The sequence below is a fragment of the Peromyscus californicus genome, unplaced genomic scaffold (assembly GCF_007827085.1).
Source record: "Peromyscus californicus insignis strain IS unplaced genomic scaffold, ASM782708v3 Scaffold_18__1_contigs__length_77618521, whole genome shotgun sequence".
NCBI classification, from domain to species: Eukaryota; Metazoa; Chordata; class Mammalia; order Rodentia; family Cricetidae; genus Peromyscus; species Peromyscus californicus.
Window position 1 is genome coordinate 8,287,641 of NW_026294480.1, and position 121,196 is coordinate 8,408,836.

Genomic DNA, 121,196 nt, shown 5'->3' on the forward strand with positions numbered 1-121,196 from the left:
TATAGGAGGTTGTCTTGATTATTAATAAAGGTGGGAAGAGCCAACCTGAACTGGGTGACATCATTGCATGGGCAGGGGCCTGCAGCCTAGCAAGTGCAGGCTAGCAATGATGCATTTATTCTCTCTCTGCTCTTGACTGCAGATGTGATGTGACCAGCTGTTTGATTTCCCCTCAGTGATGGAGTGTAACCTGGAAGTGTAAGCCAAACAAACCCTTCCTTCCCTACCTTGCTTTTTATCAGGGTGTTTTGTTAAAACCACAGAAATGAAACTAGACCAGCACCTCCACAGCAAAAGGTGAGGTTCTGTTACATTTTATACCCCAACCAGCATCTATTCATACCGTGGAGGTCCTCCCAGGGATGCATTGTGCTCTCTCTACAAATGAAACCTGCTGACTGCGAAAGGAATGAGGACGTGGGAGGAAGCTGGTTACTGGTATAATGAATGATACAATCAATGGTGTACTCAGTAATGAATGGCATAGTCAATGCATCCAAGAATGCGCTAAAAATGACGGCCAAGACCTGCTCACTTTGCTTGGACAGATTGGAGAGTCCTGGGTATCACAGGAACATGATGGCCTGAGCCGAGGATGTGCATTTATGACCTTTACACCAAGAGCCGTGATATAGACAGCTATCAAGGCAAAGCACTATGCCACACACAGTTGCTTATCCCAGTAGTAGTAAACGGTAAGGGTTCACAGAGGGGCTCAGAACAGATGAGAACAGCCCAGTCCCTCCAGCAGCAGATGAGGCAAATCAGCACGGCATTGTGGGGAAGCACTGCTGGTCTGAATAACCTTGGACTCCATCATTTATCACCCCAGCCTTCTGCCTTCCCTAGGAGGGGAGCCTCATAACCCTGAGCAGCCTCCACTGACTGAGAGGGTTAAAAGCAATGCAGTTACAGAACTTGGCTGCACCGGCTTCTGCAGCTGACTCAGCGTAGAGGGGTCCCAGTGCCCTCACTACATCCAGCAGTCTCCTCCACGCACTCGCCAGCTCAGTCTTCGCTGAGCTCCAGCAGCTCAGAGAGTCTTACAGACATTCGCTGACTTCAACACTGTCTGTTTGGAAGGGATGGCTGCTTTAACAGTTGCTTGGACAATGATGGCGTTTCCAACCACGTCAGGAGCACCATGGTGGGAGGCCTTTGCCCGGGCATCCTGTGGTGCCCAGAACCATGCCTCCACAACCCCCTCCACTCTACAGTTTGTTGACACTGCAGACTGCTGATGCTGCTGGAAGCCAGAAGACAGGTCCTGAGGGAGCTGACCTGCTCATCTATCACCTGTCCCGGGACTCTGGAGCTCACGACCTGCCGCAGATGTTTGTGCCCTTTGGGAATATGAGTCTGCCAAAGTTTTTGTAGACAATCAGACAACGCAAGCGAGTATTTGGTTTTGTAAGTTATAGCAATTCTGTTCTAGCTCAAGCTGCCATGCACCCACAAAGGGCTTTCTGCATGAAATGGCTTAACATGAAGCTCAGATGTTGGAAGGGTAACAGCAAGTCAAACTGAGCATGCTCCCCTTCGAGAGATGCTCCATTTCTCCTTTAAAACAGGCCATTCCTACTGCTGGATAAAAACTCAGCAGGATGAATTTTCTCGTCACTGACAATTTTTAAAATGTAAATACATAAATCCCCAAATAATTTCACATTTTAAGACATCTAGTGAACATTGAATGGTAAGCTGTTAACTCAAGTGGAGTCTTTACTCCCGCCCTAATCAGGCTGTTGCAAGCAGGAATCACAGCAGTTCGGAAGAGGGGCCTAGGCCCCTTCTCTCACTAGTTTATGTTGTTTCTCTTCCTTGCTAAAACAAGGCTTCCAGTCCGTCCCTGTCAACAGGAAGGAGGAATCTTGGGGGGGGGCGGGGGGAGGGGGAAGCAAGCCTTACTGGCTGGGCAGAAGATGGGCAGTCCCATGGCCCTTGGTTCAGCGGCAGGTGTTCCCACGTGACTGACTCTCACTGTACTTTCAGAAGTCCTCAGTGACCCCCTGCCCAGCCACAGAAATCTCTTCCCTGTGGTTCACTGGGTAAGTGAGAAAGGCTATTCCACCTTGCTTTGTCTCCAGGAGTGAAGTGAGATGTTCATCTCCTCTCTTCTTGGGGATGGTTTTCCCTCCACTTGACCTCCTAGCCAGGATCTAAAACATCCCTCCTGGCTCTCTTAGATGCATAGTCCACATCTGGTTCACAAATGCATTTGAAACATCCTTTTGAAAAAAACATCTGGTTCACAAATGCATTTGAAACATCCTTTATCCCCAGAAACCCAGAGTGGACAATCTGTGATTTGCAATGTTTGGAAGTAAATGACTTTTCAGTTTTATCATGGTGCAAAAATTATATGCACATACCAGAAACAGATGATGAACTGAGTCCAATGGTGCTGGCTGGTAATCCAACCAAGAAGCTGAAGCTGGAAGATTTCAAGTCCAAGTACTGCTTGGGCTACAGAACAGGTTTAAGCCTAAACAATTTAGTGAGACCCTGTTTCAAAGTAAAAAGTACAAAAAGGACTTAGTTCAGTTTTTGCCTAGGCTGAATGAGGAACTAGGTACAGTCCTCAGTGGTGAACAAAAACAAGCAAAGATAAAAGAAAGAAATAGTGAAGACAAGGTGTGGTGGTACACAGCTGTCATCCCCACACTTGGGAGTCTGAGGCAGGAGGATCACAAGTTTCAGGCCTGCCTGGGCTGCTTACTCGAGGAAGGTGAGAGACAGTGCAAAAACAGTAGAAACTTTGCTTCAGATTGTGATTTTGGATCTTTTCCTGGGCTTGCAATATCCAGTATGATGGTCTCTTGTGGTGGGATCATTAGCTCGCAGCCAGCTGCACACCATCATGAGAAGAAACAACCACATTCTACAGCCCACCCTGCGATTCAGTAGGTGAGGGAGAGCAAACACATTGATGTAATACTGTTTTGAACTCACAGGGAGCTTGCTGAGATGAAACCCCATTGTGAGTTGAGAGAGGTGTCTTTCCCGTTCTTATAAATATGTAAGAGCCTTTTAAAGCTGTGATAAGGGGAAGGCTTACATATGAGAACTGAATGGTCATATAATGTGTTGATCAGGGTTCTTTAGAGGAACAGAACTTATAGAATGGATTGAGAGAGAGAGAGGGAGAGAGAGAGAGAGAGAGAGAGAGAGAGAGAGAGAGAGAGGGAGGGAGGGAGGGAGGGAGGGAGAGAGGAGAGAGAGAGAGAGAGAGAGAGAGAGAGAGAGAGAGAGAAAGAGAGAGAGAGAGAGAGAGAGAGAGAGAGAGAGAGAGAGAGAGAGAGAGAGAGAGAGCGCTTAAAGGCTGTGGTTCAGCTAGTCCAACAATGGCTATCTACCAATGGAAGGTCCAAGAATCCAGTAACTGTTCAGTCCATGAGGCTGGATGTCTCAGCTCGTCTTCAGTATACACCAGAATCCCAAAGAACCAGGCTCTAACGCCAGGAAAGGATTGGGCTAGCTGCTGAGAGCAAGCAGGCAGAGAGAGAAAGCAAGCTCCTTCTTCCATGTCTTTTATATAGGTGGCCAGCAGAAGGTGTGGTCCAGAGTAAAGGTGGATCGTCCCACCTCAAAAGATCTGGATTAAAATTTCACCTTCCCACCTCAAAGATCTAGACTTAAAAAGTGGGTCTTTCCACTGCAAACTATTTAACTAAGAAAAAAAAATCCCTCACAGGTGTGCCTAGCCATTTGGGTTTTAGTTAATTCCAGAGGCAGACAAGCTGACAACCTAGAACAGCCATCCATATAACAAACCTAAATCCTAATATTTCATTGTGTGGAATCAATAGCAGCAACACTGTTCTCTGAAGCTGAGAAGTCAAGGACAGCAGCATGACCATCATATTTCAAAAGGTTTAACTTTACCTACTGGGGGAAAAAAATGGGAGAAAAGAGTGTTAAACACAGCCAGGTGTGGGCACATGCCTTTAACCCCAGAACTTGGGAGGCAGAGGCAGGCGGAACTTTGTGAGTTGCAGGCCAGCCTGGTCTACAGAGTGAGCTCCAAGGTAGCCAGCGCTAAGAGTATTGTGCATTCTTTTAAGTACTTATTAACCATTTGTGTTCCTTTGTTTGGGAGCTTGCTATTCATCACTGTAAACCATTTTTAAGCCACTTGTTTGCTGTCTTGGTATTCAGTTTTTTATGCTCTTGGTATGTTCTATACCCTAATCTTCTGTCAGACGTATAACTGGTCAAGATTTTCTCCCATCCTATAAGCTGCATTTTCACACAGTTTATAGTTTCCTTTGCAGAACAGAGCATTTTAATTCCTTGAGGTCGGACTTGCTGATTGTTGGACTTATATATGGGAAGGTGGGGGAGGTGAGCAGGGACTAGGAATCCAAAATGGCTAAAATTAATTAAATGTATGAAACTGTAAAACAATAAAAAAAATTAAATCACAGTGGAATATCATTTTGTATTCAACTGATTGACAAAAATGAACATGCTTCCATCAGTACAGACAGACATGTGATCTGTCATCTCATCGGGAGAGCAATTTCAAAGTACGTGCCAAAGATACTGCAGATTACACCCCATGGTTCGGCAGTTCCTCTAAGACACACCTAGAAAGCACTTGCCTGCATGGACCAGAATTATAAACAAGAGTGTTCTTGGTGGCTTTGTCAGAAATAGGGAAAGGAGAGAGCAACATAAATTTTTTACCCACAGGAGAATAGATTTCCTTAAATTCAGTTTACCTATAATAAAATACTACACAATAGATAAAAGAAATGAACTTGCCATTTAAATGTCAACATATAAATCTCAAATGCAACATTGAGTCAGGAACGTGAGTTGCAGGTGACGTTGTATGATATCACTCATTTGAATTTTTAAATACGATGAGTATTTCAGCAGCACCATGTATTATTTATGGGCCTTTCAACAGACCATGGAAGTGTGAACACATGTGGGACGGAAACATCCTCTCTAGTGAAGAAGACCACGTATAGGAAGGAGTTTGGACTGGGGCAAAGCTAGAGAGCTTGCCTGCAACTGTTAACGCCAAAGACCCTTCAAAAATAAGTAAACAGCTGAGAAGGAAAGGAAGGAAATATGGAGAAGCACAGTATAAGTCTGCTCGCATGAGGTGTTTAAGTAGGTGTGTCCCTAAGAGGATGGTGGCTGCCAGGAGCTGTGGGCAGATGGGTGGGCATGATCTTTTAATGGCACAGAATTTCAGCTTTACAAGAGGAAACTGGTCCTGGAGGTGAGGGTTGGTGATGGCTCACAACAATACGATGTAATTGGAGACACCCATTGTACACTTAAAAATAGTGGAAACGGTATATTTTATTTTCCTACAGAGACAGAACAAATGTCTGTCCACACCAGGTAGACACTGTTCCACCCAAGTCTAGCTGGGGGAACAAATGACTGGATCAGTTACTGGCGGGAGCGTGGGTGAGGAGCTGCTTATAGGGACACAAGTGAATCTCAGTCCTCTCCATCACTGAGAAGCCCACCCCAGCACCCGCCTAGGTGATGACGGTCTGGGATAGCTGACCCCAGAACTTCCACACCACCAATTTGCAGGCAGCTCCATAGAAGAGTCCTCCCTGATGCAACAGTTCCCTGGTTATCTAATTATTAGAAAGGGGCTTCTTGGGTCCTGTCACCTTCTGAGCTTCCTGTGTCATTTATGCCTCTCGCTTCCCTCAAAAAGGGGCTATTTCAGTTCTGAGGAAATGGCTACACAACAATCCCACAATTTGGGTGGAGAGATGGCTCACTGGTTAAAAGCACTGGCTGCTCTTACAGAGGACCCAGGTCCAGTTCCCAGCACCCACATGAAGGTTTACAACTATCTCTAACTCTAGTTTGGGGGATCCTATACCTTCTTCTGACCTATGAAGGCACCAGGAACACACAAGGTGTGCACACATACATTGAGGCAAACAGTCACCCACATAAAGTAAAGGTTTATTTAAAAAGTTTATTACAGAGTAATATGATACTGTACTTCAGAACTGTATAAAAGAAAGGACAAAGTGAAATGTCATACAGAGACGTAGGGAGAAAGTGACAAGAACAGAGGCCACCTGAAGACCCTCCTATGTTAAAGGACAGGCACTCAATACGACAAGACACCAGCACTTCAGGGGCACAGGCTTACAGACTCTCAGGAGATAAGCAAGCACTAATTTGGGACAGATATCCAGCCACACACTTGGTTCTCCCATTTCTCTCGGTAATGGCTCTGTTGCTTTAATTATGATCTGTGGGTCGTTTCGATCTGGGAGTGCAGAAAGGTTAGAGAAGGGTTTGCAGAAAGATGGGGTCTGACAACCTGTGGAGAATTTATCCAAACTGTCTCCTCAGACCAGGGCATGTCATCACCTGTGCGGCTGATGAGGGGACCCAGCCAGAGGTCTGTGCAGTATCATTCCAAGTCTCCACAAACCTCTCTCCACACTGTTTCAGGCAGGACCAGTTACATAATTTGCAGAACCCAGTGCAAAACGAAATGCATGGTCCCTTGTTAAAAAACTAAGAATTGCCGGGCAGTGGTGGCGCACACCTATAATCCCAGCACTCGGGAGGCAGAGCCAGGCGGATCTCTGTGAGTTCGAGGCCAGCCTGGGCTACCAAGTGAGTTCCAGGAAAGGCACAAAGCTACACAGAGAAACCCTGTCTCGAAAAACCAAAAAAAAAAAAAAACTAAGAATTACAGGCAACACTGGCCAAGCATTAAATCCAGTGCAGGCTGTTCCTGAGGCAGGTCTGGCATGCCTCCATAGCCAGCCTGATTTCCAGGTGACAAGGAGGAAGCAGGATGTAGTGAAGGGTACGTGTTGGTGTGGTAGAGACGCACTTTTAATTTAATGCATGTTTAAGTGTATGTGTGTGTTATGTAATTTTGTACATGTTGGGGTAGGGACTGTGCATTGTACTTATGTATGAATGTATGGGTGGTATATGTATTTGTATGTGTATGTGGACTATACATTTGTATATACGTGTGTGGTATGTACATTTGTATATGCACACATATGTGTGTGTGTAGCTAGAGTTTTCCTGCCTGGCCCACAGTCAGCACAAATCTTTGTCACCCACCAGTCCCACAGCCACTCAGACCTAACCAAGTAAACAGAGACTTATATTGCTTACAAACTGTATGGCCGTGGCAGGCTTCTTGCTAACTGTTCTTACAGCTTAAATTAATCCATTTCCATTAATCTATACCTTGCCACATGGCTCGTGGCTTACCGGCATCTTCACATGCTGTTTGTCATCATGGCGGCTGGCAGTGTCTCTCTGACTCAGCCTTCCACTTCCCAGCTTTAGTCTCCTCCTTGTCCCGCCTACACTTCCTGCCTAGCCAATGGCCAATCAGTGTTTTATTTATTGACTAATCAGCAACACATTTGCCATACAGACCATCCCACAGCATGTGTGTGTTATATACATGTGTTGTCTATGCATTTGTATGTGCATGTGTGTGCTTAAGGGATTCACCTGACTTTTAGTACTGGCTAGTTTTGCCATCTTGGCACAGGTTAGTCATCTGAGAAGAAGGAACTCCAATTGAGAAAATGCTTCCATAAGACTGGGCTGTAGGCAAACCTGTAGAGCTTTTTCTTAATTAGTGATTGATGCAGGAAAGCCCAGCCCCTTAGGGGAAGTGGGTGGAGCCACTCCTGGGCTAGTGGCCTGGGTTCTGTAAGAAAGCAGGCCTAGCAAGGTGTGAGGAGCAAGCCAGTAAGTATGCAGCACTCCTCCATGGCCTCTGCATCAGCTCCAGACTCCAGATTCCTGCCCTGTTTGAGTTCCGTCCTGACTTCCTTCAGTGACGGACTACAATGTGGAAGTGTAAGCCAAATAGACCCTTTCCTCCCCAAGTTGTTCTTGGCCATGCTGTTTGATTGCAGCAATAGTAACTCTAACTAAGACACTTTTCTTTTTTAATCTTATGTGTGAGTATTCTGTGTGTATACCTGCAGGCCAGAAGACAGCACCGGATCCTATTATACATGGTTGTGAGCCACCATGTGGTTGCTGGGAGTTGAACTCAGGACCTCTGGAAGAGCAGCCCGTGCTCTTAACCGCTGAGTCATCTCCCCAGCCCCAAGACACCTTTCTTAACAACATGTTTTCAATTTAATTTCTTTAATTGTGTATATGTATATATGTCTGTTTGTCTGTATGTGCACACATGAGTGCCAGTACCTGTGAAGGCCAAAAGAGAGCATCAGAGCCCCTAGGGCTAGAGTTGAAGACAGTTCTGTCACCCAGCATGGGTGGTGGAACGGAGCTCAAGTCCTCTGCAGTGTGTATTCTTCATCACCAAGCCTGTCTCCAGGCTTGGAGACTTCCTTTCACAGAAGCATGAGCAATCCTGCAACTTGACTTTGTCCTGTTGAATGTTAAAATTAAATAACAGCAAGGCTGGGTGGTAGTGGGAGGCAGAGGCAGGCAGATTTCTGTGAATTCGAAGCCAGCCTGGTCTACAAAGTGAGTTCCAGGACAGCAAGGGCTACACAGAGAAACCCTGTCTCGAAAAATAAAAAGCAAGAACAAAACAAAACAAAAAAGCAAAACCAACCAAACAAACAAACAAAAACAGTGAATGTGAAGGGTAAGCATGACCGAAGGAAGCTCGCGTTCTCCTAGGGGATTCCAGAAAACAGTCATCAAACCTCCCCTTCAGGTGTCCCCAGAGCGAAACAACAGCCCCAGTGTCTTCAACCCTATCTCACACAAAAGCATTAGTCTCAGAAAGGAACTGCTAAGTGTCTGTGAAGTGTGGACAGAGCTATCTGGGAGGCAGTGAAGCTTTGCTCCAAGAAACTCCCCAAAATCCCTGTGTCTATGCAGCTAACTACTTAAACCGGAATGAATCAGCTCAGAACCCCAACTTCTAGGCACATCTTTTGCTGTAACCCAACAGTTCTCACATGCACACAGAAAGTTAGCCCTTTACCTCATCACACAGAAGCTACTAAGACCCCCCTTTGTAGCTGAGAGATGTAGTCAGGCTGCCCACATTTTCTAAGAAGGTCCATGTGGTGATGACCTGGGAAGGGGGAGGGGGTGGGGCAGAATAAAGGGAGGCTGGACAACACAGAAAGAAGGAAAGTGTTCTGCAATGCAGTTCCTAATAGCCTATTACATATTTTAAAATAACTAAGAAGAACTCCAAGCATAAAGTAATGATGAAGATACACTAATTAATTGAATTTGATCAGTGTATACTGTACGCATGTATTCAATATCACACTGTAACTTGTAAATATGTAGTTATTATGTATTAATACAAAAGCATTTAAAAGTGCCTAAGGGGGTGGAAAGGCTAATTGCCTTTATTTTATCACTGCGTTACATACATGTAACAAATTATTGCCCAATAAATATATACAACTAAAATAATAATTAATTTTAAAAACATTTCTGTCTTTAACCTACTGATAATATATTCTGGAATGATAGCGTGGTGAAAATACATTAATTTCATTATTTCTAATGCTTTCTAGAAGTTAAAAACTCCAGACTCAGTTTCAATATCTGTGCTACCAGGTCAGACTGGACAGGCAGAGAACCAGAGACTATTTGGGGCTAGGGAAATGCTAGGTGGCGGAAATAAACTGGGTGCATCTCCAGCTTAGAAAACGTGGGCCAGTTCTCTTCTTAAAGGAGAAAGCCTTCCAAAGCACAAGGGAAAACTCCCAACTCCATCCATTTCCTCCCCAGGATCATCTGTAGCTAACACCACCACCTCCTTCTAATGTCTGTTCATCCAACAGAGGAGGAGGGAGCTTCAGTTCCCAGCACCCTCATCCCAGCATGGTTCAGAGCTGAGTCCTCTGCCAAGAGGCCCTATAGGAAATGAGAGACAGAAGAAAGGAGCTGGTGTTGAATTGGAGTCAGGAGCCAGCAAATATGAGTTGGGGGCTCCCAGCAGGTTCTGGAGGACCACCTGCCTCGTGCTACATCACAAGAAACACGGAGCAAGCCCAGGGACTCTCGAGAACTACAACGGTTCCTGTGAGTCACACAAACCACCCACTTCCACGTTCTGGCTGAGGCTCCAGAGTCGTTTCCTCTGCCTTCAGTCTCCCAGATGCTCCACAGTTGTGTAAGTCTTTCTGCCTTTACTAAGACAGTTAACGCCGGGCGGTGGTGGCGCACGCCTTTAATCCCAGCACTCGGGAGGCAGAGCCAGGCGGGTCTCTGTGAGTTCGAGGCCAGCCTGGACTACCAAGTGAGTTCCAGGAAAGGCGCAAAGCTACACAGAGAAACCCTGTCTCGAAAAACCAAAAAAAAAAAGACAGTTAACATCAGCACCAAGTAGAGAGGCTACTGTTTCCTGACCAACCCTGGCCTGGTTGGTCTCATCTCATTAGAAGATGGCTAGAAGAAAAAATTAGGAAACCAGTAAATAGTAGTAGGATGAAGTACTGAGGCTTTTCGGCTCTTGAACATTCTATCATGTGAATATATATATATATATTCATGTATACATATTTTAAACTGTACTTACACCATAGAATATTACTCAGCCATGAGAAGAATAAAATCTTTTGAAGTCAGAGGTCATTATGTCAAGTGAAATGACCCAGGTGCAGAAGTCTTACATGGTCTCACTCATATGTGAAAAGTAGCTGTCATTAGTTGAGGGCAGAATGATGGGTACTAGAGGCTGGGGAGATGGGGAGAAAGAGTAGTGGGAAGGGTTGGACAGTAGGTACCAAGTTCTTGTTGGCCAGAAGAAAGACATTCTGGTCTTTCGTACAGTGTGTGGCAATAGATAACAAATAACATTATTTCAAAAAAGCTAGAAGCAAGGATTTTGCATGATTTTTTTTTTTACCAAGGATCAGTGTTTGCAGAGCATGCTGGCTTTTCTTGTCTTTAACATTGCATGCTGTGTACAGGTACCAAAACATAACATGCTAGCCCATCACTGTGTATAATTCTGTTTCAAGGTAAGTTTAAAAGAAGCCATTAGTAAGCTAGTGAGATTACACATCACTATGAAATACCAGTGAGGGCAACACCCAGAGGGAAGACGTCTGCTCTCTTTTCTCCTTCCGTTTTTATGTCCTTGTGAAACTGAAGATGCACTAGAAGCAGGAAGACATTCTAGCAAATTTATTTTGGGATAATGTCTGTTGGCCCCTTTGAAGACAAATTTCCTACACGCATTAATGCTTAAAGCTGATGCCGCCAAGGATGAGGCAGGAGCTGCACAGAGCTCTGGATGCTTCTTGGTCTTCTAATGCAGGATTACTTGAGCTTCAGATCCGTATGTTTTACGTTCAGCGCTAAAGTGCCCACTGACTTGGTTGATAAATTCTCAAGATTGATTTGGCTTCTCTTACATCTTCCCACTAATTGAAAAAAAATTAATTACAGGCAGAATCTTGGTTTCCTGTTGCTGTAACAAGATGCCTGTGACTGGCACTTGATGAGAAGGTTTGCTTAGCAGGCCCTTCTTTTTTGAGGCTCTGCTTCTGTATGCATCTGTTTTATTCTTCCATTCCTCTCAACAGACCTTCCAAACGGGCAAGACAGCTCTGTCAACAGCTTCCAGCTTGGGCAATTACAATCTCTGCCGCTAGAGAGAGACAGGTTCAATACTCCAGACCCTGAGTCCAAACCCCTGGAAAAGTATCCCACATGTGAATTGAAATCCCCCGTTGTAAGAAGGGAAGATAGGGCATGTTGTATAAAATGGCTTCTCAAGTAGATGTGGCAGAAGACACCTGGAAGCTTCCAGAAGAAAGGGCAATGCTTTGATTTAAAGTTCATTTCTACCCTCTCCCTCATACGCAGTCTTTCCCAGGAGTCCTCTTGAGGCTGTTTCCCTCCCTGACTCTCTCGTTTCTTTCCTTGAGAGTCTGTTTTCTAGACCACAAAGGCCATCACATGTTCTAACCTACAGCATGTTTCAAGCTCGTCTTAACACAGAATGTGTGTTAAGTTCCTTATAAATCTCATTATTCATAAAAATATACAGTACTTAGTGGGGTCACCATGCTCTCATTTGACAACTACTCAGAGTCATGCATAATCTGACCCTGTTCCTGGCTTGTGGTTCATGTTTCACCTCAACACAGTCCAGAGATTTTTGGTAGCTTAGAGTCAATTCCTCTAGTGTCACCGCAGGCCAAAGTGAGTGGAACTAATGCTATGGGAATGAGGCCCAGGCTTGGCTTGGATTGGTGATTACAAACAGCCCTTGCCTCGGAACCACGCTGCGAGGCCAGTGAGCAGAGGACTATGAGTGATTTTAAGAGAATCCATCGTTACTATTCACAACCTTACTTAGAACGTGTTCCTCCAACCAGGATTCAATCATGTTACCTGAATGCAAAGCGTCGCCACACAGTGATTGATGGGCATCCTCTGAGGTTAGCTCTGCTTATCTAATTAATGAAGAACAAATTCTAATATATTGAATTACTTGATCATATACAGTCAAATTCCATGAGTTTCCGGGAAATTTTCTCTGTCTTCTTTATTGATTTGATCAGTCAAGACAGATTTGTTTGTGCCACTGACATTAACAGTCTCCACAACTCCAGTGGCTTTAAATATTGCATCTCACCTATACCCATGACTATTGTGGGTTGGCTGGAAACACAGGCTAACAGACACTCTGCCATCTGGAAGTCACAGATTGCAGTTATGAGGCAGACGAAAAGCAGCAAATGGTGCTTCGGCGGATAAGACAGTCCACCTGCTAGCAGCAGATACCTGTAATCCCAGCACTTGGGAGCCAGAGACAGAAGGAAGATCAGGAGTTCAAGTCTAGCCAGGTCTGCATGAGACCCATCTCAAAACAAAATGAAACAAAAAGATTCTATGCAGAAGAAACATCCATCACCTCTGCCCACAATGCTTTGGCCAAGTGAGCCACATGGTCGTACCAAGAGGGCATGGAGAAGAAACCTACCGTGATGGAATACTGACACACAGCCCTAATGATGACTGCAACCCACCACCTGGTCACCCAGTAGACAGCTGTTTTCATTTATTCTCTCCCCAAGAGAAGGACTTCAAAATCGCCACCTAGTCATAGGTTAGGAACCCCTGGGTGAGGCTCTTCATGTCTCCATCAGGAGTTCATTGCTCGCTATAGCCCCTGTAACAAAATACCACAGACAGCGTGGCTTAAAAAGGAGAAAATCGTCTCACAAATCTGGAGGCTACAAGTCCAGGATCAAGGCCTCTTAAGCTTAATTTCTCTTGTGGCCTGTCTTCTTAGCTTGCAGATAGCCATCTTCTCATTGTGTTCTTTTGAGGAATAATCTTTTTGTACACTTTAAAGATGTGTCTCTGCCTAAGGTGCCTTCTGACTGATTTAATAAGGAGAAGAATGGCCAACAGGTAAGCAGGAGAGAACAGGCAGGACTTCCAGGGAGAGAGAGGACTCTGGAAGGAAGAGAGGCAGAGACACCAGAGAGACAAAGAACAAATCAGACATACAGAAAGAAAAAAAGGTAAAAGCCATGTGACAGAACATAGATTAATAAGAGCAGGTTAATTTAAGTTATAAGAGCTAGTTGGGGACAAGTCTAAGCTAAAGGCCAAGCTTTCATAATTAATAAGTCTCTATGTCATTATTTGTGGGCTGGCAGTCCTGATGATAAGTACTACTACAAATAGCACCCAACATGGGGCTTTAACACACAGCCCTGGGATTAAGAGTCCCATACTCTATCAACTGAGTAGACTTTATATTTTATTACTTTTAAACTATTTTTTAAGACTGCCTATACCCATTTTCTTTTCTTTAGCACCTATGCACATTTTAAACTTATTGTACATGTTTAGAGTTTCTTCACTCTGGATCTGACTTTTTACATGCCTGCAGCCACACACTTACAGTATTCTCTGACCGTAGGAGACAAACCTTAAACTGCTAGGTGGTGGCTAGGCTGCCCACCACATGGCTCCACTTAGCACATGGCTCTGGCAGCTGGCTCTGCCCCCTTCAGGTCTGTAGGCACAGTGGTAGCTGCATTTAACCTTTCAAGCTGAGCATAGCCGTCCTAGCTCCTCCTAACTGTCCCAGCTCTGGGAAGTTGTTGAGCCTGCTTTCTGGAGCCCCTGCAAGTAGCAGTCAATTGTTGTGAGTGCTCTTGGAGAAGCCCAGCGTTGTGGAATATTATTTTAAGATGTGTTACATTTGTTTATGCTGTGGAACATTTGTTTAATGATGCAGAGATGTATTGCATTCTTTTATGCTGCATTTGTTTAACTCTGTGAAACTGTTATTTTGCCTGTCAAAAACATCTGATTGGTCTAATAAAGAACTAAACAGCCAATAGCAAGTCAGGAGAAGGGATAGGCGGGGCTGGCAGACAGAGAGAATAAATAGGAGAAATCTGGGAAGGGAGGATTGAGGAGTGAGAAAAGGAGAGGAGGATGCCAGGTGCTAGCCACACAGCCACACAGCCCAACATGCAATAAGAAGGAAAGAAAAGATATACAGAGATAGAGAAAGGTAAAAGTCCAGAGGCAAAAGATAGACAGGATAATTTAAGTTAAGAAAAGAAGGCTAGAAATGAGCCAAGCTAAAGGCGGGCATTAATAAGCAAGAATAAACCTCCATATGATTTATTTGGGAGCTGGGTGGCTGCACTCCCCAAAGAGTCAAAAAGAGTAAGAGTAAAAAAACAACTACAGCCCAGGCTGCAACTATGGTGTCACTGACTGGCATGACTTCTCCTTCTGTGTGGTAGTGCCCCCACATTGGGTGCCAAATGTAGTCGGGCTTTTCTTTGGGTCACCAGCTCACAAATAATAACACAGAGACTTATCATTAGATATGAAACCTTTGCCTTTAGCTTAGGCTTTTCCCCAACCAGCTCTTATAACCTAAATTAACCTCTCTCTATTAATCCACATTCTGCCACATGGCTCTGTTACCTCTGCTCTGCACCGTATGTCCGACTTCTTCAGAGTCTAGCTGGCATCTCCTGCACCCCTAGATTCTAGCCCTCTGAGTTCCTCTGTCTCCCCAGAAGTCCCACCTAACCTCTTCCTGCCTAGCTATTGGTCAGTCAGCTCTTTATTAAACCAATCAGAAGGCACCTTAGGCAGAGACACATCTTTACAGTGTACAGAAAGATTATCCCACAACAGTGTTCTCACATGACATGTAGCCCTTCCTCTGTTATTTTTAATCTTCTTATAAAGCCACCAGGCTTACTAGACTAAGGCCTAGTTTTGTGACCTCATATAACCCTAATTACCCTTTTAAAGTCACTGTTTCTAAATCTAATCCCACTGGGGGCTAAGGCTTCAACATAAATTCTGAAGGATGCAATGTAGTCCATAGCAAGAGGCGATAGGGTAACTGAACTGGGCCTGGATGGTCACCTATTGTTCTGGGGACCATGAACTAAAAAGATAAGTTATCTGCTATCTAAACACCCCACTTACAAAGGTGAAATAGGAAACATAGATATCCAAGAAGCATTCCTATTTGAGGAGGAGAGGGGTGGACAGAACACTGACTGTAAGCATCTCTGAAAGTCCCTGAACAAACAATGTGAGTGAGGTCCACCTAGGGAAGGTCATCAGCCCTTAAAGGTGCTCAGTGAGGGAAGGCTCATTCTCTGTACTCCTCTGTAGTCTCTGACTTGCTTTCCCACGACGCTTCATGGCACTATAAACTAGGCGTCCGAGAACACCCTTAGCTTGAAGGCTGCCCCGCTTTCTCATTTCACTTCCTGCTCCAAATTGTTTCTGGTCTTTAGGTCATTTTTAAGTCTCTTACACTTTTTCATGCTGTCTGGTGGTCCCTTTGTAGGACACCTCTTGCAATGACTTCATCTGCTTTGTATCTGCCTGATGACAGTTCATGCGCTAACAGCCACACCTACCATTTTCTTCAAAGACTCCCTTGGCCTTTACTCTGGTACACTTCAGTCCCTTCATAGGCTTTGATAATGATGTGATGGCAAATGAAATATAATCAGGTGAGTGGTTTTTGAAGGTAGATGTACAGGTCATGCCCTTTGTTGCAAAGCTTGGCTTTAATATATTTTTATTGCCAAGAGGCTCTCCCAATTTTATCCCCTACTGTCTGGCACCTGAAATCAGTCAGCCTTTCTGACACTGTGAAGCTTCACACTTTCCATTAATTCCTGCTTGGAACCCAGTTAATTCCTTTGTGACCTTGTTTCTTACAAACACCTTGTCAAAGTCGACCAATAGAAACCAAAACACATTACTACTATTGCATTTCCCTCCTCTTTCCCTATAGCTATCAATTCATATATAATCTGCCTTCTGAGTCACTGGGGGCAGCACTTTAACCAAGGCTCTTGCTGCCAGGTCACTTGTCATCCTCCAAGACTTTGCAATGCTCTCTCCACAGCCTGCAACTTGTCCTTCAAACCAATGACAAATTACGATTCTCTAATTATCTTACTACCCTGCTCCTGCTAGCAATTTATGAACTGGTCAGAATAAAAGTAAATTCTGGGAAAATGCATAATGATTTCTTTCTCAAGTGACAGCCTCCATTACGAATTAGCTGGAGGTGGGGAGGAGCAGGTGGCTCCATGTCATCTTCACTTAGGGGTGCGATCTGACAAAGCCCCTACCATTGGAACATGGCAAGAAAATGTGACTGTGATTGGTGCATTAGATCTTTCAGGCTTCTGATGACATTCTACTGGCCAACTCAAGTCACATGACCATGTCTAATTTGTGATAGGGAAGTCCAGCCTTACCTTGTCCTGGAAATTACAGTATCAGGACGGTAATAAACAGTCCATGTGTCTAGCATTCTTTTTGGTTGTTTGTGTTAGACCAGGGTGCTTTGGGATGAACTCCAAACTAACTTGCCAGAAGCCTAGATCTACAAAGACACACCTATCTTCATCCATGCTGCTACATGTGTGAGAATACCTCAGGCCATTTTCCAGCATGATCTCAACTTGCAAGTCCCACTGGATTTTAGGAGAGGATATGTGTAAAAATAAATGTGTGTTGTAACAATGTTGACAAAGATGGGTATGAAGCAGAATGGTTTTTCATCACCACAGGTCCACTCAGGAGCATCTCATGGAGCTAGCCATGTACTATTAACATACTGTATGGGTGGGAAATGGCTTTAATCTTTAAAACTACACTTTGTTAAGTGGATTTGTTCTGGATTGTGTTAACTTTTATTGCTCAGGAAATAATTCTTGACTTGGTTATTTTGAAAGATATGGACTATAGAGTCTAAAGAATTATCAGTATTTGGAGAGGTCCGCTCTGCTTCAGCATGTCAAAGTACCCATTCTGTGTTTGTCTGATGAAGGGAGGCAGTTTTCAGTTGGTACGAAAATGCCTGATATTTTCATGTAGATAATTATCCCACCACAGACTCTCTTCACTCTCCACCAGACTCACATCAGTCAACAATGTGCAGTTGGTCTTTTTCTCTTCTGCACAATGCTAAGGGTTTTCAGGAAATCGTTTCTCCCAAATCTCACCTCTGTAGTCTACACGGAGGTGATTTTACTCATTTAACAGAATATCACACCTCTATTCCTTAACACCCAGGGTGTGGCCCAAACTCAACCAGTGGAGCCTATCTTGATCGGAGCTATATTATTGTGTACTAGGATCGGAGTCCTTCTTGGTGTAAACACTGTGTTCTGGTTTTCCCTGTGGAGTGCAGGAAGCCCTGACCCACTTGTACCTGAGTTGATATGACATTCATGACTCAAGAAGCACAAGACCGTCTCAGCTCTGTTGCTAAGTGCATTATGAAAACGGAATGCTTGTTACATTGTCAAGAACAACTTTCCTCTGTGCTCCTGCCTTATTTACTTCAATAGCATTGGGCACACATTCAAGAAGGGTAACGCTCTGTGGTTATGTCTTCTCTGGGAGTTGCAAACAAGACTCAGCCAGCCTGCCGAGCACATGCATGTGGGTATTCCAATGTGAGACAGAGGCTGCACGCTCAGTGAACAGAATGAACCGCAGCTGCTAGTTCAGTTCTGGCTCGAATCACAATGTGTGACTTCTGCCATCTCCAAGGGCTGGTTAAAGCTCTGATTCATGCATGAACCACTCGGGCCATATGGGGTAGGCAACTCAGCTAGGTCTGGGGCTTTCTGTTCAAATTTTATCAAGTCCAAGAAGACAGGTTTCTGCTACCAATCCACAGCCATGGTCTAATGATTAGTTAGCAGCTCTGTTTAAAGTCACGTATTTTTTTAATCTTCCAAAATACAATCTGATTTAACTCATAGTGGAAATTAGAGCTGTTAAAAATTACCCTCCCAGTCACAGGCCTTAGGATAGAACCTAACATTGCTACTTTTGCTAAATGATCATGCTGTCAGAGTACCTTCTAGATATTTCTGTTCTTACCATAGACCTGGGCTACTTGCAACTTTGTTCCTAGAAGCTTCTTTTTGCTGGGGCAGCAGTCAAGAGGGCAAGAAGGGCATGGCTGGTCACAGGGCTGAATGCTCTAGGTTAGCTCTCACATACACCAAAGGTGAGGTAACATCTCAGAAGAGGCAGCAGAAAGAATGTAGAGCAGGAAGATGGGAGGAGTGTTGTCTCCTGGACGGAACATAGCTGTCACAATCACAAACTCACAACAATAGAATTGTTGGACAAGATCAAGCCAGCCAAAAACTCTAGCATGAATGGGGTACATGATCTCCAGGTCCCGCCCCTTCCTGAGGAGACACTGGCAACTGGTAGTTGTTGGGGAAGGAAGAATCACTTCTTTTATTTACTTATTCATTCATTTATTTATTTTGAGAATGTGGCCACTGGTTGGCTTCTTGTGACCCAGTAGGTGGCCTCACACCCATGCATGTATGGGCAGCAATAACTGGACTTAGAGGGTTATAAAAATTAACATTTTAAAAAAAACAGTTGAGAATCAGGGCTGGAGAGATGGCTCAGCAGTTAAGAACACTGGCTGCTCTTCCAGAGGTCCTGAGCAATGCCCAGCAACCACATGGCAGCTCACAACCATCTAAAGTGGAGTCTGATGTCCTCTTCTGACATGCAGATAGAGTACTCATACATAAAATACATAAATAAATAAAAATAATTGTAAAGTTGGGAAAGGAACGTTGAAGGGATTATGGGAGGAGTTGTAGTGGGGAAATGGAGGTGGATATGATTGCACTGCATTGTATGCATGGATGGAATTCTCAAGAATAAGGAAAACAAGTTTTTAAATACTCCCTGACCTGTGAGACGATGGCTCAGTGGGTCGAAGCACTGGCCAACAAACCTGAATGACCTCAGTTCAGTTCCTGGGCCCCACGTGGCGGCAGGAGAAAAACAAACAGCTGCACACTGGGGCACTCGGGCACACACACACGCACACACATACACTAAATAAAATGTAATATTTTATTAAAAAATTATCCTCCCAGCCAAACACCTTCCCCATCTCCTTAAACAAAGGCCCAGACAGTTCCCTGCCTTTGAGCCTGTTCTCTCAAACCTTCCCACTGTGGTGCCCCTAATGGCAGCCGCTGGCGGTGTCCACAGGGAGGCGGGACGCTCTGCCAAAGATGTCTGCGGCTCCTTTCTGTTCTTGTCCTCTTTCACATGTAATAAATTTTGTGCACACTCTGCAGATAATTAGAAGTGTTCTAATAAGATGGGTAATACTGACTGGTGTTTATATCACTAGGGACATGCACCCCCTAGATCAGACACAAAGTGTGCCCATTGTTTAACTAAGAAGATGACAGTCAAATATTGATTACCTTTAAAATGCAGATAGTAACTAAGACCTGGGCAGCCAAAGGAGAGTTTAGGCTTATGAAACACCCAAAACCGTGAGAAGGGACCTCCAAGAGCTGGCACAGAGGCCTCTGCTCGTGTTACTGGGAGGCCAGTAGCCAATACAGTTCTAGACATGTGGAGAAACCGCAACATGAAAGTAGGCGTTGCCTCCATAGATGACTCCAGGAGTCAGTGGATTCCAGCGTCAGTCGGAGGAAACCAGAAGCTTTCCCACACAGGCCTGCAGCCCCTCTGCAGCACGCATCCTGAGGCCTGCAGCCCCTCTGCAGCACGCATCCTGAGGCCTGCAGCCCCTCTCCAGCACGCATCCTGAGGCCTGCAGCCCCTCTCCAGCACACATCCTGAGGCCTGCAGCCCCTCTGCAGCACGCATCCTGAGGCCTGCAGCCCCTCTCCAGCACGCATCCTGAGGCCTGCAGCCCCTCTCCAGCACGCATCCTGAGGCCTGCAGCCCCTCTCCAGCACACATCCTGAGGCCTGCAGCCCCTGTCCAGCACACATCCTGAGGCCTGCAGCCCCTCTCCAGCACACATCCTGAGGCTTGCAGCCCCTCTCCAGCACACATCCTGAGGCTTGCAGCCCCTCTCCAGCACACATCCTGAGGCCTGCAGCCCCTCTCCAGCACACATCCTGAGGCCTGCAGCCCCTCTCCAGCACACATCCTGAGGCCTGCAGCCCCTCTCCAGCACACATCCTGAGGCTTGCAGCCCCTCTCCAGCACGCATCCTGAGGCTTGCAGCCCCTCTCCAGCACGCATCCTGAGGCTTGCAGCCCCTCTCCAGCACACATCCTGAGGCCTGCAGCCCCTGTCCAGCACACATCCTGAGGCTTGCAGCCCCTCTCCAGCACACATCCTGAGGCTTGCAGCCCCTATCCAGCACATATCTTGGCAGGATTGATGGGGTTTGCAGTCTCAGAGTGGGCAACATCAGCAGAGGAGGGTAGGAAGGGAGCTGGGAGGCCACAGCTGACTAGCTGCCACACAACCTCTCTGCCCCAAGGCAGTTCCAGTCGATGCGCTAGGAAAATGGACCACCACTTTCGTTCCCTGGCCTTACAGGCCTCCACCAAGCCATTTAGAGGCTTGACCACGCACTGGCATCGGCTGTAAGCAGCCAGGCAGACATGAGGCAAACCCTGGGACCACAGGCTCTCCTGTGCCAACACAACAACTTCCTATGACCTGGAACACACCACTTCTTCAGTTTGCCTATTACTTAACATGAAGAAATTGGATCAAATTTTCTTAAAACTCATTCCAATCTGTAATTCTTGGGGATCAATATGGAAAGATTCACCTCTTATCAGCATTGTTTTTTGTGGGAGAGGGGACCCCTATGTCATGAGACACTGGGATCCAGAAGAAACAAAAGGTGAGTCGTGAAAGGACAAAAGACCTGATGAAGGAGATGGAGGAGAAAGGAACAAAAGCTGGAACAGGGCCACGGTGGTGCAAGCCTCTAATCCCAGACTCTGGAGGCAGAGGCCGACAGAGCTATGGGAATTTGAGCTTAGCCTATTCTACATAAAAAGTTCTAGATCAGCCAGGGCTACATAGTCTCACAAAAGAAAAGTATAAAGAAGAGAGGAGGAGGAGGAGGAGGAGGAGGAGGAGGAGGAGGAGGAGGAGGAAGAAGATGAGAAATAGAAGAAATACGAAGAAGCCAAAGAGGAGCGATGGGTGTTTAAAAGGAGGAAGCTCACAGCAGGAGCATGCTGGGCATCTCTGTGACTCTGATCATGCGTGACGGCTGCTTAATGGCTTCTGGTGGCTGTGACTTGGAAGCTCCGCATGCTCTGTAACTCCTGCACAGGCTGGAGACAGAATGGGCACCAGCCACTTCAAGGAAAGCCAGCCATCTGCAGGAACGGGTTAGAGGCCTGATGCTGAACACCTACTCTTCTCCTCCCCTCAGGGCCGTAAAAACGGAAGATGAGAGGCCTGTGCGTCCTGCCATCTGCCACAAAGCATTTCTTGACATCCGACTCCCTTCATATAGATGAAATACTTTGTGCTTCTTGGCAGAATGGTGTTATTTCAATGTGCACGTATAACTCACTCCCACGCTGTGGGACGAATTGCTTCTAACTGAATCACAGAAAAGGCAGGTGACAGTGCTGTGGCTGGACTTTGTATGTGGAGGATGGACATCAAAACGCCACCACCACCCCCCATAACTCTCCATTGAATATGGTCACAAATCACCTGATAATTAAATATCCTCTTCAAGATACCGTGGCTGATTTAACGAAGGCCAAACCCATCGTAACGCTGTTAGTCTGAGCGGGAAGAGCTTTTTTCCTTTGTTTCATTTCCAAAGATTTTTATTGCTAGGAGATATTTGGTTATACTCTTTATTAGGCTGATAAGTTTTGAATTGCTTTTCACTTTATTATCACATTAGTTCCTTCTTAATGGTTTTACTGGAATGCAGAAGTCTCCTGAGTTTTAATAACCTCTCTTTTCTCAGTACTTATAGTCATGGAATTAATTGTATAGAATCATGATCCTTCACTGAATGTGTCACTGGGCCAAAAGAAGGAAATTCAATAAGAAGAATTGGACCTTGAAGAGTGATTAACGATTCATCCTGCTGCAGGTTTCTTACTTTAAGACTTTCATTTGCTTTGCAGGGGCAGAATGTCCCTTCTCTCCACCATAAGAACTTCACTCAGGTTAAGGACCTCAGAATTCTCTGAAGTGGGAAACAGTACGATTAACTGTTTAGGCATCAGCTAAATTGTTTTTAACATATGAAAGGGCTCCTTTTATGCTCCTAAGAAGAATCTCTTTGTCACTGGCTTTGTTTAACGGATGGTAACAATAATATGTATGGAAGGAAATTACCATATTATCAGTAACCAAAATTTCTTTGCATCTTATTTTCCTGCTAATTTCCTTGCTCTATGGTGATAAGAATTCTCCCAAGAATAAATACCTACTAATTAGAATACTGAGGTCAAATCCTCTTTACTAAGTCACAATTTAATTAATATTAATTAATATTGAAAGAATAAATGTCGGCTGTAACAAGCTCTAAAAGAACAGAAAATTTACATAATTTCTTGGATATTGTCAAACAATAAGACTATCAAGTAAATCATCGAGCACATAAATATTTTTAATGATAGAAACTATTTTTATCAGTGTATAAGTGGATATACAGATAGACAGATGGATGGATGGATAGATGGATGGATGGATGGATGATAAATAGATACTCCAGTTAACATCTCTCCAGCAGCAGCAAATGAGAACATTACCTCATGTCAAAATCCCCCTCCTAAATCTAACCCATAATGGATGCACAATAAATGTCTACTAAATGAGCGGGTTTGTTCAACTAATGATTTAATCAGATCAAAAGAACTGAGCCCATCAAAAATAACTCCTGGGTCTGACGAAGCTAAAAGTTTTGCAGGCAGTCAATTATTAACAAAGTTCATCTTTCAGGATCTGAACTGTTTCTAAAGATATGTACGTAAGCAAAGTATTAAAGTGAGAAGCAAATTAAAACACAACTATTAACATGATGCATATTTTAACATTGTCCAAAGCACATGCAAATGGCTTCACTAGTGAACTTTACAAAATGTTTGAAGAATAATTAACTTAAATACCTTAAAAATTCTACAAAATAAACATCAAAGGGGCAGATGGGGTATCTTATGCCTCTAATCCCAATCCTTGGGAGGCTGAAGGCAGCAGAAGTACCGGAAATTCAAGGCCAGCCACACTTACATACTAAGTTCCAGGGATGCGTGGGTTGAAAAGCGAAACCCCATTTCATTAAACAAAACAAAAGTATCAAGGAAGAGGGAACCTTTCTGAGCACCTCTGAGCCCAGCATTATCCTAATACCAAAGGCAGACAAAGTCATCATGAGAAAAGAAAACTGCACAGCAACATCCTTCCTGGCTACAGTCACAAATCCTCAGCTAAGTACTAGAATGCAGGAATGTGTAAAAACTACTCACTATAACTGAGTGGGATCTATCCTGGGAGCACAAGACTGACTCAATACATGAAAATCTACCAAAGTAATACATCATAGTGACAGAAGACACACACACACACACACACACACACACACACACACACACACACACACACATTCACACACACGTATTCACGCACACACTCACACACACACAACTCACACACATTCACACACACACTCACACACACACAGCATTTGATAGCATCTGATACCATTTCATGAAAACAATGTTCAACAAACTAGGATGAGAGGAGAGCTTCCTTACCTGGATAAAACTGTACATTTTTACTACTGGAAATGCGAAACGTTCCCTGCAACTAAGGAAATCCTGAGAGCTCCATAAACAAACTATCATATCTAATATGTGAAAGATTTGTCTGCTGAAACCATGCACCGAAGAAAACAATTTTGGCTAACCTAAAACTTGTGGCAATCCTCCTGCCTCTGCCTCCCAAATGCAGGGATTATAGCACCAGCACCCCCGGCCTCACCAGTTGGTTTTCAACACAGGTAAGATTACAGTAACTCAGCTGAGAAAGAGGCCAGCAGCAAAGACGCAGACTTTAATCCACACCTCACTCTATAAACAAAAATTAACCCAAAGTGGACCACAGACCTAAATGCAAAACTAAAAGCATACAACTTCTCATATTAAATACACCAGAAAAAAAAGCACTATGCCCTTGACAAAGATTTCTTAACAAAGACACACTAAAGCACAACTCAATTATTTTAAACACTTAATTATATTGAACTTTATCAAAATTCAAAACTCCTGCTCTGCAAAAGACATTGTTAAGTGATAAAAAGAAACACCATAGACTGGGAGAAATATTGGAAAAAACATAAGCCTGGTAAAGAATGTATATTCTATGGGGGCTGGAGAGCTGGCTCAGCAGTTAAGAGCACTGACTGCTCTTCGAGAGGTCCTGAGTTCAATTCCCAGGAACCACAGGGTGGCTCACAACCATGTATAATGAGATCTGATGCCCTCTTCTGGTGTGTAGGCAAACACACAGACAGAACACTGTATACACAATAAATAAAATGAATCTTAAAAAAGAAAAATTTCTATTCTAACTAAAGACCTATCAAAGCTCAATACGAAATGAACAAATAATCTAAATCCTGAAAGAGACAAAAGCTTCACACAGACACTTCAGTCAAGGTAGCAGAAGCCTATGAGATGTTCCCAGTGTACATCATGAGAAGCCAGGAGAACACAACAGGAAGAAGGGGTGAGGAGGAAGACTGAGGTGGGAGCACCTGCCAGCCTCACAAGCTGCAGGCACACTCTGGTGCTTTCCTATAAAGCTGGCATGTCCTGAGGATCCCTACTCTCAGTGGCTTCATCTGTAATCATCCAAAAAAGGAAAGGAAAGAAATCTCCTTCTACTGATGAATAGGTCAGCAAAGAGGGGTACATCCACACAGTGGACCCTACCCAGTAACATGAAGGAATCGTAAAAGCATGAGCCCAGGTAAAAGGAGCCAGTTCAAAGAGCTGTCTCCATGACGTCACTCATCCGACATCCTAGTTGACGAAAAGCCCAGGCGCAGAAAATGGACCAGTGGTTGCCAGGCAGGAGCTGGGGACAGGAGCCATCTTCAAAAGTGCACAAGGGAATCCATTATGAATAATGGATTCATTCTGTGTCTTAATTGTGGTGGTAATCACATGACTCTGAATTGTCAAAACTCACAGTACTGTGAACTAAAAGGTGTGGATTTTTCCATGCAAATTATAGCTTTAATGTTAGAGCGTATGGCATTTATAATTTATCACGGACACCTTTGAATATGAGGTTACATTTCCGTAGCGTTTATATATATGTTATCATTATCAGCCTGTGCACAGAAGACAGTTCCAGTTTCTGAGGACAGACTATTAGTTTTTCTGAACAAAGGACTGAAGACTGACACAAAAATACCAAGCTTGCTTTGAAACTTCCCCCTGCTGTGGGAAAAAGAGTGTTCAGAAATTGCAAATCACACTGTCCTTTGTTTTCCTTCACATATAAGCTGAGCATCAAACCTTCTTTTTTGTCTGTGTTCTGGCAATAGTTCTGGCAAAGCAAAAGCTTTGGGGAGAGACTTTATCATAATTCATCTGAATTGTTTCATGCTTGCTAGCAGTTTTCAGGATCTGACGAGTAGTCAGATGGATGATCTGAAATTTTTGTTTACTGTTATCAGTCTAAATATTATCTGCTGTATTTGATAGCAAAGTGATTCTTTCTGCTCGAAATAAAAAGCAGAAACATCTGTTTTCCTAGAAACTCTCCCTGTACAGGGTCAAATTTCATGTCTTAAGTGGCACCAAATTTGGAAAAAAAAAAAAAAAACCGGAGAAATCATCACCAAACAATTGAAAATAGAAAATCCCGAATGTGAGTCACTTGACCAAGCTGAGTAAAATACAAATCTACTGCACACTTATCTCATCCCACGTTGTGCTGAGCGCCCAAGCGGCTCCTCTTCTTCCCTTCTAAGCACTAATGGGTGGAAATGTTTGCCTTTCATTTACTGAAGACAGCAGAGGTGCTGCATCAGCAGACAGACAGGCCACAGCACAGCACACACTGAAAACAAGGCGCCGCCCAGCAAACTGTGAGCACAACAAGAGGTTTCACTGGGCCTGACTTGTGCAATCAAAAGTTAAATTCTGAAAAATTGAATTGTGGAAGGAAAAGGCCTCCACGGAGGACAGAAAAGGCACTTGGCACAAACCAGGACCTGGAGGACCCGAGGCCTAAGACGCACACAGCAAAGCAACACCAAGCTGAGTGTCAGACAGAGGAAGTTAACGGCAGCTTGACTCTCCACCGGATGCAGAGCTGTTAAGCAGGAAAGGATTAGTTACATGTAATAAAAGCAGGAACATAAAAAACATGAAATTCACACTTCTCTTGGAATCTACTACCTCAAAGCACATATTTTAATCAACGCAGCAAAGGAAAAATGGTTAGTAGAGAAATAATATTCTCCTAGTTAATCGTTTGTTAAAAGGAATTTTTTATTAAAAATTGCAAATTTCAGGTGAGCAGGATTACTCGGAGTCAAAGATGCTTGCTGCTAAACCTGCCAGCCTGAGTTTGACCTCCAGGATCCACACAATGGAAGGAGAGAACCAACTCCCATAAGTTGTCCTCTGACCTCCACGTGCTGCTATGTACATTACCTACATAATCAATAAATTAATGTAATTTAAAAGTTATAATTTCCTAATTTGGATCCATTAACCCAGGAAGAAGCTAACACTGCTAGAACTCCATGGCCATAAAAAGTAAATTTAAAAAAAAATTTTTTAAAGCTAAACAAGGAGCAAAATGTACTCCAGCTAGGGATTTTTAAGCCACAGAGGGACAGCGCTGCTGTTACCTGCTGTGAAGGAACCAAGCCCACAAACATGTAAGCATATGCAGTATTATCAGCCAAGCCTCCAAGAGTACAAGCATATGCAGTATTATCCAGAGACCCGAGCGCTCCTGTAAAGGAAGCAGATAAATTCTCACTGAGGATGCTGGAGAAAACGTGTGAAACAAGAGGTGACGGGGGTGTGACACGTCCTGTGAGAAGAAAGAGTGGGCAAAATCAGTTCCGAAACTCCAGACCAAGGGAGCCTGGTGTTGACCTGTGGTGACAGTGGCCCTTGGAGGGGTTCTGCAGACCGCAACAGGAAGCTGGGGCACATGACAAGGTGTGAGTTACAAGCAGCCAATCACCATCAGCATGGCTACTCTGTGTTTCAAACTGCAGAGACAAAACCACTAGGGTCTGGGGTAAAATAGGAAATAGTGGATCTGGGGATGTAACTCTCTCTGTGGGAGAGCCTTCACCTAACACGCACAAATTCCCGGGGTTCAGCCCCAGCACAAAAGAAAAAAAGAGCAATCTAGTAAGAGTATGAGCGGAATGCAGTAAGCTATGGGGTCAGCTCCCCGACAGCCTCTCCCAGATATTTAGTTCAGGGACATCTGCGGACCACCTAAGACATGCAGACAGGTGTGGTGCTCCAAGCTGATCATGTAAGGCTGGCATCCTGGTGACATGCTCACCTGCATGGCCTTCAGAGTTGAGACTTCGTGTAAGGAGCACCCAGAGTAGATCAGCCACTAGAAGAGCGATCTCCTACAGTGCCGTCAACAGAGCCAAGCAGACACGGCGCAGTGCAAAGTCCCAGAATCTGATGGCAACCCTTCTCATTCAGTCTGAGACTGTTTCTCTCCAACAACACAAAACAGAACACCTGCACATGCTATTAATGTTCCAGTGTCATAAGTACACAGGGATGACCAAATGATTGAGTGATTAAATTAGCCTCCCCCCAAAAAGCCTTTAAAGTCCACAGCAGTGGGCAGATCTGACATGGTCAAAATTTTTAAGAGAATGTGTATTAAAGGTCCTTCACTTGCTGCAGAAACATGAAACACACTTGGGTCAGAAAATAGTTCTACTTATGTGGTTTATATAAAAAACACAACCAAAAAATAATAGTATGTTGGAAATATAGCTTATTGGAAGCATGACTGAAATCCCAAGTGAGTTGACATCAAGGTCTTAGTTGAGGAGAAATTGAACATAATATGGGAGAGTCTATTCTTTGCACTTGGGGCCACACCTAGGGACTAGGTCCACCTTCAGAAGCCACTTGAACAGATGGCATCTAACCTAAGGTTAAGGACAGTTAGCAGCCTAAAGAACTGGGAATAGGAGATTCACTAGGGATGGGAGGGTGTCCTTTAAATGCCTGAAGTCAGTCTCATGAAGAAAGTGTTCAATATGTTCTGGGTTGCTCTGAAGATGAAATTAGGGCAGTGAGGGCGGGGTGGTGGCAGGGTGGTGGCAGAGTGGCAGGTTTCAACCAGGTAGAAAAAAGTTAAGCCCTACATTAAAAAGGGTTGCCTTAAAAATTGGTAGGAGTTAGGTGTGGTGGTACACTCCTTTAATCCTAGCACTCAGGAGACAGAGGCAGGCAAGTCTCTGTGAGTTCAAGTCCAGACCGTTGTACACAGTGAGGTTCAGTCCAACTCGGGCTACATAATGAGACTTGATCTCTAAAAGAAAAGACTCAGAATGAACTGCCCAGCACTGGACACTTTCATAAGCCTCGGAAGATACAGTAAGATGTGCTTCAGACAGGTGTTGATGGCTGTTTACAGTCGATAGCCTAAAGTTTCCATTCAGCACTGTTGGTGTATGACACTTGCTCTTCTGCCAGAAAGATTCTTTGTTAAACAACACAAAGGGCAGAGAAGCTCTTGGCTTTTATCAGCATTTTATCAGTCCTTCAGCATTTGGTACTGGTCATAACCAGCCAAAACTGGTCATGACCAGCTCCAAAAGCACTGAACGTTCAGAGAAGGCAAGCAAAGTCACTGAAGTCAAAGTACAGTCTTCTGGAGGGTGGACGTGACCACTAGGGAGCTAGAGCGTGAAGTAGGGAAGGGCAGTGTCTCCCTCTAGGTGGTCTACCAACACTGCTTCTCTCGCTCCTGGTGAGATTCTCTGACTGCTAAATAACTCAGACTTTCTGTTTCTTTGAGCTGCTGATTAAATCTCAAAAACTGTGTTTCTTCCGTTTATAATTTTCACTTGTTATGAAGACAGAGCAGGTCAAAGTCTTACATGAAAGACTCTAACATGTAAGAAATATCAGGAGACCACTGTCTTCCATGCTCCTACTAGTATGGCCCATTAAGCAGTGCTTAAAGCATTCCACTTCTTTCATAATCCAAAGTATTTATAAATACTTGGCTGGTAGCTCAGGCTTATTACTAACTAGCTCTCTTACACTTAAATTAACCCATAATTCTTATCTATGTTTAGCCACATGGCTTGGTACCTTTTCTCAGTACAACATTCTCATCTTGCTTCCTCTGCATCTGGTGGCAACTCTCTGACTCTGCCCTTCCTCTTCCCCTCCTTAGCTTGGTTCTTCCACCTAACCTTAGCCTGCCTGGCTATTGGCTGAACAGCTTGTTTATTAAACCAATCACAGTGACAAATCTTCACAGTGTACGGAAGGATCAACCCATAGCAAAGCCACTCACCCCACGGTGGCCAGGAAGCTAAAGAGAAAAAAGCCAAGTCTCCCAAATTCCTTTCCAGGGACTGTCACCAGTGACCTAGCTTCCTTCAGCTAGACCACACCTCCCAAAGGTTACACCAGTGCCCAACAGGCAAATACCTCCAACTCCACTTTTAGCATATGGGACTCATAATAAAATTATCTGGGTTCCCACAGCCTTAAGTAGAACCACCTCTCCAGTTCTGTAATCCACAGCACATGTAGCCTCTTTGGCCAACTCTACTCTATGCCTGCAGTTTTCCTTAGTAGACAGCCCACGATCCTGACATCTCCAACACCCTGTAGCCTCCACTGTAACTTAGGCCTCACCTTCAGCACTTTCTGTGATGGCCTATCAGATAACTGCAACTTGTGAAACATTACCTGGCCTCAGCAGTTTTCTGGAACCTTAGCACAAGTCTCCATGACCCCCTCAATCTTGCATCTATCATGCCTGACAAAAAAAAAGCGTAGTTTCATGTGGCTAAACCCCCAAGTCTTGCTGCCAGCTTGAGATGTACCCTGGCTGCCTGAGCAGCATCCTCCTCTGTATGCCTTCAAGGGCTAACCCTGGGAAGCACTACCCTAGGCAGTTGTTTTTGAGCAGGGATCCTGTGGTTCAGGTCCTCTCCAATGAAATGAATTTGCATTTTCACAGGTTAAAGCCTTCAATGGGTAGAGTCTTGACATCGGGGCATTTCTCATATGGGCCCAGTGCAAAGCGAATGGTCTCTCCTTTAATGATGTTTACATTTATTGTCTTTCTATTGCTGTGAGAAAACACTATGACCAAGTGATAGAAGAAAGGGCTTATAGGGGCTTCTGCTTCCAGAAGGATAAGAGTCCATCATGGTAGATAAGGGGCAGGCATGGAAGCTGGAGCAAGATTCTGAGGGCTCACATCTTGAATAGCAAGGAGGAAGTAGAGAACAAACTATGGATGACTGAGTCTGAATCCTCAAAGCCTGCACCCCAGTGACAACTTCCCCATCCAGGCCACACCTGGTAAACCTCTCAAACAGCACCAACAAGTGATCAAGTGTTCAAATGTCCATAGTATGGGGACATTCTCATTCAAGCTAACACAGTGCTAATCTCTACAACAGCTGTTATATTTCCTATTGACCTTGTACAACCACAAACTCACTCAAACGCCTTTTCTCACCAAACTACACATCTGCCATCTTTCTCCTCCAGTTGTTGCTTCCTCTCTCACTGTCAACCTGGATAAGGAAGTGAACAATAGCCACTCCAAAGTCTGAATGCTATCCTGTCCTGAGGTTCACTGCTAAATAAATTAGTCCATTACTTTTTCATTTAGCCTCAGTCTATTTCCTGAGACACAGGTAGAATGTAGCCATTATTGGAATATAATACAAATGGCTTGTCACTCATTTCTAGTAGAATTCTTATTCCCCCTATGAAACCTCACAAGCCAGGTCTTTACTGTCTTCATCTCTCCACATTCTGGTCTCCTAAAACTCCCCCCAGAATGGCCCATTAAGCTCCACCTGCAGCATTCTGTCTTCATTAGCCCAAAGCTCCAAACTCTTAGACATCCATCCCATAACCTAGTTTAAAAGGTCCAAATTATGTGACAAGGTTTTATCATAGCAATTACCCCACTTCTGATACCAATTTCCTGTGCTGGCTACTTACTTCTCTACTGTGACCAAAACACCTTACAAGAGCAACTTGAGGCAAGAAGGAGGGTTTATTATGGCTCACAGTTTGAGGGCACAGCACTTCACTGTGGTGAACACAGGGCAACAGAGGCTCGAAGCAGCTTGGTCACATCACACCCGCAGTTAGCGGGCACGGAGAAGTGAATGCTGGTGTCCACTCACTCAACTTTCTTTTCTCAGCCCAGGACCTCACCTCATGTAATAATTCTGCTCACATTCAGGATGGGTCTTCCCTCTTCTGTTAAAACTCTCTGGAAACATCCTCACAGATATAGCCAGAGGGTCTTTCTCTAGATGATACTAAGGCCCATCAAGTTGACAATGAGGCTTAACCATAATATTCCAAATGCACGTGCTGACCTCTTAACACCTGGTGTCTCAAAGCATGACACCGTTTGGAGATGGGGTATTTAAAGAGGTAAGGACTGGGGATATAGCTCCACGGGTGTTTGCTGGGCAAGCTTGAGGACAAGAGTTTGGACCCCTAGCATACATGACAGTATATAACGTAAACGTCTGTACCACTAGTACTAGGGAGGGGCCGAGGTCAGAGATAGGAGGACACTGGGGGCTTGCTACCAAATTTAGCCACATCCATAACTCAGGGTTGATGAGAAAACTTGTCTCCAAAAATAAGGTGAAGAGCCACAGAGGAAGACATTCAACATCAACCTCTGACTTGCACAGAAGCACGCACATACACGTGCATGTACCAGCACACTGGCATGTGTGGCCCAACACACACACACACATATACACACACACACACACACACACACACACACACACACACACACGCCATGAGTAAGTTTAAATTGGGTTATTAGAGTGAGCCTAATCCAATCTGTCTGGCTTTCTTACTAGGAAAGCAGACTAGGGTGCACAGCGAGACACCAGGGACGGGCACAGAGGAAAATCTATGTGAAGACACAGCAAGGAAGCAGCTGTCCACAAGCCTAGGAGAGAAGCCTCCAGGGACACCAACCTGTCAGTACTTGCACATTGGACTCCAGCCTCCAGAGATAAGGGACACATTGTGTTGTTTAACCCGAGTCTGTGTATATGGTCATGGCAGCTCCAACTAACGGAGACACGTGCATGCAACGCTTTCTAATATGGGTAATGTGTTTGCACCGGAGTGTCTTTGCGGGAAAACTGTAAAGCAGTTCTGTTCTTTGAAGATACTGCTTTGCTGACCCTCTTTAAAGTGGGTGGATTATCCTTCAGCATATGCCTCCAATCAAGGACCACCCTTTGCCCACCAAAGACAAGCCTGATTCAAAGAAGCTCAGAAGCCAAGCTTCAGAGCTGCTCAGATGCCGCTAATGTCTAATGTCTGAGTTCATGCAGTCAAAGGGATCAGCTCAGAGCAGCACGGCCCTCCCCATGCTCTGGCCAAGAAGTGCAAATAAGGAAAACACATGTGTGTCTCCACTGTCAGTCAGGATTAAGAGATTAAGTAGTGTACGTGCCTTGTCCAATGTGTCACTGACTACATGCCTTAGTTTATCCAACAGAGAAACGCCATATCTACACTGCAGAGCTCACAGGATTTTATTCTTTCCCTTTTTCTGAAACAAGGTTTCATGTCATCTAGGTTGCCTTTGAATTTACTATGTAGCTGAGTGTGACCTTGAACTGCTGACCCTCTGCCTCCATCTCCCAAGTGTGGAATTACAGCTGTCCACCACAGCCAAGAAATTTTCCTATGTGTGTAAAGGCCTGTGGTGGACAGTTAACACACAATGGCAGTCATCATCCTAGTTTCTCGGCAACAGACTTCTCATCACTAACATGTTCAGGAAGAGAAAACTCACGGTGGGGCAGCTTTGCCTTTCTGAGCGGTCATGGGTATGCAGTGCAGTGAGTAGGGACTGTAGAAGTCAACCTGACATTTCTCTAGTACAAATTATCTTTTTTCAGTCTTCCCAAAATCAAACTTAGGTTAGAGAGATTCTCTGACAAAATGCAAATACCTCTGAAGACAGCAGTAGGTAATCTATCTCTTAAGTTGAACACCTACATGAACAAAATGATCTGTAACACACCAGGGACCAGTCAGAGTGGGAGCGCAGAGCGAAGATCACAAACAGGCTGGAAGCTGCGCCTTCCTGCTTGTGATTTTGCCAACTGATACTTACACTTACAGGGATTTAGTCCAATGCTTTCTGCCACATTGTCATTCTACACAGACACACACACACACACACACACAAATTTAGTCCAGTGCATTCTGCCACACTATCATTCTATACACACACACACGGGATTTAGTCCAATGCATTCTGCCACACTGTCATTCTGTTCTCACACACACACACACACACACACACACAGTCCAGTGCATTCTGCCACACTATCATTCTATACACACACACACACACACACACACACACACACAGGATTTAGTCCACTGCATTCTGCCACACTGTCATTCTGTTCACACACACACTACGGAGTTGAATTTACAGCAAACCCTTTAAGACTCCACTACCTAAATGCACCCACCAAATTGCAGAGATGTGTGCAATTCTTGACTGTTCTGAAGTGCTATTTTCATAAAGACTTGGACTTGATGCTTATTTTCCATCGCGATATGACAGAGAAGAAAACTACCTCAATGTCTCCCTTCCACCCTTGGATTAAACCCGGAGATCAATGAGCCATTGTTTGATCAATCCTTCCTGGATAATGTTCACACCATAATATTAAATTAGAAAAATAAGACATCTAATTTCCCCACCTATAAAAGTTATATGGTCCTTTTGTTCATGTTCAATTTGCATCAGCTCATTGAGTCACAAGTGTGCCGCTTCCAAGAGAATCGTAATGTGACATTATTACAAAGTACCTCAATCTAAAGGAAGGTGCTTGGCCTAAGAGGACTCTCAAACCACTAGTTTCCAAGCTGAGAGACGGTATTGTGTTATTCAGATTCAGCTATCCTCTCATCTAAACAAATATCCACCTTCCTGTTTAAGTATATGGTCCACGCTGTCTTTAGGGATAAGTTCCCCGTGCTTATACCTGTTTTGGCAAGTGGTACTTTCATCAGTCCTAAAGACTACCTATTTTATAAATGGAATCCTTCCAGAAACAGTTCATTCCATCTGAGCACATAAGGGCAGACTGGGCTCTGTTCCCAAGGGTCTCTGGTCCTGTGGACTGGCCCCTCCCACTTGGGACTATGACATGCTCAGGAGTCTGTAGCTAGAGTTTTCCTGCCTGGCCCACAGTCAGGACAAATCTCTCTCACCCACCAGTCCCACAGCCGCTCAGACCCAACCAAGTAAACACAGACTTATATTGGTTACAAACTGTATGGCCGTGGCAGGCTTCTTGCTAACTGTTCTTACAGATTAAATTAATCCATTTCTATAAATCTATACCTTGCCATATAGCTCGTGGCTTACCGGCATCTTCACATGCTGTTTCTCATCGTGGCAGCTGGCAGTGTCTCTCTGACTCAGCCTTCCACTTCCCAGCTTTATTCTCCTCCTTGTCCCGCCTACACTTCCTGCCTAGCCAATGGCCAATCAGTGTTTCATTTATTGACTAATTAGCAACACATTTGCCATACAGAACATCCCACAGCAGGAGTCTGTTAATTTGTCCTTCAAGTGAGCCCTAAAGTTTCTCTGGCCTCCATTAAGGGATGTTCGTACCCAGTCTTCGTGTTCTCTAGTCTGAGTCCACATAGTTCCCTGCCAGCAGAGTTCACCCAACAGTGTGCATGCAGGACTCAACTCAGATTCTCAACCCTGTTCCAGCTGATTTCGGGAGGTTTGGAAGGATGTTAGGGCCCCACATGGTTGCTCTCTTGACAAGATTGGGGGAGGACAGAGTCCCTTAAGGGAGAATGGGGAACCATTAGTGACCGATGCTGACAAGAGGCTTCAAGAACTAGGTCCATGGGCCAGCAAGAGGCTCAGTGAGTAAAGGCCCTGAACACTAAGCCTGATGAACTGGGTTTGATCCCTAGGACACCATGGTAGGAGAGAACTGATTCACACAAGTTGTCCTCTGACCTCACGTGTGTAGTTCTACCCTCACACACCATGTACACACACAAAAATAATGTAAAACGATATTTTTTTAAATGAGCTATGTCCATTCTAGCTAACCACCAGTCCTGAAATTTTAGAACCCAGCTTTCCTGAGGCCTCACACTTCACGGCTGTTCTAGTCTAATTTAACTTCGTTCATCAGCATCCCAATATTCTGACCACTTTTTCTACAAGCTTGTAGTGACAAACAGTTATGAGCAACTTACATCTGTGGCATGGGAAGTTCTGTCGGAATTACGCTCCACTTTATTATACTGGCCTTAGAGGTCTGTTCAAATGATTCAGGGGGTCCTACAAGGAGTGGAAAGGTCCCCATCACTTCAGTGATGTACGTATGCTGCAAACATTGCTTCTGCAACATCCCCACCAAGTGGCTGTCCAGCTCCTGCTTCCCATCCACAGGAAGGAACTTCATGATCCAAGGTAAACCTAACTTCAGGTGACTTCATGGAGTGCATTTCTACTGGGCATGGACTTCCTGTCTACATCTTCCCAGGGATCTTCAAGGCTCTCCAATTCCCAGCAGCACAGTCTAAAACTAGGGCAGATGAGCACAGTGAGGAGCTCATGCTCATGAGCAAGGACCCCTTGGATCAAAACATTTATGAGCAATGAGTGACCCTGGGCCTTGCACAAGCTAGGCAAGAACTCCACCCTGGCTACCATTCTGTCTTCTTTAGCTTTGAATTTGATCAGGTTGGCACTTGTCCCTGATTCTAACCTCTTCAGACACGAACCTATTTCTGACATTCAAATAGTTCTTATGAGCAAACCTGATCAGTGTCCTTAACCTAGTAACTGATAACAATTCAAACTAGCCACAGAGAAGCCACATCTTCTAGTAGAAAAGTCCTCAAAGACTAATGCATGACCTCACAGAAGCTGGTCAAAACACTTGTATGACACTCTGAGGTCACGTGACCTAGCATCAGCTAATGCTTACCACATTAAAGAGGAAGATGGTAAGTTATAAATGACTGCTGTTTGATCCATACCCATCAGGAACATATCTAGAAAACTGTGGGATATCTCCAGGGTACATCGACTCACTACATGTGCCTGGTAAGGAACAGTGGTGACCCCTCTCAATGTGTGAATATATGTCCAGAATATAACAGTGGCAGCTAGAGCAGGAGGTGAGAGCAAGAGATGGACAGCAAGGTCTGTGCTTCCACCAAAACCACCCACCCACCCACCCACCCGGAACTCGCTCTTCAAGGTAAAATCAGACCTGGAAAGCAAAAGACAGCCACAGTCAACAAATGATTTAATGCCTACACCTCCCATGGGCTCCTCAAACAAACAACGCTTCCATTTCTTCAGAGAAGTTCACACACACTGAAATTCACTGTTTCTGCCTTCTACAGGAGAAATTTCGGAGGCCAGGAGCCAGGCATGTCTTCTCACCGTGAACCAGCAGAGCTTGGACAGACATCATGCATGTGATGATCGAGTGACAGAATGCCCCTTTTGACAATGCCCCATTGTCTCCAGTTGGTCCTCACAAGGAAAGTATCAAATGTTCTTATTTTTATCAGCCATCTTTTATAATTAAATTCCCACTAGGACAGCTTTGGAGTTAGGTCCCAGGCACAGGAGCAGAGCTTGTTCTTTTCTCTGTAAGAACAGATGAGCTGAGCAGCTGTACCACCATTCAACATTCATTTTTCAGTCTATGAAGCCTGTCTACTCACAATCAAAGGCTTTCCCTGACTTGTCTTCTATCTAAATCAGTCAAGTCTCTTCTCAGGAGAAATGTTCCACAAGTGGCTGTTCTCATAAAATAAGAGAAGTGGCTGGCAGAAATAATCTGTAATTTCCCTGCATAAGCTTTCCTCAGTGTCTAAATATAAACACCATTGACTGGCCAAAGACAGACCCGTGTTCAGTGTCACTGTCCTGGTGGCAGACGCCAAGGCCTCCTGCTAACAACAGCAACTCAGTCAGATTCCAAAGCTCAGTCACTCACCGTTAAGCCCTTCCTAACTTCTCCCTGGGCCAAGGAACTTCTCTAAAAGCCTCATCAAATCTAAGATACTACTCATGATAATGCAATTGACACCAAACATACAATACTGCTAATAAAAGCCAAGTGCAATTTGTCACAATTTCCCCAATTTTAAAACATGTGCATGTCACATAGTCTGTTTACATACAGTTGTACATATTCAATCGGTAAAGTACAGTGGGCCACCAACATTAGGGTAAATATTCCTTATAAATATTATCTTATAGAAAATTAATTTAGCTACAAGCTACAGAAAGGAGATAAATCTCACTCATGAACAAAACCACAGAAAACTGTAGGCATTTGCACGAGTGCTCCCTTCCTCTTCATCTGGCATTAAACCACACTGTTTCAAGATGACAGCCTTCCAGGCCATAAACATGACTCAGTTACTTATATCTTTGAGCATCCTAGTGTATGAGATGGCAGTAAACCCATTCAAAATATTCCACTGAGCAAATTGTACTGGGAAGGTAGAGGAGGAAGGATCAGAGGTTCAAGTCATCCTCAGCTACACAGCAAATTTCAAGGCCAACCTAGGCTACATCAAACTGCCTTTAAACCTAAATGTTTTTCTGAGCTCTGTTCATTTTCTCCAAAAGGTGAGGACAGCAATGGTGACTTCTCACTTCATGTCAAGGAAAGTGAAGGTCCACTGGATGACCCACTGGACACTCATGGTCAGGACCTCTTCTCCCGTCCTCTGAAAGTGCTCATGTCATACACCCACACGGTGTCAATCCCCTCTCCAGTAGTGTGGTCTGGAGTCCAGTGTGGGAAAGGGAACCGGCAGGCAATAACTCTAGCATCATCCTCCAGTTCAAGCTCAAGCTTCTTCTCCAGCTGTGGCATCTGCGGAGAACAACAGCCATCAGGTTCCCTGAATAGTAACAAAGGAGACACTTCAAAGTGCCTTTCTGCACTTCAAAGTCCCTGAATATACTTACAAACACATCACTTCAGGCACAAACACTTATCAAGCAATCTATCAACACAAGAAGACACATTAACAGCAATTACAGGGACATCTTCTAGTACCAATTATAAAGTAACCTATCTTAGCAGATATGTATAATCAATCCTTGGTTTTCTGACAAAAAATATAATATGGCAATAATTAAAATACTAATTATTTTAAATGATTTATCTACTAAAGCACTTCAACACAGCATGTATTTCATGTATTTAAGACACATTTTTCTATACATTTAACATCTCTGAATTGGGACACATCAAACAACTGACATTATCCTAGAATTACAATCGCTGTTATTTTTTTCTCTACAATAAAAGTACACTGTAGCATCAACATTTAGAGTCGGTCAAATATTGTCTAATTAGACCATGAAAAAGCACATATTCTACCATTTAGAAATAATTTTAAGCTGGGCAGTGGTGGCGCATACCTTTAAGCCTAGCACTGAGGAGGCAGAGACAGGAGGATCTCAGTGAGTTCAAGGCCAGCCTGGTCTACAAAGTAGCTCCGGGACAGGCAGGGCTACACAGAGAAACCCTGTCTCGAAAAACCAAAAGAAGAAAAAAAACAAAAACAAAAAAAGAAAGAGATAATTTTTAAATGTGTGTATAATGTACTAATGATGCATATCCTCCCTTAGGGGTGTTTAGTTCCACCAAGTGCAGCCAGGGCCTGACACACTACGCACCCCTCTCCCACTCAGCTACACCTGCAGCCACAACTTTAGTGAATTTCTAAACAATATAGATAATACATCAACCTCATATAATTTTATTACCCAACCTACCAATAGCATTTTTAGTATTTGCTGAAAGTATTGACATTTTAATTACATCAACAAACAACTATTTAAAATTATCTGTAGTTTGTAAAAATGTATGAATACCCTCATGTTCTAAAAATATGTTTCACTTTCTACTTTTAACTGATTTTGAGATGGTGTCAATTTGTAGACAAGCTGCCAGAACTGAACAAAGGACCCATGAGCAGTCCACCCTGGCCGAGTTCCGGCGCATGCGCAGTCCTCCCCGGCCGAGGCCGAGTTCCAGCGTTGCTCACTACAGCCCTCCTGCCCCATGAACTGACTCTAAACCTTTGAGAAGAGGCTGCATACAACGCTCCTGTTTCTTACACACTCCACATGGGGCTCACACAGGAAACTTACTCTACCCACAGTAACCCCAGAACAATTCAATCTTTTTCTCCCAGTAGTGTCCTGTACCGCCCAGGAAGCAGCTCCATGCTTAGCCATATGGCTCCTCTGGTCTCCTAGTTTGGTTTGCTGTTGTTCTTGTTTATTTTGTTTTGTGGTACTAAGGGATGGTCAGTCTTGTGCATGCTGACCCAGGGCTCTACCCCCAGCTATACCCCGCTTCAGTCTCTTCTGACCTGGGACAGTCCTGTCTTTCATGACAACAGACCAATGACCCTCAGGTTCCTCCGCTATCTGCTCCCGGTGGCTCAGTGGGTCTCTGGCAATGACCCTGCTGTAAGCCTGTGACCTTATCAGAGCTCCAGAAGCCCAGAAGGCCCTCCTGCTCCCGATGGTGCCATCAACCACTGTTCAAGTGAATCTGGCATCTCTGTAATGTACTTACTACCTTCCCTTTATCCTTAGCAACACGCTGTAAGAAACTGTAAGCACCTTTACTCACAGACTGTCTCTGCCCTAGAAGCAGCATATATTAAGGATTCTGACTGCAATCAATTTTTACTATAAAGGCTGCAAAGTAGCAACAGGCTGGTCCATCTTTTCTCTAGATCAGCAGTTCTCAAGCTGTGAGCCAAGATCCCTTTGAGGTCGAACAACCCTTTCACAGGGATCCCCCAAGACCATCAGAAAACACATATATTTACACTATGATTCATAACAGTAACAAAATTACAGTTATGAAGTGTGGCAGTCCAGGTAGGTGTTAAAAACAGACCATGACCTGCAAAGAGATAAGAATGATTGACTTCATCAACTTGGATCAGAGTTTGGGGAACCTAATACCAGGTGGTTCATTGTTAGCACAATTAAAACACAGTACAATTTGAGGAAAGTTTCCAGGCAACAATCAGTCCAATTAGTTCAATCAGTTGCACAATAAAGTTTAAAAGTATCTTATGACTACATGAAGACTCTTTACAAAGTACATGTGACCATGGGGGTGCATTCTAAAGCTAAAACAAAGAATCTAGTGGGATCTCTGACCAACAGCATAGAGGTCAGCAGGCCATAAAGTACTTGTGACCTCTCCCTCAGGGATATGCTGGGGATGTCTTTCTGGATGCTGTGAATGTGTTGCTCTGATTGATAAATAAAATGCTGATTGGCTAGTAGCCAGGCAGGAAGTATAGTATAGGCGGGGTAAGCAGAGAGGAGAATGCTGGGAAGTGGAAGGCTGAGTCAGGAGACACTGCCAGCTGCCACCGCCATGAGAAGTAAAATGTAAAGATATCAGTAAACCATGAGCCACGTGGCAAGGTATAGATTTATAGAAATGGGTTAATTTAAGATGTAAGATCTAGCTAGCAAGAAGCCTGCCATGACCATACTATTTATAAGTAATATAAGTCTCTGTGTGTTTACTTGGGTCTGAGCGGCTGCAGGAACCGGGTGGACTAGAGAAAACTCCAGCTACAGGGATGGGTAATGGTCAAGGAGGGAAGAGTCTGGAATAACCATTCTGGGGAACTAGGGTGAGGTCTGCCTCTATAAAAGAAGGTGGGTGAGGTCACCAGGTTGTTAACAAAATCCACTCTGAGCTTTCTGGATGGAATGCAGGTATTTGATCTTTATCTCCTCCATTGAGGAGACACCCCTACATCATTAACATTCCTGGTTCTTTCAGTGCTTCTCTGTGAGTATAAGGATCTCTGTGCTTATGCCCCCCAACAATGAAATAGCAACAAAAATAATTTTATGGGGGGGTTGTAAATATACATATCCATATTCTAATTTCATTATGCTAATGTTCAAACTGTCCTAATTTGGCCATGGAGCACCTCCTGCATCTGGCTGCTCCACTCTTGGACATACTCCCATTAAATATTTTGAGTACTTCCTCATGTCTGGGCTAACAACATGGTCCAAGCTTTTGTACCCTCCCTCCTGTAACCCTAGATCAGCTACTCTCAAGGATTCCTAGTTCCCTGTAGTGAAAAATGATACTGAGAAATGAAGATCTAAGCAAAAACTACTCCCTCTAAAAGTAACTACAGCCAGACAGAGAAATCAGCAGAGCTCTTGTGAAGGTTTTATTCTTGACCAGCATCTTACAAAAATGACTTGGGGGGAAAAAAACCCAAGATACAGATGGAATAAGCCAAAATTCTAATGCATCATTAGAATTGATAATGTAGAAAAAAATCCATTATGGAGAAAAGATTTCTATTTTTCTAATGGCCAGCAAAGAACTAAAAAAAAAAAAAAAAAAAAAAAAAAATGAAGAAATTATTCCTTGAGGGAAAAATTAAATAAGCAAAAAATGAGACAACATGCATTTTTCAAAATATCAGGTTTCTTATGGTAATTCTGTTCATAAAAAGATAACTGTAAATGTATTCACATTCCTATTCTTTTCTCTTTTATAGTTTCTTTTATTTCAGAGTGACTGTCATATGCTAAGTCAAGATAAACCTAAAAATGAAAGAAGCTATTTCAATCATAAGAAATTAACTGACTAAATTACACATAAATATGCATCAAATCTGTCCTGATATCACACACAGAGAGAAGTAGTGATGTGTCATGCCTGTCTAATAGAATTCAAAATTATTCATATAATTATGGGTTTCAAAATGACACAAACTCATCAGATTCTAATCATATCTTCAAAATGTGAAGCACACCTTGAATCTGCTACAGGCATACGGCAGACCTATGGCTGACGGTGCTGATCTGCGACCTGGCAGCCTCCTTCTTCCTCCACTTGGCTCCAAGGGTGAAGACATCCTTACCAAGATCTCCTGAAGCCTTGGCTGGTTATGCCTCACTCCCCAGACAAAGCTCAGGCCTTGGGCAGGTCCTCCCTGAGATCTGCCTGCCTCCTGGACTGGCCCATGGTTGTACACACTCAGGCATGTGCATCTGAGCTCCAGACTCTTCCTTACCCAAGACTATCATGTGACTCCAGACTCTCCCTTACCTAACACCGCCAGTGTGACCTTAGGAGCCCACACAGAGCTGCTACAGATGGCTCTGCCTGTACCTCTCCCAGCTCAGCTCCTGGTGACCCAAATATCAGGAGTAGAAGACAAGAAGCAGCTGGCCTGAACTCTTCTGTATCTCACCAATGCTGGAGATGCCCACTTCTACTGTTTCTCTTTGCCGTGCAGCTGGAATTTGATCTTCTCACCAGCTAACCCACCCCAGAACCAGCCTTAGTCACCTCCACACCCAAAAGAGCACATAACTGTCTCCCAATTTCTAATGTCTTGGGTCTGACCTCCATGCAGTGGTGGTGATCTTCTTCTGTCCTAACCAGTCTCCATGCCCCCTGCTTACCCCCAACAGTTCCTTCCCTTAGAAGGACCAGCATCCTTCATGTGCTGGCCCTATTCCCTGGCTCACCTCAGATTCACATCACCCTCATCACCTGCATTTGCTCCCTGCTTTCCAGCCAACACTCACACCACTCAGCACTGTGCAACTGCAGGTCCTTAGCATAAGTGACTGTTCAAGGACAGTATCCTTCCAGGGATCCTGACCTGCTCCTTCCCTGTTCTCGACGACCCCACAGAACAGTCTCCTCTAGTATATGGCATATTCTATGTAGATGTCTCCTTTAACATAATCTTTCCACTAGGAAGAGGTACTGTGGGAACATGGTCCAAGAGTGGAGCTGTGTGAAAATAACTTGGAGTGCTTTTATGAGAACACTCCAAGAAAACAATACAAGGGTCTTGTGACCTCAGTTTCTCTAAAACACAGAATTATTCTCAGATTGTTTCCGTGTTCTTCCCAGGTGTAGTTGCTAGGAGTGAGTTTACTTCAGATTACTCATTATTGCTTGCTGTTGTTATGGAATTAAATGTTTAAACTACCCTTTATATGACTCTAGGGAAAACATGTCTTTGCCACATGTGGCTTGTCCTTGTGATTGTATACAGCTTGTGCTCCTGAGAACTTTACTCCTGTGACCTTTCTTAACCCTTGGAGTATAAACTGTCTGAGGCTCTGAATAAAGTTAGCTATTGTGTGAGACTTTAATATGCCTCAGTCATTGACTCCATTCTCGCAGGTCCCCCACCTCTAGACTGTGATAAGGCACCCCAGGGTGTACATGTTTTGTTACTCACTTATGCAGTCAGTGGTCAGGAGACCCTGTCCCCTGTGCAGCAGCCACACTTACTACATGAACAAAGCCTGCAGGCATAGAAGCGCACAGTGTACAGTGTTCACTGAATTCAACAGAAGGAAGGTAGGGGGCACTTCACGGGACCACTGAGGACAGCTTCATGTAGGAAAGGGTAGGAGTTCACTCACCAAACCCTATGCAGAGTGTGTCTGAGGTCACCAAGAATGGACGGTACAGGCTCTGAGGAGCAGCACAGCCAAGTCCAGGGACTGACCAGATGAAGAACTGTGCAGAGAACTCATTAAAAAATGACTAAGACAAGGTCACAAGTGGGGAGGAGCCACTCCATGCCAATCTGAGTCCCACGGCATGTTTGGACCTTTTCCCTAAGTTAGCAAGAAGTCACAGAGGGTTTAGTGTTTGGTGTTTTGGCTTTTGGGGGTGTGTGTTTGTGAGACAAGGTCTCAGGTAATCCAGGCTGACCTCAAACAGGCTATGCAGCCAAGGATGCCCTTGAACTCCTGATACTGTGCCTCTGCCTCCCAAGTGCTGGGACTACAGGCGTGCACCAGAACAGCTGGTTTATGTAGTGCTGGGGACTGAACCCTGGGCTTCACGCCTGATAGACAAACACCACCTGAGCTACATCTCCAGCCTCACAGAGGATTTTAAACAAAGCCCCAGTTAACCTGCTCCACATTTTGAAAAGAGCCTCTTGGTGCATAAATTCAGGCTAAATATAAAAATGTACAACCTTCGTAGTGTGTTCACCAGGTCCAAATGGGACTCCTCAGCATACTCTGATACATACTTCATTTTGAAGTGTTAGCTCCAATTTCCACCTCCAACTGCACTGTGCCTTCAGGAATAATCCAGTTGGTATTAAAAGCAGGGCTGAGGCATTACAATGTCAGCTCTCCTCCTCCACACTTCCCTAAGGTTCCTCCTGACTCGACAAGTGCCCATCAGTGCCTCAGCTGTCCTTAGACACTTGCCTTGACATGTTCATTTTGGAGGGCCAGCTGATCCATGCTCAAGAGAACGAGATGCAATTCAACAGCATCCTTACACAGCCAGGTAAGACTTTCCCAGGGCCACACAACTATGAGAGGGCAAAGCTGATCTCCAACTTCCCAGCCAGCATTTTCTCCTACCCCTCACTACTTCCTCTTGACCAAAGTCTGACATGGACTGCAAGTGGGGATCCCACACGTGACACTCCAGCTCAACAGATGACAAATGGGCTCCTCCCCACCCACCGTGTGCAGAGCCCTAGCTGGCTGAGTCTTTTTTAAGGGACATGAATGCCCTTTGGATTCCCACTCTTCCTCTTTTTCCCTAGAAACAAGGAACAGTGAAATGCTGAAATTCCTCGGTTAAGATTCGTCTGTGTACAGGAGAATAAGCAATAATTGCATGTATTTTTCAAAATAACAAAACTCACACTGCCCCTGAGGAAACAGCCAACACTGTGCAAACCAACCCTGTCTCAGGCAGCAGGGCAGCCTCCACTCAGCATTACAAAGGCCACTGCTGCCCCCAGCTGGGACATGGCAGCAGGGCTTCAGAACAAACCCACATCTCAGCTTAACGTCTTCTCTCCAGGCAACATAGGATTCCCAGTAAATCTGCTTCTCTACTTCCTACATTAAAGTTACTTGTCTCCAATATGCTAATCATTACATCTTAGAAGGCAGAACCCAAACATCTTAAGTAGTAAGCCACCATCAAAATTCCCTATCTAATCTATGATCCCAAATTATTTTTATCTGTAGGGTGAGGGGAGTTGAGACAGGGCCTTACTCTGTAACCTAGGCTGGCCTCAAATTTACAATAACCCTCCTCCCTTGGTCTCCGGAGTGCTGGGGTTAAGCTGGGATTGCAGGCATGAGCTGAGGCCTGACCCAAGCAAGTTTTCAATGATCAAGGACCAAGCCCTCTCACCTGCCTTCACTTTTAGAACAAAGCACAGTTACTCACAGGTCCCATGGCAGACACATGGATAGAGTCACTTTGGTAATAACATCATTTCTGGTTTGTAAAAAGCAAAAAATGTGCCATTGCACTGTAAGTTCCAATGTGAGGATCAATTTCTCAAGCAGTTAAACACTGTGAATAAAAGTCCAAGCATAGCTGGGTATGGCGGCACATGCCCATAACCTCCACACTTGGGAACCGGAGGCTGCAAGTTGAAACCCAGCCTGAGCTACATAACAGTTTCCAGGCCGGCCAGGGCTACACAGTAATATGATACTCTAGCTCAAAAAACAACAAAAATCTAAGGCATAAATAAGAAAATGAAACAACAAAAGTGAAATTTCCTTTTTATTTTAAATTAAAAACCCTATCCGTTATATTGTGCCATTTCAGCAAAGATCCAATTCTACCAAGATTATTATGGCTACAATTACAGACTTTGAGAAGTAAAAAGGGATTGCTTTCTCTGGTCTCTAAACCAGCAATGACAGTGAAGCATCCTACCCTGACTATCTCTGCAGAGGCTAGAGACACCCATTTTCAGTACAATTGTGTGGCATTTTCACTTTCCAAGTACATAATCAAAGTTCAATACTCAGCTCTTTGGCAAATCTGTGAATTGGAGGAAATTGAAACCAGTCAATGCTCATCCACCCTTAAAATTATCTTCCAGCAAAACTGAAGAATGATCAATTCAAAGGGAACATCCCATTAACTTCCCCAAGTGATTGCAGTGGGGTGTGAGTGAAAAGCCGTGAAAATCATCAACTATACTCAACGCTGGGACCTCATAAAGCAGTTTTCAAACTGGGATTGTTAAGGCTTTAGAGGATCATTGAGTTTTTTTTTTCTCTGAAACTAAAATTTTAAAATGTGTCTGAATCTTTAATGACTACACTTTTAAGGTCCTTAGTATTTTACTAAACCAATGACCTGAAATCCAACGTTCCCCTCAAGTCACTGGGAAACCATCACTGCACGTGTGAGAGGTGACGAACTGCATGCAGCCGATAGGGCGGCGACATTACGGACCCCAGAAGACGGGGCTGCATACTCACCATCTGGGGCACACCAAAAATGACAACATTGGAGTACTGTGCAAAGGTGACCTAAACAGGATGGAGAAAGAATGGTGGGTTAATTCTAAGCAGACAAGCATCACAATAAACCTGCCTCACTGGAGCCCACATGGCCAGGCAGCAGGTTTTCACACACTCCCCCGAAGACTAGCCTCCTTAAGAGGCCCAATAAAAAGAACACATCGCCCACACTTTGATGCACACCAGGCAAATGCATCAGCTTTCGGGATGCATCCTGGGCCTCATCTCCCCGTCCTCACAGGGACTCCACCAAGGCAGAACTGTGTCCTGCTGCCAGTCAAATCTCCTAAAGCCACCTGTTTCAGGCTGCGGCATCTTCAGACTTCTAATCTTCTCCTCTTCCCAAAACACTGCGTTGAAAGTTCAATAAAATGGTTTTTGCAGCAGTTGAAAAATGGGGTAAAAGTGCTTTGCCAGTCAAAATTCTTATTGCCCAATAAAATCGTATTTGCTCTATGGAGACCGTTTAGTTATATACAGCCTGAAAACAATGCGAGCAAAATCTAAGTGCGTTTTTATAAGCTGCTGAGGACAGTATTACAGTGGGAAATTCTTACTTAAGAAAAAGCACTTTGTGAAGCTTCTTAACACAAAACACAGGGTTTTGTTGTTTGGGTTTTTTTATTTTTTTTACACCAATAGTGCAGACACTGATATCAACAGTTAATAAATGGGACCTCGTGAAACTGAAAAGCTTTTGTAAAGCAAAGGACACCGTCAAAAGGACAAAAAGGCAGCCCACAGAATGGGAAAAGATTTTCACCAATCCCACATCTGACAGAGGACCGATCTCCAAAATATATAAAGAGCTCAAGAAACTAGACACCAACAAACTGAATAATCCAATTAAAAAACAGGGTACAGATCAAAACAGAGAATTCTCAACAGAGGAATGGCCAAGAAACAAAGAAATGGTTAACATCCTTTGCCATCAGAGAAATGCAATCAAGACAACTCTAAGATTCGTCTTACACCTGTCAGAATGGCTAAGATCAAAAGCACAAGTGACAGCTCATGCTGGCAAGGATGTGGGACAAGAGCAACACTCCTCCACTGCTGGTGAGAATGCAAACGTGTTCAGCCACTTTGGAAATCAATATGGCAGTGTTGTTGGTTGGTCTCTGGCCTTTTGGGGGCCTGCCACCCAACTCCCAAATAAATACACAGAGCATTTCTTAATTATGAATGCCTGGCCTTAGCTTGGCTTTCCTTAACTTAAACTATCCCGTCTACCTTTTGCCTCTGGGCGTTTCCCGTTCTCTTACTTCTGTAAATCTTACTCTTACTGTGTGACTTGCTGTGTAGCTGGGTGGCTGGCCCCTGGAGTCCTCCTCCTTTTCTGGTTCCTAGTTCTCTCCTCCCAGACTTCTCCTTCTATATATTCTCTCTGCCTGCCAGCCCCACCTATCCTCTCTCCTGCCTTGCTATTGGCCGTTCAGTTCTTCATTAGACTACCAGGTGTTTTACACAGGCACAGCAACACAGCTTCACAGAGTTAAACAAATGCAACATAAACAAAAGTAACACACCTTAAAATAGTATTCCCCAACATGGCAGTTCCTTAGAAAATTGAGAATTTATCTACCTAAAGACCCAGCTATACCATTCCTGGGCATATACCCAAAGGAAGCTTCATCCTATCACAAGGACACGTGCTCAACTATGTTCGTATCAGCTTTATTCATAATAGTCAGAAACTAAAAATAACCTAGATGCCCCTCAACTGAAGAATGGATAAAGAAAATGTGGTACATTTACACAATGGAGTATTACTCAGCTGTTAAAAACAATGACATCATGAAATTTGCAAGCAAATGGATGGAACTTGAAAAAAAACATCCTGAATGAGGTAACCCAGACCCAGAAAGACAAACACAGTATATTCTCACTTACAAGTGGATGTCAGCTGAAGGTAAAAGACAATCATGCACAGACCCATTTCAGGGGCGATGCAGATGCCTAGTACAAGGGACATTACAAGAGTAACCCTAGCAACATTCCTAGTAATGGAGGATAAGGAGCCTGAACTGCCATCTTCTGTAACCAGGCAAGGCCTCAAGTGGAGGGATTGGGACACCAACCCAACCACAAACCTACAGCTTGTCCTGCCTGCAGAGCATTCTGGGACTGGTGCCAGCAGAATCCTCATCAAAGAAACTAGAGAGACTTGATCCAGCACCTGATAGGAGAAGATACTGAGTCCCACAGCCAAACATTATGCAGAGCTCGAGGAGTCCTGCAGAGGGGGGGGGGGGGGGGGGGGGGTGGATCAGAGGAACCAGAGGTAACAGGGATACCATGAGAACACAGCTCACAGAATCAACTGGCTAGGACTCATGGGGGCTCACAGACATCAGGGAGCCTATAGGGGCTGACCCAGGTCCTCTGCACATACATCACAGCTGAGTAGCTTGGTGTTCTTGTGGGACCCCTAACAGTGGGAATGCAGGTGACAGGCTCTTTTGTCCACTTATGGGACCCTCTTCCTCCTGCTGGGTTGCCTCATCCAGTCTTGATTTGATAGTATGTGCACGGTCTTACAGTAGCATGCCATGTTTGGTTGATGTCCCTGGGAGGCCTGCTCTTTTCTGAGGGGAGATGGAAGGAGGGAGGATCTGAGAGACAGGGAAGGTGGGGGTGAAGGGCTGGGAGAGAAGGAGGGGAAACTGCAGTCGGGATGAAATGTGAGAGAATAAAGATAGATAAAAATATAGGAATAAAGAGTACAAATATATTTAGAAAATCCTTCCTTTTATGATTACAAGAAGGAGCCACCATAGCAGGTTCACAGACTTCCTTCTATCATCCGTCTTTGTCTCTCTCTTAACACGCAAGCACATACACAGAAAAGCCAAATATTTATCAAGAATAATCTGATTTCTAAGTGAAATGAAATAGCTCATTATTTCACAAAAAAAAGAAAATGCTTTAATTTAGTCAATAAATTCCTAGCTTTCATATGACTTTTATCAAAACTTGAAGCTTCTATACTAAAGCACAGCCTATTATTATAAATCTATGAGGTTAAAATGCATTTGCACTTTGTTATCCAAAATATTCATTTGGACTTTATTTTTCTTTCAACAATCTTTCTTGTCAGCACACTAATTATGAATGAAGAAGCTCCATCAGCTTTTCTAGCACCATCCTCCACATCATGTACCTTCCACAGATCTGAAATATAAAATCTGGCAGAGCCATGCACACCCTCTCTCCAGGCACGGTATCGGGAGTACCAAACCAGCCATGGATTCAGTTCGTAGCCCACAGCTGGAAATCCTTCCTTTGCAGCCGCAATCACCTAGACAGAAGCAGGGGGTTAGCAAAAGAAAAATGTCAGTGACCTTTTCTTTACTCAGAGATTCAGGTTGTTCACAACATGGTAAAGTCACTAAAATTCGGATTTTTTTTTTTTTTTTTTTTGACAAGGCCTCGTGTAGCTCAAATTCTGTATCTAGCAGAGGCTGATCCTCCTGCCTCCACCTCCCAAGTCCTGGGATTTCAGCCACATGTAACTGTGCCCACCCTGAATTCCTATCTTTAGTCAAGCAGGGCTTCACCAATGCCCTTTCTTATTTAACTTTCTATCAGCTCCTAGGAATCATCACTTACCCATGTATCAATACAGAGAAGCATAAAGCAAGCATCTAAAGTGCAAAAAAGTCAAGGTAATTTAGCTCCACAGCTCCACGTTTCTTGTAATCATGCCACATTTACTGGATCAAAAATTCTAATAGACTATTTGGTAATTAGCAATTAATTGCTCCTTTCTATCTGGCATGTTTACAGAGTACTTTTCCTCCAGGAGGAAAAAAAAATCAATCAGAGAAAAATGAACTCTAAACACATGCTGGTGGTCCAACCGTTAGCCAAACACAAAGTGAAACACACACTTTCCAAACTGTCACATTTAGCAAGTCTTTGCAGAAGCCTCATAAGAAACATAAAGCAGAAATTCTAACAATTCTGGTTCCAAACCTTAAACTGTTTGGACATGACTCACAATGCGTCCATCGCCACTGCCGATGTCCACCAGGGATCCTCTTCTGTGTTGCAACATCTTCACAACGTTTTCGATCTGCTTCGAAGTGGCAGGCACAAACGGCAAACAAACTTTCCGGAGGGCTGGTGTGACAAACGGTGTAGCCACAGCATACACTATCACCAATGCCCCACCAACAAGCCCAGGAAATAAGAACCCCCAATTGCTCTTCTTCAAACTGTTGGAATCCAAACTGGTAGGCAGAACACGGCCTGGCTGCCCTTCTTCCTCAGGTGTTTCTAGGCATGAGCCATTGTCAAAAGAGAGCAGAAACACACAGCACACACATCAGAAAACCAACAACTCTTGTGACATTTTTGTGTTTATTTGTGTACAGGTGTGTGTGCATGCACATGCACATGCACACACACACACAGGCCAGCAGAGGTGTCAGATTCCCTGAAGCTGCAGTTATAGGTGGTTATGGCTACCTGACATGGGTGATGGGAACCAAGCTTGGGTCCTCTGCAAAAGCAGCAAATGCTCTTAACACCAGGCAACCTCTCCAGCCCAGCTCATCTTTTTAAAGGATACGTTCACTGGATACAACCTAATTTACAGGTATAAAATTCTACAGTGACTTCTAAACTCCACTGACAAAATTAAAGTGATTTGGGGAAAATTCTTCAATGCTAATGAAAGATCTAAAATCTTTTCTTTCCAATGTACTGGTTTAGTATATGTCTAGGACTCTAGTAATATGTTATCTCAAAACCCATTATTGCAAGTTTTAATCATAAACTTCACATTTTTACAAAGAAAGTCTGAACAAAGAAAGCTTCAAGAAAAAAATAAGCATGAAAATGTCTAGTTATTGACCATTTAAAATGGGCTGAATGCATTATAGCATCTATAATCTAGTTAGTTGTATAGCTACAATTTTGAGGCAACCAGGGATGAAAATTAGATTTTGCTGAAGTCTTTAATAAATATGGTAATAAAAAAGTTTAAAACACATGGGGGGGGGGTCATTGCATTATTCTCAGCACAGAAGAAAGCAAACTCTAATCTATGACTGTGGAGAAATGCAAGTCCCCTTAATGTTTCTCCTTTTGTGTTCGCCCTTTAAAATACGTCCTTAGTAAGATGAAAACTGAGGGGAGCGAAGTTGATTAATGACAAGCAAAGCCCAGCTAAGAGCCAGACAAGGTGCCAGCTCTGTCACAGTGTTAACAACGTGACCTCACAGTCCTCCTGATGAACTCCACCTCCGTAAACCATGGGCCCCCAACAGCTGGGCTCGGGTAAGGCGATCACAAGGCTCAGGCACACAGCAAGCAGAGGCACCCAGTGTCAACTATTTCACATTACTAGAACACTGTGGGACCACCCCCACCCCACCCCACCCACCCAGGCAAACAGACCACTGCTGTGGGTAAGACTGAAAACACACGAATCCACAGGAAGCAGGAAAAAGTCGAGGAAGGACAGCAGATGCTTGCCATTCGTTTATGGCTGCTCATAGCTGTCAGGAAGCCATTCAAAAGGCCTGCAGTGCTTACTTCAAGGTGCTGTAAGAAATGACCACAGCCTTACTGGCTTACAACACCTTTCTCACTACCCCCTGGAGGTCAGGAGTCTGCAGTGGACTGGCAAGGCTGCATTCCTCCTAAGGCCTCTAGACTGGGGACGAATTCCTTTGCATTTTCCAGCTTTGATTTTAACCCCACAGCACTCCAACCCCTGCTTCCATCCCGATTTCTCCTTTCTCCCATTCCAGTCCTCCCTTCTGACAACAGTGTGCACACCAAGTTAGTCCAAGATAATCTCTGACCTTCAATCCCATTTGCACAAGCTACATCAGTCAGAACGCAGATACAACGGGGGCGGGGGACATTCTACACACTACACCCATCAGTGGGGACAACCTACTCTACTGAGTTACAACTCTGAACACAGGACACAAGAGAAGCTGCCAAACAGCACTAGGTCACAATCCAGGGCAGCTCTCAACACCGCTTCCTCAGCTCAGCATAACTTTGCTTCCGAGACCCCCTTAAAGTGAGTTTTAAAGCTGCTTCTGTAGTAGAGAGCCAACATGAGGAGGGGAAGTAAGCCTGCTGCTGGGACAGTGATCGTGGGGGAGGGCGGGGAGTCTGCTGCCGATGCTGTGGTCGTGTATAAAGTCACCCTCAGGTGTTATGGTAACAGCAACCTTCAGTAGTTTCAGTTATCATGTGGACACTGTGGAGGAATACGCTATCGTCATTACACATTCACTCATTTGAGAGACGTCAGGGCTCATTGGCTGCCTTCATGGAGAGTCCTCCTACGGGCGTCCCAGTGGAGCACAGCACAGGCTGTAAACACATTTAAGATTCAGTCCTGGTGTCTCTGAACCTAAGCTAGCTGTTTAACATCTGATACTAAGCTGCTGCTGCAGTATGGCTTGCTAATCAGGAGAATTTTCATTTTTTTTTCTTCTGCACAACTCAAAACTTAAGAAAAAGAGTTTAGTAATACTACTATCCTTCTCTGATTACCACATTTAAATTAACATGTATAAGGTATAAACCGAAAGACTGTGTAACAACTGTTAACTGCCATCCTTGAAGACTACCATTTGGAGGAATGGACGCGCCATTGTTTTTTCGAGACAGTCTTGCTACGCTGGCCTTGAACATACATTGATTGTCTTGCCTCAGCCGCCCAAGTTCTAGGATTACAGGCATCCACCACCACACTCAGCTTAGAAACCCAGTTTTTTAGGCTTTACTGGGACAGAATTGATACACCTTGTCCAGTAAACGTGTACAGTTCACTGGGTTTTAGCGGGTGTATGCAGGCCTCATCAGTCAGTTTCAGAACATGATGGCCCACGAGCCCCTTAACCCTTTAGAGTCACCTCCCCACCCGCCCTCTGCCACCTGCCCCAAGTGACCACTACGTTAGTCTCCATAGCCTCTACTTTGGACTTAGATCAAACAGCTTGCAAAGGCCAGGGGGATGGCTCAGTGGGGTGCGCTGGTGTTCATACAGGACGACCTGAGCTCAGATCCCAGCACCCACGCAAAGGCCAGGCACCATCACAGCACTGGAAGGCAGAGACAGGTAGAACCCAGGGACTGGCTCGCCAGCCAGCCTAGCCGAAACGGCCGAGCTCCAGGTTCAGCGGGCAACCCTGTCTCAAAAGAATGAAGTGACCGAGTGGTGGTGGAGCCCATCTTTAATCCCAACACTTGGGAGGCAGAGGCAGGTGGATCTGTGAGTTCGAGGCCAGCCTGGTCTACAGAGTGAGTTCCAGGATAGTCAAGGCTACACAGAGAAACTCTGTCTTGAAAAACTAAAAAAAAAAAAAAAAGTGGAGTACATCAGAAATACCTTATGTCAAACTTTGGTCTCCATGGATACACATATGGAACTTCTGCACACACACACACACACACACACACATACATGCTACAGTCTGTGGTCTTCTAACCAACTTCTGTCATTTAAAATGATGTACTCTAGAATCATTCATGCTATTCCTTATCAGTGCTTGATTCCTTTTTACAGCTGAACATAATTCCCTAATATAAATAGATCACACTGTTTATCAAGTTGGGCAATAGTTAATTAAAAATGTGTCTGTAGCCCAAATTCTACCTCACCTGTATATACATGTACCCATCCATAAACCCAGCAATGCATACAATAACGAGGTCCCGGTCTCCAGGGTCTCCCAGCTGGTCTGTGTAAGTAGTGGGGGACCAACTGAGGCAGACAAAGGCTGCAAGAAATATTATACTGAATACGGGGAAATGGAGGGAAACTATAAGCAGAACACTTGAACTGAGGGCAAAAGAAGCAAGCCTGGGGACCTGGGCGTGGAGGCAGGACAGAGCGGGGTCTGCAGTACAGCAAGGAGAGGAGCCTACAGAAGGGCAAGTCTTTGACTACAAGGGGTCATCCGGTCTCTCCTTCAGCATGTGGGATGGAGATCCAGCACAGGTTGTCAGGTCGGCAGCCAGTGCCTTTACTTGAAGTCTTTCGTGAAGCCAGAGGTGATGCTACCAACAGATGAATGGCTACAGTTCAGTACATACATACATACATACAACGGAGTTTTATTCCGTTGTAAAGTAAGAACGACTCACAAAGGAAAATACCAGTTTTCTCTCAGATGTAAAAATCTTAATAGTGTGATAGTGTGTGTGTGTGTGTGTGTGTGTGTGTGTGTGTGTGTGTGTTTCTGAGGGAGGCGGAAGAGGTCTAAAGGGAGAAGGGGAAAGGAAATAACAGGACAACAAGAGAGACAAAATACTGCATGTTTTCTCCTATGTGGAACCTAGATTTGATGATATATAATGTATGCACATATGTGATAAATAACTATTTGGGGAACAATGAGGAAATTCAAGTGAGAAGAGTGGGAGAGGAAGGAACAGTGAGGGGTGCTTAATGCAAGGTGCAATGACATAATTTTATACATATGAAAATGTTATCATGAGACCTTATTTTGTGTCTTTTTAACCCTTTCTTGTACTGACCTAATGTCATCTGTGTCCTTTTGCTATATATCCCCTACTGATACTAGAAGTCATCCTAGACAGGGTTCTGACAGGAAATAGGGTGCAGAAGACACTGTTGGATATTTTCTAATCTCAAATCAACAGCAAAATGGACTGCAGAATCCACCATCTGAATATTTAAAAAACACCAACTCAACAAAACTGAAGGAAAATAAGACTACTACAAAACACAAAAGACACTAGGTGCATCACTGGAGAAGAGGAGACAAGAGGGCTAGGCGTTAGGCAAGATTAACACATCAGCAACCGTACGACAGCAGGCTGGCTTTCAGCCCTGTGCTGGCACATGCATTCTAATTTTGAGTACTTGGTAAAATCCGATAATAATACAGCAGGGACAGTTTCTGTTCCGTGGAGTACGGGTGGAGAGATTGGAAATTCGTGACCAATCTAAGCTTATAAAATGGATCGTGATTTCGGGCCGACGGACAGCGCAATTAGCGTTCTGGTTATCTTTCTAAAGGCAAAACGCTGGGGTTAAGAGACTCCGAAGCCAAGACCGCGCTACTTTGTCTCCACCTGGCATAGACCGGCGGGCCAGTCTCAGGATCTGTGCACCGTGGGGAGTTAAGAACCAATACTGCGTGCAGACGACCAGGCGCTCTTCTCCCTGAACACTCCCAGCAACCCTGTCAACTATTACTGCTATTTTTTTTTGCAGACAAGAAAACAAAGCCGCAGGATCAATAACTTCAAAGCAGCGGCTCGTCCACGACAGGGCTGTGACTCCAGCGGCCCCAGGGCTTAAGATCGGGCTGAGGAGTGAGTCGCGTGCAGGGAAGCGGGAAGAGTCCCCCGCAAGCACTGTGGACGCCGCCACCCAGCCAGGAGAACACCGACAGGGGCGCGGAGGAGGACGGCGCAGGCCGAGAGCGCGGCACCCACGCGCGCCCGCGACCACACCGGCTGCCGGCCGCGCCCCCGCGCCCCACGCGCGCCCGCGCCGCAGCCCGCTAAGGAACCCGCCGCCATGCCGGCCAACTCTCACCTCCTCTCTCCATCGCGGAACTTCCGGGGAGACCGGAAGTGGAATCTACCATCTTCCCAGAGCCGGGGTGGAAATAAAGGAGAAAACGTCTTAAGGAAATTAGCTCCCCACTGCGACTCTGTAATCAAAAACTCTCAGAAACCAAAACCTTAAATAAGTGACTGAATTGGATCTGGTATTGGTACTAGTATTTGGGCCCTAGAAGTTGCCTTCCGAGTTTTGGAATAACCCCCCCAGCTTCCTAGGTAATAGAAGTTTCCAAGAGCGGCGGATTCCAGAAGGTACTCTCTGGCGTTAAAAAAGTCACAGTGGAAAAGAAAAGTCTCGCGCGGCCTGTACTGCGCACGCGCGCGAGGTTTTGGGTCCTCTCGCGAGAGGACGGTGCCTTCTCTCTATTCCGGAGTGGTCCCTGCCGGTTGTTAGGAAGCGCCTGCTCTCCTTCGCCCACCATGGCGTCCGTGGGGACCCTCGCCTTCGATGAGTATGGGCGCCCCTTCCTCATCATCAAGGATCAAGACCGCAAGTCCCGTCTCATGGGGCTTGAGGCCCTCAAGGTAACGGCCCGGAACGCGAGGCCGCGGGATGAAGGGAGGCGGCCGGAGCGCTCCTGTGCGCCTGCGCTGGCCTGGGAGCAGTTCAGCCATGTGCTGGCCCGAAAGGTCGACGAGAACCCCCGGTTCCGTAGGGGCCGCTCTGGGCTTCCGGTGCACAGCCACCCTCTGGGCGCGGGAGGGGGCGGAGAGGCCCTTACCCGAAGGTGGGGTGGGGAGGGCCCGCCAGGCGCCTCTGAGCTGGGTGGGGTCGCATCCATCCGCTCACCTGGGGAGCCGGCCTGCGGCCCCCGGAACAGAAGGAAGGTGTGGTCCCTCGCACTGCAGCTGTAAACGGCACGTGCTTTGGACAGGTGCCGTCCCGCAGTGGTCGGAAATTAGTTAGAGGCGTAAGAAAGGGGACATGCGACATGCCGTGCGCTCTCCGCGTGGCTGCTTGCAGGAAGGATACAGATGGCAATGGAGGGAGCTCTTCCAACTTTGGATAGAAGGAACGATCCGATACACACGCACGTGTTTGAGAAAGGGCCAGGGTGTTGTGTTCAGAGGAGACGGTAAATTCTCTTGGGCCAGTAAACGCCTATTTTTGGAATGGAAGGAGATAGTTTCAGTGGAGCACAGTTGGCTGCCAATTATGATGTTTTCCCAAAGTTGGAGCTCTTGAACCCCCATCACAGGGACACAAAGAAGTTATCCTGAGGGAAGGCAGAGCCGAATTGTCGGGTAGGAAGGAATGTCTTGTAGAAGGAAAGGAATGAAGAAGGCCAAGACCCAGAGCTTAGAACCCAGATGAGAAAGGAATGTCACTGACCAGTGTTGCCACAGAAAACGCAGAGGAAGGAGGGAGCCCCGTCTTAGGTTTGATGTGTACCAGTCATGCCTCCAGGTTAGAGGTGTCCTTGTTCACCCAATGTTAGGGTTTTATTTAAACAGGTTTAGAAATAATACACCTCCTCCCTCACTAACTCCAGTTACACAGCCTCTCTGGACCTGGTTTCTCAGTGGGGATTTTCTGTTGTGCCAAGGACTTGACAGTGTATTGAAGTGGCTGATGAAGTGGACAGAGCAATTGTAGATGCTTGGTTCTGTTTCCTTTCTAGAGGAATTTCTTTTTTCAGGTAGTCCGCATTATGCATTCAATTCCAACCCCCCCCCCACACACACACACACACACACACACCCCTCAGGGGACTTGCAGATTAAGTAACATTCCAACAGGCAGAAATTTTACCAATGTAATTAATGTTAACAGTGTGTCAGCCATTTGTGCTAACTGCATGGACTGTTGTAGGTGGTCCTCACTCAGGATAGGTCTGTTTACAGAATTAGGCACTTAGGGACACAGTCATAGGGAAAATGCCAAAAATTTCACAGCTACTATGATAGAGAAGGTATGACTTCAGTCTACCTGAGTCAAAGCTAGTGGTGCAGAGCAGTGAGCTTAGCCTTGGCATTCAGGGCCAGATTATTTGTAGTAGAAGCTTGTTCTGTGTGTGATGTTGAACTGTTGGTCTCTGTTCAATATATACCCATTTAGCCAAGCAAAAATATCCTTGAGTACCCAGAGAGACATTTCCCTGTGGTGGGTATTCAAAAGGCCCATTATGAATACATACTTTCAAAGTGCATTTCAAGAGTCACCAGAGTTTGCAAAGACAAAAATGAACTTGGTGTTTTGTAGTCAGCCATTGAGGGTGACGGAGAAGTTCATGAACTTGTGTACTTGCACAGCTCTGAAAATACCCAAGATTTCTGTGGTTAGAGAAGTTTGTATCCACCTGCACCTTGGGGATAAGATGAGTTAGAGAAACTATGAGGAGTGCTCTGGAGTGCTTTGCCTTTGAACTTCAGTATGAAGGCACAAGAGTCCTTTTAAACCTTTGGAATTGTTTCTAAAGGACTCTTTAGAAAATGAGTTAATGAGCAAATAGAAAGTGGAGGGGATATGGCTTTGGAATTCTGTAGGATGATGTTGATCTGAGTTGGTGGTGGCAAAAATAAAAGATCGTGACATTGAAGGAAATGAGAGCCAGGTATGTCTGAGAACAGGGAAGGGTCCTTTCAGACTTGTACAGTTAATATTTTAATGACATTAATGTGAATTCTGGTGTGAGCAGATTGTTTTCATTAACACCTGAGGTAGAAGAATTTCAGTGAAAACTAATGAACCAGACCAGATGTTGCAGTGTAGCTGTGGAGTGTATTCCTAGAGTGTAGGGATCAAGATCTCAGGCCTGCGAGGATAGTGGTATGGGTGCTGTAAGATTGGGTGTTCTGGGTCAGCCCCTTTGAATATTGAGGGTCCTCTGTTGAGGGGCATGTAGTTGACCCTTGATCTTGTAGAACTTCTGGCGCATAGAGCAAGCCAAGATGACAGAAAGTACCATATGCTTGCTGTGGGTGAAGGTCACGTGACCATAATGCATATGTGGGTATGGGTCCCATACGCTTTTCTCCTGTGAAGTTCTACATGACCCAGGGTATAGGTGTATATAAAATAGGTATACAGATCAAAACTTTACTGAAAATAAATCAGAAAAAACATTACTTTTAAACAATGTTATGCATGTAACTTTGCTGTTGATTAAAGACAAAGGGCAGATTTGTGTAATAATGAGATGTCTGTGTGTTGGTTTTGGGTTTTTTTAGATTTATTTATTTTATGTGTATGTGTGAGTACCTTCATGTATGTATGGTGCGCTCTGGTGCCTCTGGAGGTCAGAACAGGAACTGGAGTCCAGGCGGTTGGGAGCTGCTCGCTCTGTGGGTGCTGGAAACTGAACCTGGGTCTCTTGCAGGAGCAAGTGTTCTTGACCACTGAGCCCTTTCCTGTGCATGCTGGGCAGGACTCTGTCAGTGAGCTACACTCCAGCCTTACTCTAGTGTCTCTCACAGCCAAGTGTGGTCTGTCATTGTTCAAGGACTTCAGGTGGAAGATGAATTTTAGAGCAGTCTCCGGGTTCCGTGCCCCATGGGGTCACTGATAGAAATCCTTAGCCATCATTCAGAACTTGCCTTTTGAAAATAGTGTTTGCTAAGAATGTCAGCAAGGGTGGCTCCCCTGTGTGGGTGGAGTTAATGCCGTATATCTCTGCAGTGAGCTTTAGTGAAAACTGAAGGTGTTCTGTGTTTACAGTTGGACATTGTGTTCTCAGAGTTCAGTAATGGAGACAGCCTGCCTCCTTCCCGTGCTGAAAATGCAAAACACAAAGCACTTGACACTAAAGCTTATAGCTGTGTTACTGCTCAAGTCAGACCTCGCTGTTGGTGTAGACATTTCTAGATTTTAGAAATTACATCCCAAGGCCTCCCTCCTCCTTTAACATTAACTTGAAATGACATGTAACTGGGTATTTGCTTTTTTTCTGTTTCATTTAGTCTCACATTATGGCTGCAAAAGCTGTAGCAAACACAATGAGGACGTCACTGGGACCAAACGGTGAGAGAACCATGGATATTTTAAATAATAAAGGTTTGAGGTCATTGTACAGTCAGTAACACCTTCAGAAATGCAGTGGAGCAGTCTTCCAGCTTAGTTCAGCTCCGTTGAGCCATTCCGCTCTGAGTGTCCGGGCTTATAGTTACAGTGTGCTCACAACTTTAGATAGGCCTTTCTTCACTTCCTTAGCATGTTCCAGAGCACACCTGTGTCTTGAGTTAATACTGTATGTAACAGTGTTCTGTATATGGTGGTTAATCTGCATTTCTTTGGTTTGAGACACTTAAACTGTTTCCAGTGTGGAGTTTCGATTAGCTAATGGAAAGATGTTTTATATGTGTTGAATTATTTGTTCTAATGAATTTTATGGTAAGAATTGTTTGATATGCTCTCTCTAACCCCTGTAGTAGTTGACAATACTGGTTACACATTATTTTGTCCAACTTCCTTCTGAACGTTTGTCTTTTAGGCCTGGATAAGATGATGGTAGATAAGGATGGCGATGTAACTGTAACAAATGATGGTGCCACCATTTTAAGCATGATGGATGTTGATCATCAGATTGCCAAGCTAATGGTCGAACTGTCCAAATCCCAGGATGATGAAATTGGAGATGGAACCACAGGAGTGGTTGGTAAGAAAAGAAACAACCTTTCTAACTTAAGAGGTTGTTTAGAAGCAGCACACGAGCTAATGTTTCTGTGTTGGGTCCTGAGGACAGTGGGACAGACTAGAGTTGGGGAACACATTATAGCACAAGTGGGTCAGATTTTGAGAAGTAAGTGTTGGGGAAGAACAGAAAGCAGACAGGGAGAGTTAGCAGGGACATAGGACAGCTTCTGATGGGTGCTTTCGATCCATTGGGTTTTTAAACTAAAGGTTGTTAAGACAAATGTGGAGGAGGTAAAATTTTGGATTGTGGGTTGCATTATATCGTATCAGTGGTCATTGTCCTTGAGCTGACAGCTCTATCTATCATGGTTATACAGAGAATGCCCGGGTTGTCATACCAAAACATAGAAGGGGAATGGCATGCCTTGATTCCTGCTCCTAATTCTCAAATTTCAGTTAACTGAAAAGGTGTATGCATCTGAAGAGAAAACAGGGATTATCCTGTTTGTTTTTACTGTTCTTAGCATTTTTCCCCTGAGATTTGAAATCTTCAAAATGATCCAAAGTTGAGGGCCAGCAGGATGGCTCGTCTAGTCAGTAAAGCCTGAGTTTGATCCTTGGGATCTGCATCGTAGCAGGAGAGAGCTGACTCCAGCTGGTCATCCCTCACCTCCACACCCATGCATGCTTTGCATATATACAAAAATAAATCTAATTTTAATTGCTTTACAGATCAAAGGAAAACGCATTAATATATGCAGAGTTAGCTTTGCTGCAACCAATTTAAAGTCATTTATTCAACACTCTTGGAATTTCCCTAATTTCCCAAGCACTGCTGTAGGTGTACATGGAATGCAGCAGGTTTTAAATTAGCAGAACCAAACTCGTTCTGTCACCAAGAGGGGAAGTTGCTTAGGGACCAGGCACTCAGCAGCCCTCACAAGCCAGGATACCCTCACCAAGCAGAAGTCCCTGGCCACAGAAAAACAGTTTGCTACTGTCCATTTAAAGTATTGTTCTTGCATATGGCCTACGTCTTTCTGTTTGTACATTTATTGTGAGGAGGGTCATAGGACAATCAGAAGACAACTTTTGGGGGTCCGTTCTGTGTGAATTCCGGTGCTGTCAGTATTGGCAGCAAGTGCCTTAAACCACAGACCCATCTCACTGCCCTAGCTTGCCTAAGTTTTTATTATCAAATTCATCTTTAAGGGGCGGCTTATTAGACCTTGACTATGATCAAAACTAAGGGGGGGGGGGCTCCTGCCTTTCCATCATAGCCCTAGCTTCTAAGGTTATATCCAGCCCAATTCTAAAACTTTCTTAGTTTTGTAACTTAAACTGGTTGTCTGCTGTCTTGCTTGCAGTCCTGGCTGGTGCCTTGTTGGAAGAAGCTGAGCAGCTGCTGGACCGAGGCATCCACCCGATCAGAATTGCCGACGGCTATGAACAGGCTGCCCGAATTGCTATAGATCACCTGGACAAGATCAGTGATCATGTGCTTGTTGACATAAACGACCCTGAACCCCTAATTCAGACTGCAAAAACCACGCTGGGCTCCAAAGTGTACGTGTTCTATCAGTAGAGCAGTGTGGTTTGCAAGCCTGCCCTTTGAGGACGACTGTTCACCTGTTCTAAAAGGTGGCAGTGTGGTTTGCTGACGTTTCTGTTGGTTTTGCTTGCTTTCCTGTTTTTGTTGGAAGTGGGATTGCCAGGTAGTAAATCACCATGACTATAAAGTTCTTCTAACACTTTTTCCCATCCCCTCTTCACTAGGAAGTCACTCTGGGGAAGCATTTGTGTTTTTATTCAATAAACAGATGGACTGTTCTAAAGTTTTAATGTCATTAGAAGGATGGTCTTAACATTGACCTTCCTTCCTGTCTTATAGTTTCTGTCACTATTTCCTAACATCTGCTCCTACCCCTGAAGATTAAGTGGTCTCAGCCTAGGGGTGCTCCTCTCTACAGTGGCTGAAACTCCAGTCTACTGCTGAAATATGGCATTAAAACCCAGCAAAAGCATAACTACACATGGACTCATTTTAGTCGCACATAGTAGGAGCTTTATTATGACATTTCATAAGTGTTTCCTTGTACTTTGCTCCTGTTTGTCCCCTCCTGCTTGATACCATTTTTTTAAATGTAAATATTCCACATGTGAAAGAAAAGGGGGTAATTGTCTTTATTTCCTCCTTTCTGTCCTCTCATTTCCCCATTATTACTCTTTTTACATTTGTGTATGCGTGTACAACTTGTGGGAGTCTGCTCTCTCCTACCAGGTAGGTCAGCAGGCTTGGCAGCAAGCCCTTTGACCCATAGAGCTATCTCGCCAGCCTTGTAACTCTTTGTTAAATCACCTAACAGTGTGAGCAGTATTTAAATGCAGAGCTGTTGACATTTTTTGTGTATCTGGTAGTTTTAGCAGAAGAAATGGTCTCAATAAAAGGCAAATGCAATAAATTTGAGCTGTGAATTTCCTAAGGACTGCTCATTCGGTGTCTGAGAAGACACAGGAAAGCTGAGCACCTGCAGCAAAGGGCCAGATATCCAGAACAGAAACAAGGCTAGAATGTAGTTAGTATTTGAGTAGATAACTGAGGATCCTGCTTTAAGGTAGACCTGGCCACCACCAGATGATTCATGCGTTTTTAGAGGAAAATCAAAGTACACTTAGGTGTCAAGACTTGCAAGTAGATTTGGTTCAAATCATAAGGGGTTTGCACAGCTCAGATTTATTGCTTTGCCTAGGCCGATACTGTCCCTGGTCTGCTTTGAACTTGGAAAGGAGCACTAGTTTTCCTAGACCTGTTGTTGAGTTGCATGACGTGCTGGATTGGTTACTGCAGTCGTGTAAGGAATGTGAGAAAGGTGTATGTTTTCTCAGGGTGAACAGCTGCCATCGACAAATGGCTGAAATCGCTGTGAATGCCGTCCTCACTGTGGCAGACATGGAGCGAAGAGACGTCGACTTTGAGCTCATCAAAGTGGAAGGCAAAGTGGGTGGGAGGCTGGAGGACACGGAACTTATAAAGGGTGTGATCGTTGATAAGGACTTCAGTCACCCACAGATGCCAAAAGTAAGTTAGTGATCCTGCACTTCCCACTGCTCTGAACTAAAACCCTCTACTTACAGTGTTGTTGCTTTCCCATAGAGAGTGGAGAATGCTAAGATTGCAATTCTCACGTGTCCATTTGAGCCACCTAAACCAAAGACAAAGCACAAGCTGGATGTGACCTCTGTGGAGGACTACAAAGCCCTGCAGAAATACGAAAAGGAGAAGTTCGAAGAGATGATTAAGCAGGTCAGTCCTGTGCTGCTCCCTGAGCCAACTCCTCAGGAGTAACTGAATTAGCATCTGGGGACTTTGTCACGTAGCTACAAATAACGTGCAATGCAGCCTGTGTTTAGCGTAGTCGTAAAAATAAGTACGGTAAGGAAAACCAAATGGCATAATAGGAAAGCAGCTGGTTTGCCCTGAACTTCCTTGAGAGTTTGGCGTCTTAGCTGTGCCTTTGGTTAGCAGCTCTCCTGGGCTTGAGTGGAGCAAACGAGAGCTGTGAGTAAGAGGAATTTGAAGCGCAGTTGGCGAGCAGAGTGGTTCCGTTGGTGCGTGTTTTAGTACTGGAAGGAGCAGATGAAGATGCACACTTAGTATTTCTTCTCTCTGTGCTTTCCTGTTCCTTTCATTGCACAGACTTCACACGCACTGCTGTGCGTCTCCCCATTTTTTTCAGGTCATGTAATGAGGAACAAATAACTACTTGTTATTGATAAGAGTTGTGGCATTTCTTTTCCCAGATTAAAGAAACTGGTGCTAACCTGGCTATTTGCCAGTGGGGCTTTGATGATGAAGCCAATCATTTACTTCTTCAGAATGCCCTCCCTGCAGTTCGCTGGGTAGGAGGACCTGAGATTGAGGTAGGAGGCTGGCATTCAGAGCCCTTGCTGAGTGTGAGGTGAACCTGCAGTGTATGCCTGTATTAGGGTGCCACTTTGACAGCTTGCCTAAAATAACCATCGCACACCAAAAAGCAACAGCTTAGAGAAAGAGTAACTGTGGAAGAAGATGCTAGAATCATCTTTATTTGAATGACAGTGTGTTGTGGAGTCAGCTCTCTGGGCTTCCCTGTTGACTTTCAGGGCAGGAAAGCCTGGTACTGTGCCTTCAGTGGCAGCAGAATAGGAGCAGCTCTCCTAAACCCTGAGCTGGACAAGCTTTGCTTCCCTTCTCCTTCTGCAGCCTGCTGTGCTGTGGAGGCATGTGAACTGGGTTTGCAGACAGGGCCACCCAGACTGTAAGGGACTGAGTTGGGGGTTGACTATGATAGAGCTGGGTAGCACCAGCCCCTCAGAGTCTGTTGGTCTAGCAAGACAATTTACATACAGGAAACTTGAAACTTTGCCCATCCCAGAACAAGGTGATCCTAGGTTACATGTGGTTCATTTGTGGTCTGCTTCTGGAAGTTCACTAGCATTGATCACATCTGTCTGTCCTCTAATAGCTGATCGCCATTGCAACAGGAGGGCGGATCGTCCCCAGGTTCTCAGAGCTTACCCCTGAGAAGCTGGGCTTTGCTGGTGTGGTGCGAGAGATCTCGTTTGGCACTACAAAAGACAAAATGCTGGTAATTGAGCAGTGTAAGAACTCTAGAGCTGTGACCATTTTCATCAGAGGAGGAAACAAGATGGTAAGAATCCATCCTTGAGCTGGGAGGTGGCTCAGTTGGTCCAGGGTCTTGCTCCAACTGCATGAGGCACTGAGACATGACCTTCTCCCCAGATCATTGAAGAAGCAAAACGATCCCTCCACGATGCCTTGTGTGTCATCCGGAACCTCATCCGAGACAATCGGGTTGTATATGGAGGAGGGGCTGCTGAAATAGCCTGCGCTCTGGCAGTCAGTAAAGAAGCAGATAAGGTAACAGCCAGAATCACAGTGAGAACTACTACATCTATGGTTCAAGCATGTTTTATATCCCACCACCTTCATTCTGTAGATAAAGTAACCATGGTTTATTAAGCATGTCCTAAGTTTTCCGGTGCATACTTAGGGAACTGTTGTTGGGTCAGGTTGGCTCTTACCAAGTGTACTCACTGCCCCTGTGCCCTTCCAGTGCCCGACTTTGGAGCAGTATGCCATGAGAGCTTTTGCAGATGCCTTGGAGGTCATCCCCATGGCCCTTTCAGAAAACAGTGGCATGAATCCCATCCAGACCATGACTGAAGTCCGAGCCAAACAAGTGAAGGAGTCCAACCCTGCCCTTGGAATTGACTGTTTGCACAAGGGCACAAATGGTGAGTTGTCTTCTGGGGTTCTGTGAGTGAGACAGGTTTCCACTGACTTGGAGACATGTGCTCTTGCTGTGTGGAGTAGTACATACCACAAGGCTGTCTGGTGTGAGTTCTTGAATGCACTTGGCTAGTTAAGTTCTTGGTTTGAGTACTTGAGCTGATTGCTGTGGAACCCAGTCTTAGTGACACACTACACTCATTTTACTACAGTACAGGACGTTCTTCCTTCACAGATGTCTGTCAGATTCTGTACAACATAGTTCTGTTCACAGCATGCCACTGGCTGTCCTGTGGCTGTGGAGTTTGGTAGATTTATAACTAGCAGCTTGGCAGTTCAGCTGTTGAAAAAGTGGCAGACATTTAACTTGGTGGAACTTCGCTACATTACTTTACTAATAGACCATACCTGCATTCCTGCGATGAGTTCAACCACAGGACTTGACAGTTTATGAAATAGCAGCTCCAGCATCCAAAACAAAAGAACAACTCTTAAAGTAACTTGTGTTGATGTTCTGACATCAAGTGTCTACTGATTGAGCGTTGCAGAGACATGATTTCACTGCTGTGCCTCTGGGTGCTTTGAGATGTCATGTCACTGACTCATGAGCCCTGGCAGTTCAGCTACCATTTTCCAATGTAAGCATGTCCTCAGTACTAAGGAAATTCATCTGAAGATGACATGGGGAAAATTGGAACCAGTAGACTGCTACAGCTTTGGGTTTTTTGGTTTGGGATTTTGTTTATCTGTTAAAGTTTATTAGCAGTGTGGTGGTGGCACACACCTTTAATCCCAGCACTCAGGAGGCAGAGGCAGGTAGATCTTTTGAGTTCGAGGCCAGCCTGGTCTACAGAGTGAGTTCCAGAACAGCCAGAGCTACACAGAGAAACCCTGTTTCAAAATTTTTTCTTTAGTATGCATGAGTGTTTTGCCTGGATGCATTTAAGCGCACTACTTGTGTGTCTGCTACTCTTGGAGACCCAAAGAGGGCACTGGGATCCCCTGGACCTGGAGTTAACTGGATGGGTGTAAGCTGCTGTGTGGGTGCTGGGAACTCCGCTTCTCTCTAAGAACACTTGATGCTCTTAATCACTGAGCCATCTCCAGCCCTTCTTTTTACATATATAGTTTTTATTTACTTCATTGTTTAACACTTTGATATTGCTGTAGATGGATATAGATGCACATATGATGAATTCTGAACACTCTTGCCCCCAGACCCTGTTTTCCTCCCTATAAATCTTTTCCCCACATTCCTGCCTTCAGTTCTATTAGAGTTTAACCAGGACTCTCTCTATGACCATAGGTTTGTAAAACTGTCCATTGGACCCCAGTGGGCTCTCCCAACTGAAGACAACTGATCACCCAGAGTCTACCAGGGGCCAGTAGTTAGCAGAGAGATATAGGGCCCCATGAGCCTCTCTCTGTCCGTGACTGACAAATGGCACAGTCTTAAACCATGTTTGTTTTTGAAGTGGAATTTTGCTATGTTGCCCAGGCTGACCTTGAACCTCAGCCTCCCCAGTAACTAGGAGCACAGATAAGCACACTGCAGCCTGCTACATGTGCTAAATGTAGCTTCGTGGTGACTACATGAGTTGAACTGCTTGTTGACAGTAAATTGGCTGCTCTGAGACCACTGATTCCTGTATTTGTTTTTCAGATATGCAGCACCAGCATGTCATAGAAACTTTGATTGGCAAAAAGCAGCAGATCTCTCTTGCCACACAGATGGTTAGAATGATTCTGAAGATTGATGACATCCGTAAGCCTGGAGAGTCTGAAGAATAAAATGTACCATCCACCACTGTGACTAATAAAGGGTGTGTTGTGCGCATCTGCAGTGACCACTGGTCCTCTCAGCCTGTGATGCTGGAATAAAAGCGGCTCTTTGGTAACCATGCCCCTTGCTCAGAGCTCAGTGCGGGATACCTTCTCACGGCTTCTGTGTTATTAGATGTCTGTAAGCATCCTGCATCTGCAGTAAACCGTGTAGGGAAGCAGATACAGACGACAGATACTGTTTTCACAGCTTAGCAGTCCTGTTGTCGGAGTTTGTTCTGCAGTTGACAGGACAGGAGCTCCCCGTCAGGAAGCAGAGCAGTCCTGACTGTAGAGGTCCATGAGGGTGCTCCTGGGTTGTACAAACACTTCAGGACTGAAGACACCAGTGCTGGAGACTGAATCCTCCCTCAAATGCCCCCAGGCTTGCTGGACAGTGGCCAGTTAGCTCATGTGCCAGTCAGAACTGGCATGGGCAGCACTCTGCCTGTAGCATGGGCTTAGAGGGCAGTTGAGACACAGGTGCCTTCTTGGCTCATGTAACATACTGCTTAAGCCTGGGAGGTCAAGGCCAGCCCAGGCAACCTGGCATTCCCTGTTTTAGGGGGGTTCCCAGGAAAAGCAGGACATTGTTGATGACATCTGGAGCCTCATTCCTTGCAGATGTGGACTATGGGCTCTATCCTCCTCCTCCACCTCCACCAATTTAACGGACCTTTGGAGCCCAGTCTTGAACACAAAATGCCAGTGCTTAGGAAAAGTGTGTAACACAGCAGGATGATAGCTAGTCTTAGCATTTCTGTCAGAGAAAAAGGCCTACAGGTGGTTCAGACTGAAAGTGGCCACCAAGTCTGGTGACCATGATTCCTTGGACCCGCGTGGTAAAGACTGCCATTAGTTGTCCTCTGACCTCCACCTGTGGTGGCACATACAGACACAGACGCTTGTTTAAAAGAGAAGCTACAGATTCATAAATTTAAAAAATCAGTTTATTAGATTGAATAATTGGGTCTGTGGGAGCTGAATTCCAACACTACTCACACCAAAGTACATATGGGCGGCATTGAGCTTCACCGAAGCCCATAAACATCTGGGGAGGTTTAACCTACCTAGTCGACAACTTGTGATCTTCCTGGCTTTGCACATGACTTGTTTTAACAGTCTTCAGTTAACAGTGTAAAGCCACGTCTGAGAACCCAGCTGGTCCCTGAATGGCCCCAGATTCCCCTAATAATTATAATTACACTATCATTTGAAGTCTTCGGGTAACGAGCATTTATTAAAAATTTCTATTATGTTAAGTATTTTTCACTTAGTTTCTGCTATGTTTCAGAAAAATTTTTAAGATTCCTATATTTTAAGTAAAGTAAGAAATCAGATGGTTAATTGTGTCCAGGCAGACTTGATTGACAGCTGTTGTGTGCTTGAGTGCTGTTAAATGAACTTATTCAGCCACTCAATGAGATTCCTCCTCGCCTCCTCAATGTAGGGCTTGTCAGCAGGGGAGCAGTCTTCTCTCTTCCGATGCACAAAGCCATGAGTTTGCCCAGAAAATGTTTTAACTTGGTAATTAACTATGCAGTGTTCCTTCAGTTTCTGGGTCAGCACAGAGACCTAGTGCACAAAAAAAATAAAGTGAGGTGTTGTGACTTTAACCCTGAGCTGACGCCACAGCTTCTGAATTGACTTCAACAGTTCCTGGCCCCTGTCGGGTTGCAGAGCAGTGTAAGGATGATGCTACACCAATTACAGAAGCTCCTACGTTTACCCTAGGGCTGAGACCCAACAAATCCACTCTTAAGTTTAAAATACTATAGGTCCAAAGTACACTGAGCATGGTGGTGGACATTTTTACCCTAGCAGAGACAGGCAGATCTCTGAGGCCAGCCTGGTCTATGTAATGAGTCCTTTGTGTAAAGGGTGCTCAGTGGTGGAGCACATACTTACCATTTGTGAGGCCTGCTGGGTTCAGTCCCTCCAGCACCAGGCCGGGTGGACCTTGAATATAGCTGCCCTGCTGACCATCCCACCTCAGCAGAGCACAGTGAGACTGTTGCTAGTTTCCCTAGTGACCATAGGGCTGATGGGGACGCGTAATTTATCCCAGCTGTCAACATCATGAGACCATATACAGGTGTTGCCAGGCCAGGAAAAGAGCCGAATTCAAAATTGGTCTACTGTGTATTACTTTTGCACTATAGTAAAATTAAACCAAATATCTTAAGCTGAGGACTGTTGAAAAGGCTAATTTACAAATGACTGCTTTTAACTTAGACTTTCCTTATCAACTTTCTGGTCTTAATAAATCTGACTTTATGGTAACCAGTGGGTTACTGTGGAGACCATTCCTTCTCACTGAATGGGATGTTGGGAACATTTCGTTCAGCTCTCCTTCTAAACAGACCCATTCTGGGCTTAAGTTCCATTCTTAGTACATTTTCATCATTGGAAATAGTTACAGTGATAAGTGAGCTCTTTGGAACTTACTCCAAAAAATGTCAGGCTATGCTATTAGACTGCCCACTCACCTGCTCAAGTGGGATCACGGTATCATTTTCTGCAAAAATGAACAACGTTGGGTTCTTCAAATTATAAATACCTTCGGACTCTCTGATGATGCCTGGAAAGAGTTGAGGGAGATTGACTTCCACAGAAAGCTGCCTGGATTTGGTGTGGTTTTACAAAGTAAAGCAGGTATTAAGAGATTTCCGGGAGGTGGAGGGGTATGTGCATGTGTGTAAGTGTGGAGGCCAGATGTCCACATCCAGTGTCTTCCGCAGTCACTCAACATCTTACCTTTTGCTATAGGGTCGCATTGAACCTAGAGCTCAAAGGTTTCTCTAGACTGGCTAATGAGTGAACTTGACAGCCCCTTCTGTCTCCCCCTGTCTTGTGGGGGGGGAGGGGAGAGGCATGCAACCTTCTCCCCACAGACTCTTACGCAGATGCCAGGGATCTGAACCCAGGTCTTCATGGATGTGCAATCAATACTTCACTGCCTTAACCATCTCCCCAGCCCTTGGTTTATTTTCATTTTGAGCAATTCCACAGAAGTCTGACCTGTGAAACTCCATAAATGCAACTGAGTTAGCCAAATCCTCTTCCTCTGCACCTCGTTCAACAGGAGCCAGGCCAGTAAACTTAGTGCTGTGTGCTGCTTGGTGTGTGAGGACAGCAGTCTGAGAGGTGCTCCCTCTTGAGATGGCTGTTGCATCAAGTCGTAATTTTTAAACCACTGCTCTAGAAGTTTCTATGCAGGCCCCACTTGTTCCAGTTTCAATGAACTAGACAGTTTTATTCATAAGAACAACAGCCACTGGACCAGGATATTAATCCAACAAGACCCCAAGGGTACAGTGTCTGCTCTGCAGGTCATTGTATGAAATTCAGTGTCCATCCTTGTCTCGGCGCTCTAAAGGTTAATTAGTGCAAAGTATTGCTCTGCCAGGCCCAGGCAACCCCCAGGTGTGTTTGCTTGGGGAAAAAGCAAGTCGTGTACTATTGGAAGACTGGACAGAAAGTGAGTCAGAGGACTCACTTGCCAAACAAGCCTAAGGACCTGAGTTTGATCCTGGAATCCACATAAAGTTGTTCTCTGGCTTCCACACTGCACACATACACGATCGTGATGATTTAAAAAGATGAGAAAAACAATCTTTTCCCTGCTTCCTGCCAGTATGATAAAGCTAAGTGGCACACAGCATCTCCCTTCCCCATTACTCCTCTCCAGAAGGCAGCAAGCCACAGGAAGGATGATGGTGCTCCCTGCCCAATTCCTGCAATTACCTTCCACTCACAGGCTGCACGACAGCAACCAGCAGGTGGTGCCAGAGACACATGCACGCCAGGAGCAACCTTTTAATTCACTGATTTAATTCACACCCTTGGCCTGATGTCTGAGGCCAACTGGTGATTTATTGAATTTGTTTTGTTGTTTGAGACTGGCTCTCACCATGTAGCTCATGCTGGCCAGAAAATCCCAATCCTGTTTCAGTCTCCCAAGTACTGGGATTACGAGTGTGTGCGCTGTGCCTAACTATATTTCCTTTTGTGTAAAGAAATATTTTTGGTTTTTTTTTAATGCTAATAGTAGATGAAGTGCCATGTCAAAGAGCTCATAAGCCATATAAGAACTACTTGTCCATGTGTAGCTTTTTGAAGTAGCAATCAATTTTCTTGCATCATTTTTGACATTTTAGTCTGGATGCTTTTAAATTCCTGTGCTGCTGCTGCTAACAGGTACAGAGTTCTTATCTCATGCTTAGAGTAACTTTGTTTCCATTTGGCTAAATGTAAAAGTTGGGGATGGAGAGATGGCTCAGCAGGGACCCAGATTCAATTCCCAGCATCCCCGTGGTGGCTCACAACCATCTGTAACTATAGAGGGGATCTGACAAATGTCTTCTGCCTCCGTGGGTACCAGGCATACACACGGTGCACAGACATACGTGTAGGTAACATACCCATACAAATTTTTTAAATCTGCTAATTTTTTTTAAAGGTGAAAGTTGCTGTTTGTACTTTAAAGTAGACTTTGCTTTTTTCTGTGTCTGTGGGTGTGTGCATGCACGCACACACAGTTGCATATGCTTCCATTCACTGGTGCATAGGTGCACTGCATTTGGGAACAGAGGACAACTTTGGATGTGTTCCTGAGGAGCCTTCCCACCTAGATTTTTGAGACAGGATCTAGGACTTACCAAGTAGGCTAGGCAAAGTGCCCAGTAAGTCAAAATCTCACCTGTCCCTGTCTCCCTTTACATGGGTTCTGAGGAACAGATTCAGGAACTCCTGCTTGCAAGACAAGAACTCTACTGACTGAGCCGTCTCCCCAGTTCTGTTTTCAGATTCAGAAAACCATGCTAAGCTGGTTCCTCTCACGCCATCAGGTTTTGTGTTGCAGCATTGGGAGAGACCTGTCACTCCCCCACCCCCAACCCCTTTCTCTTGAGGGAAATGCACTGGGCACTTACCGTAAACAGACACCCCTGCCCTGACTTCTGGGTATGTTATCATCACATGGTGCACAACAGCTCCTCCCCAGCAGAAGCCTACAATGCCAATCTTCTGGGCATGACACTGTTGTGTCAGATACCTCATGACAGCCTCGACCTCTCTAGAACAGAAAGAAAAGGTGATGGAAAGAGAGGGCTGATTTGTGAGCCTCCAACGTTATGGTGACCGGGATGTCTCTGTGGACATTACTTGAAGTATTTTTTTTTACTTGTTTGGTGGTGAGAACCAGAATTCCTAGAAAGAAGCAGTGGCTGCAAGGCTGATGGACTGCTTGAAATGAAAACTTGAGCAGCTGTGGGGAGCTTGGACGGTTGCAGGTCCAGAGCCTAATTACAATGTATCTCTGTCTCTAACCCACTCATGAGCCATTCCTTGCCCACCTCTAGGCTCTAACTCATGTAATTAGCAGATAAAGCTGAACCTAACATCCTGATAAACAGATAAAAGCCTTTGGAGTGCATCAACTCAATAGAACCCTATTCTCCACCAATCACAGAGCTCAGAATGCTATCAGCTAGCATCTGGGTCCTGCAGCTGAGATTTCTCTATTCTACTGTAACCACCTAATTAATGTTTCCACCAATGTATTTCAAGTGTCTCGATTTAGAATTTATCTTTATTCTGTTACTATGAAACCTTCATGACACTGTTTCCATAGTGGAATGTGGAATTTGAGGTAAACTAAATCTCTGTGGTTGCAAGTAGTCTGTGGCACATACCTGACCAATCAGAGAACAATCTCCTGGTCAGAATGATGGTTTTCCAGGATGGATTGCAGAGGCCATCATAACCGGAGGGGAGCAGGAAATATGATGCTCTCCAGGTTGCTGGGAGAGAAGCTATGGAAGAATGGGCTGCCTCTGAGGTGGGGCTTCTTGAGGATGAAGCCGGCACACAAGAAGTGAGGCTGAGCAGCGACGGAAGAATGAGAGTTGGGGATACCTTTAAGCTACGGGCCAATTCCTACTTGAACCCTGAGCTAATTTCCATGGTTCTATAAACCAATAGCTCTTTGAACTGCTGATGCACTTGGGATAGGTGTCCTAACACTTGCAAACAAGCACCTATGTGGACACAGGACTTTGAACTCATCGCTTGTAAGGGAGGTGAGCAGCTATGCTTGCTGGGGCAGTGGGGCAAGGGGTGTGTGGCAGCCTCCATCCACAGCTCACAGTGTGCTGGAGCAAAACTTTCCCATCATGCTGTTGGAAGGACTTTGACTAAGGCCAAATGAGGCCCTACCCCACAGGAAGGGAGTCGGGGAGAGGAAAGCTGTGGTGAAGCCCGCTCCTCTTTGGGCTGTGTCACCTACAAAACCAAGCCTGTTGTTAGCTTACCGATTGATATTTCTGGGATTTTTTGACTTTATCCACTCAGGGAAGGTAGACCAGTCACCAGCTGGGTCCCATGGCTCTTGCCCCACAAAGAAGTCTGGGACAATGGCTCTGTAAAATATGGACATGAATAAACCTTTGATCGCTTTGACTCAGTTTGTCCAGGCTTATTAAGCGCCTTGTTAGGTTGCCAATTCTTGGCAGAGGGAAGGAAGAACCTGGACCACAAAGGCCACCCTTGATTACATCAAAGGTTATCTAGAACCAGGCCACTTTGCCTCAGATCCCACAACTGCACAGCATCCAGCAACTTGGGTGTGACTCTGCTTCTCAAGAGCTATTCCAATGCAAAAGGAGACAGACCTGGTATGGACCCTGAAATATCCTTCCTTCCTCCATGGAGTTAGTTGTTCCTCTCAACCAGACCAGAGCACTGGCTTTGGCAAAAGGTCACCCGTAAAGAATATGAAGAGTCACTGTGATCAGGTAATGCCCCACCCCAGCCTCTGCACAGCCTACCAGTTTCCTGCCCCAAGAGTAAGGTCCACAGCACATTCTAGAACAGGCCACAGAAAGAGTAAACAAGCAAAGTGAAGACTAACAGAGGTTGACCTCTGCCCTCTATGTCTCACTACAGTAAGCACGAACCCTCACTCTCTCTCACACACACACACACACACACACACACACACACACACACACACACACATATATACATTGTACACACACACAAATCATATGATCAAATGATAGAGGACCCAGCACAGGCAATTGGCACAGTTTGGAAATCATGGACATTACTAATCCTAGTACTTGGGAGGGCAGAGGCAGGATTGCACACTGGAGTCCATGCCATTCTCCTAGAAGCCAACTCAGGAGGGATGGAGCCAGGACCACAGTCTGCCAAAGGAACGAGTTAGCTGTGGCTGTGATTCAAGGCACCAGCCCCTCTGCTGCACAGGTGGGCAGAACACCAGGGCCTGGGCCAAAAAGGGCAGGTTCGTGTCTCAGTACTGTAGGAAGACCTTGACAAGTAACTGACCACTTTCATCCCTCACATTCTTAATTATTTATTTTGGTTTTTCAAGACAGGGTTTCTCTGTGTAACAGTCCTGGCTGTCCTGGAATTCATTCTGTAGACCAGTCTGGCCTTGAACTCACAGAGATCCACCTGCCTCTGTCTCCCAAGTGTTGGGATTAAAGGAGTGTGCCACCACTGCTTGGCATCCCTCACATTCTTTAAGATTGATTTATTTGTATGTGCATGAGTGCTTGTCTGCATGTATTATGTACATGCCTGTTGCTTGCAGAGGCCAGAAGAAGGTGTCAGATCCCCTGTAACTAGTTACGGACAGTTGTGAGCTGCCATGTGTGTTCTCAGAACCAAACCTGGGTTTTCTGTCAAGTCATCAAGTACGTTTAACCATTGAGCCGTCTCTCCGGTCCCTAACCTCACATTCTTGACCAGACAGACAGACAGACAGATATGTGCACTGCCCGGCCTCGGATTGCTCTGCGTATGTAAAATGAGTAGTGTGAAGAGGAGGAGTCTTGGAAGTCCTACTGCCATTCAAGCAGTGACTTACAGTTCACCCAGAGCAACCAAGAGCCTCTGTCTTTGTGCCTTGACTTCCCAGCCTTTAATATGGGGAAGGTAATATCCCTCCCTCCCGGGGCTGCTGGAAGCATGAGAGGCTGTCCATATTGGCTATCATAGGTTTATTTAGAGGCTTCCCCCAGGAAATGGCCCCACTCTCCTCAAGGTCGTCTTTTCATCCCTCGATTGATCTGCTAGGTCTGCATCAGCAGTGGGGGAGAGAAGACAGGCTCACCCTGGACTTCCAGCTTTCTGTGCACTGTGAACCCAAGTTCCCAGAAAAGAAGCCACCTTGCCTGTGCAAAAGATGGCGCTAGGCTCATAAACCGATGGGAACTTCACCGCTGTGGAGGATTTGGAATGCTGCAGGTCCAGAGCCCAATTCTCTTGGGTTGTCTTTAGCCCTCATACTCTATTCATTACCGTCTCTGTGTCTGACCTAACACCTCTGTGACTATCAGCTAAGTCATATGGAATGCAGTAACAGCAGTAGCAGCCTCCAGCACAGAGCTAAGAACATCATCAGACAGCCTGTGACATCCACAGCGGAAGGTTTTGCTGGAACTCACCTGACATTTCCACTGATTTACTTTAAAGGAGCCTTGACGTGTAACTTTCTTTTGTTCTGAGTCACCTTCCAAGAAGACCTGTGAAACCCACCCTGAGGCTGAGATGCTTGAGTGTGCACAGGTGTGCTGGCCTGTGCCTGGATGGGACCCTTTGTGGGAAGAGGACTCTCTGTCCAGCATGACTGTAGGGCCAGGTACTGCTGGGGACCTGATGCCCAGGGATTCTGTTGGGAAGAGTTGGCCCCACCAGGTCAGTGTTAAATTTCTTTTTTTTTTTTTTTTTTGGTTTTTCGAGACAGGGTTTCTGTGTGTAGCTTTGCGCCTTTTCCTGGAACTCACTTGGTAGCCCAGGCTGGCCTCGAACTCACAGAGATCCGCCTGGCTCTGCCTCCCGAGTGCTGGGATTAAAGGCGTGCGCCACCACCGCCCGGCCAGTGTTAAATTTCAAGGGACAGTTCCCAGTTCCCATCACTGAGATAAGGAAATAGATAATGTAAATGAGAATACAGCTCAGGCTGTTAGGTTTGGGTTTTGTCTTTCGGAAGGGAACAAAATGGACCACAGAAATTCGCATGAATTTAAGCAAAGAACAGAACTTCATACGTACGTGTATCCATTTCCAGCAATCATGTCAGCCATATACCGGGTGTTGGGCAGCCGCCAGCCAAATATATCCTGGACGACAATCACAGCTTTGCCTGCATCCACAGGGGACCGGGTGACATATGCCTTGATGTGCTCAACCTGAACTTCCTGGCCCATGCCACCATACTCTAGCTTGTGACCAATGTCACATGGGCAAGGGTTAGCTTCATTAGCCATTGGGGTCTTGATGTCAGGCTACAGAGGAAATGAAACATTCATTACATGCTGACTAGTACAGATCTAAAGATAATCTATACTAAATAAATTATCATCAAAATTACTGGAAAAAACATCTAACTCCACCTATAACATTTATTCTGAAATAACTCAATGTTGTGCTGGCTAATGTTGACTGTGACCTTGACAGGATTAAGAGACAGCCAGGTGTTTAGTGAACCTGTCCAGAGACAATTAGATCATAGCATTAGGACCTGTTCAATAGGTGAGTCCTTTGATGGTTTTGTATCAGGGGGTATACAGGTAATGCCTTCACGAAGCATTGGACAGGACAGTCTTTCAAACAGATATGAACAAACTCTCCATATAGTAACTTTGGTGTAAATCTCAACAAATATTTTACATAAATGTAATAAGTGTGCTAAAAAAAAAAAAAACTTGGAAATTAGCTCAGTTGCTAGAGCACTCACCTCGTATGCATGAAGCCCAGAGTTAGAGCCCAGCACTTCACAAGCCAGGTATGGTGGTGTACACCTGGGAAACTGGTGAAGTCTGGCAAGCATGGGGAATACCAGGTTGGGACTCCACTTGAGTGGAGATATGCACACACCTCTCTTCTAGTAACACACCTAGCAGCCTAGAAACCCTACCTGCACATGCCATGCACACACACCCACTCTGAACAATGCACATAGCAACCTAGGACTCCTGGCATCAAGCGTGTGCACAACCCCTCAGAGCAATGGAATAAGTTTCTCCTCTCCTTAACAATCTTCAAACTTAGATTCTATGCAATCATGCTCCAGTTGTGTTACAGTAGGAGGGGCTGATCTGGTTTCAACTGGTTTGGTGGGCCTTTGCAGTAAGGCAAACTCTGTCCTCTAACTGAACTTTTAGGAAAAATCCTCTATTTGGCATCTCGTGCCTACTCATAATTGAATATACATATGATTAAAACCAGGTGCACTATGGGAAGGGATGTGCACAATAAAGATTATATGGCTTAAAAACTGGCCGGGCGGTGGTGGCGCACGCCTTTAATCCCAGCACTTGGGAGGCAGAGCCAGGTGGATCTCTGTGAGTTCGAGGCCAGCCTGGTCTCCAAAGCGAGTTCCAGGAAAGGCGCAAAGCTACACAGAGAAACCCTGTCTCGAAAAAACAAAACAAAACAAAACAAAACAAAACAAAAAAAAAAAAAAAAAAAAAAACTGAAAGAGAGAACCACAAAAAAAAAAAAAAAAGAAAGAAAGGAAAAAGTAGTCCAGGCATAGTGGCGCATGCCTTTAACCCCAGCACTTGGGAGGTAGATGCAGGAGGATCTTCTAGTTCAAGGCCAGCCTGATCTACATAGTTCCAGAACAGCCAGAGTAACACAGTAAGACCCTGTCTTAAAATAAAACAAACACAAAACCACCCAAATCATCCCCTACTGACTAAGCTCTCCCTCCTCTCAAACTCTACGAAAAGAAGGCCCGCCGTGGCCAGGGCTGTTGGGTACTTTTTCAACCTGTGCTTTGCTGTCAGTGGCCTGTTCTAAACCTGCTTTGTTTTAAATAACATTGCCTGATGCTTGGAGATTCGCGTGAACCTGTATTTCAATTCTTTGAATAAGAGACAGAGAGCCTGAAAATGCCTGGTTGGCCCTGAACAGTTGCCCTGGTTGGTAAGTCAATCAGCATTTAGGAGGTCGAGGCAGGAGGATGAGAAGTGAGTTTAATGTTCCCCTCAGCTACATAGCAGACTATGTGAGAGAGAGCACGCCTCGGAACTAACTAGTTAAACACAACAAGATCATACTACAAACTCACAAGATTTAGAAATCAGTTACAGCCGGGCGGTGGTGGCGCACGCCTTTAATCCCAGCACTCGGGAGGCAGAGCCAGGCGGATCTCTGTGAGTTCAAGGCCAGCCTGGGCTACCAAGTGAGTTCCAGGAAAGGCACAAAGCTGCACAGAGAAACCCTGTCTCAAAAAACAAAACAAAACAAAACAAAAAAAAAAGAAATCAGTTACGATGGACCCTGCATAGTAATTGAGTACAGCGCACTGCAGAGAACCCTCCAGTCTACACGGCAAGTGTTCAGGGGGGCAGAGTGAAAGTGAGCTCCGCCTCAAGGAGACGTCGGAAGGGAGTCAGTCCACTCAGGCTGCTGTAACAAAACACAGCAACTCGGAAGCAACGGCATGGTCCTAAAGACTGTGGGACCCAGAAGCCCCTGATCAAAGTGGCAGTCCTCTGCTGTCTGGAGCAGGCATCTTTCTGAACCACAGAGGTCACCTCCTCCCGGTGTCCTCAGTGGCAGGAGCAGACAGACAGATCTCCGGAGTCTCTTATGAGGGTGCTCATAAAATCCAAAGAGGGGCTGGGCCTTTGTGACCTTCTCCTCTCCCACAGGCCCCACCTCCGGATAGCATCGTCTGCAGGATTACATTTCTGTGTAATTACTTTGGAAGTACATGTACATTCAGATCTAACAAATCCTTCAAAGAGATGAACAATAGAAGATCCTGGAAACATTAAATTCTGACTCTTGGAAGGGTTCTAAACCAGGCTCATACACAGCCATGATGTGATTGATATAAAGAGAGAGAGAGAGAGAGAGAGAGAGAGAGAGAGAGAGAGAGAGAGAGAGAGAGAGAGAACGAGGGAGAGAGAGAACCAAGCACAGGAAGGAAGCAGGGTGGCACCGAGGGGAGCAGTGGGAAGGAAGACAGAACTAAAATGTAAAAGGTGTCGGCACCTGAAGAATGTTACCCAAGGCCGTCTTCCGGCCTCTCTAAGCACACACACATACACACGCACGCCTGAACACAGACACACACGGGCACAAAGAATAAAGTAAAACATAAACCATCCGTAACTAGTGGTGAAATTCCACGAAACCAAGGAGGGGTAAAAACACAGGAGAGGACTGTGTCCCAAGGTCGACTGTGGGGGCCAGAGTCGCTTCATTTGCTCACAGAGCTAAAGACTCAGAACCAGAGAGGTGGGACCCTAAAATGGGGTGGGTGGGTGGGGAACACTGTCCTAGACACCCCGGGCTCGTTTGCACAGTCAGGTGTCAGGTGCACAGAAAGGCACAGCAGAGTTCTGTGTGCTCATCCCAGAGGCCAACAAGACGCAGTCGATCCGCATGGGAAAGACAGACTGGCCAGGGACAGAACAACAGAAGTCACACGGAGTGGCCCAGCTGAGAAAACAAGTCACACAGGGCCCCTCGAAGCGCAGCAGAGATCACATCCCAAGACTCCAAACCCAAGCAGAGAATGCAGAATTCGCCTGCTCTGTGGGAACGGCTTTCCTTTAACATTGTACTGAGGCCTGATTTCTTAAAGGAGACTCCAGAATCATCCATCACCAAGGGAAAGATTAGTGAATTTCAATCTACTTTAACTAACTGTTGAGGAATAAAAAACAGTTGGGACTGGAGAGGTGACACGGTGGCTAAAAGCACTTACTGTCCTTGAAGAGGACCCGAGTTCAGTTCCCAGCACTCACGTTAGGTGGCCTGTAACTCCGGTTCCAGGGGATCTGAAGCCCTCTGACCCTCGGGACACCAACACGCATGCAGTGCACGTAAACTTACGCCGGCGCACGCACACACACACACACACACACACACACACAGAGATACAATGAACAATTTTTTTTTTAAAGAAAAAAAACAAGCTGAGTGCACACCTTAATCCCAGCACTTGGAAGGCAGAGGCAGGTGGATCTCTATGAATCTGAGGCCAGGCTGGTCTCTCTACAAAGTGAGTTCCCGAACAGTCAGGGCTACACACAGAGAAACCCTGTCTCAAAAAAAAAAAAAAAAAAAAGGAAAGAAAACTACAGACAACTGAATGTTGAGTAGATATTTACAGATGCAGAGGATACTGCTATGATGGCGAGGGAGAGTACTGTCGCTGGGTTGCACAGTCCTGTCTTTCCTAGACAAATGACATCTGTACAGATGAAGATGTTGGGACTTGTTTCCCTGTGTTTCTCAGAGTCTCCAGTGAGTTGTGAGTTCAAGGTTGCCCTAGTCTTTCTACTTAGTTATCCTGGAGATTGTTCACAAGTTTTCAGATGTTCACTATAGAGAAGCCAATAAAGTTACTAGGAAGTAATTAGGATGAATAACAAGATTGAAAGGCAAAGGGTGTCGTGATGCACACCTTTAATCCCAGCACTCAGGAGGCACAAGCGAGCAGATTTCTTGAGTATGAGGCCAGCCTGGTCTACACAGCAAGTTCTAGGCCAGACTGGATGATATACTGAGATGCTGCCTAAAAATATGTTAAAAGGCTCCAAAAACTCAGATATTCATACAAAGAGAAGAAACACACAGATGAGACATGTGTCCTAGAGAAAGTCACAGGGAGGTGTGCTACATACACTACCATGTCAGTGATGGAGTCACAGGGAGGTGTGCTGCACACACTACCACATGTTAGTGATGAAATAACAAGGAGGTGTGCACACACAACCACACATTAGTGAAGAGCAACATTTTTTTCCTTTCTTCTTTTTTTTTTTTTTTTTTTTTTTTGGTTTTTCAAGATAAAGTTTCTCTGTGTAACAGCTCTGGCTGACCTGGAACTTGCTCTGTAGACCAGATCCCTGTGAGTTCGAGGCCAACCTGGTCTACACAGTGAGATCTAGGACAAGCAGAGCTACATAGTGAGACCCTGTCTTAAAACGCAGACATACACACAAGAGAGTTGGCAGGCGTGGGGGTGGGGGTAATATTGGGCTATATCAGCGGTTCTCAACCGTCCTAAGGAGTCAGGAAAAGTCCACCCTGGACACTGCTCTGGACAGAGGAGGAAAGTGAATCTCCCAAAAAAGAACAAAGGAAGCAAGCGAGCTGGCTGAGCAAGGCAAGGGGAGCGAGCCAGTAAACAGCTCCTCCATGCCTTCTGCTTCAGTTCCTGCTTCCGGGTTCCTACACTGAGTTCCTGCCTCGACTTCCCTCGGCGATGGACTGTGAAGAGCCAAATAAACCCTTTGCTCTCCAACTATCTTTTGGTCATGGCGTTTAATCACGGCCATAGAAAGCTAGCTAGGACACAGGAGGATTATGAGTTGGCTTGGAAGCCAGCCTGGGTTAGAGACCCTTTCTCTAAAAAAAAAGAAGTAGCTCCGTGAGCTGCTGTCCGCTGCTGCTGTGAGGACCCAGGGGAGCCTAGCCTCTCCCCCAAGGCCACCGATAACATGCTCTTTTGACTGGAGCTCCAATTACAAAAGGAGTTTTTACATCTAGGAGCGCCAAGTTGTTTTTTTTTTTTTTTTTTTTTTTTCTGCCACAGAATGGGGTAGAGCCAGCACAGGCCTGAGGGTGCCACGTGTGGAAGGCTGGAGTCCTGCCAAGCTCTTTCACATGGTCTCAACGGCTGAGCCCAGCCTGGAAAGCAAGAGCCAAGTGTACTCTGGACAGGGCAGGAGCAGGGCAGGCAGTTTCTACCCACGGATTGGCCTGTTGGGGTCCAGGCTAAGAATCGGGAACACAAGCTTAACCCTTGGCAGCCCATGTTTTCTGCATCTGTCTTCAGGATTTTTGCTTTTCCCCATGACACATTTTCTAAAAGACAGATTGCAGGATAAAGCAAAGGCGTCACTCTCATACAGACATAAAAATGATAGCCCGCCTCAGGACCAGTGAGACTAAGTCTGAAAATCAAAGGATCTGGGTGGGAACAAACCATGGGACTCCAGGCTTCTGGGCTCTAGAGTAGCACAAAGCACTTCTCCATTGTATTACCAAAGCAAACAAAACATGAGGTGACATTTACAGTTAGCTTAAGCAAATATAAGAACATCGAGGGAATGTACCTGGTGGTACACCTTAGCATCTTTGGTCATGTGAAAACAGCCAAGAGTGAGTATCCCCCCAAGGCCTTTGCCTTTCCCCACATGGACATGCCAGGGCATTCCTTCACATCCTTGCTTTCGGGTGCATTCAGGTATGATAGTGTATGCAGTTCTTTCTAGAAGGCCGCCTTGTGAGAAGAGCACTCTGTACTCTGTCCCATCCATAGCTCACAGTAAGTTCACACCTGGGGTGACGGGAGAGAAAGGGGGAGATGTTCTAACTGGCTGGAGCGCATGCCCCCAGGAAGGTGGGATGAAGTTCACATGGATACAAGCTTTCTTCCCAAGGAAAGGAGGAAGGAGATTGATTGTGTAACAGGCAGGACGTAATTTAGAAATCTATCAGTCTACCAGTGTTACCTGTGACCTACAAAGAATTGCAAAATGACTCAGATACACGGAACAGGGCTGGACTCCAAGAGCCAGAGAGTGGGCCAAAGAGGAAGGACACTTTGCACTGAAGCATGGTTTTTTCTGCACATTTACCAGGTCCTTCACAGGAGTGGCAGGGTCCTGTCCCTCCTGCGTAGGCTAGGCTCATTAACTGTGTGTTTGAGGACACACCCTCAGATCAGGTCCCTGGTCTCCACTGGTACAGTCTCCAGAACTCAGGGACCTCTTTGTGCCACTAGGAAATAGTGGGACATTCCCCTATGGAGGGCATCCTGATGATTGTGTCTCTGGCCAGAGCCACAGTGGCTAGCAGCAGAAAGTGCTGGATTCTCCACACACGTTCGTGGAAGACACTGCAAATGTATAAGGTTCTTGTGGTAGGACATTTGTTGCCCCTACAAGCCTGCCTCCCACAGGCAAATTCCTCTGTAAATTATAAGTCGAAAGACAAGGTGGGCTGGGTGTATCACTTAGCTGGTGGAGTGCTTGTCTGGCAGGCATGAAGCCCTGGATCCAATCACCACATCTCCCCAAACACAGCATGGTGGCATAGATCTGTAACCTGAGCACTGTGGAGATGAAGAAGTTCAGGGTTGTCCTTGGCTACCTAGGGAACATGAGCCAGCCTTGGCTAGTGACCCTGTCTTTAAAAATAAAAACAAGACAGTTGTGGTTTCAAATGCCAGTAGAATTTGCTGAAGGAGGCAGAGACGGGAGTTTGAGGCCAGCCTGGGCTACACATTTGTCTGGGCAATGGTGCCACATGCCTTTAATCCCAGCACTCTGGAGGCAGGGGCAGGCATAACTCTGTGAGTTCGAGACCATCCTGGCCTACAGAGTGAGTTCCAGGACAGCATGGGCTACACAGAGAAACCCTGTCTTGAAAAACAAGATAGATAGGTAGGTAGATAGATAGATAGATAGATAGATAGATAGATAGATAGATAGATAGATAGACAGACAGATAGATATAAAAACTCCAAGAGGGTTCCTGTTGTAGGTGTGATGTACAAATTTCAAAGACTTCTTAACCCCATCCAAGAGCTCCCTCACCCCTCCAAGGGCTCCACCATCCCTTCCAAGGCCTCCCTCACCCCTCCAAGGACTCCACCATCCCTTCCAAGGGCTCCCTCATCCCCTCCAAGGACTCCTTCACCTCTTCAAGGGCTCCATCATCCCCTCCAAGGACTCCCTCATCCCCTCCAAGGGCTCCCTCATCTCCTCCAATCTCATTCCCTCCAAGGGCTCCCATATCTCCTCCAAGGGCTCCCTCATCCCCTCCAAGGACTGTCTCATCTCCTCCAAGGGCTCCATCATCCCCTCCAATCTCATCTCCTCCAAAGGCTCCCTTATCCCTCCAAGGGCTCCCTTATCCCCTCAAGGGCTCCCTCAACCCCTCCAAGGGCACCATCATCCCCTCCAAGGACTCCCTCATCTCCTCCAATGGCTCCTTCACCCCCTTCAAGGGCTCCCATATCTCCTCAAAGGGCTCCTTCATCCCTTCCAAGGACTCCTATATCTCCTCCAAGGGCTTCCCATGTCTCCTTTCTCACAGGCACCTCTCTGGGGCCTTCCCTCACTGGATATAAGTTTGAGCTTTCTGATTTCTTTGAGTCAGCTAAGACATCTGTCTTCTCTAATGACAAACACAACACCTTTACACCTGCCTGAAGAAATCTGTGGTGATATATTGTGTCCCCCAATATTGTGCACCCTAATAAAGCTTATCTGAGGATCAGAGGAAAAAGCCAGCCATTATATTAAACACAGAAGTCATGTAGTGGTAGCACATGCCTTTAATCCTAGCATTCAGGAGGCAGAGATCCGTCTGGATCTCTGTGAGTTCAAGGCCACACTGGGGACCAGAGCTAGATGTGGTGGCACATGCCTTAAATTCCAACACCAGTTAACCATAGAGGTCTGGAGGTCTGGACTGACAGACAGGAAGTGATGTAGCTGGGCAGAGAAAGCAAGTGAGATTGTAGAATAGAAAGGCATATAGGTGTGGGTATACAGGAAGTAGGTCTCTTTGGAGACTGAGGCATCAGTAAGGTGAGGTTGGCTGTGGCTTGTCCTATTCCTCTGGTCTCTCAGTTTTAACCCCAATATCTGGCTCCGTGTTTTTTGTTTTTTGGTTTTTTTTTTTTAATTAATAAAACAGTCTAGCAATTTGTGTAACAGAAACCTTTTGTGGAAAACAGTCTTTTGGTAGCAGAATTCAGTATCAGTTCCCCCCGGAAGTCAGATAGGGCAGGAAAGCACGTGGCAATGTAGTTTCCCTGGTTTCATGCTTTCAGGATTTGTGAAGCTCCGAAGTCAGATCACACAATGAAGTTGTCCAAAAGAAATGGGAAAATAAGTTCAGCAAGCTCAAGACACAAACAGGATTGCAACAGGAGAGTCTGCAGATAGGAATCACAGACAGGGCGCAGGGTGCAAGGATGCATTTGATTCTGCAGAAAGCTGGCATTTAACAGGGAGGGACTGGCGGTTTGCCGGGTTAAATGTTGCAGAAGCTTCATTGCTCCTGATTTTGAGTCCTGCCCTGGGAAAGGCAGAGCCAACTCTTAGCCTTAAGTGATTCTGCCGTCCCTCCACGTACTTAGTGACCATGCTTGCAGTGTGCATATCTATTGTTTGGATAGCATTAGATAGAAAGCTAAAGAGGCACATAGCAACCTCTTTAAACGTGCCAATCACAACCCTGCCTTTGGCCTGCGCTCTGGCCGTTGGAGGCCCAGCAGGCTGTCCCGAGTGTGCACATGGCTCCTTTCTAACTATCTTGTTTTAAGCGGCCTCAGAAAACAACAGGTGGCCTTTTCTGTCAGCAAGTGGATATAAACTGCATCGGCCAGTCTCTGCAGAGCTTGGGCCAGACCCAGTAGCCACGGAGTGTAAAACCGCACTGTCTCTCTCGGGAAGGCTGACCTGCCATCTAGGATGTCATATTCTTACATGACAGCACCCCTTCGCAGCACAGAAGATCTGCCAGACATGGATACTGATTTTGATGCAAATATGCTCAGTTTGTCCATGGTTCCATGTTCACAAAAATCATACAATAAAAATGCCCAGCCTAAAAATAGTATTTAAGGGCAAGGGAGAAGGGTTCCTTGGGAACACGAGTTGGTCTACAAGCTCTCAGCTGTTTTAAAAGCTAACCTCTGAACACCTACAAGAAAATATACTCCCAAGTAAAGGATGGCTGCCTAGGTCTGGATCGGGGTGTGGTCCTTGCCTTTTTTTGCAAGGACAGTATAAACTGTCATGAAAGTTCACTTGGGAAGACGGACTTGGAAGCGCCTCACCTCAACACCAGCAAAAGCCGCAAGCCCACGCACAGGTTCAGCAGGCTTGACCGTCCCCAGCGACCTGCACCTACCTTGTCTGGTGGAGAGGTGAAGAAGGCAGGCAGGCAAGCAGCGGGAGCAGACGCCCTGGAGCTTACTGCCAGTGGAGAGCCGTGCAGAGGGAGGGAGGAGCCTGGTCCAGCACGGGAAGTGGACGGGCTGACGGTGACGGTGGCCGGGTGACCTGTATTCCCGGGAAAAGCCTGAGCCAGGGAGCAGCGGAGGAGGAGGAGAACTGAAATCAGGGGGTCTGCAGGGATTGCAAAGGGGCTCTCTCTGGGATGGAGGCAAGAGGGCAGGGTAGGAAGAGAAGTGATAGGAGGAAAGCAGAGGCCCGGGGCGGGGGGGGGGGGGGGGGGGGGGGGGGGGGAGCCTGGGACACTGCCCGGTGCCTATCTGCTGGGACCTGTACTTCTCTGTTGTCAATCACAATCAGGCTATTTCAAGGGACGAACTACTGCATTTCTGTACTTATCCCCCACGTCGATGTTCACCTCATGCAACCGAGGTCGTTGTCCACAGAGGAAGGAAAGTGAAAGAAAACTTTGAGGAAAGAAGATGGAGTGGGTAGCGGCTTCCTGCTGCCCTAACCTTCCTCAAACACCCCCAGGCAAGGGCGATGAAACCGGGTTAATCTTCCTGTACTGTCACGAAGATGTAGAAGATATAGGGGCTGGTTCATGGCTTTCCTCCGGGTAGCTCTGACAGTCCAGACAATACTACAAAACGACCCCGGGGAGCAGGTGTGTCTCTGCTAAGAGAGATGGACGGCATCAGAGGCCTATGAGCTCCATTCGACATCTCATGTGGGACAGGATTGCTCCTCTGTTATGGAACTGTCAAAAGAGGCACAATGGAGGGGGCGGGGGGGGGGGGGGGCGGGGTGGTTAACCTGGGTTTTTTTGTTTTGTTTTGTTTGTTTATTTATTTTTAATTTTCTGTGTGGGTATTTTGCCAGCATGTGTGTCTGCATGCCTGGTGCCCCTAGAGACCAGAAGAGTGCAGTGGACCCCTGGGATTGGAATAACAGACAGTTGTGAGGCCCTGTGTGAGTGAGTGAGTGCTCGGAACCAAGCCTGGGTCCTCTGGGAGAACCTTGACTGCTCTTGACTGCCGAGCCATCTTTCCAGCCTCTGTTTGTTGTTTGTTTGTTGTTTGTTTGTTTGTTTGTTTTTGAGATGGAGTCTCCCCGTGTGATCCAGGCTGGCCTTGAACTCTTGATGTTCCTGTCACTGCCTCCCAAGTGCTGGGCTATGGTGTGTGTGTCACCACACACACAATACCACTTTTCCCTCCCTTTTCTCTGCATGTATGTATGTATGTAGAGTGTTTTGCCTGCATGTTGAATGAAGTGAGAACACGACCACTCCATGGTATGGTTGAGGAGAAGGTTTTATTGTGGATATGAGGGAGAGTACATCCAGAGGCATCTGGAAGAGTCCAGACTGAACATGACCAGCAGAATAGACTAGGCCATGAGAGGAGAGAGAAAGGGGGAGCATAAGAAAGGAAGAGAAGAGAGAGGGGGCAGAGGAGGAGCAGGAGCCAAGAGAGAGAGAACACCCAAGAGAGCAGTGGGGGAAGTGGCAGGGTTATGTACGAAAGAGGAGCTGGGGGAGGGGAAAGAGGGGGAAGGAGGGGAAAGAGGGGGAGGGAAGGAGGGGAGGAAAGAGGAGGGGAGGGGAAGGTCCCTGGCAGGGGCATGGTGAGAAGACCTGAGAGGTGCCATGGGTACTGAGTGAGCCTGGAGACCTGTGTTTGCTTTGACAGGCACCACAGTCAACCATTTGTCCCGAGTTTCTTTGGGACCTGACACACATGCATGTATGTATGCATGCGTGCTTGTATATATGCGTGTATGTATGTATGTATGCATGCATGCATGTATATGCATGTATGTATGTATGCATGCATGCATGTGTATATATGCATGTATGTATGTATTTTGTATGTATGTATGCATGTGCACCATATGGTTGCCTGATACCCTTCAAGGCACAAAGAGGATGGCAGATCCTCTGCAACTGCAATTAGACTCCAGTTGTGAGCCACTATGTGGGTGTCGGGGACCAAACCTGGGTCCTCTGGAAGAGCAGCAAGGACTCTTCACCATTGAACCATGTTCCAGCTCTTCGATTTTCTTTTTTAAGAAATAGAAATAGAGACAGTATGTTAAGAAGAGGAAAGCAGGCCGGATGTGCTGGCACAGGTCTTCAATCCCAGCACCCGGGAGGCAGAGGCAGGCAGATCTTTATAAGTTCGAGGCCAGCCTGGTCTACATAGTGAGTTCTAGTGCAGCCAGAGCGAGATGGTGTGTCCCTGTCTCTAAATAAGTAAGTAAATAGATAAATATAAAGTAAGAGGAAAGCACCCATAAGAAGGGAGTGGACTAGGGTTCAGGGAACAGAACGGACTCAAAAGCTGTGAGAGTGTTGTAAAGGACTGGGATTGTAGCCCAGTTGGTAGAGTGCTTGCCTGACACGCACAAAGCCTGGGTTGGATTTCCCAGAACTGCATAATAAAGTCAGGAATGCTGTATACTGTCTTGATCCCAGCACTCAGTGGGTGGAGGCCAAGAAAAAGTTCCAAGTCTTCCTTGGCTACGTGGTGGATTTGAGGCCAGCCTGGATTACATGAGACGCTGTAGCATTAAAAACAAACAACTAGCTTTTAATCCCAGCACTCGGGAGGCAGAGGCAGGGGGATCTCTGTGAGCTGAGGCCAGCCTGGTCTGCAGAGTGAGTTCCAGGACAGCCAAAGCTACACAGAGAAACCCTGTCTCAAAGAAAAAAAAAAAACAAAAAAACCTGTTTTCAAGTATTGTTCAACATCTTTGAAACTCTGTAGACAAGTAAATAATAGATATGACTAATTACATATCATTTTTCTCTATTTGCTAAATTTAGCTCTTCAAGCGTCAGCTCTAGTCTCTGATTTAATAACACTGTTATTAATAGATGGGATTTTATATTCTAAGGACTCTGCCTTGTCACAATTTGCTAGCCTTGTAACACAAATCTTAAAAGGTCTTATAATAAAAAAAAAAAGAAAGCAAAACCCAGAGCCAGATAGTGGGGTAAATGCTGAAAGATCAGAGAAGCAGAACAGCCAGCCATTAGCTTACCTCTACAAAATCCTCAGCCTCAAGAGAGCAAGTTCCTGTTTCCTTATGCCTTATAAACCTTCCTGTGTCCTGCCATATTACTTCCTGGGATTAAAGGCATGTGCCGCCACACCTGGCTCTGTTTCCAGTGTGGCCTTGAACTCACAGAGATCCAAAGAGATCTATGCCTCCTGAGTGCTAGGATTAAAGGTGTGTGCCATCACTACCTGACCTCTATGTCTAATTTAGTGGCTGACTCTGTCCTCTGATGCCCAGGGAAGCTTTACTGGGACACACAATACATCACCACAAGCCCGTGGTGAGCCCAGTTTGAGGGGCTTAGTAGAAACGCGGTAATGGAGAGAAGGGGTACGGTATAACTGGGCCACAGGATCAGAGACCATCTTCTGGTTGAAGAAGGGCTGCTCTTCACATGAGTCAGCCCCCATGATTCTCTGGCTCCCACTCTGAGCAACGCAAAGAAATGCCTCTGCCCCTTGCATCTGTCCCCTTAACTGCAAAGTCAGGGGGTGACACCGGATTTGGCCCCTTCCCAGGGGAGGCTGGCTAAACAGCAGGGATAAACCCTGACCAGAGAGTTTCTCATCCAGGGGGTCCAGGTGGACCTCAGAAACTGAGCCCCTCGAGCCAGACCCATACGCGCGCACGCGCACACACACACACACATACCACACGCTGTCATTGCAAGGGTTCGGCTCATTTATACAAGCTGGCGGTGAAGTGTTGCTAAGTAACCACATCCAATGTTAAAGGCCAAAGTTGACACACGAGGCGGGTAGGTGGGGAGAGAAGATCGTGACTCAGCAACACCTGCTGATCAAAAGCCCGCGTTCGTCCTTCCTGCTTCTCACCTGGATGGCGAGGGGGCCCTGCAAAAACGCAGAGCTGTTCTTCATGAAACTAAACTCACACGCTTGGGCAGGGATGAAGCACACGAGGAGAAAGCCAGCCGACTGTTGGCCCCGCTGCTGCAGAGCGGTATCGGCAGGGAGCGCCACAGGAAGACTTCCTCGCTCCGCCTCTCTAGAGAGCACAGTCCTTCCAGCTCACGCAACCTGGAAACACAAGCGAAGGGAATTCTAGGAAATACGGTTCGGTCTACGACAGGGGACACATTGCCCAATTGCTACACCATGGCAGATGCCTTCCCTGACCTCTAGCGACACAGCCCATTCAGATGCTGATCCTAACTTCCACAGTGATGGGATTAGGAGGTGGAGTCTTAGGGAGGAGCTCAGAACAGAGTTAGTGTGCCCTAGCAGAAGGAACCAGAGTACAGAACTACAATAAGGCTATACCCTCCACTATACTACCTTACCTCAGGCGCGGGGCTGCTTGAGGGATGTTTGTTGTCTGACTGACCGAACTTAGCGTGGTTTGGTTACGACTGTCTGATTCTATGCCTGGAGACAAATCACACATGCACAAATGTTCTCCCGTACAACTGGTTCACCTGCAAACAGAATCCTTCACATTCTAGTCTGATGTGTCTGTAGCTGAATTACATACTGCCCTGAGACTTGCCTGAAATGGAGGATAGGTATATTTTAAGGTTTGTTTTGTTTATTGTTGTTCATTTTGTTTTGTTTTGTGTGTTTGTTTGTGTTTTTGAGACAGGTTCTCACTATGTTGAGTCCCTGGCTGTCCTGGAACTCACTAACGTAGACCAAGCTGGCCTCAAACTCACAGAGATCTGCCTGCCGCTGCCTCTGGAGTGCTGGGACTCAAGGTGTGTGCCAGCACACCTGACCTATTTTGGGTATTTTTAAAAAGATTTATTTGTATTTATGTATCTGAGTGAGTGTGTGCCATGAATGTGTGGATGCCCACAGAGAAAAGAGCATCGGATCTCCTGGAGGTAGATTTACAGGCAGTTGGGAGCCACCAGAGTGGGTGCTGGGATTAGAACATAGGTCCTCTGGAGGAGTGGCAAATGCCTTTAACCACTGGGCCACCCCTCTTATGTCTTATTTTTAAACATCTGAATAATGAAGAGAAGCCACCAAGGTGTTACCACCTAGAATGAATTGAGGACCAGCCGCAGTCACAAATTTTTTCCATGGGGCCCGGTGTGGCAGTGGGGGGTGGGGGTTGTGACACCGGAAGTGGCAGCTTTCTGGCATCGGCTGCTTCATTTCGGACTCCACTGGAAACCCATCCCCAGAGCGAATATTTAACAAAGGCTGTTAAAGTCGGTGCCGGTTTCCTGATGAGCTCTCCCAACCTTCAGGGTCCAATTCAGCAGCTGCTGCAAGTTACTCTTGCCGAGTTGTTTTGATTTTTCATTAGGAAACGAGGAACCAAATTCCAAGGACCGATGAGTCCAAGCTGAGTTAACAAAGGAACAAGGGCAAAGTTAAACAAAACTGCTGACCGTGCCAGCCCCTGTGAAGGACGCCGCCCTTGATCACAAGGTTAGGAAAAGAATCCCCTCTGAACCACCTCTCCAAAGAAAACTGAAACAAGTCAGAAGCGGCACCTTTGTGCTTCAGGGTATCTGGGAAAGGTACCTAAGGAGAGCACCCCCCACCTCATCTGTTCCCACTTGCAGGCTGCCGCTGAAGAGAGGCAGCTAGGAAGCGCCCTCCTTAATGTGCAGGCCAGGCATGGGGGCGCTTATTGCTTTCTCTCTCTCTCTCTCTCTCTCTCTCTCTCTCTCTCTCTCTCTCTCTCTCTCTCTCTCTCTCTCTCCACCTCACTTGTCACATATCTATGCTAGGTAAGTAGCTGCCATGCTTTCTTTGAAGGGCTTATATGACACAGCATGGGTCTCACTACAACCCCAGTTTACACCTTCACAACAGATGCTGGGCCAGCATCACTCCCGGAAAGTTGACAGTCACAAACTATGCAATGATGTTTACTGTTTCACCCCGCTAAGATCGTGGCTAAATTTAGCCATTTTTGGTATCTGAATTAGGTGCTGCTTTTACAAATCCTCACACGTGGAAGTGGCTTTGGAACTGGGCACGAGGCTTTGTTGAGAGCGGCTGAGAGCCTTGGACAGCTTCAACAGGCTTCCGGTGCTTGCAGGAAAGCAAGGCTGAGGCTGTTAGAAATGCAAGGATGGGATCTTCTGAAGCACGCCAGAATGCTGAGCAGTGCTGTCCTCAGCCATGGGGACAGAAGCGGATGTACTGGGGGCCTTAGTGAGGATGTCTCAAGTCAGAATGTTAGGGTTTGCCAGTTTCCTCCAGTTGTGTCAAGTAGGATGCTGATGTGCTGTGGGATGATCCTATTGTAAGCTTTCAATATGTATTACTCCCATTGGTCAATAAAGAAGCTGTTCAGCCAGTAGCCAGGCAGGATAAGGTTAGGCAGAAAAACCAAACTAAGGAGGGGAAGAAGAAGGGCAGAAAGAAAGAAAGAGAGAGACAGAGAGAGGGAGAGAGGAGAGCCAGCTGCCCAAGATGCAAGATGCCAGAGGACCAGTAAAGCCACAGTGTTGTTGTTTTTGCTCTTTTGGTGGCCTCCCACCCAGCTCCGAAATAAGTCACACATAGAGGCTTATACTTAAGTATAAATGTCTGGCCTTAGCTTGGCTTGTTTCTTGCCAGCTTTCTTTAACTTTAATAAAACTTTTATCTTTTGCCTCTGGGCTTTCCCCATTCTCTTCTGTAAATCTTACTCTTACTCCATGGCTTGCTGTGTAGCTGGGTGACTGGCCCCTGGAGTCCTCCTCCTTCTCTGACTATTTTTTCTCTAGATACTTCTTCTTTCTTCCTCCTCCCAGATTTCTCCTTCTGTATATTCTCTCTGTCTGCCAGCCCCGCCACCTATTTCTCTATCCTGCCTTGCTATTGGCCGTTCAGTTCTTTATTAGACCATCAGGTGTTTTAGACAGACACAGTAACACAGCTTCACAGAGTTAAATAAATGGAACATAAACAAAAGTAACACAACTTAAAATATTATACAACATTTCCCCCTTTTTGTCTAAATAAAAAGAAAAGGTTTTAACTTAAACATAGTAAGACTATATATAATAACAATTATCAAGTAAGGTTTACATTCACAATATTCTATCCATTTATAGTTAGCATATTTAGAGAAAATAATGCATTATCTATTCTATCTTAATGAATCCAAAATTTTACACCTAATTTACTTTCTAAGATAACTAAGGAGACCTGCAACTGTAACTATCTAGTCTTCAGCTCCATCAAAGACCCAGAAGGATGTAATATTATTTAACAACAGAGACAGTTGGCTACCTGAACAGTCACCTAAAGTTTCTCTGCAACATTGGGGCATCCATCTTCAGCCTACAGGCCCAGAATATCTGGCAGACTTTTCAGTGAAACAGGAAATTTGAAGGACTACCCAGCCTTGTATTGGCAAAGTTCATCAGTCACTTTCCTTTGTATCCTGCAGAATATCTGGCAGACTCTTCTGTGAAGCAGAAATTTTGAAGGACTTATTTTGGCAAAGTTCAACAGTCTTTTTCCTGTGTGTCCTGCATGTCCAGTCTGCACATCACATTGTCAGCAGTCAAAGGCAAGAACACTTTCTTTGCCTAGTGGCTAACCTTGCCACAATGAAAGCAAACTTCATAAGGAGTTTCTTCAATGCCCATCATCTTCTCTGAAGTAAACTGGTGCTGCCAGGAGCAGATGCATCTCATTGTCATGAAAACTTTCAGTTAACAAAACATTTTTAAATGCCATATTCTATAGGCCTTTGAAGTATATGAAGACCATCTATCTAAAACATACCCATTTAACCTAGAAAATATACCTATCTAAAAATTTGGTTGTTATAAATGACTAACTACTGACCTATGTTTTTTGATTGTCCTATATAGTTTATAATAATGGCTTTCAAAAACTAGAACTTTACCTTACTTTTTTAAATGAACTGCATAGGTACAATACCTTAGACAAAAGTAGAAACATATATATAATATGTGGTAACAAAACAACCTTAAATTTGTATCAATATACAAAAACCCTTTAGACAAGAATAGAAACATATGTACAGTGTAACAAAAGTAACTTTAAATTTATATCAATACACAAAAATCCTTTAAACAAAAATTACTTTAAATTTATATCAATATACAAAAGCCCTTACAAATACAAAATATTTGAGATCAATAGTTGTTCCTTAGTTTATAGTCAATTCAATAATCTACCCTATTATTTAAAGTAGATTCAACAATCTACCCTTCTTTCCTATCATTCTTTTTTAAAAAATATTTATTTATTATGTATACAGTGTTCTGTCTGCATGTGTCCCTGCAGGCTAAAAAAGGGCACCAGGTATCATTACAGGTGGTTGTGAGCCACCATGTGGTTGCTGGGAATTGAACTCAGGACCTTTGGAAGAACAGTCTGTGCTCTTAACCACTGAGCCATCTCTCCAGCCCCCCATCCTATCATTCTTATATTCCCCTAAATGATAACAAACATCCATAACCCACCAAATAATCAAAGAATACCCATATCCCCAACACTTGGGAATGTGGACATAGTTTTCTCCGTACTGCTTCCTGCTGTCTGTAAACAAAGTATCATTAGGGTCCCAAAGAGAAAATTTGAGATAATAACCAAGTCCTGGGAAATCCAGCTATAATCTTTGTTGATAGATATTACCTGTTAAGGTTCAGGAGGTTTCCCCTGATCAAACCTGATCCATATTAATGCCAAAGGAATCCATAACCTCTTATCTCCTGTGAAAACAAAACTCCAAAGCATTTTTGATTTCCATTGATAAATATATTTTTTTTTATTTCTTTTTTAAAGTTAAAGTAGCCCTAAAGTATCTAGGTTGGTTCAATTTTGCAGTCCTGTTCACAAGCCTATGTCTGCCAGCAGCTGTCTCTTGCCCACCAGCCATCAAAAAAATTCAAAATCCATACAATAACATACAGGATCCGGACTCCCTGTGTATTTCCCATCTCTACATGGCTTATTTTTTTTAATTATTATTTTACTTCTCTCTTTAAAGACTTTATTTTTAAACTACTCATTTAGAGGTTTTTTTCCAACCTGGACCTCTTTTATTGCATATCTTTTAGCCTTTTTGATTGCATGAACACACTTTAAACTGCTAAGTGGCATGGACTTCTGCCCTAGGCTTTGGCAGAATAATATTAAAGTAATATCCTACATGACAATACTTAGATTAATAGAAATGGGTTAATTTGAATGTAAGAGCTAGCTAGTAATAAGCCTGAGCAATCGGTCAAATATTTATAATTAATATGAGCCTCTGTGTGGTAATTTGGGAAGTGGCTGCCGGGTATTTGGGAACAGGCAGTGGAAAAGAAGGCTCTGTTTACACTGATAGGGACACTTGAGCAGAAAAAGCAGCTGGCACTGTACCTGGGGAGACATGGACAAGTGTCTCTTCACCCCAGACAGAGACCCAGTGACAGACCAAAATAAGGACACCATCAAAGTCCAACCTGGTAAGCCAATGAGTTTATTGGGTGAGAGGTTATTTACAGGATCAGAAAGAATTCAAAGGCAGCTGCATCATTAAAGTCCACCCTAGCATGAGTAACAGCTCATAAAAGCTGACCTCACCACACCACTTGTAGACAGCTCACTGCACCACTTGTAGACAGCTCAACAGGTTGGAAAGTTGCCTCTTCCAGGCAGCTAGTCTGGTCTGGTCGCTTCAAGTAGTCCTTCCTGCTTACCTGACCTTGGGGTCTGATGAGCTTATGATATGGTCAGTTTCAGGGACTTCCTGGGAGTTCTCAGTTGCTTACTTGAATCTGAAGAACCTTCTTTAGAAGTCATTGGGTTTTAACAGAGGAAACTGATACATAGCAGGAGCTGGGACTGGGTGGCTTTGGAAATGGTCAGCTTTCTCAGAAGCAAACTATATCTAAGTGTGAAATGGATGCAGGGGTCTGCCAGGAAAGCTGTCATCCAGAGTTCTGGAGGCATGGCCAGAAAATGTATATTTGTGAGATTTCAGGAGCAGGGGAGACAGCTCAGTAGGTAACGTGCCTGCTCTGCCATCCAAAGACCTGAGTGCAGATCTGAAAAACCCAGATAGAGATCTGGGCATGGCAACAGCCAGCCTGTAACTCCAGCCTTGAGGGAAGGGGAGCAGAGCCAGCATAGCTGAACTGATGAGTTTCTGGTTCTGTGAAAGACCCTATCTCAAACAAAACAAAAAACAAAAAACAAAGAACAACAAAGGTGGAGCACAATCAAGATAAGACATTGACATTGGGCTCCCACATGCATATGCACATACATACATGCACACCTGCACATACATGAGCATGCACGTGCACACACGCACACACACACACACACACACACACACACACACACACACACACACACTTCAGAAATAGAGAAGGCATCACCTCAGACGACCTTATTCAAATAAGGGGTCCTTCACTGAGGTTAAGAGCACACCTCACAGACTAAGCAGCCAGTGCCCTCGGTGGGAAATCCTCCACAATGCCCTCAGGGCTGATGCCATGCTCAGCACACAACTGTTTCCAGAACTGGAACCCAACTAGGGGAGGCAGGGTGGCGGTACTCCTAACAGGCATTTAATTTTTGTAAAGGTGGCTTTCACCTTGATGCTCAGGTGCCCATTTCCTCTCCCCCATCTTGCTTTTCCTCCTTTGTCCATCCACCCATGGTGAAGAACTGAAGCTGTTAGCAAAGGTCAACACAGAACTAAGGATTCTCTCCAATTTTCCACGTGGCTGTCCTTTTGGGAAACAGATCCTTGAAGCCCAGTAAATCACCAGATGATGGCACCCCTGGATATCTACTGAAACTAACTTCCTGAGAAACTCTGAGCAAGAGGCACTGAACCACTAAGCTCAGAGTCCTGACACTTAGACGGTATGTGAACTATTAAGTGTTGGTGAGTAGCATTCATTTGTTGAGAACAAGATCTGTCCCTCAGCAGCCCACGCTGACCTCGAACTTGCAATCTTCCGGCCTCACCCTCCTGAGGGCTGACCACAGTCATGTATCATCATGCCTGGCAGTATTTGTTTTAAATTGTGTGTTTCTGATGCTTTGGCAGCTGGGTCCTTGCCAATCTGGACATAGCCCTCTAGGGCTGGCTGATTCCTAGAGATAATACACCTTTCATTGGCAAACTAACCAATCCTGAGTCAGATCTCAACGTTCCTTTATCAGGTGCTACTGGGCTCTCAAACTCAGAACACTGACCATCAGCTCTTCATGCTAGACACCTAGAGATAGCCCTTATGTATGGTGATATATTGTGTACCCTAATAAACTTGCCTGATCAGAGGACAGAGCCAGTCACTAGATTAGACATAGAGGTCAGGCAGTGGTGGCACACACCTTTAATCCCAGCACTTGAGATCTCATGCCTTTGCGTGGGAAGCATACATACCTTTAATCTCAGGAAGTAATACAGCAGGGCAGAGAAAGGTATTTAAGGCATAAGGAAACAGGAATGCACTCTCTAAAGAGATTTAGTAAAGGTAAGAACTAGTGGCTGGCTGCTCTGCTTTTCTGATCTTTCAGCTTTCACCCTGAGATCTGGCTCTGGGTTTTTATTAAAAGACCATCTAAGATTTGATCAACAATTATGCCTGGAACTCTCTGACATCACTCAGATTGGCCAGTCTCACCCTGCCTTACCCACTTCTTCCCATGGAAACTACAAAAAAGGCTTTCTTCAAGGAGACATTATATCAGATACCAAGGACATTCAGAAAATCAGTAAGATACGCCTTAATAACTTATATTCCACTAAACTGGAAAAATCTTTAAAATATGCACAAATTTCTAGGTTCACATAACCTACCTAAATCAAACCATATGAGAAAAACAACTTAGACAGTTTTATGACAAGCAATGAGATTAGAGCAGTAATAAAAGTTATCTCAGCTAAAAAAAAAGCCCAGACTTTGGAGGATTGACTGCTCAATTCTACCAGACATTTAAAGAACTAATACCAAATGTTTCTCAAATTTCTCTATAAAATAGAAACGGAAAGAAGGCTACCATTCTCCACACAAGGCCAGATTTACTCTAACTCTAAAACAAAATACAAAACACACACACACACACACACACACACAGAGACAGAGACAGAGACAGAGACAGAGACAGAGACAGAGAGAGACAGAAAGACAGAGAGAGTTATAGGCAAGCCTCCCTGGTGAACACAGATGTAAACATTCTCAGTAAAATACTTGCAAACTGGTTTCAAGAACACATCAAAAAGATTATTCATCATGTTCAAGGTGACTTCATTCCGGTGATATAGAGATGACTTAATATATGCAAATCAACAATGGTATACATTCCATGAATAAACTCAACACAGAAATCAACTATCAGGCTGGGTGGTGGTGGTGCACACCTTTGATCCCAGCACTTGGGAGGCAGAGGCAGGCGGGTCTCTATGAGTTTGAGGCTAGCCTGGTCTACAGTTTGAGTTCCAAGACAGGCTCCAAAGCTACACAGAAACCCTGTCTCAGAAAACCAAAATAAATAAATAAATAAATCACACTATCATCTCAAAGATGCAAAAAGAACTTTTGACAAAGCCCCAAATCTCTTCACCAAAAGCCCTGAAAAAGATCAGGAACAGAAGGACCATACCTCAACATAATAATGACTAATAATGATGAGCTCACCCCACAATTATACTAGACAGGAAAAATCATAGCATTTCCAGACAGGACTAGACAGTGGTGGCCTTTTTCTCCACTCATACCCAGTACAGTACTTGAAGTCTTAGCTACAGCAAAAATCCCAGAGGGGAACAGAAGGGAGACACATACAAATGAAAAAGGAAAAGTCTTTATGTGCAGATGACACATAAGAGACCCTAAAGACCGGAGATAGCCTGAATTCAATCCCCAGGACTTATGTGGTATTAGTAGAGAATGGAACTGACTCTAGAAAGTTGTCCTGTGGCCTTTACATACACATTGTGACAGCTGTGTCCCTACATGTGCTTGTGTGCACTTGTACACACACACACACACACACACACACACACACACACACACACACACACAAATAAATACGATTTAAAAATAAATAATAAATAAAATCAGCGCAACATCCCCATTCACAATCATTTCAAAATAACAACAAAGCCGACTTTGAAATAACCCTAAATCAGGAAATGAAAGATTTCTACAGTGGAAAAACTAAAACACTGAAGAAAGAAATCAGAGAAACACTAGAAGATGGAAAGAACATGGACCTCCCATGTTCATGGACGTTGTGTGACAAAGCTTTTTTTGGGAGCTGCTACACACACATTCATTCACCACCTTAGATACAGGGAGCCCATGACAGACCGAAGTTTGGCTACTATCAAAGTCCAACTTGACCAACTGATGGATTTTATTGAGGCTACTTACAGGAGCAGAAATGACTCACAGCCAGCTCCACCACCAAAGCATGAACGACAGCTCACAACAGCTGGGAACCTGGAGCACATTACATTAGCTCTGTGGCCTCTTTTAACTTAAAATAATACCAGTAGGGATTTTTTTTCAGTTATTTGAGGGGGGCTTGTTTTGTTTTGGTTTTGTTGTTTGTTTTCTGAGACAGGGTTTCTCTATGTACCCCTAGCTGTTCTGGAAGTCACTCTGTAGACCAGGCTGACCTCAAACTCACAGAGCATCCACCTGCATCTGCCTCCTGAGTGCTGGGATTAAAGGTGTGTGCCGCCTAGTGATTTTTAAAATCTCCCATAAATGGGGGCTGCTGGAGAGATGGCTTGGTGGCTATGAGCACTTGGTGCTCTGGCAGAGGACTCAGCTTTGGTTTTCGACACACTCATAAGGGGCTCACGACCATCTGTAACTCTAGTCCCAGGGGTTCTGACACCTTCTTCTAGCCTCTGTGTATACATACAGACAAGCAGGTAAGCATAAATAAGAATAAATTTAAAATTTTTCAATCTATCCATAAATATTTTGATTCTTCCAAACAAAGGACAGCTCCTCCCCTTAAATGTTGGTTGTTCTTAGTGGCTGGCAATACGACAGCTTATGCCTTCTAGACTAAGTCAGAAGAAGCATTGTGGCTTTCTCCTTGCTTCTTAGAGAAAGATGAAATAGTGTCTACTGTTGTTTTGCAGCAAAGATGGCACTCTGTTATGGCGAGGTCACTACCTCACTATAAACTGAAAAATATTCTAAGTAGAATATGTATTGGGCACACATAAGTTTCTAAACAGCCTAGCTTCACTGCACAGTAAGTACACTATAGAGTAATGGATTTGTTTTTTGTTTGTTTGTTTTGAGACAGATTTTCTCTGTGTAATCCTGGCTGTTCTGGAACTCACTCTGTAGATCAGGCTCACCTTGATCTCAGAGACTCACCTGCCTCTGCCTCACAAGTGCTGAGATTTCTTGAATATTAGTAAGGACCAGCCTTAATAAACTTCTTCCCAGGGGCCCAGAAGAGAATCTATGAATGGCGTGAATTATTTTCAGGAAAAGAATCTAAGTACACCAAGCTCTTTTATCCATCTACTTTATTCCTCTGAAATAAAATTCTGTCTACACAGCTTCAGTTCTGCTCTCATGCCCAGTTTCTTTCTAGCCTAATTTCTCTCTACATTTATCTGCTGTCCTCTAGGTTCTATCTTAATTCTCTCATCTTAGTTCCGCCCCATCTAGGTTCTCATCCATCTAGTTCCTTCCTGTCTCAGCTCCTCTCCCATCTCCTTCTTTCTCATCTTGTTCCTCATCTTGTTCTTCCCCATCCCCCCTCTTCCTCATCTTCCATCTCGTTCCTCTAGTACTCTCTTCTAGCCCTTCAATCTAGTTCTTCCCCATTTCAGTTTGTTCCTCTCCAGTTTTTACCCATCTAGTTCTTCCATTCTCTTTTCTCTTCTCCGTCTAGTCCTTCCAAGTCTCTGAGGTTTACAGTAACATGCCCAGGCAATAGCAATGCTCTGGCTAAGGCAAGTTCACCAGGCTTGAATTCTCTCAGAGTCAAAAGGAGGGGCAATAAGATCCACACAAAAGGGCAGTAATTGCCAGCCATCATATGCAACCCAAATGGGAAGTGACTAATAGGGAATAGAATCAACTGAGGGCTAAATTTGGTTAATACTGAGCATGGGATTTTATATGCTCAACTATATTCTTAGAAGTGGTTAGTTAAAGTGCTAGAAGTCTATTAGCGACAACTGAAAATAAAACTGCCTTATTTTCCTTTGGCCCCTTATCTGTCCAAGCAATCTTAACTACTGCATTATGGCAGGGTCAGGGAGTGCACTTGGTGGCTAGGCAGTCTGAGTCAGCTTGATGTACCAGTAAGTAGAAACCCTTTAGTTCTGAGTTAATAGTTAAAGGTAGATGTAAAACTAGAGATAAGACTTTGGAAAGGAAGAAAGTTAACTTAATTAGCACATCCACCAGGCCTTCTTGAACAGATAGTATGGATGCTTAAGTCTGTTCTTAGAGAGTACAGCGGTATCTCTGATAAGATACTTTCATCCATCTGGGTATGGTCCTGGCCGGATGCTGTTAATGATGATAATTACAGAAAGGCCTGAAATTAGGGATCCTGGCTGCATTACTGCACAGAAGGTTATCTAAATATTCCATTAGTAGAGGAGAGATTGTGCTCAATGAATGATGGAAAAGCTACAACAGCACATGAGACATTCATAGTAGGAAATGGCTAATAATCAAAAGCCAAGATCACCAAGACTCCTTGAGCTTCAGCTTGACCTCTGGAAGGCCCTTGGTTTCTTCCAGGTATAGCTTTGTCATAATGAGCTGAAATCCTACTTCACATATTTTTTTGTGGCCTACAGCAGAGATTAAAGACATGCAGCATTACCTACCCCCACCCCACCCCACTCTACTCCACCCCCAGCTAGAGTGATGATTTCTGCCCCCTCATGATGTCTAGGCTGCCTAAAAGCTGCTGCTACTTGCTGCCACTGGCCAACATCACAGAGTACCAGCAACATATTTTCTACCAGTAAGCTGACTCTTTGGTTTAAGGTAAGAGGAAATGAGTTACTTTGCTAGAGTATGGTTGGAATAACCACACATGAACTCAGGGGCTTTTCCATGGCCATACTCTACAACATGATTAGCTCTGTGGTTAGAGAAGACAGTGAAACAGGCACAGAGGTAAGGAGGGAGGGTGTGGTAGCACACGCTTTAATTCCACAGCAAGGCACATAGACGTGGGTAGACAGGAAGTAACTCACATTTGGAAGCTGCAGAGTTGGTGAGGTAAGGTTGGCTGGTGGCTTTCCGTATTTCCCTGATCTCTCTAAGGCTTTCACCCCTATATTTGGCTCTGTGTTTTTTATTAAGAACATTTAGAAATTCATCTACAATTGGTGCCCATGTAGCAAGAATTCATTAAAAAACTGCTTGTGGGCCTACAGGGCCCTTGCCTCAGGCCCAGTTGCACAGCTCAGGCCAGAGCACATGGCTGGAGTCTCTTTGGCTTTCTTTCTCCTGGTGGATGGTAGGCTCTCTCGCTCTCTCTCTCTCTGGATTCCCATCTCGGACTGCCACCACACTAGGCAGCTGCTTTGAAAATCCCTCAGACTTCTACTGTTCTACGCAGTCAACAGACTTGGTAAGTCAATTAAGATATCTTAAAGATTGAAATTAGTTAAAAGAGAATCTTTTTCCCACATTAGAAAAATGGGAGGGGGGGGCTGGAGAGATGGCCCAGTGGTTAAGAGCACTGGCTGCTCTTCCGGAGGACCCGGGTTCAATTCCCAGCACCTACATGGCAGCTCACAACTGTCTGTAATTCCAGTTCCAGGGGATCTGACACCTTCACACCAATACACATTAAATAAAGTTAAAAAAAAAAAAGGGAAACATTGGCCAGGTGGTGGTGGCACACACCTTTAGTCCCAGCAGTTGGGAGGCAGAGCCAGGTGGATATCCATGAGTTTGAGGTCAAGCCTGGTCTATAGAGCAAGATCCAGGACAGGCACCAAAACTACACAGAGAAACACTGTCTCAAAAAACCAAAAAAAAAAAAAAAAAAAAGGAAACATTTTTACAAGGGAAGAAATTTGGTCTCTGTTTGATAACACATTTAGGCAGTCTGAAAATGTAACAATTAAATGAGAGGATAATTAATGTTGATGGGATGTATGTAACATCAATTATGAATATTATTTATTTGATCATTTTTATTTTAGCATTAAAAAGATTGGTCAATTTAAGTGCCAAGATAAAAGCTTTAGAAAAACCTGTTAAAATGAATTATAGAGAAATTCAGACCCAGACAGGAGAATTTAAAGGTGAAATTATTTCAGGATTGAATTTTACAGTTACAGAGAGACAGCCTGTTTTCAAACAATCAAACTTAATCTATCTGGTAACCTTACAGGAACTACCTGCTATAGGGCCTGTAAAAGCTAATTGGACTCCAATGGAAATGTTAGATTTAAAGGAGATTTAAAGAAGCTATAGTATCATATGGCATGCATTCTCCATTTATAAAGCAGATGTTAAACTCGTGGTCAACTTGTAATAGAATTATCCCTCAGGACTGGAAAGAATAAATTATAGCTATCCTAGAAGCCAGAGCACAATTACAATGGAGAACTTGGTTTAAAGAGAAAGTTAAAACAATAGAACACCAATGTAGAACTAGAGGTGTGGAAGTTTCCCAGGACCAGCTTCTTGGAGAAGGTGATTACACTGATATACAAAGACAATGTTTATGTGATATCCAAACCTTAATTCTATGCTGCATGACAGCCATGAATGCATGGGACAGAATTGAGAAAGCAGGAAAGAAAATTGAATCATTTCCAAAAGTTATACAAGGCCCAAAAGAATCCTTCACTTATAAAGAGAGCTGATTGGATTCTGTCTCGAATTGTTTGGGAAACACCCATATCTAGATCCCATACATTTTATACGGATGCAAACAAACAAGGAAAGGCAGGCTACAAGTCAAAAAATTTAAGTAAAATGGTTCAAAGTCCTTATAATTTGGCTCAAAAATCAGAATTGTATGCTACTCTGTTGGTATTAATGGATTTTTCTGAACCTCTCAACATAGTTACTGACTCTCAGTATGCTGAAAGGGTGGTCTTACATATTCTGATACTGCAGAATTTATCTCTGATGAGTCAGAATTAACTTTGTTATTTATTCAGTTACAAGATATAATCAGGAATAGAAAGCATCTCTTATACATAACTCACATCCAATCCCATATGGATCTTCCAGGCTCTCTAACAAGGTAATGATGAGATTGATAAACTATTGATAGGAAATGTGCTGGAGGCCTCAGAATTTCATAAAAAAAAAAAAAAACAACATCATGTCAATAGTAAAGGTTTAAAAAGAATTTTTCCATAACCTGGCAACAAGCCAAGGAAATTGTGAGGAAATGTCCCACTTGTTCTTTTTTACAATCAGACTCCATTACTAGCAGGATGTAACCCAAAGGGTACTCAAAGGAATGAAATCTGGCAGATAGATGAGTTTCACTTTGTAGACTTTGGAAAATTGAAATATGTACACCACACCATTGATACTTATTCAGGATTTCAATGGGTGACTGCTCTGAGTTCTGAAAAAGCTGATTCAGTAATCACGCATTTGCTAGAAGTTATGGCCATCATAGGTATACCTGCACAAATTAAAACTGACAATGCTCCAGCATATGTCTTTGTTAAAATGAAACAGTTTTTTTGCTTATTACACTATAAAGCATATTACAGGTATACCACATAATCCTACAGGCCAAGCAGTCATAGCAAGATCAAATCGATCTCTAAAGGATATGTTAAATAAACAGAAAGGGGTAACAAAATCCCCCGGAAATAGATTACATAATGCTCTATTAACTTTGAATTTTCTCAGTGCTAATGAGAAAGACATTGGATGTCTTTCTGTGGAGAGATATTGGATAATAGAAAAAACTTCAGGATTAAATCAGCTTATATATTTTAAGGATGTGCTGACCTCAAAATGGAAACCAAGATATGTGTTATGCTGGGGATGAGGTTTTGCTTTTGTTTCTACAAGAGAAGAAAAGGCTGTGGATACCATCAAAATGAATAAAGGTTTGATTTGAGCAAAAGAAACCTCTTAATTAGAAGAGGTGATAGTTCATCAACCAGCATGACCATCCAATTTAAACTAACTTAAACCACTAACAAATGCTTTTCATTTAATCAGATATAACTTGCCAAAAGGGAACCTCCCCAAAGTTAGGCTTGGGGAAGGGTTTTTGGTTTTGTCTTTCAGGAGAATGAAGGCTAAGGAATCTGAAGAACACTAGATAAATGAGACATCTGAAGAAAAAGGACAAATCATCTAGAAAAAATGTCACAAGAAAAAGAGTAAATTGGCCTATTGGTATATCACATATAAAATTTCTTAAGTCTTCCTAAATGCTTGTTTCTGCTCTTCTCTACAGACACTTAACACAAATGGTCTTTTTGTAGTCCCAGTTCAATTAAAAATTAAAGCTGGCTTTGGAGTTGGAGAATGGCTCTCTCCTTTTTTTTAAAAATTTATTTATTTATTATGTATACAGTGTTCTGCTTGCATATATCCCTTCAGGCCAGAAGAGGGCGCCAGATCTCATTACAGAGGGTTGTGAGCCACCATGTGGTTGCTGGGAATTGAACTCAGGACCTCTGGAAGAACAGCCTCTGAGCCATCTCTCCAGCCCCGGCTCTCTCCTTCTTTAAACCCAAGCATGTTTGTTAAAAGGAAAGTGCAAAATCTCTGTATCAGGTCAGAAGAGCCATCTGATATGGGACAGAAAAAAACCAAAATTAAGGGACTAGTCCATTGCCACTATCTCAATCCTTTGGTTCTATTTTGATTCTTTAAATTTTTCTTAAGGTATGAATTTATATCAAAATTGATAAGATATATATATATATATATATAAACTTTTGTTATGATATTAATGGTCATATAGAGTACTAAATACTCTAGAAAATTCTAGAAAAAAGGCTTCATTTAGCTGCCTATACATGTTTTTGTGTTGGAATCTCTATCAGTTTTCTGCAGGGAACCAATACCAGGCCTAACAGCAAATTTGAAATGTCCAGAAAGATGATGGGCCCCACAGTGATGATTCCACGTGGACAATAATAATATCACTAAGCTGACAAACATCACCCAAAGATCAGCTTTGGACTACAAACTGCTCAGGACAATTTCGAGATGGCTAGCTGAGATGATCCAGCTTCACAGACTATTTTAGCAAAGACTTGAAATAAGCCCTGCACTTTTGCATTATGCATAGACTGGACAACAAATGATACAGCTATCTCTCTCAGGACTTGACAATTAACCAAAAAATTTTCTTTTCAGGATCCCCTAAAAATGCCTCCGCCCACAAACAGCAGGAAGCAATTTTAAGAACACAATGACCACATTCCCAAGAGGTGAGGCAGATGGTTTATGGTCTTTCAATGGGTTTTGGGTTTGGGATAACTGTCATTGTTTAGGATGGTTGGTTACAAGTTGTTATTGTTAACAGTCAGGAAAGAGACTAAACAAAGGAGATTAGATTTAAGGTTCTTGTTTGAAAAAAAAGAAAAAGAAAAGAGAGGATATAGATAAGAGGTAGATTATTGAATCTACTTTGAAAAAAATAGAAATGATAGAATAAAGGGTAGATTATTGAATGTACTCTGAAAAGAAAAAAGAGAGGACATAGACATGATACAGATAAAAAGGTAGATTATTGAATTTACTTTTAAAAGACAACTACTAGTTTTAAATATTTTACATTGGATTGGATTTTTATATACTGTATACAAATTATGTATATTGATACAAATTTGAGATTGATTTTGTTAGAAAATACTGTACATATGTTTCTACTCTTGTTCAGGATATTGTACCTATACAGTTTATTTAACAATGTAATGCAATTTGCTAATCCTTGAATGTTATTATTACCAACTATTATGATATAAAAAAATGAAAGTTAGTAGTTAGACATTACAAGTGAACTTGTAGTTACACTAGATATGTTTGCAAGGTCAAGCAGAGATATATTTTAGACAGGTCATCCTCAAACCCTTCAGAGATCTACAGAATATGGCATTTAAAATGTTTTAATAACAGATTTTTTTCTTTTTTTAATGACTGTGAGACATGTCTGCTCCTGGCAGCACCAATCTACTTCAGAGAAGATATGGGCATTGAAGAAAATGCATATGGAGTTAACTTTCATTGCGGCAAAAGTTAGCCACTGGGCAAGAAAGTGCCCTTGCACTGACTGCTGACAGTATGCTATCCAAAATGGACAAACAGGACACAAAACAAAGGACTACTGATCCTTGCCAAGACAAGTGTGGTTGTGGCTTTAGCAACATGCATCCTCCAAGGCACCATCGCTGAAGTGGCTTTGCAATCCAGAAAAGGTACAGTGCCCCTTTCTTCAAAGGCAGCTGAACAGGCAATGGCTTCTGGTGTGCAGTGGAACAGTAGCTGAAACAGTTATTCCTGAAAAAGTAACTAGGCTGACAGAGTCTATCCTCTCAATGGTAGACTGGCATTTAATAAAGGAGATGAAGCCACCCACAAGCCAGGAAGAATGGGATGCCAAGATAAAGCCACACACAAGCCGAGAAGAATTGGCAGCTGAATTCCAAAAACACCAGCAATTTTCAGAATTTAAAATCCTGAGTCATGACAGGACACTGGTGGAATTCAGGCTTATCTGGTACATGGAATACTCACACCCAAAGTAAGGTTGAGCTGTAAGCCTTGTGTACATCCTACTTCATAAATGAGTCTGTCAGATACAATAAGCCTGAAGGCCAAAGATGATGTCCCAATGTGCAGAGAAACCTGGGGTGACTGTCCAGGAAGCTGGCTGTTTCCATCATAACTCATTTTTTGAAAGTCACTTGTTTGCACTTCCTGTTTTACTAGATAACATTATTTCCTTCTTGGGTCTCTGAGGGAATTCAAGATTAGATAGTTATAGTTACAGTTTTCCTTGTTAAGAAATTCAGAAAAGAAACTCACTAAGAGGTGTTAAGTGTATAAGTTTGAAAGACACCATAAGATAGTTTCCTGTTGGTAGTATAAGTTAGGATAGAAAGTGAAAAGTACATTTTGGACTCATCAAAATAGGATAGATAATGGAATATTTTCTCTAAATTTGTCAAATACAAATGGACTAGACATTGTTGATGTATTTACTGCTTGTATATATTGTATATAGTTATTGTACTTACTATATATAGTTTTTCTTATATTAGTTATAACTTTAAATTGTTTTTCTTTTTATTAGACAAAAAAAGGGGAAATGTAGTGATATTTTATTTGTGCTTTGATAAATAAAGCTTGCCTGGAGAATCAGAGGAAAGAGAAAGCCATTATAAGTAAACAAAGAAGTTAGGCAGTGGTAGCACACACCCTTAATCCTATCACTTAGCAGGCAGGCTCTCTGTGTGTTCAAGGCCACACTGGAAACAGAGCCAAGTGTGGTAGCACATGCCTTAATTCCACAGCAAGGCACATAGACATGGGTAGACAGGAAGTAACTCACATTTGGAAGCTGCAGAGTTGGTGAGGTAAGGTTGGCTGGTGGCTTTCCGTATTTCCCCGATCTCTCTAAGGCTTTCACTCCTATATTTGGCTCTGTGTTTTTTGTTTATTAAGAACATTTAGAAATTTGTCTACAGGAGGGTCCTACCAGGACTCCAGGCCTGCATTCCATCTCTTTCCATCCTGAAGTTCAGATATTTTATTTTGAGATAAGATCTTACTAGTTATCCCAGGCTATCCTTGAACTTATGATCCTTTTGCCTCAGTCTCAGTGTCTGTGTGCTGGGAATACAGGTGTGAACCGCTGTGCTGGCTCCAGTCCCTTTCTCAACCTTCTGTTCTAGTAACTAGCTTCCTTAAGACAAATGTCTCTTTCATTAGCCTTCCATGCTTGCAACTTAAGAGTCTCAATATATATTCCATAAAGTATGGCCCTATATATCCCATATGAATGTGGCCACCTTACCAAACGTCCACAATTTGGAGGCTTGAGGCAATAGGAATGTGTTCAGTCACCATTCTGAAGATACAGGTTGTGCTCCCTGCCATGCATCTTGGGGAAGGATGCTTCCCTGCCTCTTCCTGCTTCTGAGGCTGCAGCTGTTTCTTGTCTGTAACTGCATCACTTTAGTCTCTGCTCTGGCTACATGATGGCCTTTTCTGTCTCTGAGTCTTCCTCTCTGTCATCTCTTACAATGACACATTGAATTTAAGCTCCAAGCACTAGTCCAGGAAGATCTCAGCTCTAGATCCTTAATCACATCTGTAAACAAGATTCCACAGATTTTGGTTTCAGGGTATGGAATCCATTTCACACAGGTTTCTCACCAGGCCTAGGCAAGTAGAATAACCTCATCAATGGATGGATGCATGTGTGACATCTCCAGATTTCAGTCAGAGAGTATTTTAAACAAATGCCACCTGCAGTCTGAGTCAGAGAGTATTTTAAACAAATGTCACCTGCAGTCTGACAAATCGAGAGAATGCAGGATTCCAACAAGTTTAATCTTCATCTGTGTTGAAGGGCATGGGTGGTTTTTTTTTTTTAAATTTAGCTATTTATTATAAGCGCCAGAGATGGTTGAGAGCCACCAGGTGGTTGCTGGGAGTTGAACTCAGGAACTCTAGAAGAACAGTCAGTGCTCTTAACCACTGAGCCATCTCTCCAGCCCAGGCATGGGTGTTTTTAAGACCCCTGTCAAAGCAAGAGGCGTGTAACTTGAGTTTGGACTTGTGAGCCACATGGCCCACCCTCTGTAGGTCACAGAAGCATCAGTGTTGTGGAAGGCAGGCCACAGGACTGTCAGACAGAAAGAGGATCTATTCTACATCTCTGAAGTACCAGGATTTCTAAGTGCTCCAAGTCCCTGGCTTAGCAGCCCAGTGATATGGGATAGTGGGCGACGTTACTTGGGGGCAAGTATCTTTCAAAAAAACTAAACTCAAGAATGCCATATGTCTTCTGTCAACAAATCCATGTCATCCCTATCCCTCTCTAGCTGCCAATACAACGAAAGCTTTCTAAGGTCCAATGCATCCAATAAGCTAAAATGCATCAAGTTAAAATTCTCTTGAGTTTGCAGCATTTCCTACAGGCCCACATGTTGGGAGCTTGGTCCTCCGTTTTGGCCACTATTGTGCATCTGTAGAGCTTGGCCAGTAGGGTGATTCTTTGGAGGTTGGTTATGCCCACTCCTGGTCCAACCTGCACTCTGCCTCCTAGTCCATCACAATGTGACCAACCACTGCCTCACACTTGGCCATCATGGGGTGCACCATGCCCACTCCTCTGCCATGATGGACTGAAACTTCCAGAAAAGTAACCCCCAAAAGACCTTGAAGTTATTTCTGTCATGCATATTGGTGACAGACAAGAACACAAAGGAACAAGTTTTCTATCCACACATGATCTATGCAGAACTGTTATGCTCCAAACCACCGCTTGGCTTTATGTGTGTCGATGGCATGGACATACATGGCCTTGTGTGGTGTATAGAGGTGTGTTAAATCAAAAGAACTGAGTGGCAGAGCTCTGAGCTCTGGAGCCAGACTGTTTGAGTGCATCTCAGCTCTGCTCCTACGTTTAACTCAGGGCCTCATCAGCTCATCTGTAAATCTGGTAGAAATGGCACTCACCACACAGAGACTTTTTGAGGACTAAATAATGTGACACAAAGTGCCTAGAGCTCTGCCTTGTTCTTGATAAAACTCTACAGATAAATGGTAGTCTCTGCGCCATTTGAAAATCTCAGGGGCTCTGGGCTGCCTCCCTAGATGGCAAGCTCATGGTGCTCGTGGTACAAAGGCTCACCAGCACTGAGCTGGACAGAAACAGAACTTATCATGCTCTTTACCCAGTTTACTTGGGGCCAGCGATGGACTGGGCTCCATGCTTCTTCAAACAGCAGCTCTGTCACGACAGCCCCCTCCCTAGCCATCAGCTGAATTCCTTCCATATTTATATAGTGAGAGGACAGGGGATGGCAAGGCAGATGAAGCTCTATGCTTCAAATGAGCTCCTTCCTAAAACCCATGACCAGGGTAAGGGTTACTCCAATGTCAGCGTAAGCTTTGGATCTAGTTGGGTCAGACACTAGTCTATATGTGGCTGTGAAGATACTTTGTGTATGTGATAGCATTTGCTTCAGCTGATTCTCTCTCTCTCTCTCTCTCTCTCTCTCTCTCTCTCTCTCTCTCTCTCCCTGTTTCTGTCTCTCGCTCTTTTAGTCTCTCTCTCTCTCTCTCTCTCTCTCTCTCTCTCTCTCTCTCTCTCTCTCTCTCTCTGTGTGTGTATTCGAGACAGTGTCCCCTATGTTGCCTAGGCTGGTCTCAAACTCTTGGGCCTGAATCTCCTCTTGTCTCAGCTTCCCAAGTAACTAGGGCTATAGATATGCACTGCCTCACTCGGTTTTAAATTGGTTGACTTTAAATAAAGAAGATTAAGCTTGATAATATATATGGGTGAGGCTCATACTATCAGCTGAAGGTAAGAACACAAACTGCAGTTTTCAAGAGACTGTGTAGCTTCACTGATTTGTTAGTGTGACAATCTGCCTTGAAGATTTCGAACTGGCCAGGCCACACAACTGCATAAACCAATTCCTTGAAATGAATGAAAATCTACCCCCCTACCTATGTTTGCCTACCAGGATTACCATGACTAAGTACTACAGAGGGGGCGGCTTCAACAACGGATATTTATTTTCCTAAAGTTATGGAGGCCAGAAGCTCAAGACCAAAGTGCTAGCATGATTTGTGTCTGACGAGGCTTCCTTCCTGCCTCTCGCACAGCTGCCTTCTGCGTGTCCTCACATGGTGTCTCTTCTGTGCACCTGTAGAAAAAGAGACACAGCAATTGTCTTTCTTGTAAAGACAGCAGCCTATTGTAGAAAGCCCGTGACCTCATTTCCCCTTCATTACTTCCCTCAAGGCTCTACCTTCCAATTCAGTCTCAGTGAGGAGAAGTGCTTCAGCATTTGAATTCAGGGAAGAGGCATAATCCAAACATAGCTCTAGCTACCCAGCCTATTGAACCACAATGTGGAAGTGTAAGCCTTTCCTCCCCAACTTGCTTTTGGTCATGGTGTTCTGTTGCAGAAATAGAAACCCTAACTAAGACAAGTGGGTATCAAGATTGCTGTGACAGACCTAGCCATGTTTTTAGGTGGACCATGGAAGGACTTTGGAACTTTGGACTGAAAAGCCATTGAGTCTTGAGAGTTCAGTGAGCTGTTCTGTACGAGCTTGGAAGATAACAATGTTGAGAACAATGCAGAAGATGGAGGCCTGGCTTGTGAAGTTTTTGGAGGGAAGTTTAAAGACCCTATGGGGTGGTTTGCTATCTTGAATTAAGATTCTATTGTTCTTGTCAGCTGGGGCTGAAGAGTCAGCATGATTAACAAAAGACTGGCAACACTGAAGGGAAACTTTTGCATTACTGGACCAATTGACGCTGGTTAGCTGGAGCTAAGAAATTAGCCGTGATTGAGAAGACACCAGCATCATTGAGGTGAAATCTTCCAGGAACTGTTTCCTCAGGGTCAGCACATACAAGCTGTGTGTTTCAGAAGCAACTGAAGTTGTACTTTGTGCTGACAGCCAAACTTGGTAGTTTAAGAGTCACCTAGGTGGTACTGGCTTTGAAAGCATGAAGGGGTCATGGAGAACAGCTGAGGCTGGTACTGTGAGCAACCAGGAGAGCCCATTGGTGAAAGTGCAGCCCAGTTGCAGCAGGGACCTCCGAATTTTGGAGAGGCCAGGACCATGGGATGACCACCAAGAGCAGCAGCAGCTGTGGAGTGGAGCCAGCTGGAGCCTGGAAGATGAACTGTGTGTGCTGCAGAGGGCGGAGCTGGAGAAGTGACTCAAACTCCTTGGAGGAGCCCAGAAGAGCATGAGTGAATGCCAGACAATTGGACATTGACTTATTTACACTGCTGGAAAATTTTGGTTTTGCTTGGTTCAGATTGTGACTGTGTCCTGGTTCGTCCCTCTTGAAGAAGGTATTTAATTTAATTACGATGTTTATAGAAGCCCTCAGCTGAAAGACTTTGAACTTTTAAAAGACATTCTGGCCGAGCGGTGGTGGTGCACACCTTAATCCCACACTCAGGAGGCAGAGGCAGGCAATCTCTGTGAGTTCGAGGCCAGCCTGGTCTACAGAGTGAGTTTCAGGAAAGGCTCCAAAGCTACACAGAGAAACCCTGTCTCAAAAAACCAAAAAAAAAAGACATTCTGGATTTTTAGAGAAATTGGGTATTTTAAAGAGACTGAAATTTTAATGTGTTTGAATTTGTAAAGACTGTGGGACTTTTAAAGTTATTTCAATTTTTTAATGTGAGATTTTGGGGATAAATTAGAAAGGAAAAGCATGGCTTAATAGTGATGTGTTTGTGTGTCAAGTTGGCAAGGGAGGGTCAATTGTGCTGACTAGTCTTATGTCAACTTGACACACAAACTAGAGTTATCTGAAAAGAGATCAACTGAGAAAATGCCTCCATAAGATCTGGCTGTAAGGTACTTTCTCAATTAGTGATTGATGGGAAGGGTCCAGCCCATTGCAGGTGGTTCTATCCCTGGGCTGGTGGTTCTGGGTTCTACTAGAGATCAGGCTAAGCAAGCCAGTAAGCAGCACCCCTCCATGGCCTCTGCAGCAGCTCCTGGCTCCAGGTTCCAGCCCTGTTTGAGTTCCTGTCCTGACTTTCTTCAATGACGAACAGTGATGTGGAAGTGTAAGCCAAATAAGCCCTCCGCCCAACTTGCTTTTTGGCCATGGTTTTTCACTGCAGCAAAAGAAGTCCTAACTCGGGCAATTCTGTTTTTCTGGAAAGTCCCCTGATTGATACAGACAGCATGCAGTTTGACACTTTACCACACACAGTTGTCAGCTGATCCCAGGGCTAAGCTTGATGTCTGTTGCCACCCACAGTCTGCTTGGTACAAGAGGTCAAACCTAGCTGTTTTCCAAATGAGAAAGAGACAAGGACTGCATCTTTTCTTCCATATGTAGACTCTAGAAAAACAGATTGTGCAACGGAAAGGGAACTATTAAAGGACAGGCAGAGAGAGGGCCAGAAGGTTGGAGGCAGGCTGTCATGTGTAGGTGAATGTGACGCAAGTGTGTTTTATGAAAATGTCATAAGGAAAACCAGACATAGTGGCTTACACCTGTAATCCCAGCACGTGGGAGGTTTAGGCAGGAGAATTATGAGTACAAGGTCATCCTTAGCTACATAATGAGATGGAGGTCAGCCTGGGCTATGTGACAACATGTCTCAAAATAAATGTAATAATGAAAATCATCAATTTATTTTACAATTAATATATACTAAAAAAGGCATAATAAAAAGGACATCCTTATTTAACACTCCCAAAACTACTAAGGTAAAGTCTTGATATATAAAGTCAGACATTATAAATGGCTGTTTAATATTACTGCTGATAAAGTAGTTTTATGAATTAAAATAAAGAGAGGTTTATAATAGCCCTCTTTATAATCATGCTAAATAGAACCAACCTTAACATCTAACAAATGTCAACAAGGTGTTGTACATCTGCACAATGGAATACTCCTCAAACTTAGAAGGAAACAAATTATTCACATAGCCTAAGACATGAGTAGATGAGTGACAGAAATGAGCCTCAAAAGGTTTCATCTGACTTGTCCCACTGACAGTGTTCTGAAAGCTGAACCTGGAGGGAGAGCTGCTGAGGTTTAACAGTTTCTACAGTTTAATGTATGAATGAAGCCCTGTGTTTGATTCCCAGAACCGCTTAAAGAGGCATAATTGCAGACACCTGTTATTCCCAGCCTTCAGGACATGGTGGATCAGAAGTTTAAGGTCGTCCTCCACCATGAGTTGGAGGTCAGCTACATGAGACCTCTTGTTCAAATCTTAGATGGTCTTTTAATAAAAAAAAAAACCTGGAGCCAGATATCAGGGTGAAAGCTGAAAGATCAGAGAAGCAGAACAGCCAGTCATTAGTTCTTACCTCTACGAAATCCTCAGCCTGAGGAGAGTGAGGTCCTCTTTCCTCACACCTTATATACTTTTCTCTGTCCTGCTGTATTACTTCCTGGTATTAAAGGCATGTGTGCGTCCCAAGCAAAGGCATGAGATCTCAAGTGCTGGGATTAAAGATGTGTGCCGCCACTGCCTGACCTCTATGTCTAATCTAGTGACTGGCTCTGTCCTCTGATCATCAGGCAAGTTTACTAGGGTACACAATATATCACCACAGAGACCTTGTCTCAGAAAACAAAAACAAAATCCAATGGAAACCCATGAAAGAAACACTGCCTGACTATGTGTTTCTGTGGTTTTTTGTTTGTTTGTTTTTGGTTTTTTGAGACAGGGTCTCACTATGTAGCTTGGCTGTCCTGGAACTCACGCTGTAGACCAGGCTGGCCTTGAACTCACAGAGCTCTGCCTACCTCTGCCTGCCGAGTGCTGGGATTCAAGGCATGGGCCACTGTGCCTGGCTATGTGTTTCTTTTTCCATAAAGCAGCAAAGTTTATCCTGCAGTACAGACTAGGAAGAAGAGTTTTAATTTAAATTCCTGCACGAATGCCAAGCTCTCAGGGAGGGAGAACGGGAAAAGGAGAAGTGCTCCCCTTAGGGAAACAGCCTTGTCTACCAGTGTGCAGGCAGCTGCTGAGGGGGGAGTGCTCCCACCCGAAAAGAAGAGCAGGAAGGAAGGGTCCAGCTCTCCTAACGCAGAAAGCCAAGATTAAAGAGGGCTCGGCCACACTGCCTGGAGTACAGGTGAGAGCAGAAACGAAGAGCAGGCATGCAGTCCCTTTAGCCGCTTCCTCTCATCCTATTTTGCTCAGTGATAAAATTCCACATGGCACACATTGTTATATTTGGGGCTGAAAGGTGAATCTGTAGGATTTCTCAGTCACTTCAACAGTGGGAACCTTACTTCATTGTACTGAGAGGTCGGGGAAACATTTTGTTGTTGTTGTTGTTGTTTGAGGGTTTGGTTTCTGGAGCTGGGGATCTGCAGATTGGACCCAGGCCTCTCACACACCCAACAAGTGCTCTACTACTGAACACTGTCCTAAGTCCATAAGGTCTTCCATGGGCAAAGGACTCCATTGTGGCATCGGCAGGATACCAGTTGTATTAGTCACTTATTGCTGAAGTCCCAGAGTCCTAAAACAACACTCTATGGTGTCTGAGGTTTCTGTTCTGTCGGCCATGGGATAGCTCGAGTTGGAGAGGCTTTTTGAGACAGGATTTCTCTGTGTAGCTTTGGAGCCTGTGCTGGATCTCACTCTGTAGACCAGGCTATTTTGTGTGTGTGCATGGGTGTACATAGGTCTGCGCGCGCGCGCGCGTGTGTGTGTGTGTGTGTGTGTGTGTGTGTGTGTGTGTGTGCGCATGTGGAGATCAGAGGACAGCTTTCTGAAGCCAAGACTCTCCTTCCAGCAAGTTGAGGCTTTTCTCCCTTCTGCAGCCCCACCTTCTCCCAGCTGGCTGGCCCCTGCTGGATCACATGTGCAACAGTATCTGACTTCTTTTATCTGGGGACAAACTGGGACTGAGCCCTCTCCTTAGCCCCACCTCCATTTTTGTTTGGTTGCTGTTTTAGATTGGCATGGAAAATAACACATTTCCTCACAGCCTTTCACACATTTTCTTTGGGTTTTCTTGACTCCTCCCTCCATTCCCCATCTCTGTACCCCCCATTCTGTCCCCTTCTTCCTCGTACTTCCTTTTTCACCTTCTGGTCACGTGGTCTGTTACCCTCCCTCCCAGCTCCCTTAAAGCCTTTTTCTTTCCCCGTCTCAGGCTGCTTCCTGCTTTCCTGACATCTGTCCACACTCACTCCCACATAAATACACACATATAATGAGAGCCATACATGAGGGAGCGTACTGATGTCTTCCCAAGTTACCCTACCTAACATAATATTTCCAATTATGTTCATTTTCCTGCACATTACTTGTTTCTTTACAGCTGAATAAAATTCCATGGTCACTATGCACCACATTTTCATTGGCTGATGGACAGCTAAGACTCCCTATTGTAAATGAGGTTTTTTTTTCATCATAACTAATAAAAACTACCACAGAATCCATTCGATACTTTTAAATGTACTATTATTATGTAATTGTGGGTCAACTCTCTTTGGTTTCCTGATACCTAAACATTGCCCAATGTTGTAGAACAAATGAAAGGATCCAATTCCAAGAAGGATGTGGTCAAACTCGAACTTCCTCGTGCACTGGAGCAGCATAGAGAAAGACCGGCATGATCTTTCCACACTGTGTTCAGACTTATCCTCTCACACACACCCCTATGCCCTGCCAAGCCTTGCCAAGCCAGAGCTCTAGCAATAGGAAGGCATGCTTGGATGGAGACCAGCTCCACACTGACATCCAACTACCTCTGCAGCCTGGGCTCATCCCAAGAAAACCCTGGAAGAGGGTACAGTGCAGAAATGCCACAGTTAGGAAATCAAAGGCCAGACTGTGCAATGCTTCACCCTTGACAACCTCTTCCTTTCAAAGCCTTTGTACTCACAGTTCTCTTTGGCCATGAACTTGGCCCTCAAAAACATTTAATGAAAATCAAGAACATAATCAAGGGTTTGGAATTTTGTACTCTCTGGCCTGCCATTCTATAGTTCAAGCCCAAATTTTAGCCACATCCATCCCATCCATGGGATTTTTTTTTAATTTTTTTTTTCCCTCTGACTTTGCGTTAGGACCCCTCTCTAGAACCCGGATCCTTAGCTGCAGCCCACAGCCTGAATGTTAGAGCAGACATGGTGCCACCCTGAGATGCCAGTCTCTCAGGAGCTTTGGGCAGGTGGAGAGTGCCTGTTTTTTACTGACAAGCAGACAGACAGAGCAAAGGAACATGGAAGGGAAAGGAGGAAAGGAGGAAGAAAAAGACACAGGAGGCACAGGGCTCCTGTCCCCACGGCAGCTGAAGTTGAGGTGCCATTGGCTGGCTGTGCAGAGCCTGGAGGGGTTGGCAAGTACTGGAGGGGTGGGCATGGGGTCGGGGTGAGGGGTAAGTTGTAGAAGGAGCTCTCTTGGGCAGCTCCCAGCAAGGCAGATGGTAAAGGTTCTTCCCCAAATTGAGAACGTTGTGACGTCCCTCCCAACTCCAAGTCTCCTCCTGAAGCTAACTTCTTGGCATTCAGACTCACTGATGCTCTTAAAGCTGTATATGCATGACTCCTCCTCACCAACATAAAGTCACCTGACGAAGCAACCTGAAGAAGGAAGGGTCTGTTTTGGCTCACAGTCTGGGTCTAGAGTTCTTTACGGAGGGAGGCACAGCAGCAGCCTGAGCTGTGGCAGGAGGCACAGACGATAGATCAGGACAAGGACAGCAGGCAGAAGCAGGGCGTGGTACACCTCTCAAGGTGTGTAACTTATTCCCAAAGTTCCTATAACCTCCCAAAAGAGTGCCATCAGCTAGAGACCAAGTTTTCAAACACACAATCCCATGGGGACTTTTTACACTGCAAACGTAACAAGCAGTTAGGGACAACACATGCCCCAGGAGCCGAGAATGTCAGACCAAGTTGTTCTTTCTCTGGAAGATGTAAACGAAAGCTTAAAGAAGCCATGTGACTCTCCTCACTCACCACCCGCTACTGTTAAGCATTTACCTCCTCCCCTTCACTGTCTCCCAGACAGCAGCCCCGTGAGACTTCCACCCTCAGACTCCCTGGCTCTCCACCTCCAAGACCACTCGGATATGAGCCGACCACCTGCCCAGGGGAAGTACATAGTACCAGGGCCTCTAGATTCCCATCTAAACTTCCTGGTGTGTCACTGACTTAATGCCTCAGTTTATCTTCTCTCTTCTCACTACTGCTATAAGCATCAAATACTCAGACATGGCTTAGTTTTAATGCAATCTGCTCTTCCTTCCCAGAAGCCTCTTTTCTGAGTTGCTGCCAACACACAGACTCTTAGGGAGGTAGAGGCAAATATTATCTCAGCTGCTGAGCTCCTCCCCAGACCTGGCAGATCCCCCTGCAGAGCTGGCCTCTCTTGGGCGCCCCTGTGGATTTCCCACTTCTAGCTAAAACATCTGGGATGGGTTATGGCTACAAGGTGGGGTGCCTGTCTCTTTCCTTCCCTGGGGGAGGAGGAAGTACTTATTCCCCTGATGTTCTTCTGCTCCATCCCCTCTTTCCAGAACATCTCTTCTTTCTTGCATTCTGGGATATCCTTAGAGAGGCTCTCCTTAAATCCCCAGTGGGGGAGTGATCAGTGCTGTGCATTCTGTTGTTTCCTCTTAGGTTACATTTAATTTCATTCTGTGTGTGTGTGTGTGTGTGTGTGTGTGTGTGTGTGTGTGTACATGCATGGCATGGCATGGAAGAACTTGTGGGAGATAGTTTTCTCTTCCACCTCATGGACCTGGGGATCAAATTTAGGTCATCAGATTTGGCAGCAAGCACTCTTACTGTTGAGTCATCTCCCACCCTTGTTTGCTTTTTAAATTGCTCCCTCTTACTCCAACATCTAATATTAGGTTTGGACAGTCCCTCAAAGTCACTTACCACTTGACCTCAGCAATTTTGCTTCAAAGTATAAAGTCAAAAGTACACCTATCCACACAATATGACTATGATTGTTATGATTATTCGTAACAGCAAAAAAAGCAGAAACAATCTGAGTGTTCAGTACCTGAGGATGATATACACAAAACGGGGCATATTAATACAATGGGCTGTGGTAGTATATTGTGTACCCTAATAAAATTTTCCTGAAGATCAGAAAACAGAACAAGCCATTAGATTAAACATAGAGGCCAGGCAGTGGTAGCATACACCTTTAATCCTAGCACTCGGGAGGCAGAGATCCATCTGGATCTCCATGAGTTCAAAGCCACCCTGGATGGCTTTGATGGACTGAATGGACTCAGTCTAGGAGAGAAACAGAGCCAGGCAGTGGTGACACACACCTTTAACCCCAGCACTTGAGATCTCGTGCCTTTGCTTGGGAGGCACACATACCTTTAACCCCAGCA

The 121,196-nt window shown here is 44.8% G+C and overlaps 3 protein-coding genes across 5 annotated transcripts; 1 reads left to right on the top strand and 2 right to left on the bottom strand.

The window, feature by feature from the left end:
* Nucleotides 1–36,839: 36,839 nt before the first annotated feature.
* On the bottom strand, nt 36,840–56,607 carry Atpsckmt (ATP synthase c subunit lysine N-methyltransferase). Of its 2 annotated transcripts, none has more exons than XM_052743010.1 (5): nt 56,480–56,607; nt 50,939–51,216; nt 50,099–50,236; nt 46,894–46,944; nt 36,840–38,449 (listed from the first exon to the last, which is right to left on the bottom strand). In XM_052743010.1, exons 1-5 carry the CDS (start codon nt 56,529–56,531, stop codon nt 38,279–38,281), a joined length of 690 nt encoding a protein of 229 aa, XP_052598970.1. In that variant the 5' UTR covers nt 56,532–56,607; the 3' UTR covers nt 36,840–38,278. The 2 variants fall into 2 exon arrangements, with proteins under 2 accessions (XP_052598970.1, XP_052598971.1); XM_052743011.1 differs by lacking the exon at nt 56,480–56,607 and adding an exon at nt 56,011–56,450.
* Nucleotides 56,608–56,852: 245 nt separating this feature from the next.
* On the top strand, nt 56,853–68,277 carry Cct5 (chaperonin containing TCP1 subunit 5). Its single transcript, XM_052743007.1, has 11 exons — nt 56,853–57,033; nt 60,409–60,469; nt 60,939–61,103; nt 62,449–62,647; nt 63,968–64,160; nt 64,236–64,385; nt 64,883–65,002; nt 65,587–65,772; nt 65,865–66,002; nt 66,199–66,379; nt 68,038–68,277. Exons 1-11 carry the CDS (start codon nt 56,929–56,931, stop codon nt 68,163–68,165), a joined length of 1,626 nt encoding a protein of 541 aa, XP_052598967.1. The 5' UTR covers nt 56,853–56,928; the 3' UTR covers nt 68,166–68,277.
* Nucleotides 68,278–69,127: 850 nt separating this feature from the next.
* Nucleotides 69,128–91,327, bottom strand: Cmbl (carboxymethylenebutenolidase homolog). Of its 2 annotated transcripts, none has more exons than XM_052743008.1 (6): nt 91,069–91,327; nt 77,280–77,512; nt 74,510–74,617; nt 73,130–73,272; nt 70,685–70,776; nt 69,128–69,770 (listed from the first exon to the last, which is right to left on the bottom strand). In XM_052743008.1, exons 1-6 carry the CDS (start codon nt 91,111–91,113, stop codon nt 69,591–69,593), a joined length of 801 nt encoding a protein of 266 aa, XP_052598968.1. In that variant the 5' UTR covers nt 91,114–91,327; the 3' UTR covers nt 69,128–69,590. The 2 variants fall into 2 exon arrangements, with proteins under 2 accessions (XP_052598968.1, XP_052598969.1); XM_052743009.1 differs by lacking the exon at nt 91,069–91,327 and adding an exon at nt 87,126–87,379.
* Between the last annotated feature and the right edge of the window lie 29,869 nt (nt 91,328–121,196).

What these genes read in the sequence shown, in the direction of transcription:
- Atpsckmt (XM_052743010.1), bottom strand. Translation starts at nt 56,531, where the DNA reads ATGGTAGATTCCACTTCCGGTCTCCCCGGAAGTTCCGCGATGGAGAGA. An exon ending in GCAGTGGCGATGGACGCATT is followed by an intron (nt 50,237 to 50,938) that starts GTGAGTCATGTC and finishes GCTTCTGTCTAG; the next exon opens with GTGATTGCGGCTGCAAAGGA. An exon ending in TTTTTGGTGTGCCCCAGATG is followed by an intron (nt 38,450 to 46,893) that starts GTGAGTATGCAG and finishes TGTTCTCCGCAG; the next exon opens with ATGCCACAGCTGGAGAAGAA.
- Cct5 (XM_052743007.1), top strand. Translation starts at nt 56,929, where the DNA reads ATGGCGTCCGTGGGGACCCTCGCCTTCGATGAGTATGGGCGCCCCTTC. An exon ending in TGGGGCTTGAGGCCCTCAAG is followed by an intron (nt 57,034 to 60,408) that starts GTAACGGCCCGG and finishes TGTTTCATTTAG; the next exon opens with TCTCACATTATGGCTGCAAA. An exon ending in TCAGTAAAGAAGCAGATAAG is followed by an intron (nt 66,003 to 66,198) that starts GTAACAGCCAGA and finishes GTGCCCTTCCAG; the next exon opens with TGCCCGACTTTGGAGCAGTA.
- Cmbl (XM_052743008.1), bottom strand. Translation starts at nt 91,113, where the DNA reads ATGAAGAACAGCTCTGCGTTTTTGCAGGGCCCCCTCGCCATCCAG. An exon ending in AGGGCCCCCTCGCCATCCAG is followed by an intron (nt 77,513 to 91,068) that starts GTGAGAAGCAGG and finishes TTTCCTCTGTAG; the next exon opens with CCTGACATCAAGACCCCAAT. An exon ending in CCGTGATCCCACTTGAGCAG is followed by an intron (nt 69,771 to 70,684) that starts GTGAGTGGGCAG and finishes TTTGTGCACTAG; the next exon opens with GTCTCTGTGCTGACCCAGAA.